Below are 141107 nucleotides of genomic sequence, written 5' to 3' on the forward strand. Positions count from 1 at the left end.
TCCTCTTTTGTTAGTTGGAGAAAGTTTTTCAAAAAAAACTCCGAAGAATTTAAATTGATTGGTTACCGATACAAAATAGACACAATTCTGAGTTTGTGAACCTACCACAGGTACGATAGAGTATTTCTTAATTTGCTTACTCCTTCTACATTATGGTATGTGTATGGTCCTCTTCCTGTAAAACAAACAATTCAAAAGGGATAAGGGCAATACATCGCCTGGATCAGGTCATACAATATCATTCATTTGGAGAGGATTTTTCCTTGAAGAGGTTTGAAACTCCCATTTATGCGTGAATATAATCAACAGTCCCTGTAACAGATGTCCACTTACAGATTATGAGCTGTTTTTGTGTTGTTGTTTGTTGTTGTTTAATTGCTCATTGAATTACAAGTTGAAAAGTTATAACGGTAGACAAGGTGGTAATACGTAGCGGAAATATCTAACAAGTTTTTTCTTAGCGAAGAAAAGAAGCATTATTCTAATGATTCTTGTCGTGCGAATGAATTGAGTGAATTTAACTTAGTTTCTATACATTGCCGCCCAGAATTTCCAATTAGAAAGACCATAGATTTCTCTTGAAACTTAATTTTATTATTTTTTATTGCTTATTACTACTTATTGTCCCAACACTTATTTGCGTAGAATGGATGGACAAAGTTATTTGAGAGGATGGTGGCGATTTTCTCGGATCGTACCACCTCCGACGCTGAAGTACCACCCCAGGCATCGACGGAGTTCCTCCGCATCTCCCCACATGCAGAATGCTCCCGGCCAACTACCGCGTAACTTCTTCCAGAAAAATTCTCCGGAGGCGTCACGCGTCTCCTCCGACGCCGAAGTCGCCGTCGTCGTTGCCATGGTCATCAGCAATTGATGGTGTCTGTCGCGGTGCTCAGCCTTCTCTCCCGCAGTAACCTATCCAATCAACGGTACTCGAGAATTGATGAGTCAGTGAGGGTGGATAGAGCACGCGTTGCCGAGAGACACGGAACGTGTTTGTGAGATGCGTGATTGCTCCACGGGCGCACACAGGTAATCTCGCATGTATTGGGTGCTCACATATTTATTTGATGAGATCAAGCTGATGCAATGAGGGCGCTACCGTATCCCATCACTGTGACATTGCTGCTCATGGGGGCGAATCCTGATGTGATGATATGCAAATGAGGTTGCACTTATTATTACGGTACGCGAAGTTCATATCAGAAATACGTCGTTTGCGGATAATAAAGCAGAATCTATGGAGTGCACCTGTCACGGTGATATGAACGCAGCATTAAGACATTGTCCAGGGGTAGCCGACGACTTTACGGAACTTAGGAAATGGAGATGAAGCGTTGCGGAGAATGTAGCTGAAATCTTCCTGAAACTACAATTTGAGCACGGCTTGTCACGGATTGACCCTGAAGCTTCGTTGCAATATTATTTCTTGAAGAAACGCTATCTATTACTCCGTTTATCAAACTCAAAACTCTATGAATAACACAACTGTGCATGGGAAAATTTAGCATCATTTGCAATATTTTCGCTGGAAAACGAGGAACCTGTTGCACTCAGGAGATTCCCGTGATAAATCCATATTTTTTGAACATGCACATTTGTTTAGCTGTATTATGCTTAGAAAAAAAAAACTTGGTGTCACTAAAATAAGTCAAAAAAGGAAAAAAGGAAACTTTATAGGAAAAGAAACTAAAAAAAAGAAAGAAAGAAAGAATAAGAGGATCGAAGAAGAAAGAATAAGAATAGAAATCCTTTGTACCTCTCTTTCCCTCACTATCTCTTTCTCTTGTTAGAGAGACCTTTTGCGGTAAAATTTTGAAGAGAATTGGGGCAGAGGATCGTCAAAGTAGAGCGATAGAGAATTAACGGAAAATTACAATACAGCGGTTTAAAACATACAGTCCTTCCTCTATGTATTCTTGGAAGGAAGCATATATACTAATATATAAACTAATATTTCAAATCTTTGTAAATTCATCAGATTACAGATTCCATCACCTAAAACTGAGTTTTCGTTGTTGTTTTGAAATCCATGACAATTTCGTTAACTTTCGTGAAGGTGGTTGCTTTGAAACGAATTACAGGGGATTCAATTTCCCCCAAACTTCATGTGTTCATGATAACCAGTAATTCCACGGCTAAATTAGTGGACATTCCAAGGATCAGTCTTTTTTGACATCACTAAGCAGTCTAGGAACTCGAAAGATATGTAGGAATTTCGCATAGCGTTGGCGTGAGTCTTCAAATCATGCGCTCAAATGGATCAAACACGATATGTGCCGTAAATTTTATACATTTCATAAAATATCTCCAATTCAATCACAACTGCTACCTATTTAGCTTACTAAAAGTGATTTTCGCTCAGCTCCTCAGCGCTTTCACAAATCGCCTGTTAATTCGCGACCTAAATCGAAATTCTGGAATTTAAAGTGTAATACTGTGAGGACGTTGCTAGCAGCGAATGGAGAAGTAACTCTGATTGGACTACGTGCAGCAGAATTCAGAAAACTTTCACATTTTAAAAGTTTCGCATTTTTAGGGAAGAACAGATTTTGCAGTTAACTCATCACTTATCGTATTCAATTTTATCTTCGTTTCAGATACAGTGCTATAATGTTGTCTGACTAAAGTATCTGATTCCAGTTCGAAATCTAATTCTAACTACCTAGTTCCGAACGCTAACCTCGTCTTAGTTATTTTTTCTATTTTTATCCTCAGCTTGAAGTGAGAATATGCCATGGCACCAGGATTTAAAGACATGTGCGGGGTTTTCTCGTCGCTCTGCTCTGCAATACAATTGCAGCATCTGTTCACAACTTTCTGTTCGAGTACTGTTCTGAAGTTTCCAAGTCCAAAATAAGCAAGCCGCTATTTAGCTTAAACTGGAATGATAGGAAAAAGAATAGAGAAGCTCCTATTCTAAAAACGATTGCAACTCGGACGAGGCTAAGAAACTTTCTTGTTTTTTGGGAGACCTATCTTAGTGATCCTTATTTAATCTCAAAAACCTTCCATCGAGTAACATAACATTCTCACAGTTTTGCTTTTTCCAGTGAATCAACTGGAAATTATCCATGTTTTGAAAAGAACAGATGCCTATCCACCATCTAAATCCTAGTTTTTTTGAGCTGCCTGGCCACCATCTATATTCTAGTTCTTTCCCCTCAATTCTGTTTTGACGATTCTCATTTCCTCCTTTTTTTTTAATAAATCGAGAGACTTTCTTCTCATCAGTTTTCCGAAGTTTAATGAAGTTGCAGAAATCTTATCTAATAATGTTCTTTTTTGTTGTTGTTAAATCTCTTTTCGTTAACGAAAAAAAAGCTCCTAGAAAACTGTTTATTGCCGAAGTACTGTGAACCAGTCGTGGATTATCAAAGATGCGCTCAAATTTCACTGATAAAACGTTTCAGGGGTGTGCTTATCAGCAACGGCATCGCTTCCGTACATTTTCGATTTTTTTCTATGTTTTCCTCGTTCTTTTTCTGCGCCGCAAAAAGCGAAAATTTCGCGATTTTGGTCGATAAATTTGAAACCGAGTGCAATCTCGGATGCGACGGACGTTTTCGTTTATGAACCAGTCATTCGCAGTGCATCCCGATGACGTAGGGGTCGCTGTCATCCGCAACCCATCCATGCGCCGCCGGGACGCTTGCACGATTCAATCGCCGTGCACTCATTGAGCGCCAGTATCGATTGAACAACCCGACCTAACAAACTCCTAGCACCTTAACTAGGATGCTATCGTCACCTCGCCACTACTGAACGCACTTATTCGTCAGATCGCACCTAATGGATACGAATGACTTCGTCCTGAGGAGAATTCCAGCACAGGCCAGGCCTGCGACTGTGCTTATTGGCGGCCTGTTCTCTATGCTCAGCTATGGAGTGGTCTACACTTTCGGTGAGTATTTTCGTACGTTCTCCGACCTTTGCTTCTATTATTGTCGAGGGGGCGTGGCCCAGAAACCTTCTTTTACAATAATGGATGCAGCGGTGAATTTGATTTTATCCATGAACGTCATTCGATGCTTATCGACCAAAAAAGAAAATTCTATTTGCAAATGTCGTAACTGAGAGCAAGTGGGAGTCCGGAAAGTTTTCCTCCTATCCTCAGAATCCAGTTGTTTCTTCCTTCTCCACTGCAGAATACGATTCAATCTCAATTAAGGCAGTTGAGCGGGGAATTATGATTATGAGAGTAGTTGCTGCGATGAGAAACACATCCCATCAGCTTACCGTATCTGAATGGATTATACTTTTGTTATTGCCGCTGCTCGTTTTCAATTCTTCGTTCACCACGACGACCGACGACGACAACGGCGCTGATGGGACGGCCGGCTGAGTAGCGCGTGTTTTCGAGGCAGACGTTGGATCGTCCGGGGAGAAACAAAGACTCATTACCGAAGAAACAGGGAGGAGCTATAAATTATCCTCACTGCTCACGGATACGGTAGCTAATAAGCAACTATTCTCGGGATTGATGTTTGAGTAACAAGACGGGTTTCTTCTGTTGCGAGGACGTGCTGTAAACAGAAGAAAGGATGTTAGGATCCAGAGGTAAAACCCTTGCCCGCTGGTTTACTATTATGCATGCCAATGTACCTACGAAAATATTTCCTATGCATTAAAATGCCGAAATAAAATGTTTGGGATTGTCCCGCTTTCTTACTCTTCTAACAAATCCAGAAGAACACGTTCTTAAAGTACACTTCATTGACGCTGCAGTGCAGCACTTTGAATTTTGCAATAAATTTCAGTCACAATGCATCATTTTCATTCATCAAGCGCATTTTAGCTCATTGAAAACTTATATAAATCCAAATTCTGCAAAACGTTAGACTCATTCGTGAGCTCTTAAAGACGCGGATGGCCATTTTTTGAAGGCCGTACATAAATACCATGTACTTGATTTTGAAAGAATATTACTGTGTTGGAGTTACTTTCAAGCCTGTGTACATAAAATAATAACTCTGTATAATTTTTAGATTGATTAGTTAGCTTTTTCATATTTTTAAATTAGAATTATTATTAAAAGAAAGAGTTTACGTCTTGAAACAGGGGGTGAAGTGAAGGATTCAGCTCAATTCTCTTAGTTTAGTCTGTGAGCTTAATCTAAATGTTTTATTAAACGCTGTGTAATACACTCCCCGATAAATCCAAAATCCATATCGTCCCTGCACAAACTGCTATAATAGTTGGCGCTTCTCCAGAAATTCAAACGAGGCCACTAACCTCACTATCAGCGCTCCTCTCAAAAACGTTATCACAATTTCAGTGAGAAAATTTCAATCTTTGGGTGATTCGCCGTTTTTGAGGTCATCGGACCTAATTGATCAATCAATTAATTCTTAAGATCACCGTGTACTACGTAGGAGATATTATCATTTTCTCTTCTCTTCAGTGTAGCTTTTCAAGAATGTTCGTCAGATTATAAGTGAATGTCTAAAATCGCTTTTCAGGCAATCTTCTACCGTACATGGTGTCGTATTTTCGATGGAAGGTGGATCCAACCATGGGATTCGGTCGGCTGATCTGGCTACAGACTCTGATGAGTGAGTTGTGGGAGTACTGACTGCCGCGGCGGTGGCGGTGCCTGGCCGAGCGCGCGCGTCATCCTGCCTTAGTCACTCGTCGACGTCTAATGGAGTCCTTTCATGATCCCCGTTGACACTGTACGCCATCAATGGCCGCAGCGCGGCAGACGCACCTCCTCACAAATAACGTAAACATCCACTGTTGAGGAATCCTAGGGGATTGTCGGTTATCCCAAGGTTTATCTTGTTGGAGATGATATTTTTGAATCTACTACCCTACTCGAAGGGAATGGAAATAACCTTTGGATCCTTCCCATAAACTGTTCGTACCCACAAAGTGGGAAAATTTTTTATTTTTCTTTGTTATCAGTTTCTCAAGATAGTTTTCTTTCCAAAAAAAGAACCTGTCAAGGGTAAAATAGAACCGAAGTCGTATAGGTGTTCTCAGCTAAAGAAGAAGTATGCGGGAATTTTGCTCAAAAAAAATCTGCCCTAGTTGATACCTAGCGCTCAGAAAGAAAAACAAGGGGAAATAATTGTTTTAGTTTTCTTGCTGATTATGACTGGTTCCATTTGGAAATCTCCATCCACTTTTTCCAGGTGGCATTCCGTTTGCGATGTTGATGGGAGGTGTTCTGGAACGAAAAATCGGCGGAAAACGAACTGCTATTCTAGGATCTGTGATATACACGTAAGTACAGATCCTATCGGAAATGCGGAACATGGCCGAGGCTCACACGTCTCGTCTCCTGATCAAGACGTTACGACGCGAGCCTTAGCCGCGTAATTAGCTGCAGCTGCGTCAATGTGGTAACCTAATCTATCGTCTGCCTGGGATTACCTGTGCTGCGCCTGATTGTTGTGCATTAAATAGCAGTTTGTTAACTCGCTTAACCGCACACACGGTATTCTGCCAGAAAAATCCATGCGAGCGGGGGAGTTTCTCGATTACTCTCTTTGCACATGGTTACTGTTTGTGTTGTGTATGTGTGTGTGTGTGGTGCCATCAATGAGTGCGTTATTCAGCGCTATGTTTGGGCATCAATCAGGCACTGGCTGTGCTCAGTGTTTGCTTCTGACTGTCGCTACCGCCCTAAATCCTAGCGCACCCCAAAAACTGTCAACTTGACTCACATTACTCGCCCACGATCTTTTTCTTAGGGATGGGTGTGTTCGACATCGGCTCGAACCATCTCAAGGGAGCGATAACGTGCTCGTGGTGAGCAAGCAGCGAAATGCGCGGATTACGGTGTTCGACGAGATTCACTGCATAGCTTTTACGGACCCTTTCATTACGGCTGGTGCTCGCGATTCAGCAATAAAGCGCGCATTTAGAGTCATTCGCAGGTGGCAAGACATATCACATACTCACACACTCAGAAAGCACTAGCGGGGCTCGGTTCATAAAGGTAAGTGGGACGGGCAGAATTGAGTCACTGGCGCTACTTTATTAAGGGAAACCAGTAATGAGAATCCTAAATGCATGGAGAACCGTAAGAAAACTGAGCTTATTCTGCAATTCACCATTCTTCGAGACTCCCTAGAAATCCATCAAACTGAAGTCGTCTACATTTTTCTATGGAAGTTTAGGAAAAGAGCAAGGATCTTTTCGAAAATTTGATTTTGCACGTCCTCATGACGTTTTTTCACAGAAAGCTTGACATCGACCAGAAATTTTCGGGGACTTTTTTTCGTGCAAGTTTAAGTTTTGATGTATCCTTATACATGTGGTGTAAGTTAGTTCTCGACATTTTTCTGAATTTAAAGAGTTTGATTAATACTCCTGGATTGTGCTGCTATTGAAAAACCAATGTCATCCTCAGTAGAAGACCTGCAACGTGCAACGTTTTCACCAACTCGCTTTTCAATTGCGAATTTACTTTGGTTGTACGAATGTCACCGTTGTAATTTGTATTATTATTATTGTTATAAGTAGGATTCAGATGTTTACCGATCTAGATCTTGCACAAACCCTACATCTTTTGAATTTGTGGAATAATTTACCAAAAAAAATGTGGATTTGTAACTTGCACCACGAATTTTAAAAACCGTGCTGATCTTGAACTTGGCGGCTAACGTTTATGTAACTAAGGAAGTTGTATCAATTCATTAAATGAAACGTATCACGGAACTAACGATTTTGAGGTCTTTTCTTAGATGAATTTCCCAATGAGAGAATTCCCAACGGGAGATCGCACTGATCCACGCCTATCGCGATGTTTCACTGAGTGAGATTCACTAAAAGAATCCGAATAATACGGGTACTGGCACGGGCGCTAAACGTCCGAAGATGACGCCACAAAACTGCGAGAACTGGTCAGAATGACAGGGGGAAGCTTTTATTTGTATGCATAATTCTTAACGACTTTATCGCTCAGAACCAGAGAAATCACGTAAACTGCGGAAGTGCCTCTTTTCTTCAAGGATGACTTATTATATTCTTACATTTCCGCTTGAACTTTTCTGAAAATGCTTAAATTCCCTAATTCAAATAGGAATATTTTTCGAATATGAGGCGGAAGTCTGTATCTGGATGGTACTTAAGAAATTTAGAGAAGCTGGACCAAACTGTATAATTGGTGGGAGCCAGAAGAAGTAAAATTAAAATTATTTAAAGACGGAAAAAGGCTGAATCCAGCGATTAGTAACCGAGCTTGAGATCTGGGTTTCCCTGTTATTTTGTTAGATTTTCTAGAATCACTTTAAAAAATACAATTAGGCTAAACATTTCAAGTAAATGAACCTGAGCAATATTTAGTACTGATTCCAAATTGAGTCAATTTCCTATAGTTAATTTCTCCTTCGTTTTGTAGGTTAAAATTTTCTTATTTTTTCTAACATAGAACTTATTTATTTACTTATGAAACTAGTTGAAAATTAGTTTATGTTGATGATTTCTTGGCTGACCTTCATCTTCAGTGATTATTCTTCCAGATCTGGCATAGCTATCACATTTTTCTCAATCCAACACTCTTTGGCCGCTGTTCTGCTCACAATGGGGATCTTTGCGAGTGTAGGTGCAAGCATTGCCTATAACGGGATTCTGACCACCGCTCAGCGGGTAAGTGACAGCAGTTCAGCGGTCTTCCTACCCTGTAACTCGGTCAGTCACTTTCAGTGGTTTCCAGACAACGTCGGACTGGCTGGTGGTATGATTGTGGCTGGTTACGGTTGTGGTGCTTTTGTACTTTCGCCATTACAAACAGCTTTCATCAATCCGTTAGATTATCGAGTGAATATTGATGGATTTTTCACGCAAGTGGATCTCTTGGAGAGGGTAAGAAAAAGAGAAGGAAAAATTATATCGCCAAAACCAAAAAAAAAAAGATCTTTAGATTTTATTTCCCAGTTATTTGGTTTTCAAACACTGGAAAAGGGAAACTTGTTAGAGCAATGCAGGGCAGAAGCAGTACGTTCATTCGTAAATATTGTATTTAGCTGTAGATCGAATCAGCTTGTCCGATCAATTTAATGGAACCAATCAATCTGCAACCGTAGTTGTTGTTGAGAATCGAACAAATGTTCCGACAACTTGTGATTTGATGAGGTTCCTCTGTAGTTCTTTACTGATTTCCTGTCAGTAAAAAGGCCATGCTCATAACAGCAACTGTAGCTCGCGTCGATTGAAGTCGCTGGTGAAGGCGATGCCGCGAGGCCGACGCAGCGCGTCCGCAACGGAGACAGACACGGAGACCCTGCTTCCCTGACGCATCCGCCGACCGATAGCGCACTTTCTCTGCCTAGGAAGTCGCTTTTCTAAGAACAACTCTTTCTGCCGCCGTCGCAGCAGAATTGCGTCAGCCCGGTTTAACACATTCAGCGCAGACTGCACGTATTAGAAAGGAACCTCAGAGACATGCGATCAATATGATTTTCTCACTGCACCTGTAGAGTATAAATAATTGAAAAATTGTAGAATTATACTGACTGGATACTTTTTTTGTAGGTACCACAAGTATTCATCGTAATGGCGATTTTGTTCGGTCTACTTCAGCTCTTCGGTCTACCTTTTGTTGGACAACCAGTAGAGGTAACAGGACGCGGTGATTCCGCTAAGAAAGCTCTTTTACGAGTACTTCCGTTTCAGGAGCTTGACGTTGAGACTGAACCGCTTATTATGGAAAATACAGAGAAGTCAGCTGCAACACAACTGAAATCGGCTACATTTGTGCTGTTGTTCGTTTCGTTGACTTGCAATGCACTTTGGGTTCAGCTAATTAGTGGTTTATACAAGGTATGTAGAAATATCCTTGTTTATTTCTCGTTAGGAGTATTCCAAGGAAAAAGTACATAGCAGCATTTCTAATCCTTGTATGTTTTTCCTGCTCTCCAACAAATCCTTGCAGGCTTACGGTCAACAGTTCATCCACAGTGATCTATTCCTATCGTTAGTAGGTTCACTTGCATCGGTTTGCAATGCTTGCAGCAGAGTGATATGGGGAGTTGTGGCCGATAACGTAAGAAATAAACCAAGCAGCTCAAGATTTCCATTGAAACTCATGCGCATGTCTCAAATACTCGTCGTTTCAGACCTCGTTCCAGTTTTCTATGTCGATCGTCTGTACGCTTGGTGCATCCCTTGTATGGTTGCTGCCAAGCGTTCGACTGTTAGGCAACGATGTTGTATTTCTTGCTGCGGTGGGTATTTTGGTGATTTGATTACGACCTCATGTTGGAGTTCAAGAAACCATTTGAATCTCACTCATTTCTTGTTTCTTCGTCGTAGGCCAGCGGGAAAGAGATGCCTAGAAATACTCGAACATCGTTACGGGACCCGTGGGTCCTATACTGCGGGAGCCTCTTTCCCGTTCCCTTTTCACTCATTCTTTCCCCAACTGACCACTGAGCAAATCTCGATCTCCATGAAAGTGCATATAGAATTTCCAGAGCAGAATATTACTGCATATGTCAAGGAAATAGTCGTTTCAAAGAAAAGTCAAAAGTATCCTCGTCGTTCGTCCACTCCGTAGTCACTGCCTAACGCGTTCAGCTCAGCTAGCACGATGCATACGCTGCGGCACTGAGCGCGGGTGCTTCCGTCACACTATGTACGCAGTGAAACTGCACCATCGATTGGCAGGCGGAGCAGCGATGCTGCGCATGCATCGCGTTGGTCCGGATGAATACGTCTAGCGCTTGTTTTTTTTACCATAGTGCTGGGAAGCATAATATATGTGGTTCACAAAAAATGGAATAGTAATCCAGTGCGATCGGAAATTTTGCTGCACCATTATTACCCTTCTCATTTCGTCTACTCAAAAATGGATCCCATTAAATTAAATGAGCAAAAAAAAAAAAAGAAAAACCAGAAACTTAGCAAAAAGGATAAGAAACAGTAGACGCCGATTTCTTCACTCAAAAAAAGGCCACAGAACAGTACCTGTAATATCGTGCTATCAAATATGTGGAGAGTACTCGACCACTCAAACTTTTCGGGTCTGAAATTATCTAGAGATCCATGATCATTTAAAGCCAGTGAATCACGAAATCGACGTTCCTGGGAATCGTATTTCTAGGGGAAGTAAAATATACATTCAGGGTATAGATTACGAGTATGGAGTGGCCCCACTCAATTCCCCTGATCGTCTTGAAGAACGGCGTAGGAACGGCGTTTTTTCCCTACGAGGTGCATTAGAACGCGTCCCTTTGTACACGTTCCGGTCCCCTCAACACCTATTCATTGGTTTTGCTTGAATAGGCTGGTTAGGAGGCCTCATTGATTTACGAACGTTTGCTTGTGGACGCGGCGCACACGCAATATTGAGACGTTTTGACGCACCTCGTAGGAACAAACGTTGTTAACGATAGCGTTTCTCATCCAACTTTGTCGGTTTCCTGATTCTCTGCCTTGAAGAACTTTTAATCTGTTTCTTTAACACCTCTAGGACTATTGAAGGGCAGTCTTCGTCCTCCTAAAAGAATCCTTAAACTCTGAGTTCTGCTCAGTTGCCAATCTTCAAAACTTGATCTACCTTTAAAAAAGATGAGATTATTACTAGTTATTGCAGAAAAGGAAACTTGAAAATAAGAAGCATTTTCAGAAATTAGCAGTAAAATATTGTGTGTGAGGGAAAAGCAGCGCACTCATGCACCTGCACTTCCAATTAGTGCTGCTTTTCCCCCTTACGTACTGCTTTACTGCTAATTTCAGAAAGACTGTAAGAGATTCGTCTGTGACTGCCCTATCGATGGTTCGAAGCCGCAATTGTGCAAACCAAACCTTTCACAGCTCCTGATTAGATAAATTGGTTCCTGACTCGACTGGGAGGGCAAAAATATGACTTGATCATCGGCTGGCCTCCGCAGGTCATTGTATAGGCCAACACGCGTTCCAACGACCTTAACCATCACGAATTGCAGTAAAACGCGTTGGCGCGGACCAAGCAGATTGCTTCACGCCAGAGACTTTATCCTTTCTTACCCTTTAATTTCAAGAAGGTGTTGTTCATTTCCAAATGTCTTTTATCTCTCAGAAAACTGTTGATCATCTTTTTTCTCCTTCATTTCTCCACTGATTTTAAGCTTTTACACGTAATTAATATTTTAGATATGCGGAATTTTCACATGTGTGGGTGGAACGTACTCACTTTTCCCGTATATTACCCATAAACGCTTTGGGAGTACCAATTTCGGCGTTCTATATGGTTTCCTGCAATGTGCTCTGGTAAGTCTGCATATGTGAGCGAAGTCCTTAATCTCGGGATTAGATGTATGTCAGAGGATCGAAACCATCTCTTCTTTTAAAGGCAGCATACTACGAACCTGACGTGGTGAGGGAATCGACGGAAAAGCCCAGAGATAGGGTTGTGGAGCCGAATACGTAAATATAAACAATTTATTTAAAAAATGGAAGAAAGACGCCGTTTTTCTAGCGACGATTTCAGTTGCAGCGCGCCATCCTTGCGCACGCACCGAACCCGCCTGCGAGCGGTCGAAAATAGATAAGGTATCCTCACCAGTCTATTCAGTAAAACCAATGAATAGGCTTCTGAGAGGACCGGAGCGTGTACAAAGAGTTGCGTTATAACTTAAATCGTAGGAACTAAAGCGGTTCCCACGCCATCCCGCAATCTACAACCCCATCCCTAATTTTTCCCGTGGATATCCTCGGATTCATGGTATGCCTTTAATTGTGTCATAAATTTTTTTTCAGTCGGTAGCTGGAGTGATAGCAGCAATTTTATCGCAGTTCGTCTTGCCAATTCTTGGATTTGATGTGCTCTTCCTAATTATGGGTTGCTTTATGGCGTTCTCTCTTCTGCTAACTTCAGTCGTTCACTGTACGGTACCGAAGGAGATTCAGATAAACTCGGAGAACGCTTATGAAGAAGAATAAAATCGTGTTCAAGAGATCTGCACTGTAATCTTTCTTTTTTTCTTTTCTTAAAGATGCTGGTATATGACTTCCACATTATTGATGTCATTTTTATTTGGTGATAAAAGTGGTAATAAAATTAATAAATTGTTTTATTAGTCGCCCTAGATTCCCAACAATTTTCGTGCATTGGCCGTAGTAGCTGAGATGACTTCCTCCACAGGCAGATTTTTCACCTAAAAATAAGCGTTGTGCAGTGGAAAGTGAAATGCAATGCCTGGCTCTTGTCGCTGTATCAGTTGCCAATATGGCTAAAGCTATTTTATTTATTTGCTTGAAGAGACAGTTGCATATGTATGGTTAAATATTAAGTAAATATAGATACCTCAGCAATAAAATCTGCAGATAACTTTAGGTTGGCCGGCTCATTCCGTTCTCCTCGAACTGGACCCAGGACTGGAGAATCGGTTTCAAGCAGCAGCTGCTCGATAGGAACTGCTTCAAGCAGAAAACGTTTCTGTAAAAGTCCGAGATGAGAGAAAGTTTGCGCGATGAACTGATAAAGGATGAAGAGTCTGGCATTAATCAGTCCACATGGGATCCGCCAACGCGATCGCTTCAGTCCAGAATCGTTTCGCGTTTGTGAATGCATGTGCAGCCTATGCAATGTGTCAAGTCGGCGTTTTTATCCTCTGGCAACGCAATAAGTAAGAGGCATACTTAAATGCCATACTTAATACTTTCAAGGCATCACCCCACGAATCTGTGTTGGTGCGGATTTCAGGTGGAGAGTTCCTATACGGGGGCGTAGATTATGGAGAGGAGGGTGATTCCGTCCATTTCTTCCTAATTGCCATAAAAAACGGTCCAGAAGATGCGGCGCATACACAACGCTGGGGGGCGCTCCAATCGAACTCGTTGTAGAAAATAGTGCGCCGGAACGCTCGAATTCGTATCTTCCGGGCCATTTTTTACAGCAATTAGGAAGAAATAGACGGAATCACCCTTCTCTCCATAATCTACGACTCCGTAGAGGCATAACCCACCTGAAACTCGTACCACCCCAAATTCCTGGAGTGATGCCTTTAAATGTTGGGTCAGATGTTTTCACCTTCAATATCAGCGTGTTTGAACCCCTCAGTATCCGTGGTCTCATCGTTTTCCGCCGACACACAAATATTGGGGTTAGATTCATGGTAATTAGGAGTAGGAAATATAGCATGATATAAAAAGCACTAAGCGTTTGGATACTAGACGGCAACTTTTTGATAAGACGCAATCTTAACTTTTAAGAGCCATCATTGTTTTAAATGAAAAAACATGGATCTTAAGAAAATAGACATTGAAACAACTACATTCGGAGAACAGAGAACAATTTCAAAAAGTTACTTTCTATTGAACTATTCTTCTGGAGTAACACAGAGAGAGCTTAAGAAATTATTCAGTGAGAAGGCATCATTGCTCTGGATGTCTTTGGAGGACATAACGTGGTGCACACACTGACTGGTTTGAGTTCGAAAGCAAGCTCAAGAGATGCAGCCAAAAATGGTATGCAGCGTGACCAGCATAGCGACTCCAGCGACTTCCGGATCGGTGCCAGACGGACATTGACAAGAACGGGGACTATGCACAACCTTCGCAAAATTTCATGGCTCTCGCTCTCTCCTTTTATTACAAAGATTTCAACCAAAATACGCTCCCAAATAACACTGCTCCACCTAACAGATAATTTGTGCTTCAGTGGATCGTATTCAAATTTAATCAACCTTCCAACATAACTATTTAGAGCAGAAGCTCCTGTCGGATCATTTTGTTCACGCCGAAGAGCACTTTGTAAGTTCCACTCTTCACTTTTAGACGCTAACTTCTTGTATAACGTTATCAAACAAATAAGTCTTCAACTAGTTTAGGACAAAAGTGATCCCTTGGCTACATATTTTCCAATTAGAACCTCAAGCTCACATGATCTCCAGTCGTAAAAGAGGGAGGGATGGAGAAGAAGAATCCAGCTTGCAATCCGCGCAGAGCTTCTTCAAGGGTGCCGTTAAAAGCATGCAACGCAACTCGATCTGCCGCGTTCTCAATGAGAAAGTCGACCGTATCCCCGGTGGCAGATCGAGAATGTACTGTCCTAAAATTACAGGGAAACTATAAAACGTGGTTACCACTGAGGCAAATGACATGAAAAGAACAACACATATCTCTTACATTGGTAGGCGAAATTGTTTGGCCCAACCAATATGTTTGAGAAGAACTTCCTTCTGCACAAGGATATCATCTGGAGTAATCTTGTAATGTTGTGTGAAGTCCAAGCCAATCTACATATACTTCACGATTTTTCCTAATCATCTTTTTAGAAAACAAATTTATAATCAGTAAGTATGGTATGGTCAAAACGACAAGGAGCACGGGGCAGTTGCGTAAGCGACTGCGCTCGAAGCGGTGTCGTGGCCCGTAGCGGTTAGGGTCGAAGGGGTACCCCTCGTTTATCTTGACTCCAACCGCTTTCTCCACCGCGCCGCTTTGAACGCAGCCGCTTGCGGAACTGCACAGTGCTTCATGTTGTTTTGATCTTACTGTAATTACCTCTCCAATGCACTTGACCACACCGCGATGTTCCTCCAGGAAGGCCTGCACGCCATCTATGTCACTAATTTTGACCGATTTATTTTTCTTCTATAAAAGAAACGATTAGGTACAATGAGATGGGTCAAAAGGACATGAAGCTGGGCACAGTTGCGTAAGCGGCCGCGCTCGAAGTGGCGCGGTAGAGTTATCGGCTGGGATCGAAGAGGGAACACCCCAAGCTGCAATGATAGGTACTGCTAGAAAGGGTTCCAGCCTAATCGTGAAAGCTACGCTCCAACGCAGCGATTTAAGCGCATCCGCTTACACAACTGCACCGAATTGCGTAACAGGAATTTGACCTGACTATAACTATTCCTAGACATCTCTCAAAATAAAACAGATGATATTAAAGGCATCACCCCGCGAATCTGAGGTGGTGCAGATTTCAGGTGGAGTATTCGTATAGGAGAGGATGGGAGACTACGGAGAGGGGGGTGATTCCGTCCATTTCTTGCTAATTGCCGTAAAAAACGGCCAGGAAGATGCGGCGCCGCACAAGACTGGCGCGCTCCAATCGAACCTCTTGTACAATATGGTGCGCCGAAACGAATGAAGCCGTATCTTCCGGGCCGTTTTTTACGGCAATTAAGAAGAAATGGACGGAATCACCCCCCTCTCCGTAGTCTCCCATCCCGTATACGAATACTCCACTTGAAATCTGCACCACCTCAGATTCGTCGGGTGATGCCTTTAAATAACACTTGGAAAAAAAGAAACAATGGTTAAAAAAAGTTCTCCACTTTGTAAAACTTCAAACTTGAAAAACTGGGTATCCATGAAATAAAGTCATCTCTACATGATTCTGCAATGATACTTTCAACTGCATACGAACTCAATCGTCAAGAGCATTAAAATTCTAGCAATTCGAACAAATGAACTGCGAAATATCCACCAAGATCGGATCTGAAAAGTGAATAAAGAGTCGGGTTTTATCGATCTCCTTACTACGTTGTTCTTGTATAAATGACCAACCGCTCGCTCTCTCCTGTTCAAGTCCATTATGATCATTTTCTATCCCCAAATACACTTTTTTTTTGCATCCATGTGTGCTGCTTCCATTTAGCGTGAACGGGATCTAGGACCACCCGTACCTTTTGGACTCAGGGATCAATTGTTCTGCCTTTTCTTAAAAACTCGACCAGCATTCGTTCCGCTTTGGCTATGCTTGGTTTTATGAGAACGATGTCATCAGCTAAACGGAGATGGTGTAAGTGTGTCGGCCATTAACTTCCACTCCACGTTATCCCATTTAAATCTTCAAGTTATCGAGACTGGCGCTGAATTTCCCAAGAGGATATTGGTCAGTTATGCTGAATCCTTCTCAAAGCCCTAGCCCTTTGCTCGCATATCCATGTTTCATGTAATATTTATTCAGACTTATTCATGATTGCATTTGTAAGGCGCAACTAGACAGAAACTAGATAGACTGGATGATAGTTGCCGATGTCATGTGCATTTCGATTTCATTTAAAAAAAAACCTCGCTCATGCTGTAAAGCATTGTCATGGCGTCGATGAGGACTACCGGCGCCTTCTTCAGCCGTTCTGATTCGGCCTTCAGATCTGACGCATCACGAGTTTTATGTGGCGTGTTGGGCTTTGGCCTAGCGACTACCGTTACTAACGATTCACTGCCAAACTCGCCTGAGGATATTTATGAGTCTCAGTCTAGAGGAATTCGTTCCTAATTTTCATATCATCAGAGCGCCCCAACCACCCAATATCGCCTAGTAAAAATTTAGGCTTTCGAGCGCCTGTTGGCCTATACAATGACTTGTAGGGGCCACACAATGATCAAGTGTCAGTGTTTTTACCCTCCCAGACAAGTCTGGTACCAATTTATCGATCCCGTAGGGATGAAAAGCTTTGTTTGCACTAGGGCGGTTTCGAATCATCGACCGTGCGGGTACAACGGAAATCTAACCGACTGCACCACACTCACCCCAGTGGAGAGGTGCGGTGTAGCGCAGTTGGTAAGAGGTTCCGTTGTGGATACAATCGATCAGAGGTTCGAATCCGCACTAGTGCAAACCAAGCCATTCGTCTCTCCGGCGTCGACTAATTGGTACCGGACTTGTCTGGGAGGATAGAAACAGTGACTTGGCACATCGGCTAGCCCCCATTGTAAGGCTGCATGCGCGTTCATGAACCTCAAACGAAGTCTGAGTTCAAGTCGAACGCGTGGGCGCATCCCCATAGGGATTCATAGACGCCGTGCACTCTATCCTTTATTCTTTGAAGATTTAAGTCGGACGAAGCCCTCCAATCACATTGATCACCTTGACTCCCGTTGATCTTCGAAATGGTCGAGCGGGCGCCAGTAATTCTTCCATTTGTCCCGGTCGCGTGCCAGAGTAGCCCAGTGGTTCCTCCTTTCGCGTGGGACACGAAGAGCATCATAATTTTCTTTGAAGGACTTCGTGAAGAAATCTGAACATCGGGTCGGCGGTCTTCCTGTAGTGCGCTGAATATCACGGGGAACCCAGTCGCTCACGGTTCTGGTCCAACGGTTGTCGTTAAAGCGCATCACGTGTCCGGCCCACCTTATTTTACTTTCCTTGGCAAACGCGGCGGCGTCTCTAATCTTCGATCGCTGACGTAGGAGAGAACTTCGAATCCCGTCCTTCACTTGCGTGAAACGGGATACTCCTAGCATCATTCTCTCAATTGAGCGTTCAATGACGCTGACCGCGTTTTCTTCCTGCTTGCGAAATGCCCAGGTTTCCGAAGCATAGGTCAAAGCAGGAAGTACGGTGGTGTTGAAGAGGTGAGCACGGAGCCGGGTGTTCCTGGTCTTCTTCACTACATCCTCGATGCTCTTGTACGCTCCTCAAGCCGCTCGTCTCCTCCTGCCCAGCTCGGGGGTCAGGTCGTTCATCATGTTCAATTCCCGACCTAGATAAACGTAGCTGGTGCATTCGGATATGTTCGTTCCGTTGAGCGTGAATGGGGAATCCGAGACCCATCCGTTCCGCATGAACATCGTCTTGCCTAGATTCAGCTGAAGACCGATGCATCCACATGTTTCGTCGAATTCGGTCAGCATTCGTTCCTCTTGGCTGATGCGAGGCGTTATCAGTACGATGACATCAGCAAAGCGCAAATGGTGTAGCTGCCGACCGCCGACCTTCACCTCCATGTCGTCCCATTCCAACTTTCGCATTGCGTTGTCGAGGGTGGCTGTGAATATTTTGGGTGAGATTGTATCACCCTGTCGGACTCACCTTTTCACTTCAATGATGATATTTTTGTAGAATGGCGAAATTCCGGTCGTGAAGTTACTGTACAACTCTCGAAGTACCTTTATGTACTGAGTAGGGACGCTTTGGTTGTCCAAGGCTTCCACGACCGCTTCCGTCTCAACTGAGTCGAAGGCCTTCTTTAAGTCGATGAAGGTGAGACAGAGCGGCATCTTGTACTCTCGTGATACCTCGATGAGTTTCGAAACAGTGTGAATGTGATCAATCGTGCTGAGTCCTTTTCGAAACCCTGCTGGCTCGCATGGCTGTCCTTCATCCAAGACCTTTTCAATCCTATTAAAGATTACTCTTATGAAGAGCTTGTAGATGACAGACAGTAAGCAGATTGGGTGATAGTTGCCGATGTCATGTGGATCTCCCTTTTTATACAACAACACGATCTTGCTGGTTTTCCATTGTTTAGGAACCTTGCATTCCGACAGGTAACGTGTGAAGATCCTCGCCAGCGTGTTGATGAGTACTGGCGGAAGGTTCTTCAGTTGTTCTGGTTTTATTCTGTCGAGACCGGGTGCCGTACGATTTCTTACCGACATGATAGCATGTCGTATTTCGGACGGGAGAATCTCTGGAATGACATGTCCGTCTTCCCTCAGATGGTGAGGAGGCAGGTGGACATGGCTGTCGAAGAGATCGGAGTAGAAGTCGTAGATGATTTTCTCCATCCCCCTTCTCGATGCAATGGTTGTTCCCTTCGGGTTAAGGAGAGCAGTCGTCCTTGTCTTGCGACTTGCGAAGTCTCGACGGGCATAGCGGATGCTTTTCCCCGCCTCTGCAGCTTCAGCCAGTACTTCTGCTCTTCTCTCTTCAATATCTATCACTAATAGATATTACAGTCGCGGTCACACCGCTCTTCCTCGAAAAAGTAGGGTAGGTACAGTTGAAGGGACCACCAGCCAGTGATTTACGAGCTGTGCGGATTTTTTTAAAATGAAGACCAAGACTTTCTGTGCAATGTCAATGCTTGTTAGCAGTGCCGAAATGTCCTTTGTGTTGCGGCCACAAATTCGCTGTTTAAATAATATCCTCTGACGTGATCTACACGAATGTGAAGTTAAAGCATTGGTAGTTCCAGGTCTATCTTCTTTTTTCTTCTAGTAGCAGTTAGCACATGTCGTGAATTCTCTAAGGCTAATGCTTAGGCTTTAGGGTCCTGACTCAGCCATTCACTTCCATTCCTAAACTGTAGGTTGACGAAATATCGCCTTCTCAAATGGGAAAGCCATTTATCGGTCGAGAAAGGTTTTTGTGCTCTAAGAACTTCTTTGCGCTAAGTACAGTTCGACTAGGGCAGCGTTGCCCCTCCCAATACATTTTACGCTGGTTCTGTCTTTGATAAGTTCTCACACAATTACCTGTATTGGATGAATTCCGATTGCAGGAATAACAAAATCAGTGTGTTGTGCGTACAGATCCAGCACGGCATCAAACTGACTTGCATACTCAGGACACACGACGGCACATTGCACACCGCTTTGCTTCGCTCGCTGTATGACGTCATCAACATCTGATTTGAATTTATTGTCCACCAAATGGCAGTGAGTGTCGATCATGCCGGAAGTCATCCTGAACTGAGCGTGTTAAGTCGATCAGCACCAGGAGGTCATGAACACATATGTGAAGAAAGTTTTATCGAACATGCCTCTGAGAATAGGACATTTTTTCCCTAATGTTCTAGGACAAATAACCACAAGTAGCTTATCAATGAAATCCGATTGTTGGGCATGAAAAGGACGACAGCAGATCCCAATATATTAAGGCTTTTCCAGGAGGCATATTGGACAAATGTGGCATGTCATTCTCGACGGTTCTGTTAACCACGTGATCAAGAGCGAAAACAAATCCGAACAGAACTTCGTGCCAGGAATCCCAAGGAGGGTGGCCATAGCCCAGCAGTCATGTACAGAAGCCACGGTCAATTAGTTACAATTTCTTCTTTCTAAAATTTCTTTTTGCATGCTGCAACTTACAATGCTAGATAACACCAGGACACATTCCCGGTACACCCCTGGCTTCCCAGTACTCCGTTTAAGAGAAAACTTTCATGGTGAGTACGTAGCTCCTTAACAACTGTCCATTAGTCACTAATTTGGAAAAAAGCACCACGATTTGCGTCATTCCATCATCATAAAACAATAATCGGTGTCGAATGTGTTCTATCGAGTTGGACCCGTCCGCCCCAATGCGCACTTTTCTCTGCTAGACATTCACTCTCTCCCACTGCGCTCACGGATTGAACACGTTCTAAATTAGGTACGACAAAAATAAAAAAAACACAAAAACATATCGCGTCAGGATTAACAGTTTTTCTGGTTTAAAAACTTAAAACTTCTGGTTCAATTTCCTTCTTAACAACTCAGAACTGCAATATTCCTTCTTGTATATGCATGAAATAACGTGGCGCTACCCAGATAAGATGGAAATAAAACATGGACTAAAATAATGCTTTACCAACATGTTCCACCGCAAACACACAATTTCATAATGTACTATACATTCCATGATGTTATGATGAAATTCAGTTCCTTAAAGGCAACATACCACAGAATTTATTATGTTGGGGTCTTTACACGAAATGTTAAGATCAGAGATGTAGATCACAAGTACGCTCTTGCATTCAATTCTCCTTAATTGTTCTGAAAAACGTGACGTGGGAAACGGTCTTTGCTCTTCTCCTACGAGGCCCCTAATAACGTGCCACGCCTGCCAGCAAGCGGGAGAGACAGCGTTAGCAGCCCATAGACTGTTCGCCCAACGACCGACGAATACGCTCGCCATGGCATACATGTTCTTAGATGTCTAGTACGTAACCTCAATCGCCAACGCCGTTTCCCAGGACAATTGGAGGAATTTGACAATTGAGCGTGATGGCGGTCGTACTCGTCATGAGCATACCCTAGCCCTATCTTTTCGTGGAAGAATCCCAAAATTGCCAAATTCGTGGTATGCTGTCTTTAAAGGCATCACCCCACGAATCTGAGGTGGTGCAGATTTCAGGTGGAGTATACGCATACGGGGTTGGAGACTACGGAGAGGGGGGTGATTCCGTCCGTTTCTTCCTATTTGCCGTAAAAAAACGGCCCGGAAGATGCGGCGCCTCACAAGGCTGCCGCGCTCCAGTCTAACTCCCTATAGAAAATACTGCACCAAAACGCCTGAAGCCGTATCTTCGTTTATCTTTTTCGTTTTTTTTTTTCGTTTTTTTTTTCGTTTTTTCTTCGTTCGTTTTCGGGCCGTTTTTTACGGCAATTAGGAATAAATGGACGGAATCACCCTCGTCTCTCCATCCCGTACACGAATACTCCACCTGAAATCTGCACCACCTCAGATTCGTGGGGTGATACCTTCAAGTTGAACAAATATGTATGCAAAGGTATCACATATGTCACATATGTACAGTCAATGAAGTAGTGTTTCTCTACGGCACATCATAGACTAGGATGGACTGGAAAGGCAGCAAATATGACAATAACATGATGCAAATGTGTAACGAACGATTTTATTGGTTCTTGCAAAAAGCAGGAAGTTAGTATACAACACAAAGCAAATGTTTGCAGATCACCCGTACAAACGCTGTCAATGATTTTGAGCAACGAAACTTACAAGTGGAAAAATTTGTGGAGATCTCAGCAAAACTTGAAGTAAATATTTCAACAAAATGAAATAACAGGGTACAGATGTAGATACGCCTGATTATCAGTGTGATGACTCGAAGATTAAATTCGAACACCAGGAGAAGTTTGGCACGTTGAATAAACATATCATACAGGCAAGTAAGAACATAAAGAGGGTTACAAAAAAGAGAAACGAGTGCTAGCGAACGTAAAGTTAATCTTCCAAATTAATAACTTCATCACTTTTGAACTTCTTATTGAAGAATTGAGAAAGGCGCTGATTTGCTGAGGAGTTTTCAATAATTTTTCTCTTCGCCAGTGGTTTCCTTCCCAATTCAGAAGCCGAAACTTTCCTTCAAAAACCATCAGTGGTAAAAATGTTTTCTAGAATAAACATTGCCATAGCAATGTAATGCTTGGCGAAATAAAAAAAAACTGTCGTGACGGAAAATCCAGTGGCCTACCTCAACTCCAAATTTTCCAACGCCTTCTCAGCAGCGCTGTGGACTCCTCCTAAGAGTTTTGTACGATTGTTCCCCGACCCTTGAATAAAAATTTTAAAAACAGAATCTCAATCAGTCCATCACCGTGGTTTGCTAACCTGCAGCGACTCTTTCTCGCAAAGTTTTTGGAACACGGGGACTTGCTCTGAAAATGCGCACACACTTATGGAGATACCGAATACATCGAGTTCAACGCATTACATTTTGTCGAGAGAAGCAGGATATTGGAGTGAAACGTCAGCAGCAGATGTATTGAAAACCTCATCATCATCCGACATGTCGAGCAAAAGGGGTTGAACGTTCTCACTTGGACCCGGCCTTTCATGAAAGGGAACCTAAAGAATTGTAAGGAAAATTTTGTTGGAGTTCATAGTAGCATTTCAGAAAAAGAGAAGAAGTTGGCAACAGACATGATTAACCCGTCGCTTCAAAGCAGAAGAAATGACATCAACGTTGAGCTCTATGGACTCATTAAAACCCAAGGAACTCCTTTTTGAAGGGCTGTAACTATGATTGTAAAAACAGTTAAAGCATTCGGTTAAGCATATCCTACCTTTGATCCAGCGCTAAACTTCTAAGCTTGGGATTAAATGGAGTAGAAGTGCTCATGTTGGCAGCACTGCGAACATCCCGAAGCTCTCGTTCAAGTGCCTTCAAAGAAAATAACTTACAATGTTCTAAAAAGACACGAGGAGAATATCTATACCTTTACTACATTCTTCAATTCATTTTCCTTTTTCTTCGATTTTCTAAGCTGTTCTCGTTCGGAACGCAAGTCTTTTGTTAGAGAAACCTGCATGTTTCGCGTTTCCTTCAGCTGCCTGAACACTTGCTGAGTTATGATATGTTGTAACTTGAAAATCTGATAGAAATTAATCTAATGTACAGGACCAACAATAGCAGCAGATTTTTTTTCTGCAAAGCATAAGATGTTATGATGGTAGGATCGCGGTATGCCCATTCAGGATACTTCCTTGGGCTTTCCTTCAGCAAAACCAACCTTCTCAAAATGTTTAGAAATTGTCCAACTTCCAAAGAGCCATTATCTCCGATGTATTTGTCTATGGCATTTTCATCTTTTCCCGCGGTGACGGCCTTGTAACTAAAAAAAAGCCTCTCAGAAGGAGTTTATTACTTCAAGCAAAAAAAAAAATGCCTTACAATTCGCAAGCCCGTAGTCTATTCTTCGTAGTTTCTAGAGTTTTCTCAAGCTCCTGTTGATTGACGAGCATCATCTCCAACTGCCTGTTCCTAGCTTCTAACGATGGAACTTTCTCGCGAAATCGACTTCTTTCTCTCTCTAGCTGGAACACTTCACAATAGACATAACTGCCGTTGTGTATACATTAGGCTGAGGAATAAGTCACAAACGTTTTTTTTGTGAAAAACACACCTATTAATAGGAAAAATATAGATAATAGTGAAACTTTAAAGAAAACAACATGAATAAATATACGATAGCCCCAAAACGTTGTTTATCTCTCGACAAACAACTACTCATTTACCAAGGAAGAAGTGTACTACTTTTGTTTAATTTTGTAGATTCTGTTCTTTTCACACCACTAAAACGGAGTGTCAAGTTGAGAAAACAGAGCACTAGCTTTTCTGATGCTTTCTTTCCTTTTTTTTTCTTTTTCTTCACTGCTTTTTTTTTTGCAATTAATGGAGATAATAAAGCCAATAAAGGTGCTTGCAAGATGTTGTTATGCATGTAGCGCACAACACAACTGCGATGGATGGGTCAATCCAGATATAAACGTCACTAATGCAAATTTCCAGCAATGAAAAAGCGAACAAAGTACCTTTGCTTGAAGAGTCGATACGCTGTCCTTGAGTTTTCGTACTTCTTCCTGAGCTTCAAGATGGTCACTCCTCTCTTTCTCTAACGCTATTGATAGTGTTTCGACCTAGGCATCAAAAACTTATTATACATATACATCAGGAGTGAGAGAAGAAAGAAAAAAGAAAAAACAGTAGACCCATCACAACATTACAATTTCGGAACCTGTTTGATAGTTGTTCTTCCTAATGTTCTCAAAACAAAAAAAAAGCGAATTTGACAAGAAATAGAGTGTCTGTTCTGCTAAATATCCCGACAAACACATTGTATCATTAGTATTGCCCATGTTCGACTGTCTTTGAATCTCGGCATGTTGAAACGTAGTTTTAACTGATTTCCTTGAGCTGTAGCCAAGATTGGTATCGGATCTTTATTAAACAGCGGCTAACGTTTCGGCGATATCGCCTTCGTCAGAGCCTGGAAAACTCAAAGCCATCAGTGACCTATCCCCTCAAGCGCCTCATCACCCTACAGAAAGCACCCAAACGGTAAGCAAACTCAAACAGCAACACATAGGCTAGTACACCTCATTAGCTAGACTTGTTAACTCAGCAGACCACCACGTACCACAACTACGAGTCACAAGGGTTTTTATATAGGGACCCACGGCCCGCCCCGTAGATCAAAACCCGCATAAGTCTTGATACGGGGATAACTCGTTTGTGATCGCAATGCACTCATCCTTCTTGTTCATTTTTGGACTTTTAGCGGTTATCCAAAAGGCCTCTAGCGTTCTGCGTGCTGTGATTTCGGACTCGTAGGATAATATACGAACTTCACCTCACTTCGGAGTTTGGATGACATATTCTACGGTGTGCTCCAAGTGGGGTGAAGGTTTTGATTTTGCGAGTCCGTCTAGATGCTCCTTGACCCTAATACACAATGGGCGTTCCGTTTCCCCTATATAATCGTCACCGCACAACCTGCACGTGATACGATACACCACCCCGATATCATGCAATCACCCTCTCGCCATACGGGCAAACCACGCAGCTGGGAGTTGTGCGAGTCGATCATACACACGGTTACGTACCAGCTTCGCCTTGAGGTTTGCTGGAGGTATTTCCACAACCCTCACGTCATTCCTTAGACCCGCTTTTCGTAGACAGCCCCGTACTGCTCTGCTCATATCATCAGATATATAAGGTAAACAGAAAGGGATCTTCTCTGGGCCATCGTTTGGGTGCTTTCTGTAGGGTGATGAGGCGCTTGAGGGGATAGGTCACTGATGGCTTTGAGTTTTCCAGGCTCTGACGAAGGCGATATCGCCGAAACGTTAGCCGCTGTTTAATAAAGATCGATACCAATCTTGGCTACAGCTCAAGGAAATCAGTTAAAACTGTATCATTAGTCTTCTTAAAAGATATGGAGAAAATCAAACTCTACTTAGAAAATATGAATGTTGATGAAAATTTTTCTAAATTTCTTGATCAAACTTGCGGCATATATCATACACAGTGCAGTAATTTCAAATTGAATTTGGTTAACTTTGTTAACTCTGCAAAAATTGTTCTTCTTCCTACGAAACAGTGTGATCAAAAATATTTATGCTGTATACAATTATCGCATGCTATTATTTGCTGGAGATAATTTAATTGCGAGCAGCCGCCTAAAATTCACCCTCTGGATCTAAGCTCGTCTGCTACATCGGTGCGCAGACTATTAAGAACGGTTGGAACCAATTACAGAAAATGATGGAGGACCACAAAGAAAAAGAAACGCACAGAAACTGCGCCACATTATGTGTAGTTGTCTCCGTAATTTCTCACCCAAAACTAAAATTTGCTGAATCAACTGTAACCCCGCAGCCGGCCACAACTAGACATCTTTTCATGGTAACAGCTCTGCTGCAGCTCGTGACAGCAGTGCTCTTAACAATAATTGAACAGTGACGGAGGGCAAAATGTAGGTGGGGAGAGGGGAACCCAGCGGCACCCTTATTTCTCGAAGTAAATAATTAAATCAGTCGGGGCCCTAAGACCGAAGCATTAGTCTTAGAGGATCTATGATATATAAGCTGATGCTACTAAGAGAAAAAAGCGTCGAAAAATAAAGACGCCACTGAGTGCCCTCTCCCCCACCGACTATATTTTCCCCGTGATGTAAACGGTTCAAACCTGAACATCACTATTGATTAACTGCGTGGAATTGAACTCGTCCGGGCTGTCGAAGAATAGGTGTTTTATGATCTGCCGCTCAGTAGTACGAACTCTACAGTTTGGACATGTTTTCGAACGCTTAAAAGTGATCTGATTGTCGAGATAGCACCGTTCATCTCCTACAAGATTAAGCATACCTCGACCCATTTGCTGACACAGTCGAAATGAAATGTGTGACCACATTGCAAGGCAGCGATATTGTTTGAGACGAACGTCGACGTGCAGATCACGCATCTGCCGCGAATCTGATGCATCCGCGATGTGCGCGTTCCTAAACACTCCTACAACATCGTCCCAAATCGAAGGGTGCGTAGTGCTTCTGCACACGTGATCATACATTCAGAACGGTCCCCGTGGTCTTACTGAAGATTATTTCAATTTATTTGAAGGAAGCGTATCAAAATTTTGACGTGGTGCGGAGACAAAAGAGAAAACGTTGAGTTTGGTTAATAGATTGTGGAAAACAGCGTAATTCCGCCCAATTTTCCAAAATCGTCGTTTAAAAAAACTGCATGGAAAATGTCATTTCTCACAACGGTTTCAGTTGTAATGCGCCACCCTTCTGCACTTGCCGGATCCTAGAGCGAGCGGTCGAAGATGAATGGCATCTTCTGAGCAGCCTATTCAACTGAGAAAAATGTATAGGCTGCTAAAATGTACATATAAGCGCATTCTAACGTACCTCGTAGGAACGGTTAGGCAGTTCCCACCCGAACGATTAGGGAAAGATGAGGGGAACCGCGCACAATCTCCTAGCCAAACTCTAAGCTTCGCTGTGGGTTTGACATTCAAATTTATTCGAACATCGGAATTCTTGATTAAAGGCATCACCCCACGAATCTTAGGTGGTGCAGATTTCAGGTGGAGTATTCGTATACGGGAGGGAGACTACGGAGAGGAAGGTGATTCCGTCCATTTCTTGCTAATTGCCGTAAAAAACGGCCCGGAAGATGCGGCGCCGCACAAGACTGGCGCGCTCCAATCGAACTTCTTGTACAAAATGGTGCGCCAGAACGCCTGAAGCCGTATCTTCCGGGCCGTTTTTTACGGCAACTTGGAAGAAATGGACGGAATCACCCCCCTCTCCGTAGTCTCCCATCCTGTATACGAATACTCCACCAGAAATCTGCACCACCTCAGATTCGTGGGGTGATGCCTTTAACTGAACTTTCAAAAAAAAATTAGTAGCCTATTCCGAATAGTTAATTCAGCAAAGATTTGCGAAGTATTCGAGAACTCGAAAATACTTTGAAATATTTGCTCGACTAGACTCCGCAATGTTTTCATCGCATTGCACCTTCACGATATTTATTCTATAGTCAGGCGTTGTAGAAATAATGCCCTGCAGCCTTGGATCTGATCAGTATGTTCGTATTTGGGAAGCTGAAGACACAAAAACGATGTTATCTTAGGATGAAATATTAAAGTACTTAGTTCGTGAGTGTATATGTGTGTTTGTTTGTGTGTTACAAAAATAGCCCATAAAGATGCCAAATTTCCATCGTTGGGAAGTAAAATAGTGCCACCCACCTGATAGGCGAGCATTCCACCGCAGAGCCAGTGTCAAGAACTACGAGGATCAGTATCAAGCAATGTGTATGCGTGTGGTGTGTGTGTCACGGAATTGCAAAAAGGAATGAGACGGGTCCTATGGCGTCTATTTGGTGTGTCGGCATCGCAAAGCGGTGAAATGTGGTGAAACGGATCCAACAGCGCGGAGTTGGTGTGCCGTGGTGCAGTATCGTAGTAGTATCGCGCAGCAACTTCATGCGCAAAAGGTAAATGAGACGTTGAAACCGTTTCGTTTCCGTGATAATTGCATGTGTTGCGGTTCGCTCCATGTACATATTCCGCATTCCCTCATGTTTGCCTCAGATAGGTAACATCCTTCCTTCAGAATTAAAGGCATCACCCCAGGAATCTGAGCTGGTACGGATTTCAGGTGGAGTATTCCTATACGGAATCGTAGATTATGGAGAGAAGAGTGATTCCGTCTATTTCTTCCTAATTGCTGTAAAAAAACGGCCCGAAAGATACGCCTTCAAGCGTTCCGGTGCGCTACTTTCTACGAGATCGATTGGAGCGCGCCAACTTTGTGCACGCGCCGCATCTTCCGGGCCGTTTTTTACGGCAATTAGAAAGAAATGGACAGAATCACCTCCCTCTCCATAATCTAGTATCTCGTATAAGAATATTTCACCTGAAATCCACCACCTCAGATTCGTGGGCTGATGCCTCTAAGAAACAGGCGTGCAAACAGCTATTCAAGTAGTGGCTAAGTAGTAGATCACGTTCACGTCATTTAACTTTAGCACATCATTCTACATTAATAGCTGGAGAGAGGGATTAGAATACCTAACATTTCACTTAGTGTTTTCGAATTCAAGCGGTAGCGATGAAATACAGGCGTAAATTGAAGTTTTTACATTCTCCAGTCAGTACAAGAACTGACTCATTTAAGAAGAAAACAATTGAATCTTACATCAATGCCGAAATTTCTTAGAAAAAGAACGGAAAAAAAAGTTGCGGAGGGAAGAAAATTCAACTCCGTAGAATTCTCCGTAGAATAGAAAAAATTTACAGAAACCACCACTACATTTAATTTTTTTTTTATCAGAGAAAGCGAGCGAAGCGAGAACCACAAGCAGTTTGAAGTCCGGCGTTAGCTGGACGTTCACACCCCCGAGCTACATTCTCCCTTAACCTTCCTTCGTACTTACAACAAAACAACAACAACTTAACTTAACTTAACTCAAATAATTACAACAAAACCTCACCCACCTGTGAGACTAGAAGCCCCTGCACAGTCCAAAACAAGCGATGAAAGTACCAGCAAAAAAAAAACAAAACACAATTTAAATATAACGTCAAAAAGTGGTATTCACCGCAATTACGTTCGCTACACCTCCGAGAACCTTGAGGACAGGGCAGTTCTGCTTCGTTGGTGGTCCTGAAGTATCTTCAGAAGCAATTCTGACTTCGATTGTATATATTTCTCTTCTTAGCGTTTTTGTAAATTTAGTTCTTCATCTTAATCGGAAATTCTTACTTGTTGAGTATTCGTCTTGGTTATTGATGAAAATACGCTAATTGCATGTACTTATTTCCAAGTTGTCCTATACGATGTATGTTGTTCTCCTGTGACTTGAATCCCCTTTGCAGACCCTTTTATTAGCCGTCAGTACATTATCTAGATGCTTTCGACGAGGAACGGTGCTTTTAACTTCTGGGCATAAATGTTTTAGTCGCTTCATCATACTATGTATATTCCGGTGAGTTCCTTCTTCACGATTATTGTTTAGTAATTTCTTCTATGAGAAGAGATGAACTGAAATGTCTTTTGTCTTGAGGTTGATCGTGAGACAAAATTCCGTCTCCCTGTTCCCAATGAGGACGGTGATCTACGCGAACATCGCATTGTCAAATGTATCGCGTCGAACAGGGAGAAAATCTTCATGGCTATTGTCACCTCAGATTGCGTCTACATCTGGCTCGCTTACGTATGTCCCCTGTTTTTTCTTTGTTAATTTCGTTTCCTCTGACTCTGTTACGCTTTTTGCAGCCTCATCTTCTCCTATGTACGTTAAGAATATCAGCTGGCGATGTCATTGAGAGAGGTACCTTGAATAAAGCGTACTGGAATTATGATTCATCTCACATAGTGATAACGGCAAGTTTTTCTCTGATTCTTACATATAATTGACAGATCGAACTAGGCCACGCGTCGGATAGGTGAAGCAATTTGCGATTTTTCCCTTCTTTTTCCATTGGATGGGAATATATGAATGAAACGAATGTGATGTGATCGCTGGCTGGTGTTTTTTTTTTCGTTCTTCTCTTGTGCTTTCCTTTAAAGTTACTGCTGAGCTAGTTGGAGAGGCGAAATCAGCGGAACCCGATTTTGAGGTGAAGTCTCTTTTGAGGTAATTTCAAGCGAACAGGAGTATAACACTAACATGTTGTAAAATTCAAATGTGAGTCAGTTTTTGTGAAAAATATGTTCAGCTTAGCCGCGAGGAGCTGTTTTGATGTATTTCGATTTCCTTTTGGGGGCATCACACGTATAATTTATATTTATATTTATATTTATATTTATTTATGGTGATTCGTTCGTTTCGTTCTTCGCGCGTGAATTAACGCGAGAAATGGTAGTGTTCCCAGACGGCTCCAAACATTGAAAAAAAATTGGACTGGGCTCTGCTTACAAACAATGCATGCCCCAAAGTTTCTGCTTGATTGTTTATCTCCTGCTTAGAAGCAGCTATCTCCAACCTATATAAAAACCTCTTGTTTCAGACTTCACGCAATAATCTGTTGATATATAAAGTGATTGTATCAAGCGAAAACTGCTACAACCTTATCGATCCTCCCGATGTCCATTTCCGAAGAAGCTCACAGGAGTTGTTTCTTCGTGGACCACGTCCTTCTCTTTCCTTATTCCCTTCAATTGTTGTTAACTTAGCTGCACCGGCTTCATGGTTAGTGTTTCGTTCGAAGCGCTCTTTTTGGGCTTCAAAACCTACCTTTATTTTCTCTAGTTGTGTCCCTCTCCGAGAAGAGCTGTTTGTTTGTTTGCGGAATGGATTCATTCATCATATTTCTTGGGATGGCCAGGTTCGCGCCGAATACTCCTTAAAGCTATCTGGTGTTCCCTTCGCTCACGATCAGCTGCAGTCGAAACGTAAGTTACAGCATTTCCAAAAATTCCCTCCTTTCTTTGCACATGCACCCACAAACTCGTGTTGTGTTTGCTTTTTTAGACTAGTTGTGAATAAAATTAAATCTCTAATAGTGCGGTTCAGCTGATTTTGTCACCGATCAGACGGTTCACGTTATTGATGCAGTTTACGCACCTCTTGTTGGCGGATACTGCATTGTACTGTCAGATGGTCGAGCTGCTCTACTTACTTCTTCTGATTCACGCTTCCATCCAAATGTAATTCCCGTCTATCAGTTACGAATAGGTTGTCCTTAGATAAAATTCTGGCAGTCCTTTTCAGAGCGTTCTTGGTGTATGGGCTCTTAACATGAAGGACGCCACTTGTACAGATGTGAATCATAAGTTCAGGCTACTTACATTCGGATGCGCCAAGTGAAGAATTTCTTGAAAATCGCAGCTAATCTTAATATGAAGAATTCATTTTCTGAATTTATTTCAGCGGCGATGTAGCCGCATATCATTTGGATGATGCTGATGGTTCACTAGTTCAAACTTTTCGAGTTGCGCTGAAAGTCCAGAATGGTCCAGGTTAGTGGTTTTTGCCAATCTTGAGATTATGTCGCTTTCTGTCAAAAACTTGTGTTTTCTATCCCATTTCGTCGCTTGTTCTATTTCTTCTTTGATATATGTAATTATTTCCTCCGTTTTGCCTGATAGTTCATGTACCAAGTAAAATCAAAGTGGAGCAAATACCTGAAATACGGTTTTGACTACATTTTTTATTCGATCAAATACATATTTGATGTATTCAGTAAGAACATCTGAGGTCACACTGATTTCCTCCAAACTCAAACAATGTTTAAAGGATTTTCGAGGTTTACCTGTCAACTATTTTACAACCGTCCCTATTAATAGGCTTCAAGCAAAGCTTTGGAAACCTCAATGCTCTCGATATTGCTGTCCTCGGTGTTGATCAATATAGTAAAGAAAGTGGAAGACACATATTAATGCTCGTTGCTAACAGTAATAGCTTCCGATTGGAATACGCAGAAGCGACAAAATTTTTAATAGCATAACAACAAGAAAGACTATTAAGTGTTTCATTGTCTCTATACGTTCGAAGAAGGAAAAATGTGGGTATGTTGGTATTGTATGATGCGATACCTCGAAAGCATAATTTCCACCTTGATATGGAGGAGCGCCAGTTGAAGAACTCGCAACCATTGATCGGTACGCTCATGTCTACTACAACCTACCGTTTTCACATACACGCTACATCTTTCCATGTACAGCGTCATTGTGAATCAAGTGTGATGAGTAATCTCGCTTGGTGTGCGAACGTGTAATTTCATGAGCAACATACACTGCAACGCATGCAATTAGATCAGCGGATGCATAATTGAAAATCGCAAAACTTTATGGTTTCCAAAACATGGCATGAATGGACAGCAGAATTGACACAAATGCTTATAGTAACTTTTGGGTAGATCCGGGTCAGAACGACCTCAATTCCGGTGCAGCGGGATAGGAAGGTGCATTCAAAGTAGCGCGGTGGATTGGAGGCTGTGTTTAAGGTGGGAATTTTAGTGATCTCCGCAGTAAGTTTCCTGCAAATGAATGTCCCACGATCGTAACGCGCAATAACTGCAGCACACCACTTCAAACGCTGCACCGAGCTTCAGGTCACTTTAATCCGACCATAAAACAAATATCGGGGAGTAAGCGGGAAAACGGAATCAGCGGAGTTTTTTTGTTGTACCATCTGTTAGCTAATTACTCTTTATTTGGTGTCTTTCGAGACATATCTCCGTGCCTATTGATTTACACTAACAGTGGACGTGTACCATTTCACCTCCCTGAGCATCACCTAACACCTTTGAGCTCTCGGACTTCTTTTTCTTTCCTATTATCTTTCTCATTATCTATAACGTTTACAGTATCTTGCGAATCACCTCTTTTTCGACTAGATAAGGAAACATTTGATTTCTCTCCCTGCTTCCTGCTTGCTACAAATGTTTGCAATTCAACACATTTTTACATCTTTCTTCAGAGCTGTTCTTGTAGTTTTTTCCTTCTTATCTTGATGAATGAAGTATTTGTTCTGGTGGTGTGACTCTCTCGGCGGTCTCCAAAGCTAATGGGATTAGAGCGTCGCTTCCAACTATCGCATCTACGTTTTCACCTGCAATGCTTTGCTTTAGATGTGGCAAATCGTGTAGGCAACGTCTCCGGAATGCAAGTGCTTACCAACGGCGGAGCATTCGTCGCAGTTTGGTCTTCCAAAGCTCCTGCGAGTAACGGATGCGCATCATCAAACTCACAGCTGCCACCTACTCTTGCTGTGTTCACACCATTCGGCACACAGACATGGTGTTCTTTGGAGTCTATTACTGATGGGTATGAGGCGTAATAAACCTCACTTTTTTGCTGACTATGACTATAAAGCATTTTTCAGCAATGGGACTTCTGTGTCATACACATCAGTTGACTGGGGTCCCGAAGGTTACCATCTGTGGCTCGGGCGGAGTGATGGACTGGCAATTCTCCCAATGGCTAGATCCGCTGCACTGTGTAATCCGGTCATGGTTTGTTCGCTCACTTTTTTGGATTTGTTGTAATCCTCTTCCCTAACAAGGATGTTTAGGATCACACGAACCACATCGTGCTTCTGTGCAGTTCTCGGATTCTCATAAGTTCAAAGCGGGAGCGAGAAGGCAATGCAAGTGCTCCGCACGCCGTTTGGTCTACATTGAATCCCCCTCATGAATATATTGCTTCGAACTGGCCCATACGCGTGAGTTTTTTTTTTCAATATTCCGTTGATGAAATCTAAGCACTTAAACAATTCTTTCTTCAAGTACGCCGCTGTGGATCAGGACAGTGCTAAAACCCTGGTCGTAGCCGGACTTCGTGGTCTTGCTCATTGTACTCTTCCTACCGGTAGATGGAAAATATTTGGGAACGAAAGTCATGTATGAGAACTTTATCACTTGATTTTCTCAGCCTCAAAATTCTCTTCCATAGTTTTGATCACTATATACCTAAATACCTGTTTATCATGTCTATTATATTATTCACTGCCCACACTTCTTATTCGTTTCTACTCTACTAAACTTTGATTGCGATACCTTGCATTAGGCATAAATAAATAAATAAATAAATATATATATATATATATACTGCTGATGTTGTTTATTCGTAGTGATCCATTCGATTATAAATCAGTCTTGCTTAGGAGGCTTCTCTCATGGTAACTGGTGGTGTTCTGATATGGGGAGGGACTGTTGGTACTGCTTGTTACGATGTAGACTCAACTCGCGAACAATTGCGGTTTTATCCCTTGAACAAAAAACTGGACAATCGCTACGCTTCGATACACGAATTAGAATGTCGTGTGATCATGATGTCGTTGAGGTATATTTTAATTTTTTATTCTTTATTCACATCCCAATGGCATGAAGTTTTCAACAAGTGCTATTCGCACTACATCTCAGAAGTGATGCATTGGTGACATTCGACATTGATGGCCGTATAATGATGTATCATCTAGAGAAGAAGGGTGACAGCGCCGACGAACCCATTAAGGTGGACGTAGCTTCTCTAAGACTATAAAAACCAGAGAGGAGCTCGATTATGTAATGCTCGTATTCCAGGTTTTGGTGGATCAGATCGCAGAAATCCGTGTAGGTGATTTGGTAACTCATCCCGCGTGCCTGGTTTCAATTCACCTGACTCAGCTAAGCTTAGATTCATGTAAGAGCTAGTTCGTTTATTAGTTTTTATCTATACTATGACTTTTGCAGCAGCTTCTTCCTTTTTCACTGGCGTGGACACAGTTCTCATAAATGTCTCTGGGCGATTATTGACGCTGAATCCACACAAATCAACGAAAGACGTGGAAATGGATGAACCATTTCAGGTGCCACTTTTTAATATACCCCGTTTTGAGTGTCATTTGCTAAATCGCGAAGAGGAATATTTAGTTGAATCAACCGATCATGGTGGCTTCTTTTGTCGAACAGATTTGGCATTATCGTGCGGTCACCGATGAGGAGCCAAAGGGACTACCTCATCTTATCAATGCGTTGTGGATCAATTGTGGATCTCGTGGCATGAGGGTAATTATTAAGATTCGCGTTCGATAGCAAATAGCGTTATGGGAGACCCACCAGTAAATGATATGCTAAGGTTTGGCTGCCGCTAATATCAGCACGTCGTGGCATGACTAGTCAGGATACATCTTTCATTTCCAAGAGAATAATGCTTCCATTTGAATTAGACATTTGTCCTTTAGGTAAGTAAGAATAGATGCTCATCCTGTTTAAAAGTTAAAATCCCACTAAGTCTTCTTTTAAAAATCTTTTCTAGTTATATGTTCCAACGACTGTCTCGCAGTTGGTGTCGAAAGCTTACCAACATCATTTTACAGTGGTTCTAAGCGTGCAGCTGTACTTTATAGTCTGCATAGAAATAGCGAGGTGAGAGATGTTCTTACTGGCTCTCTTTGGATATTTTTTAGTGTAAATGTCACGTGTTACACTGATTCTTCCCTTGCATATAAACTTCATTTCCACTGGACAAAAAAGAGTAAACTTGAGTTATGATCGGCTTTTAATCATTTTTATCAGTAATACTGTAAAAATGCTTTATCTGTTGTTGATAGGAGCTGATCTTGCTTCTCACGTTTCGATACTTAGCAAATTTACTTTGAATCGTTTCGCTTATTCAAATCGTATTGTATTAAAGGTTTTTGCCCATCACATTCTACGACAGCTGTTGAAGCGGAATCTTGGAGTATTCGCGTTAGAGGTAGCAGCAGCCTGCCGTGGTTTACCTCATTTTCCGCATTCTCTAGAATTGCTGTTGCATGGAGTACTTGAAGAGGAAGCTACAAGTAGTGAACCAATACCTGGTATGAGATTCTACAAGATTTGCTTTTCACATATTTCCATCATGTTATTTCAGATCCGTTGCTACCGAGATGTGTTGCATTTATTCAAGAGTTTCCTGAGTTTCTTCGCACTGTTGCCCACTGTGCGCGGAAAACGGAATTAGCACTGTGGTCGTCTTTGTTCGCAGTCACAGGATCACCGAATGATTTATTTGAGGTGACATATTGTTTTACCTTCCAAATATTGCAGCCATACCCCGTATCAGGTTTTTTTTTTGAATTTTTTGACTTCTCAACCGTCGTTCTTCTAACTTTTTTCTTCTCCTTTACTTTAAACATTGCTTCAGGTTTCACTTTTTTTTTTGCATATTTTAGGTTTGTCTTCGTGATAGTCAGCTTCATACTGCGGCAAGCTACTTGATAGTATTACAAAGTATTGAAAGTACTCAGACCAGCCAAGAGGTGAGAGCTATGGTGAAGCTCTTGACTGTTTTCTGAATTTTAATTTAAGCAAGCACTTCGACTTTTGCGAGAAGCTTTATCTGCTGGAGAGTGGAGCATAGCTAAGGACATGGTGCGTTTCACTCGAGCTATTGGTTTAGAGGACATGGACAGCCCTGCAAGGTAGTTTTCTTCCCTTTTTTAGATTTCAAATTTCCCACAAGGTTATCTATTCCATATAGAACCCCACCACCCTCGAGAACCTCCTCCCGCCGACACGCTGCTTCAATCAACAGCGTTGCAGAAGCCGATGACTTAGTATTTGCTCGATTTCAAGCTGGTGATTTGCATTTTTATCTGCTTTTTTACCGCTTTATTTGTTCAGCGAACGTTAGAATTGATTTGACCCTTTCTTACCCACCGTCTCATTCCCTTCGTTTTCATAAATGTTTTAATTAAAGCGGGACGAATCTCAAAAGTTCGTCATTCTCATGCTGACTCTCGTGAAACGAATCGGAAGGATTCTACAGGGAGTAGTGGAAAGAAAGCAGCGGCCAGGGTAGGTTCTACTCCATGTTTGTAAAGCATTAGTCTCACAAATACAAATACAAATGGTGCGATAGTTCACGTTAAGTCTCCTTCCTCCACCTCAGAGGTCTTCTTTTTCTCTGCAGCGAACTTTAGGGCCATCTACATGCCAGAAAACTAATTTTCCATTTTGTTTTCATAGAGGGGCGGGTGTAACGCAGTCGGAAAGAGGTTGCGCTGTGACTGCACAATCCATCGATGGTTCGAAACCTCCTGATGCCAACTAAGCCCTTCATCTCTCCGTGATCCATTAACCGGTATCAGGCTTGCCTGGGCAGATAAAAACACTGCCTTGACACATCAGCTACCCCAAAAAGTCATTGTAAGGTGAATTGCCTGCGCTATGCTAAATCTCGAACGATTCTGAATTAAAGCAAAACGCGTAGGTTACCTACACTTCAGTACAGATCCACTTCAAGTTAGAAGTCGATGATAGCCCTTGTAGCCTTCCAATGACTTTCGGGAGTGGTCGACGTTTCAAGACAGTGTTTTTATCCTCACAGAAACTATGGTAGCAATCTACCGTCACCGCAAGGACGAAAGGCTTGAACAGCTTTAGGGCGGATTCAAACTGCCGACTGTGCAATCACAGCCGAATCTCTTTACAAACTGCCCAATAACAGGTAATAATATATAATTACACTATCACCAAACATTATTTATTTGGACAGTCATGGCGTGGTGAGGAGAGATCATCACTACATCTGGGTGGTCATTAGTTCGGAACTGCCGAATCCAAGCAAATCTTTTCTCCATTTACGCCCGATAAAATACATTTTTGAAATTACTAGGACTTCTCGACAAACGACAGATTAGCATGTTGAAGTTTGCTTTTGGAGTTCTCTGCTAACCGATAGCTTATTTTTTGAGGTACGAGCTTATTTTAAATCGACAGGAAATCTCTGTCCAGCGGGCTATGAGACGTGTTCGAAGCAGGGTGAAACCCATTTCACAAAGCTTAAATTTCGCTGTCATCCAAAGTTATTGGGAAATACCGCGGAAGAAGGATGTGTGTGGAAATCTAGGCTCAACCCCGTTGTACTCATCTCTGTTGTCGGGTCAAAACTACATGAGCGCTTGAAGCAATGGAGCGGTTGAGCGTAGCGACTATGATCGAGAGGAGACCCATGCCAGCAGCACTCATGGCTGCAGTTCACGATGGTCCCACCTCGATTCCAACCGCTACCTTCACCGCATCGCTTACGCAACTGCACCGCGTTTCATGTTGTTTTGACCCAACTATACTTACAATATTTCGTAATTTAGTCGTAGTTTATATTTATGGCTTTCATGTCTATTCTCATGCTGTTCGCTGTAATATCCGCTACCTTCACCGCATCGCTTACGCAACAAATTTTCCGACAACATTTTGGTTTTTACCCTATTTTATTTGACAATCTAGGTTGCATCTAATGACAATGCACCGCCTTCTCCCACTCAAGCTAATCCAGTTGCCGAGAAGATGAACGCTATCCTTGATGGTCACGCAGCACACCTACTGGAAGAGTATTGCATTAGGGATTTAGGTATGCTTTTCAACAGGTTTTTGAAATTTACCTGTAATGCCAGGGATCGGTTATACTAGCATTTGACGTACAGTGTAATGAACTCATTCACGTTTTTATCTTCATGGCTATATAGACATCTGATCTAATCTAGTTCCAAAAATATGCTTTTTCTTTCCCAGAAGTTACATTTGTCATTGGTCCGCTGTGGATTTCTTCAGTAAGCTCGTATTAGATGAAAACCTATGTTTGTGTTCTATGACATTACTACAGGCTTCTTCGTGTCCGCACTCGATCTCGATATATACCAAGTCTTATCGCCAGCCGTGCGGAAATCTGTGCACGAGTTCCCACTCGCTCTCACTCGCGTGCATTCGCAGTTTTCTTGGCCGTATCCTGTAGCTAGTAAAAAGATGGTGGATCAGCTAGAGAAGAGACTTGGTAGTATGCGATGCAGCCGGAGTGCCATATCGCTGAACGGTGAGTTTTTGTCCCTATTCAAACCGTACTCATCCAGTTACGAGACCTGACACATCCAAGAATGTCTTCCAGTGGTATAGACCCTCCAACTCTTATTCACGAGAGAGAGTGCGTGATAGAAGATCAGTAAAGAACCAAAAAAATTCGTTCAATCGTATTTTCCTAATAATGTAATTAGTAATGGTGGATTAGATCAGTTACTCTAGTTATTGCAGATTTTCTTTATTATGAAAGCTAAATGGACAATGAAAATGGGAATTCTAAAATTCAGTTTGTTCACCATATAGTTTTTGTTAGGGAAGATTCTTGAGTGGTAACATTCAGGACTCTAATGGAAGAAATCCTCTCAAAGAACAACTTGCAACACAATTTTAGTTTGTCTGTTCTTCTATAGTCAATTCAGTGGTTATAATCCAATTGTTTCCTTTGATTGTGCCTCGCATTCTTCAAATATCCCTATTTCATTATGTGCAAATGAGCAAAGGTGTAGAAATTTTTTTAGGCCCTGTCCTGACTGAACTTACGAAATCATCTAAAGACAGTGACATTACCCCTACAGCCACAGTCGGGTCACAAGAGAAAAGTGACTTAAGAGCCGGTAGCAGTTCTCCATCTGGCGATTCCACAACAATAGAATTTGCACATCTCCTTCCTGTTCGAGAGAACGGTTGGTTTTCTTTATTTTGTTGTTTGGGTTGTTGTGTATTAAAACCTAGTGCTAGGATTGATACATTCCATTTAGTCCTCACTTGCTCAATGATTTACTGTATGGTAGCAAGGTTAGAGTATTACGTTTTCGCGGAAGTACTTTTTTAAGGTAATCACATTGAAGCGTGTTCCTCTACTCTGGGATCACCTGGTAGCAGCATGACGCAATTTTTTGACACTCCTGATGGCAGAGGTGCAAATACAAGTGATTGGCAAGGTGCAGTCCATTCGACATTCGTACGAACAGAGTTTTATTTATTTGTTTAATTTAGGAGTGACTCTTCTTGTTGGAGAGCATTCTAGTGGAGGTTCAGCGGATAGTCTTGCACAAATGTCGCAGTTGATTTCATGGCTCTCCAACGCTGGCTGCCTGGACTGGGTTTTCATAGTGAATTTCAACTTTTTTCGAGAGCAGCCTACAAGATGTTGAGTGGAATATAATGTGTAGGATACAAATGGAACCTGTTTAAGTTGTGTGTTGTTTCGCGGGATATCGTGCGGTTGCGTGCAGAAATTAATGTGGAGTCGGTTAAAAAAGTGGGAACTGAAGCATTCAAACACATGATGTGCGGATGTGGAGAACTACTGGAGTGGGCCACACAAAACTGGTACGAATATTTCTTCACAGAGCTTTTCATGCGAGATCTCGTTGTAAAAGAGTTGTAGAACTGTGATTGGTGGAGCGTTTATTGAATTATCGAAAACATTCCTGATGCTGAGAAGCGCGCCTGGAATTTCGTGTAGGACTATTGTTACATGTTGGAAAAAAGACCGAGTTAAAAAGTATTTATGGGTTCAACTAAAGTTTAAATTTTTGAATGTATTACTCTATCAGTAAGATCATTCCACTGTTGTCTGGTTAAATGGGATAACATCGCTTTCTTAGAAATATAAATGTTAGAATTGTTGTAGAAATGTTAGATTATCTGTATTTTTACTTATTCTATTAAAAGGAGAACGACGACTACATCACGATTTTAATCACCGCCGTAAAATGACTGCTTCTTTGGATGTTTTATGGAATAAGTGGCTTTTTCAGTCTTGGTTACGTCTCAATTCTTCGAGTGTTTGCTGCTCACCTCGAAATTGTGGCAGAAGCTGTCGGATTATCTCGTAAGCACTTTACCAAAAGAACATCTTCACAGGACGGAGGACTTCATACTAATAATAAAAGTTAGTTCTTCCTACAATCTAGAACAGCAGTGACGTTTAACAAGCAATATTTCAGGCCCTCCTTTCAAATTGGCCTCACCACCATCGGAGAATTCACTTAGAGCATCTCGCACCATGGCAGGCGGTCCTAAATTGAGGGAGACCTTTGGAATACCTGGTCGAAGAGGTCGAGAACGTAGTAGGTCTGTTGATAGAACCACCGATTACGTTGTCGGCTCCACAGAGCATGATAATAATTCCTGTATAATTATGTAAAAACTGCTCAGGACTAGCTTTGCCTTCATCAACAATTAGTACTGTGATAATAAATGCAAGGTGTTTTCGAGTTCATGTAAAAACATTTTATAATTAGACTTCCTAATCATATGATTGACTTTTTGCGGTTCTCTAGAGTAGGAAACACCGTGTATGTTAATTTTATTGTGATTGTATACTCGCTGTCTTAGCCAGTTCATAACTATTTCTTTTGTTTATCTGCTATTTCACTTCTTTATACGGGATTGCAGAATGATTTGTTTTTTCTCCTCGGTAGCTAATTTTCCCTTTTTTTAAATTCCATTTGAACGACAACTCTTTTTCCCTTTTTTTTTGCTGTTCAACATTTATCATTGTTGCTGAGCCATAGTTGTCGGTTACTCAGAGGTGGAAGTTTGTTTCAGTGTGCTTAGAGAAATTTACATGATTCACTCTCATTTTTTCATTGTTATTTTAAATCCATAATAGCAAATGGTGATAGAACGACAGAGTTTTATTAATACGAGCCTAAGAGTGCTATACGTCCTAGTAGGGTTCCTCGTCTAACGTGCTGTTGAGTTTGCGTGAAGTGTTCTTTATGAAACACATAATATGAGCCATGACGTAAGTGTCCTCCATTTCTAATCTGATCAAAATCGTCCTTTTGTTGCCGATAAGGTAATAATAGGTCGAAGCGTCCAACTGAACATACTTTTTTCTTTCAGTAAGTTTAATGTCAGTAAGTAAATGTTCATGACTGTGTACTGTTGGAGTAGACGCAAACAGTGAAATGTGTACATTGTATGGTGGGTGGCTAGAGACTTAGAGTTTGTAATACCCTATTTGAACAGGCCGAGACGGTGTTTATTGGAAATATTCATTATGCAGTAGAATGTGCAAAGCAATTGGAGACTGAATGAGTGGGCAGAGCGTGGTCTGCCGCACTCTAGGACGATGCGAGTAGTTATGCTACGAAAATAACCATAACAGCGAACGGTACTTTATGCTACGCCACTTATCCATTATCGGTGCCGATGATACATGGTGGCAAAATCCTAGCAAATGGTCTCCTGGGATAAAATCTTCACAATTAAGGTTCACTTCAAATCACTCTCAAATCCCGCAAATGGTTTCGAAATTTTGATAGAAGCCTAGTAGGCGCCATAGATCACAATTAGATAAATGGGTTTCAAGGCCCTCTGTCTGAGTATTATTATTCTGGTAGTTTTGTGATATTCATAAAACCAGAGAATCAAGATTATAAAGAACATAGGATGTGTACAATGTTTCCTTTTTCTGAAAATCTAGAAATTGTCAGTTTCACTTCTAACAAACTGGTGAGTTTACTCCAAAGATTTGGTACACAATGAAAATGGAGCTATCTGTACTTGTAGTAAGAAATGCTAAGAATGAATTCAATAGGTGAAGGTTCAAACGTTCTGACTGCAGTTCTATTATACCATTATACCATCCATACACCTACGCTTAAGGATACTGCACAGTGTGTAGATCTCATTCAGTTTGGGATGACAATCTGTACGAACGCAGTAGTTCACTAACTCCGCTAGTCAGGGAGCCTGTTCAGTTTTTTTTTCTCTCTGAAGTTGTTGCGTAGTGTAATAATAAGGGCGAGGAGTTTGATGAAATATGCGTAGTATCAAAAACCTGAAACCATTTTCAGGCCTGTGATAAAGATAAAAGTGCCCAAACGTCAGACTATAAATGAAGTTCCACCAAAACCTCGTTGGCAAAACAAGAAAACAGAAGACCAAGATGATTTTCCAAGAAGCAGCATACTCCTAATCTCTTTTGCCCTGCACGCTTGACTCATCATTCGATAACATCGTTTATTCAAAAATTGGAAACGCGTGACGAGTGCTGAAATTGTAGCTGGCAATTCACGTAATCTGATTTAGACCCTTATATTTGTGATGATGACGTCCACAGCGTTTCATGTTAGCATACGATTCTACACTGATTGTCACGAAAAGAAGAGGAAAAATCGAAAAATGTTTTCAAATTCTAGCTGTATAAAGGGAATATAGACGTGAAATCAGTTCAGTTTACTCTCCAAATAAATATTGACGATTTAGGAAGAAAACTGTGAATTCTTTCAGAATTGCTGAAATGTAAATGAAAAAAAGAACGAGAAAACGTTTATGAGGGAAAGACTGATTTAATTTTGTAGCAAAAATTTAAAGGAGCTGCCACTACGTTGATGTTTTGTTGCTGAATTGATTGAAGCCGAGCGAATCGAACACAAGAAGAAGTCTGATGTGCGGCTTTAGCCGGGCCTTTAGATTGGACGTTTAGACGTTCAGACCACTGGTGCTCTGGTAGTAAATTCTTTTTATCATTGTTGTCTTGGTATTCAGTGTAGGCTGAGTGATGTTCATTTTTTCGGTTGAATTTGGAGCGGTGGGTACGCCTGCTTGCTGTATCGAAGGAGTTTGCCGGTTGGATTTCCACTATTTTATCAAATATTGCATGGCTGAAACTCCACAGCTGGTGAAAGGAAGGGCCGATGTGAAACTTAAAAATGCTACGATGGTGGGGGTGGAAGTTAAGGAATCCAAGGTAAGTTCCAGATTCTAGATATCTAGATATAGTTAGTGGATGGTATCTTAAGGGTGTTTCTTTGAGGTAACCAATATACAAGCTTATTCTCTGTTAATAGGCCATTTGTTTGTCGGGGACATTATTGTTGCGGTTAATGGAGTAGTAAGTTACTGAAATCACTAATATGCTCCTCCTTTCCTGTAGTTTGGATTTTCTGATCATATTTTCTTCCAGAAAATAACTAACACTGATGAATTTATAAAAGCACTCAATTCTAAACTCCCTGGTGTTGTTGCAATTGAATATCTTCGCGACGAGATGTGTACATGCGATGTGAAAGTTAGTGGTTTATACGTTGGTCTTGTAAAACAGTGGTAAAACCGGCATGCTAGTTCTGCTACCATGCTACTTCTCTGTTGTAGTTTGAACGGACAAAAAGATAATGTCTAGTCGCCTCGTGTCTCCAAGGTAATGACAAAATCTGTGGATTGAGATTGCTGTGTTATCAATAATCATGATTTTGTAAGAGAAGGACTAGTTCCTACTATTGCTGATGGCTAATCTTACAGGTTGATATGTACACACGTAGCCACATCATTCAGAATGTGTCGCAGAGTGGCTGTTCTATTAGGTTGGCGCGTAGGAATCTTCTTTCTTTGAATGACGCTCAAGTGTAAATGCTTGAAAAGCTAACAAATCTCGACACAGAAGGTATCACATCCATTCACCGCGCTGAACACCATCTGACTATGACGGCCTGGTAATAATTGCTTCCCTTTCTCTGAGTAGAGTGTCACGCGGCTTCATTCGCCGTACAATCACAATATCTTGGCTGCCTATGCCGAGTAACCTCAGACTTGGGTAATTAAACCTTTATTATTAATTGTTATTATTAATTATTAATTATTAATATATTGAAATTGACAAACGAATAAAGAGATGATATCAAGATGATGAATTAACTAAAGAGATGTGGAGCAAAAAGCAATGGAGGCAAGAGGCAGGCGGCACCGAATGTAGAAGAGCATTCTTGGGGGTGGGGGGTTATTTATACGGTGCAAACCATCTTGGACAGCTGCATTGTGTTTGTTAGGTTCCCAAGAGTTGGTGCACCCACACTAGAAGAAAGGAATCGCGCGAGATTCACATCCACATCTAGCGGAGAAAAGAGTTCTCAAGGCAGTTTTGAAATCTTTGTCCAAATGAGAGTACACGAAATTTGTGGATCCAAAAGTGGAGAGCGAATAACGACGCTGGAATCGTTATATTGATCTCGTCTCAGTTTCAAACTTCCTTCCATCTAGGAAGTGCTGGAGGTAGCTGAGGAACCAGTAATCGCGGCAGCGAGGGATGCGATTCAAACAGGGTGGATTATGAGCTACACAGGGTGTGAATGTGGGCCTACAGTTGCAGTTAAGGAACAGTCTGTTCGTTAATAACCTTGGAAACGAAGTTTTCTGTGCTCATTCCTATCCCGGGACCAAACAGGAGAGAAGCATCTTCGTAGGGTGCAATTAGGGAGACCGACTAGGGCTTCTAATCCTGATCTATTAACTATCTCTTCTTCATTGGTAATGATAGGCGGAAGGTGCGTTTCTACCAACTTACGATTGATGTACATATACGCACTGCTGCTCTTCTCTTCCCTGATTTCTAAATCATCCAGCAGTGAGGAAATAACTAGAATGGTTTAGCCAAAGCCCCACCTACAGCTGACATTCCAATTTAAAACTACCTTTTTCCTCCTCCTAACAGTCAAATCGTAACATTAAATCTTACTTCGCAACCAAAACAGCATGATTATATACATATGTGTACACATTTACTTTATGGGCATTGACACTTCCACAACCAGAAACAAAATAAACAAGCATAGTCTGAAAACCAACACGAAGAAAAAAACGGATAAAGCATAAGCGAACGATTTGAAGGGAAGCAGCAAACCTGCATGAATAACCACACGACAGAAGATAAATTTTAGCAACGCAAGAATAGAGAACTGAGGCTTTTACAAGTATATTCTCCCCTATTTGACACGGTCACCCAGTGAAGAAGGGATGTGTAAAGGAAAAGAATAAGCATGATCTGCTCCGCAATGGAAATCAGTGTGGAATCATCAATATAAAGACTTGAAACTCCTCTGCAAACTAGTAATATTCTTGTTTTTTCTAAAGAGTATGTCAGCCTCTCGTTTTCCTCAGCAAACGTTGATGAAGTGGTGCACATTGCTCGCCCTAATAATACATGTCAGCAGGCTTATGGGCTAATGGTTTAATTTTTGGACATTATCTTGATTTATATCCGTTTTACCGAGTGTATTATGTAATGTATCAGAAAATCCTTTCACGTTTTCAGCATTCACCAACTGCCGAGGTTAATCTCGCATCTTATCTCTATACTCCCGCGGATTGATTTGCTGCTGTGCACTCTAATTTTGTTTTAGTGTATGCTCAAACTGGAGCGCTAACTCACGCTCGAAAAACTTCCGAGTGCAAACTTCTACGATTTCAGCCGCTCCCTGCAATTAAACCGGGCTGTGAACTATTTGAAGTCACCATAACGTGGAGGTCTGGTGGGACTCCAATTGGTTTGCTTATCCACAGAGTAAGATCTTAAAGCTTATTATATACAAGTTGCTATAGTTATTACCATGGAGTCCGTAGTCCTCAATGTGAGCTGTAGCGTTTAAGTGGTGGGAATTCCACATTGCTCACGTTTTGCAATCTTACAGGAGCAACAGTAACAATATATACTGTAATCCTAGAACTTTTCCGGAAGAGTCGTTGTTGCTATGGTTGAGAGTGGATGCACTGCATCGAAAGTCGTTAAACCAGGAGATGTACTCGTAAAGGTGAACGATAAGGAGGTGAATGACAGGGATGTTGCTAGAAAGGTGATCGGTTTTCAGTAAATGAATCAAAGGAGCTGAAGTAGTGCCCACAGATGTCTCCACTTGAACTCTTGGAATTAGATTTTACCTTTTCAGCTTATTATGGAAAGCATTAACTCATCGAAACGAGTTTCACTCACTCTGGAACGCCTCACTTTCTTAACCGCAGGAACACCTCCGCTGCCGTCACCTCGTCAGCAGGGCAGCTCAGTACCTTCTTCCAAAGTTCCGGACGCGAGTGGATTGAAGTCGGTAAGCTTGACAAGAAGCTGAGCAACACAGATTAACTTCTACCCGTACATTTCTTTCCTGATTCAGCCCATAAGAAGAGGTTCTCCGAACAATTTCAAACTATCAGCACCGCCAATAAATACAAAGGTAACAATTTGCATAATAACAAGTAGCTCTACTTTCTAATTAGACTTCGACTCTCAACTTAGGTGGATGTTGCCCTACCTGCTGACGTACTCGCTATATTAGAAGCAAATAAGAATTTTTTTATGGTCCAATGCACTTTACCACCATGTCTGAAGAAAAGTAAAGGGAGTGTCTCCACAGGTTAGTCGCTTCTTAACATCTTGGAAAAATTAAAAAAATTTCTACACCTGTGGTGAACCACTGATGCTAGTTGTGGAGAGCAGGAAAGCCAATTCTTAGAGCCTGTTAAAGAGTGGCCGGGGCACGTCAAGGCACCCCAGAGACATTCTTAGGACATCGATGTGCTTTCGAAAGCTATCGGAAGTGGGCGGAGACAATCCTTCCTGCCATTTTCCGAACTTATTCGTGAATAACCGGAATCACTTTTGTCACATTTGTAACACTCATGTCGGCAAACAAAGCTTCTGCAGCCAATTTGTTATCGTTGAATAACTTCGCTTCCAAGGAGGCTGCAGTTGGCATCGATGACGAAGGAGTTCGACGAGTAATTGCTGAACGTGGATTGCCGTGAAAAATCGCACGTACCCCAAATGTAAAATTCCCGAGAATGCGTCGAAGGAAGCAGACAATGGTAGTTCAATTCCTATTTGCATAAATCTCGTCTTGAAAATCAAATATACTAAGGTCAAAACGACATTAAGCAGGTACGCAATTGCGACGCGGCTTCTCTCGAGGCGCTTTGGTGGAGCGTAGCGGTTAGGAGCGTGGTGAAATCCTTGCTGGTATCACCCATCGTTGCAGTTTGCGATGGTCCCCCTTCGATTCCGACTGCTGTCTCCGTTTCGAGCGCCTACGCAAATGCATCACATCTACACTCGTGATTCATGTCGTTTTGATCCGAATACACCGAAGAGACACTTTCTTCGAGTCTTTGCACGCCAACCACGAGATCACCTTCCGAGCTGCCTCTTCGTTTATGACCTCGGAATGATGGATGGAATTTCGTGAAAACTGGAAGTGGATGAAAATAGGATCATTAGACGGAATCTGTTCAAAATTTGCTCAGTTCAGCACGAACAATGGTGTGCAATTCAGCGAACCCATCACCGTCGTGCAAATAAATAAGACCAACATTCTCATTTAGAATGGTTCATTATCAGTGAAGGTACGTCCGCAAGGACCTGTAACGCGGTTACGACCACTCGACCAGTCTCGGAAATATCCACAATGCAGTCAAGCATACCGCGAGCTTTGTCAACCAGTTGAGACTTCATGCAATTAATCAGGAGCATTTGGCTCACTTGAAGGCTACGATTCGCAGACATTACAAACTCTGTGGGGAACTTTAGGACGATTTCTTCTGCGACTTTTTTGTCAATGTAGTTGTCAAGTTTTCAATGTAAGGAATCCTTACACGAATGGAGATAAGGGTGGAGTTCACTTGCATAGTAATTCTGTATGTTTTTGTCTACCTAACGATGCAACTTATTACAATCCGACTAATATAACCCAAGCAAGCAGCAGAAGTTGCCCACCTGCACAATACATGTAGGAGAATGCTGCTATTACATTCACATCTGTTTGCAGCAAAGGTTGAACTATTACAGATCTGTTGTAGATCCTGTCGAGTCCTTAGCTGCATATTGTCGAGTATTGCTAGCTTGGACACAACTAAGTATTCTGCTACATTTTCCGTTGTGACCAACGTCTACGGACCAACTACGTTCTATCATTACCTTTTTCTCCTCAAGGGATGAGAAATACAACAGGAGTGCGGTTATCATAATGACCTTAGGCGAAATTTTGCAGTGAAGAAGTGTTTGCTCAGTGGGAATTTACCGCTAGACACTGAAGGAGTGGGAAAGAACAGATTTATAGATCATCGAGTGAGTAAAAGTTATACGGCTGCGCAGCGGGGACCTTGATGTGGGACCTTTGCTAGCTTTAACCGAATCCCACTGGTGAGTAAAGGTCCCACGGCGCCACTGCGCACAAAAACAAGCGTCGCTAATCATCCAGTGGATTTAAGAAGGAAACGGAGTTCGAGGAAGAAGTGTTCGACAAGTTTCAATGCTGTCGATTATTCCAACTTATGTGAAATCCAGAAATATGCACAGTTCACAGTGTGTTGGACCCGGGAGGTCGCTTTTCATGGCAGAAAAAGTTTTAGACTGATGTTATTTCGATCTGATGGAGCTGACCCAAAACAACCGGGAGAACTTTTCGGAGTGATAGTTCAACTTCTTGATTTTATCGTACAAAAAATCAGTAGTGGTGCCGATCTCTGCGCGTACAGTCGAGCTGAGAATGAAGAGGAGACAGTAAAAGAATCGCTGTTTCATAATAAGGGAGCAATGAGGAAGAATAGCAATGGACGGTTCACTTTGATATTTTACCAGGAGCAAATTCTCTGGATTTAATCGACAAGTTATTGATAAACTCATGTAAGTTGATAGTTTTTCTTTAGCTCATCTCGAAGTTGCGCCGGTACCGCACACCGAAACAAGCATCCCTTACGATCCTTCACCGAAACCTTTAAAGGTGACTCCGAAGAGGGTTGGGTCATAGTGATCTCTTATTAAGGTATAAAATCAATTAAATTCAAACTTTACGAAAACTCGACAGAATAAATATTTCCGCTTTCTTATGTTCTGTGTTGTTTCGTCCTCGATAATTGAAGTCATCATGGTAAGATGGCTCATAGCAGAGGTTAATCAGCTGAGGTATGTCTGAACGAGAGGTTTCATTGCCTAACGAGTTCAGTCCAGTAGCTTGCAGTGAGTACGGATCGCAGAAGAGCGATACTCCTCGGTATTAAGATTCTTGTAATCAGAAATTTCCTTTGTTTTTAATTTTTCTTTTTCTTTGCTTTTTTTTTCTGAACTAACAACAACTTTGTTACCATTTTTGTTTACTTTATATCAGGTTCTAGAGTGTACTTAGTACAGATCCCCTAGATTAAAGAGTCCTATGGTACACGTCGAAAAAATCCAAATTTTTTTAAAAAAATTCTTTTTTAAAAAAAAAAACCCCCTTCCGAAACAAAGTAAGTAAGATGACCTGAAGCATGGTATAGTCGCGTAAGTGGGTGTTTTTGACCTTATTTATCTCTGGAGTCCGATTGCAACAAGTGATGGTTTCACCTCGTTCGTAAAGCCAGATCCACGGCTCCAATTCGAGCGCAGCCGCTTAAACAATTGCGTAAGGCTTCACGTCTTTTCATCGCTGAAGATCGGTTTTGACTTACAACTCTCCACATAAGTTCATTAGTAGCTTTTCATTCACTTCGTATTGAAGTAGTAAAGTATGTAAATGCTCAGGAAAACTGACTGGAACAAACTCACTTCCAAGTGCCTCGCCTACGCGCTTTCATCAAAATATGAGATGTAATCAAGTCAGTCAAGACCGAACGTAGTCAATCAGGCTATCGCGACGTGTCAGCGGCGGAGGCGTTTGGTGCACCCTTTGCTTGATGACGTAATTCTGCGTTTTGATTTTTTTCTGCAAGTTTGTGTATTTTGTAGTGTGATAGCGTTGAGAGCTTATTTTCCTACGAGAGAGCTAAAGACGGACGAACTACTATATACGCGTTCGTTCCGTCTGCTTGCGGAAGAGGCGGACTCAGCAGCCCATTGGTTGCCCGTTACAACCATCTCACCATGTATTGGAGGCTGGATGCAACAAAATGTTTGAGAAAAGAGAAAAGATGTTGTTGAAAAAAGACTGTGTTAAGGATGTGGACAGGAGTTTTTGCCCGATCACGCTCAATTCCCCTTGTATTTTAAAAGAGCAACGTTCAAAGTAGCCCTGTTGATTGAATTTTCCTAGGAGGGACCCAAAGACGGACGAGCTACTATGCGAATCCGTACGCGTTCTTTCCGTCAGCTTGCGGAAGAGGCGGACTCAGCAGCCCATTAGTTGCCCGCTTGCTCGCAGACGCAGCGCGGATGCCTGCGATTGAATACATGACGTTATCAAGTGCTTCGTAGAGATATTCGGTCGACAAGATCCTTCCTCACGATGTTTTTCAGGACAACTAAGAGGGCTGATGGTGATCGCGCTCTCAGTTGGGATCTGTACTCCTAACCCTAAGTTTTGATAGAGAGATAATAACATCGTTAATCCCATGGTCTGCCTGGGTCGTCAGGATGTCTTGGAACATTTTCGTCGCCGATTGTAGAACAAACAGTGTTGTTACGTGTCCCTTCGGAGCTACATCGTAAAGAATCAGAACACTAGTCCTGCCCGCATCTTGCATGCTTCACTCACTCGCACTGTGATCCACCGCAGAACGATGAGGTTTTCCTTTTGAGGTTCAAGACGATACAAGTATGCAATGTAAAATGTTCATTGCTTGAAAACAACAATACAAGGATTTCGTCCTCATGCGAGAAATTTCATGCGCAGTCACGCGTTTCAACCATGTAAGTGCCCACGAGCAGTTCGTTTGTTTCCGCCGATTTCTCGTATCTTCAAATATGAAGACATCCGATTTTTTGAAGCAATCATTTTTAAAATGTATTTCTTGAGTTTGAAGAGAAAAAAATTCGAATGAAGAGCACTACACTGTCACTCCATTTATGAACTTAACTATTGCCATCCACATAGTTAGCCCTATAGTAAACGAAACATAAGCGGTTTCTCTTCGCAAAAAGTTTTAGCAAAAAAGTTGGTGATTTGCCCTTGAGGAAATAGTACGAGTATGTTGTAAGAAATTGTTGAAGATTCTAACTAGTTCTTACAGGTTGACCTGTCCTTCAACGACACTGAGGATGTTGTGCGAGTTGTTAACTTGAGGCAGCTTTGTTCAAATATTTGCTACACCTGAAGTGGTAAAGCCAGAAACTGATATCCTTACCTTAAACATGCTTGGAAAGGATTCTGCAGACGGAATTTGATATCCTCATCTCTTTTTAAATGTTTTCCATTCGTTGTAACAACACCCATTGGTGCAAGAAAATACTTTCTCCACACATCATCAGCCTAAGGTAAAAAGTTCAGTAAAGGGGTAATTCCAGTGTTCCTACTCCAGAGAAGAACCGACTTAAAACGTTCTTCCCACGAATTTCACTGTCCTAAGCCTAAATTTTTCAATTCGAAATTTTAAGTGAGCTTCCAGCATAACCTGAAGTTCGACCCAGTTGTTACGTGAATGGTTTAATGTGTACCAGAATCTTTTTTTTTGCAGTTGTAAGATTGAAATTTTGTGGAGATGGTTTCCACCTGGCGTCGTCACGGTGTTAAGCTTCACAAGGTGCCTTCTCGTAATTCTACAGTTCATTGTCCATCGATTGTAACCGCTTGGCTTTACTTCTGTATACGATTAGCACTGTTTGCTTCGTTCGCTCGGGTTTTTTTTCTCGGGATGCATATTTACGGGCGGACGGCGAGCGTTGGGAAATCCAGATTTAGACATGGCCTTTTTGACGTCGTTTATTCGCAGTACCAAAATTATTATTATCTGTTATTAAATTATTATTAAGTAATTACTAAGTTACTAATTCTATTATTATTATTAATACTAATGTATTAAATAATTATTTAAACTATTATTAATCAATATAAATTAATAAATTATTTAAAATTTGCCAAATCAGCCTAAAGCAATCTGAATTTGATCACCGCGTGCCTCGAGATATCGATTAATTTTTATAAATCCTAGATACACACTACATAGGCCAATCATTAACCGGCTGAATCCTCCCTCTTAGTAGGAGAACGCTTTGCTTCATCTGTTGTGCTAATCGCGCTTAACTTCAGACCCATTGTCCGCTAGCGTTTATCTAACACTTTTCTCCGTAGTGTTGATAAAAATATAAATACACATAGCAGTAAACGCTATTCATTTCAGTGCACTAATGCTGGCTCATGTCACGAGATCGTATACGGCTTCATCCGAGAACAGAGCAATTATTTGCCAGCACCGAGTGATTTATTCGCACCTAACATAAGCTGAGCGACGATGTCAAAGCTCTCGGTGAGAATGCGATATTATTTATAGATGCTACGGCCTCAGTCCTTCAACGCTAACATAAAAAATGACGTGAAGGTCACCATCACAACGATAAAGATAAGGGTCCCACGTCAGATCAGTCTGTTGGCTACTATTGATCAGCATATATGTGCCCAACTTTTGAAGAAAGGATCCGGCAAACATTAACGTACAGGACAGTAAACATAGGGAGGCGTGTGTTAGGATGAAACGCTACGTATGCAAGTCTCATGAAACTATTCGCAACGTCTGACTTGCTTTTTGACGAATTCTCTAAAACTTATTGCGCACTACTGGTTCACCAACAATTCCGCTGGTTCCCAATTCTTGCATCATTGCACCGGTAGCCATCGAAGAATCCTACTAAGCGGTTTCCAGTACTAGTGCATCAATTCGACGCAATGGGACCCGTCCCAAGACAAAAGCATCGAACTAGAGTCGAACCTATTTCACTGTCTAAAGCACTTTCATTATATATATATATATATATATATATATATATATATATATATATATATATACATACACACACACACTAAGCCTGTGCCATCAGTTGTATCACACGAGAGGGAAGTTTGAGAGTGACACTGATCTACCGTTGGAATATGTCTACGATTTCCCTCAAAATGGTTGTGATGTGTAAACACCCGAATTTCCGCCGTAAAAGTTCAATCAAGACTCATTAGAATTTGGTTAGTGTGTAAGTAGAATGTTCGAAAGAAAGATTAAGATGTGAGCTTACAAAATTCAGATTGCATCAACAGAGAATTTCTGACAAAAATAAAACACTCTTGCCAATATCGTTTCTGGTAATTAAAAAGTCTCGGGAACCTACTGCAATCAATATCCCTTCTTCAACTTCTCCACATCCTGTCAATAAATCTTTACGATAAAGAGAAGACCAAACGGAGGAACTGAAAAGAATTACCGTACCATACATAATGTACAGTGATTCAGTTCCAAAATTCCTTCACTGGTCAGTATATAAATATATATATACCTGTATAGACGCACACCTTTCTTTCTGAATGCATCGGAGTGCACTAACTGTCCTAGTTTTACAATCCACTTAAATTCTTCAATGTGAGAAACAACATCTTCTAAATCCTCATCAACAGTAAATCCGTGCCTGGCTACAATAAAGCAGTGAGCTGAAACGGGACTTAATGGGTTTTCCGTACATGAGATGTGAATATACGAAGCAACGGTCGCTCAGGTGCCCTCAGTTCATCTGGCACTGCGCTACGCTGTAAAGTATGTATATCTTTTCATTGTTGAGCAAGGTTCATTGCGCTACCAGTTTGGGCGTCCGGCTTCCAGGGGCTGAACGTTTTGATTTTTGCAACACCTGTTTAATTTCGTGAATGATGTGTAAAATGCAGGAAAAGCACGGAGAACCGCTGGAATCTAACTTCAAAAAAACACAGCTGTAATTAATTGAGCTTTATCTGGCGAGATTGGGATCATGTAAGGATCCTTGCTACCGCCACCCATCTCTGCAGTTCGCCAAGGTCCGACCTCGATTCCAGCCGTTGTCTTCACCGCACCGCCTGGAACGCAGCCGCTTACGCAGCTGTCCGTGCTTCATGTCGAGCACATATGTAGAGGCACGGTACAATGGTTGAATTCATCAAAATTAAATGACTTTTCCAAGGAAGTTTCTCCCCTTTTTTAACATGATTTGCTCTTCCTCTTACTTAGTGACACTGGTGGAAATTCTAACCTAGTTGAATGTCTACCTTTCTGCTGGCCTTATGGCAACATTCCATCGATGTTGGTTCCATCCTAGTGCTTTCCCCAGCAGCACGAATGATAATGTTAGTGCCGAGGACGAATTTCGTCTCACAAATGTATAAAAAGTGTGTTTGTGTATACGTAACAGAATAAGCTCTCCGTTTCAAAGCATGCCATTTCTGGTGGAACTTCCAAAGAATGCATGAGTAGAACTTTGGGGTAAAATGTAGTTGGCGGGGAGGAGGTGGAGGTGGAGACGGGCGCTCAACACTGCTGTAGTCGAGCTGTACACAACGCAGAAAACGTTTTTAGAGCACGAAGACGGTATTTAACTGACAAACGGGTTTCCCGTTTGAGAAAGCGACGGTTCATCAATTGAAAGGTCATTTCTGGTAGAGAATAGCTGAGTCAGTCGAGGTCCTACGAGGTAGGCATTAGTCTCGGAGTACCTCTGACATGTAGGCTGAAGCTTCTAAGAAAAAAAAAAGAAGGTAGAACACAACAGAACAGAACGCTAGAACAGGCAATGCTTTAACTTCAGCAAACACTTCAAAGAGGGTTACTGAAAATGAGCAGCTAAGTCATATCTGGAGAATCTTTCAGTAAAAGAAACCGCAGTAAAGATGTATCCTCGTTTTTGGCGCTCGCACAATTTTATGTTCGCGCGATCTGAAGAACAAGGAATCTTTGTCCAATAGTTCTAATGGTTCTAAATTATGTAGTAAAGCACGTACTACTTCCAACGAAACCAAAAACGGCCTGTTAGACGACTTCTGCGGAATTTGCAGTTGACAATTAAGGACGGCATTTGTTACAAAAATTTTTTTTCCGCTCCAAGTGCAGCTCGAGGGCAATTGAATTAGATCAATTTTGCGTCTCCTTTCCCTCAACCCCCAAATAAATTTTACCCGAACATCGTCAATATTGTTTATGTCGTTATATATTCTAGGCTCGATATAGACATGGCGTAGACAAGTGGGAGTACCTGTCAAGCAGAAAAAGTGCGTGGATTTGAACAGGCGCGCTGAGATCATCAGGTGTACGGAATTTCAGCAGTAGGTGCGGAACAATTTCCCAACAACAAAACCAGTGACAGAGTTGTCGCATCGAAACGTAAGTCTTACCTTCTCTCCGCTGAGCTCGAACATTTCCTTCACAGCTTGTCCATGCTTCCCATCGCAATTCAATGTCAAGTCCAGGATCATAAAGCGAATTCGGCATTTCAACCGGAGGCACTCGTACGCTTGAAAAATAAGCAGTGATAGAGAAAAATTGATGAGGCACATATTTTTAATGGGTTGACAACTGCTGTACGTGACAAAAACTACAGAGAAAATTTCTGTTCAAGGGCCAGATGAGGTGTCACGTGCTGGCTTCGGCGGGCCATATTACGAATTGGCGATGTTGGAAGATCGCTGCGAGAAAATAGTGTTCGGATTTTATAATACGAGGGTGGCCATCCTTAATTCTCCCTGATCGCTCCGAAAAACGGTGTGGAGAGCAGCCTCAGCTCCTACGAAATACGTAGGAACGCACTGCCCTGCGCACCAGCAGCGTCCACGAGCGAGCGGTCAGAAGTCGATGAGGTCTGCTCGGCAGCATATTAGGGTAAAGGCAATAAATAGGCTGCCGAGGGGAAAGGAGTGTGTACAAGATTGGGACGTTCTAACGTACGCCGCAGAAACTAAGGCGGTTCAGGACGATTAGGGAAAGTGAACGTGGCCGTCCTCTATATTGTCTCACAGAGACTCCAACATCGTTAATTTTGTGATACGCTGCTTTTAAGTACATCAACGGATCAACTGTCTAAAAACTATGTTCATGAGTGTGCAGCTATTCTTCTACTGATTCGTTGATTCAGATTTTTCATTGAATGCGGGTTAAAAACAGCGTGTCATGGAATTGAGTAGCACGGAAGTTCCGGTGAAACAGTAGAGCTCGAACTGTGGATTGCGGGACTCAAAATGGCTCCGATCAACCTTCCCTAATCCTCGTAAAAAGCATGGGAACGGCGTTTATACCTACGTCACGTTACGCTTATCCCTGCGAGGTACGTTAGAACACGTCTTCTGGTACGCGCTCCGCTCCCTTCAGCACTCCACTCATTGGTTTTACCTGAATAAACAGGTGAGAAGGCCTCATTGGAACAATTACGATCTTTCGGATTTTGTGGATACGCTGCATATTTTTTTGCGTTTTTTTTTTTTGCGCGCCGAATATCTGACTGCATCATCGGACATTGTCCCGAGAGACAAAAAACGAATGCCCTTCAATGTTCAATAAGTCCCTTTGAAGTATTTTTAGTTATGATTTCCCCCAATATTGTCCGAAGCAGCAAAAAAGTGTCCGACTGCATCGTCGGACATTGTTGCTAATATGTTAGTCTTCTACCGCTCGCCCGTTGACGCGGCGCGCGCACGGTGCGTGGTGCGTTCCAACCTGCCCTGTAGAAAACAACATCGTCTTCCACAGCGTTTTACACGACGATTAGAGGAAGTTGAGCGGAGGCTTCGCTGGGTTCCGTAATCTACAACCCGAACTCCAAACCTGCGGTTTCCGTACTACGTAAATTTCGTGATATGCTTCAACAACGTAATTTAATTAAGCTCAGTCAATAACAGTCTCTCAGAACGTTCACAGAAGATTACGTATAGAGATACGCAATAGAGAAATCTTGGAAATAAGAAATAATATATTTGATAATAATGAATATAATCTCGTTGTTTTCATTTTGAAAAGTCAACAATGTGGCCAAATCATATGTTTCCGCTATTTTTCCAGCAGGAGACAAAATCTGTTTAGATCTGTGTCGACAATATTGGGAGTGATAGCCTAGTTTGCAAGGAGCATTTCAGAATTTGGTCTTTCCCGTTAGCAAAAAGTATTTTTTGATCGTAGAGCATCATACAGCCTTATACAGAACAGGAGATATACATTTTTGTGGCGTGTAAGGAAGGAGATTCTGTCAAAAGTTGTCACTTTCTTATATACTGTAGGCTATCGATTGAAAAAAGAGAACCTGCATCCTTCAAGTGTGCATGGCTTCGTGTGGTTTCCGCGTTGATGCTCAACTTTGACAGGCATGGTCTTAACAGATTTTTTTTTAATTTTTTAAAATTCTACTGTAAGAGCTTTGTGCTCGCAGGGGCTTGAACGGAAAGGAAGCAATTTTTTTTTCGCAAAAGCCCAGCTAAAATTTGCGTGTAAAATTATGCCAAGATGTACATAACAAGTTTAGTAGTCCTCAGCAATCAGCTTCCTAGATGGTTACTGCATTCGAATTACTGGTGATCCACAGTACAGTCATACAGGAATCAAGAGTCTACTAGTGATCACCGCGAAGTTGAATCCGCTAATAATTAGATCTGCAGTGGAAATTTGGAACGTCTCTAATGTTTCCTAGCTGGGATTTCAGTCTCGTAATTGCTACTTTGAACTACTCACCAACAAATGCAAATACAACAGCGCTATCGTTGAAAAATTAAGTGAAAAACTGAGTGGAGCTGTGTTGGCATTGACTACTCATCAATTATGTGAGCTCAAATGAGAATAGTGGGCCGATGACCTCAGGTCCTTCGAATGCGTTTCTCTTTTGCAAGTAAAAATGTGACGTTTTTCGATTCGAACATTCTGTGCAGTTTCTGCTGTGAAACTTATGCGAAATGTATACGTAGGATCGTTTCGAAACATGTGGAAAGACAAAGTGTGCACGTGCAATGAACTTGCAAAGAACCAATTCATACACTAGAATCACACATTAAAAGCGCATTCTCGCAGATTTTTCAGGTGCCTCTTTTTCTGGCAATTCAATTCTTTTTTCTTCCTTGCACCTTTATAGCAACTATTCGATTACCTTCAACATCACCATTAGTTTCAATCGTATCCAAAGGTTCCTATTAAGGAACCTTAAAACAAATTATTAGTCATAGCTCCGCTGCTTCGTCTTCACCATCATGAACTAGATGAAAATGAGAAAATTTTGCTACTTAACAAACTAGATTATTTTACTTCGAGCACCGGAAGGGACCTCTTAAAGTTTTCACAAATCATTTCGCTTCGCTTACTTTCCACTCACAAGCACCTTCCTCCTGAAACTGATTTTCGAAGAGCCTCAATCACCTTGTAATCGTAGCACAGCGTTCCCTTGGTACAACTTGAAGGTTTCTTGTCATGAAAGGTCGGTTGGTAATGAAATCGCCAATTGATGGATGGTAGAATGTGTTTGGAATCAACATTGCTACAATCATTGCCTGAAATGCATTACCTACTGGACTCTTAAAGCGGAATTCAGGAATATTTGCTCCCATTAAACACGAGCGGTCATACCATAATTGTTTTTCTGTTCCTCAGAAAGATGTTCGCTATCAAATATCGAAACCGGTGGCACCATCGCGAGTAGCACATAGAATAGATTTGTGATTCCCGTTGATAGCTCATCAAAACAAAAATATACTCCTTGAGAAGCGGGACTAGCCTGGAATCCACCTACACTCATCCTGAAATGAACGACTTGTTTTCTTGTTTATCGAAGGCGTGCGAATACATAGCTGCTCCATTGGTACGAAAAACTTTTGTGTTGATGTAATCGCACAGTAAAGATTATAATTTGTTCTGCGGTAGCGTTGAAAGCCTTATAATTATAATCTCTCACCAAACAGTTTAATATTTGGTGAGATGATTATAGTTATAATCATCTCACCAAATATTAAAGGCAGCACTTCACGAAATTGACTATAATGGTATCTCTAGACAAAAAGGTAGGTTTAGGGGCCGAATAGAAGCGCGATCGCGCTCAATTCTCCCCAGTTGTCCTGAAAAGAGCGTGATAGACGGCCCTGTCGAATTTTCCTACAAGACACCTGACAACGTATCATCCCTGTGTAGGTGCTGCGCCTAGAAGCATGCGTACGAAAATCAGTGAGGTCCTCTCAGCGGCTTCAAGTAAAACCAATGAATAATTTGCTGAGCGGACCGGCACGTATACAAGGTCTACGCGTTACAAAGTGTCTCGTAGGAAAATTCTATCGACGAGCTCGTTTCCTATGCCTTTTCTTCTAGGACAATTAGGGGAATTAGGTGTGATCGCGCTCGTACTCATGACCCATAGCTTTAATCAATCTTCTCCTAAAAAGATTCCATTATCGTGGTCTTAATGGGTACGTATCGTTAGGTACCGGCAACCAATTAACTGCAGCCGGATAAATGCCTGCAGAAGAGGCTGTCGGTAGGCCAGAGCAGGCATATCTTATCTGTGATCACTAAGCCACGCCCATCCATCACCACATCACTGAGGTCATGAGCAATGTTGGTACTGCAATTACGTGATAGAGTTACCTTCTACGAAAGTTCAAAGAATAAAAAGGCAGCAACCTAGCAACGTAGGAAATGAAGATGCTAAAAATGAAGCAAAAACCTAGAAAACTTGTACAAGAACAAAACAACATCAGAAAACATAAATGAAAATGACTATGTTCCAGAATAAAAGTTAAACAGAGAAAAAAAGCGTAAGAACAAGAACCGGGGAAGACGTAGAAAATTTCTGGTTTAAAAAAGTAAAGCAAATGTTTGCTGTCTATTTAAGAGAACAAAAAGGCGCGATGATATCCGTGATCTCCGTTAACCTCACGAAAAGTGTCAATCAGCAGTCAGAGTGCCCCACGGCTTGCGTTGTTCAAAAAGGTGTTATTCAATGTTCTCAAGCAGTGCCAGTAAAGATGAGAAGAAGCTACAAGCAATTTAACACATTTTAACATCGCTTCGTTTAATTACAAGAAGTGATTTCAACATCGTCTTTCACATCCCAGGATGTCGTTTTCTTATGACAACTATCCCTCCAACTTGCAAGCCCTAAATCTTCTCAGAAAAATCTTACCAGCAATATCAGATAGCATTGAATCAGGTAGTTATTTCTGTAAGCAGTGTTACAAAATATGGATCAATTTTGTATCAACTTTTTCTTAGGCTGTACCTGCGCTTCAGAATCATCCAGATGAACTATACTCGTTATCCATGCAACAACCCGCACAGGTAACAAGTACTTCAATTTCAAGTGTTGAAGTGCACTATGAAGTACCATTAATTTTATAGGTCGTCTTTCCTGTTGCTGCGCCGGTTATGGCAATCCATTGCAGCAAAGTCCAAGTGCTGCTGTGGGAACACACACATTTCGAGGGGAAAAATGCGTAAGTAAACGGGGAGTTCACCCGTTCTTATTTACCATATTTCAGAATCCTCGAGGTCGTATGTATTCCAACAGCACAAAAAAACAGCCCGTGAAGGCATTTTATCTACCGCTGCTCTGGATGTAAACAACAAGGTGGAAAATTCACATTGATACAAGTATGCGCAGTTTCACGTTAGATTTCGGCAAACTACCTTACTGAGTGACACTATTTCAGGTTTCCGACGACGCTTTCGACAGAGATTCTTGCCTGCTAGACCACCAATGTATTCTGCAGGACCGATACGACGACAAAGCTGATCGCATAGCTTATGAGGTGAGTTGACAAGATGTTTTCTTTTCGATATTCTCGGCATGTGCAGTGTAACATTGATACCAAGCACTGCGCAAAGACAAAAGTTCTTAGAAGAGCACAAGTTACAAGCATTACACGGCAACGGCCGATTCTATCTTATCGATGGATTGAAGGAGTGAGTTCTAAAAACACATTTTATTATTTTACAAAACAAGTATGTGATGAATTTCAGCCTACGAAGAAAGGTCGATAGTGCTTGGAAAATTCAGAAAAATGGAGGAAGCTATAACTCTCTATCTAGTATGGCTGGCAAATGGAGAAAACTTTCTGAAATTGGAAAGTGAAGACTCGTTTATCTTTTATTCAGTTGAACTAACGGTGAGTAGGTGTTACTATTACATTTTTACATTGTTACGTTCAATGACTAGTTTTTTGCCGAAGGGATTAGTGCCACGCGTTCCTGCTCTTTCGCTCCCACCAGCTAGACAGAGTCACCCTGCTTCCGAGCCGTGCAAAAATTTCTTAGCTCATCTGCGTAAAAGGGGCGGGTGTAGTGTAGCGGTTACAGGTTCGCTTCCTGCACGATGGATCGGAGCTTCGAATCCGCCCTAGTGCTCATCAAGCCCTTCATCCCTCCGGGGTCGATAAATTGGTATCAGACTTGTCTGGGAGGATAAAAACGCTGACATGACACATCGGGTAGCCCCCGCGCCAGACACTGTACTAGGCTTGTGACACGTTCGTAAACTTCAAACGATTCTGATTTGAAGTCAACGTGGTGGCGCATCCCAAGCGGATTGGTTGACACCATACACTTTATCCTTTATCCCATTCAGGAGAAACAAACAATAATTCCATACTTTTTGATATAATAGACTGAGGAAAATCTCCGCGAATACCGAAGAGAGATTTCAATTTTTTTAAACTAGAGATACCACCTCTATCTACCTCTATGCCCCTAACATCTCTTCCGGATGTGCTTTCACCTCATCAAAGATCGATGATGCTTTCACTATCACACCAGCGTTCATCAGACATCGAACATTTTTATTAGACGGTTTTCTAATTGTATTCGCATTTTTGTGCAGCCGGTATTTCATAATATCTAACAATATTTATAATTTAAATTTCCAAATTGTACCATTTCTTCATCAGGGAAAAGATAATTCTGTGCACGCCTTGATTTTCGGAACATTTTTAATGCAGTAAAAATTAGAATTGTGAACAGGACAGATTGATACAGATTGCCTCTTCACCTGCAGTTCACCTTGCATTTGACGCTTGGATATTTTAAGGAAATAGAACTTGGTTGTAACATTAATTTGCTTCTTACCCTTATGATAGAAAGCTTTCCATCCCTTTGAAGATACACTGGAGATGGCATTTGAATTGTTGCTCCATTTGACCCAACTGCAAGTCGAGGCATGTCGAAATGCGTTGACTTGCTCGGAGCGTTAGAATTCCTGTAAGTTTTCCTGTTATCATGAGAATTGTCGCGAAATGCTTTGTGAATTTCTTTAAGCTGCAAATTTCATACATCACATCGTCCACTTCCTCGTCGTTCCGTATGATTCTGTACAGATCCTTTCTAGATATCACGTTTAGCTGAAGAGTTTTGCATTTTAAAAAAGGCCAGAATTAACCATTTGTACTAACATTGTTCCAAAATCTCAGAAACAGTGATAGAAACGTTTCGGTAGCATTACAGCGTTGTTATGCTTTGGGTTTTGCGAAGAAAATAAAGAAATGTGTCGTGGCGGTTGGGGGTGGTTTTACGTCATATATGAATGTACCTGTGGAGCCTTGAGGAACTCGGTGATATCGTCAACTTTTGCCCAGTACTTGACCTTCCCATTGTAAGCCATTGCCAATTCGCACATATGACACGGTAAATCAACTCGTTCACCGGTCCAGAAGTACACTGGTACCACCTGCGATTTGAATTGCATTATTGTTATTACTGGATCATCACTAGGAGAATTTTCGCACGTTTTAGTTTCGGGAAGAAAATTAGCTGAGTCTATTGACGCGCACTATGGACATTGCAAAACGAAATCTCTTAAAATGTACGTCTTGAAAGTATTCCACTCATACGAAGTGGCAGTGATGTGCACAATTGTATCACTGACAGGTCAACTAACGCTTAGGAAATCATTTGCTTTCAACATTTCGAATTTTTCCCTATTCTTGTTCATTTTGAAGAAATGTTAAATTGAGAGTAACTGAAAACACGAAAATATTCTTAGCAGAGCTGGACTTCTCCGGTAGTTGACAAATAGAAAGTAAAAAGAAACTCGTTACTTGAAGCACGTGTTCGGAGCATTCTTTGAGATATGTGCTTTTAGACCATTCTAATTCCCAGAATCGTTTGACTTTCACTCCAATTTCCAAGTTGCTCCATTCTTCTGGCGGTGGTGGAACCCAGTGAAGAGGTGTACCCTGAATAACATGCGGTTCTGCATGGGAAATGATAAAAAATTATTCAATTTGCCTTTCTCTATGGCCATGTTCCTTGTCTTCGTAGTTGCCGCCATGGGAATTAAGAGAGCTTTCCGCATTGTTATGTGATTTTAAATCCGTAGAGAACACTCACAGCTTTGCAGTTTCGAAAACATCGTAGCAGTAGAAGAGAAGAGTAGCAGAAAAGACCAACGAACCGCATGCTATCGATAGTCGTGATGAAAATAGAAGGCCTCAAATATGATAATTTACGAGTTCTATCTCGATTCGCTCGTTCGAATCCCTTGCGATAACCCATTGATAAAATTGCGGAAAAAGGCAAGAATCAAAAGTTCCTCACCAAGAAACTCTTCGCTACCTCATGAAGTTAAAGGCATCACCCCACGAATCTGAGATGTAAGATGAGATACTGATTTCAGGTAGAGTATTCGTATACGGGATAGTAGATTATGGAGAGGGAGTGATTCCGTCCATCTCTTTCTAATTGCCGTAAAAAACGGCCTGGAAGAAGAACGTGCACAAGACTGACGCGCTCCAATCAAACTCGTTGTAGAAAATAGCACGCTAGAGCCACGACTCGAAGCAGTATCGTCCGGGCCGTTTTTTACGGCAATTAGGAAGAAATATACGGAATCACCTCCTCTCCATAATCTACTATGCCGTATACGAATACTCCACCTGAAATCCGCACCACCTCAGCTTGGTGGTTTGATTCCTTTAAAGCAGATGGGTAGGATCCCAGTAGCATTCACCACACATTTAGTAATTTTTAATTTCAACGTAATTTCAGCATATTTGAGACGTTTTAGTTGAAGAAGGCGGGAGAACATTTTCAGACTCTGGAGCGAGGTTGGATTTCGAGAAGAGTAGATCTATTCCAACAGAGTCTTAATCTTGCCAAAAGACCTTCGTAGAGCGTATAAATTTGCCCTCTTGAGTCATATTATCATCCTCAAAGTAACGAATTTGTCCAATCTTATTGACCCTGCCACATGCAACATGTACCCATGTTACAAGTGGCTGGGCCAATAAGATTGGACAATTTAATTGTGCATGTTTAGAACTGCAAATTGACAATGGGCGATTGTTCCATCTCAGGAGCAGAGCAGACCAAGCAACGGCTTAGAAGTCATACGAGAGCATTGAAGATGATGTGAGGAATACAAAAAAAAAACCGATCATCAACAGCGCAGTGCTTAATGCTGCGAAGTGCAAGTTGGAGGAAAGAGCGGACATTGAACGTCCCACGAGAAGGTTGAGACGAGAAATGTTCCTTCTCTTAAAATTGAAAGAAGTGAATCGGAGTTCTAGTGCGCCTCAACTATAGGAAAAATGAGTGACACTGCAAACAAATATGATACTCATCTGGTCCCATAGATGGGCAGAAATCATATTCCACACCACAGTGACAGTGTAAGGCTACTCGGAGATCTGATTAAGGATAGGTGGTACGGCTGATGCATGTACGATGTTGCGCAATCGACCCAATTTTTTAGCAAGTTTTTTTTAATTAAATAAATTAAATTCAATTTCAATTTCAGTTTTAGTTTTTTTATCATAAATTTTAGTGCGCATGAGTTAGGCGCCGAATATATGGTGGTGTATGTAGCTACGCACATAGTGCAACTAATCACAATATAGTCGGGTGAAAACGGAGCAGTTGGGACCGACTTAGGGCCGTCGCAAACGTGGGGTTTTGAGTTCCGGTGGACGCGTGCGGACGGCCGCGTCTGGGTGTGATTGAGGGGTGTGGCTGAGGTAGTCGCCATTTCGGCTATTTCATCAGCTCAAGTTAGGTCGCGTGAGCCCCATCTCCGAAGAAGAAGAAGAGTTTGTGCCCGAAGCATCTACGGAATTCGTCCAAATATCTCGCGAAGAGCATGAAGAAAAGCTGGCACAGTCCCACAGGAGCTCGGCACCAGCAGTGACCGCTCTACAGCCTACGGTTCCATCATCATCCTCGAAACCGGTATTCACTAAGCCTGGCTTTGCCAAGCAATTCGAATTCAATTCGAGTGTCCTTAATAATATGAGTCCTCTGATGGAGTGAGCTCCAGAAGACTTCGACATAAAGAGCTACCTTGGCCGGCTATCACATTATTGACACAGGGAATGATCTATTGACTATAGCCGATACTGATCCACACGTATTCGATTTCTACCACCGCGAGAGCGGAAAGCATGTAAACTACTGATTCTATTCTGGGAGCTTTTCTAAGAGAAAAGGAAGAGAAGAAAGGTATGTGTTTCATGGGAACTCCATAAGAGTATAGAATGCAGTCAATATGGTCTCATGGGGCGGCAAAATCCACAGCAGCAAGAATTCCAGGAGCGTCCAAGGCCCAATTGTTACCACTGCGGCCGCTTCGGTCATTTCGCGAGAGACTGCAAAGGACCTCCAATTTTGGATCGTTACATCTTTCTTCCTTCATTCGCAAAGTGATTTTGAACGCTTATTACCACAGATGTATTGAAGCACCCAAGCTAATGTGAGTAAGAGAGAATTCCTCATCAGCATATGAGAATTATAAGTTTGTTGATGACGAAATTGAAAAAGTGTTAGCTTGAAAAAAAAAATTGTTGAAAAAATAGACTTTCAACTCAGACATTCCATAAAAATTAATCGACTTTTAGTTGCTAAAGGGAAGAAATCTCGTTTGATTCTAGATCTCTCAGCGCTAAATGGAAGCCTAGAAAAGAATAATATCAAATTCGAGGACTTAGCAAAAGTTCTCCCTTTGTTACCTAGGGGAGGCTTTATGGCAAATTACTATCTCAAATCAGGTTACCATCACGTAAAGATTCACCCCCAGTGGACGACGTTTCTGGGTTTTAAATGGAGGAGAAGATACTTCAACTTTCTGATACTACCTTTTGGTCTACTGACTGCGCCAATGGTATTTACAAAATTAATGAGACCTTTATTAGCCAAATGGCGATCTCAAGGGATAAGTATTGCCGTCTACTTTGACGATGGTCTAATTTGGGCAGAGTCTGCACACATGTCCAAAGAGTGCGTCCAGGTCGTCAGAGAAGACTACGACGATGCCGGCTCCCTAGTGACCGAAGGAAAGTGCAGTTAGATCCCGCTCCAGAATTTGAATTGTTTACGTCGCATAATAGATTTGAAGTCGTTTTCTTTGGATTTTTCACACGAAAGAAAATTGAAATGTCGCAAATTGGCCTCTGGGCTTTTGTCCAAATGTGGACCTTCCACGTTAGATCAAATGAAGTGGCAAAGAACATTGGCTTTTATGCATTTAGTTATTCCTTTAGAGGAAAGAAGAGCGTAGAAAGCAGTGGTCACCGCTATCGTAAAGAAAGAACAACTAGGGACAACTTCGATGTATAAGTGGGCGTTAAATCAAGCAGAAAGAGATGAGATCATAGGTTGGTTATGCTTTGATGAAGAATTCCAAGGTATTTCGTTGACATCTACGGGAAAACTACTCAGCGCTATTAGGGGATTTCCTGACGCTTCTAAATTGGGAGTAGGTTCAGTTTTATATTTAGACAACCATAACAAGATCTCCTCTTCAATTAATCTACCACGAGCATTACTCGGATCATCCAGTACAGCTAGAGAACTCTTCGGTATATTATCAGGGCTACAAGCTTTTTCGGATTATCTCTTCAACGAGGAAGTTGTCTGGCACTGCGACAACCAGGCAACCACCGCTATACTAAAGAAAGGCAGCACGAAACCTGACCTTCAAACTCTTGCCCAACACATTCAGAAACTTTGCGATAATTTACATGTGAAGATAGAATTTGTATGAATTTCACGAGAATTCAATACAGAGGCGGACGAAACCTCTAGAGAGATTGGTTTAGACAACTGGTATATAAGAGATGATATTTTTGAAGAAATGGAAAGAGTATGGGGTAAGCGTACAGTGGACATGTTCGCTAGTACAACCAGTAGAAAATGCGAAAGATTCGTTTCAAGAGACGAAAACCACGCAGCGGTGGCTCATAATGCCTTCTCGCCACAGGTGCAAATATGGTGGACTGCTTCTCTCAGCTGGTGAGTTCGTCCTCCTCTTATCGCTCAAACTGTCATGTGCTAAAACAAATAAGAGTAAATGTATATTGGGGTTTCCAATGTGGATGTGTTCTTTCTTTTGTTAAGAAACGGTAATAGTTGACTTCCTCAGATTAAATAGTTTATTATATTTCCTGCAGGTTCTCCAGTTTTAAAACGGGCTCCCCTACATTTACATTCGGAAAAAATTTGTTTGATTTTGACTTCGCATTTGCATTCACATCTTTCTGACCCTTTTCCTTTTCCGCTTGAACAGTGGAATTCAAAACGAAGGTTTTGCCGTAATATCGTAGAGGCAAAAGTGGGGTATTGAATTCAGGTGGACGCGTGCGGACGGCCGCGTCCACATGTGATTGAAGGGGTGGGGCTGAGGTAGTCGCCATTCCGGCTATTTTGTCAGCTCTAGTCCCTTCCACCTATTCCAAGTAATGTAGTAATTTATGGTCGAATAGTAGTTAATTTATGGATCTATATCAGTACAAGAACTAAGAACAGGCTGTAAATAATTACCAGTTACAATCACTAGATTAGATTTGGTTTTCAGGAGTCTTAATACCTTGTCCAAATTATTCTGCAGAGGAATATAGGGCAGAAAATAGTAATGAATAGGGTCATATACAGAGGAGTATCCTCAGAATAGGACTGACTACGCGAATAATATCCATCGGCGTAATCCTAGGTCAGTGTAGGAATACGGTACCAATATCCGCAAGCGTTGCTATAAGATAGACTAGATATCCAAGGGTCGCTTCCTGCGGATATAGTCTCCTATCCACAGGCTTGCGCGTCATATCACCCTGAAATATTCATGTATTCTGCAGGTCCAGAGTACATCGATTAGTATGGCGAAGAGCTTCAGTAGGAGGCGGGGTTAGTCAATGTGATCAGTAGATAGCAATAAACTAGCAATGGAATAGTAGGAATATTGAGAGGAGTAGAACGGTCTAACTGGACGGCTAACCAACCCGCTTATATACCGCTGGGTGTGCGCGTCCAGAACATTGCGATCAATGATATGATCTACCACGCAACATAGTGGCATGCTATACCATACAGAGTGGCATACCACAAAAGACGATACGCTTTTCAGAAATGACATTCAGGAATGAAATGCCTTTTAATGGATGAGCGGCGGAGAAACTGCAGCGGTTGCAGTCGATACAGGAATTCATGAAGTTGCAAAGATAACAAACGATTGCTTGGATACGGCAGTTGGATCAGAAACTCTCCAGATTTACAGGAGACTTAGGAGGGACTTTTTGACCTTTGCGGATAAATTTCAGGTCCCTGTCCATGCCATTCATAAGATATGGAACGTGTTCCTGGCCCACTTCATCAACAAAGGAAAGACCAGAACATTGTAGCATTTAGCAGCCTTGACACACTTCTTCGGTCCTTTGCCTAAGGCTGACGATGAAATCCAACGCGCTCTTCCCTGCACAGGCAAGTAACAAAAGGAGGTCGAAAGAACAAAAGGAGCAACAAAAGGTCTGTCACAGAACGAAGTTAAAACGAGAAGACGTGGGAAAAGTGATCGGATGAGCCCTTACTAAGCCATCCGCGACAGCAATCAAGGGAGTGAGCATGATTTTTTTTGGCATTTTCGGCGTTTCTGAGACTCAGCGAAGTGATTCAGCTACGTTTCGCTGATCTTAGCCGCAAAAGCTGAGACGTGTGGATAACAATTAAGAAATCCAAGACAGATCAAGAGGAAATAGGGTGCACCATAGCGTTCAGAATGAAAGAGAGCGGATAAAAACTGTGGAATACGTTGTGCAACAACGATCCCCTTATTTGCCAGAAGAGTTTATTTTCAGCAATATTTCCAGCAAATTATACTCACGGGACTACCCCTCACGACTCATCAAGAAAACCACTGTGGACTACCTATCACAGCAGTTAGTGTAAGCTGTCGAATAAAGCCTTCACCCCTCCGGGTTTTGCCGTAATATCGTGGAGGCAAAATCCGCGTTTTCCCTTCGATTTCCGTAGCACGTAGTTTCCCGTGATACTCTGTTTTTAAAGTGATGTAACGTTTTCTTAACGTTTCCGTGATTCTCAAATAGGTTCTTAGTCTACTCTCTTGTTGAATTGTAACCTGTATTGTGATCTGATGTCTGGTCGGATTGCATTTTGCATATGTCGCTGTCTTTCCAGATTCTGAAAAAGGTGACATGGGAACGTTAACCGAAATAAAGTGCCATTAGCAATCTTGGTTAAATAAATAAATCAATTGAATCAGAAAGAAAGTTCTTTACTTGTTTAATATGATGAATCCAGAAAACCTAAACCTAAATTGTTGCTTGAAGTATAAATAGGCACTTTCAGCAGACAATAGCAGAACCAACTGCTCCGGTGGTCAACTCAGGTCTCCGTCAGCAACACCATCACTTTCACGAGTTCCGCTCAACGATTCTCGGGTTTTTATTAATTTTACTACTTTCACTAATAAATAAACAGCACTGTATGCATAAAAAGAGATGAACAAAGTAGAATTTAGAGGTCACACGAATAAAATGGTGGCAAGGCGGTTGCTAGTGACATTTTATAACCATTATGTATAACTAACTATAACTTTTCCATTCACAGCACTAAATCCATACGTACTATCTTTATTTTCTTTCAGCTTTCAAGGTAATTGATTTAGGTCTTCCTTTAATTATGTAGTAAGCACTCTGCTGTCATGAAATATTGCACATTCATATCCACCTTTATGCATATAAATTACTTACACATAGAGCGTGAAAGATAGAAAAGTTATTAATATTCACTTCGTTGAAAATCAAAGTATACGTTAGAACGAATAGGAGGTGTGAACAACAAATAAAAGGCTGATATTAGCGGTCCTAGCTATTTCTACTACTATCCAACATGAACAATTGAAATAGACATCGTCATCGCCGATTTGTAAAAAATTTTTGCTACTTTGGTTATTTTGTCCGACTGCGGGATGGATGCATAAAAATATGCGTTTTAAACAAGTAGGAGCAGGAAAAATATGAACACGAACTGAAGGGTTTGATGTTAGCTGTAGGTTAGGAACCATATAACGAAGTCCTCACAAACATCCAGTGAAATTGGTTGATACAGAATCAAATATTTACATCAGGCTTTTCTTCATGTGGCTTGAAGCAAAGATTAAAAGACACTTTTGAATCTATTTGCTGACTCTATTTCCAAAAAAGGTGCCGTAAACACATAACTCTCATGATGCTGATTTTGCAAGATATTTACATATACTTAGTGCTGGAAATCATCCTTAGGTGAAACCGCTACACCGGTACACAATCGGTTCGGAAGTTTCCAACTCTTGCAATAGCATTCGCGGCCTTTAGCACCGTTGCATGTATAGTCATCGGGAAAATCGCGATTTGTACATAGTGTGGTTTAAATGTATAAACTCTAATTTCAGTCTCTTTCGATTTCGATGTAACCTTTCATAACCGCCAAAGTAACCGAATTCCTCATTCGCCTAAGGCGAACTTGGTGTAGGTGTAGTGTAGTTGGTAAGAGGTTCCGCTGTCTACATCCATCAGGGGTTCGAGTCTACCCTAGTGCTTACCTTCCATCCCTCCAGGGTCGATAAATATGTAGGTACCAAAACTGACTTGACACAACGGCAAGCCCCGCAAGTCACTGTAGTTACACGTTCGTATACTTCAAACGATTCTGAATTGAAGTGAACATGGTGGCACGTCCCAAGCGGATTGATTAACGCCAGACACTTTATCCTTCATCGATCGTTATCCTTAAAATGAAGATTCGGATGGAGCTCGGTTCTTGGCTCACGGTTATCCAAATGTACTAGTTCGCTTCTATAGAGAGATTCGAAGTTACGAGATGAGTGGAAATTGATTTCAGAATTCCTAGATCGGGTATGACATTTTGCGGTGTTAAGAAGTTGGAACAGTCACATCATTTGCATTATCCTGTTCTAAAGACATTTTTGGGATTTGGGAGACCGTAAACTCACTCCAACGATTTCATTTTTAAAGTAAGGAAAAATCAATGTTTAAGATGAAAGGCAGCGATTAAACTTGCAAACAAAAACTCGCAAATAAACCTGCAACGCTTGTTATTGAGGAAACGCTACGTATTCATCTTGACGAAGTGCTCTTGCAACAAATATTGAAACTTCCGATCCGATGTACATATTAGATTGGCTACTTATTTTTTTACATACAGATACGCTTTACAATTTCATTGTTTCTTAATCACACACTGTTGATCACCGGTTGACGCGTTCACCGCTGAGTGTCTATCACAGTGTTTGACCTTTTGGGAAGAGTTACAACTCAACTCAGAGTTACAACTTGCGCTAAAAGCTAGGGTTGCGAGACTCAAACAACAACTCAACAATTGGATCCGAGTTTCGTGAAAGAAATGAACTATTTTTGCTTCACGGAATGGATAGGCCGTGAATACCCCGCCACAAGACATGGGATGACGTCTGGTGGACAAGATAGAGGGTCGTTTCCTAACCCGGGGCCCCAAGCTGGCGGCAAGTGGCCGAAGCGACCACGGACGGGCAACTCGCGGAGCTGCGGAGCTCACGGGCAAGTCGCGGAGCTGTCGATTGTTTCGTCGACCGAATGTCCTTTCTGTGACAAGTCGTCAAAAGAGAAGTTCTAATCGTCGAAGCGGCGGAACCAGTTGCAGTTGAACGTGGAAGGCTCCTCGCTAAACGCCTAGTGGATGTCGGCGGCAGCCTGACGTGCGGAAGGCGTTACTTCTATTCGTAAAACGAGATCACACGAAGATGGCATCGATCCACTTGCATTCCAACTGTAGCACCCTTATATTCTTTTGGGTAGAATCTTCTAGAATCACCTAGCTTTTACTTGAACTTCCAGGGAGTCCAAGGAAAGGACGTGTATTAGCTTTCAAACGTCAGCTTTTTTCGAAGTGTGAAAAAATAACTAGCCAATCCCATGACAACGGCTGAGTGTAAATTTATGGTCTAATCCTCAATTGTATAAATTTTCTTCCCACTATTTGGCCGCGTTTGCAGATAAATGAATGTACAGAATCCAAAAGTTATCATAGCTATCATAACTATGAGAATGGATATTGAGCAGACAAGAAACGACGTTGACCATTCTCTGTTAACCACGTCTGTCCTGAAAACAAAAGCTACTGTAACGGATGACACGAAAATCTTATGAACATACCAAGAAATAAGTTGATACTCGTGAACTGATGTTGTCGGCTTCGGAGTGGGTTGAATTCGAGCATCAGTGATGAGCCGGTGGTCCACCGTGCTTTCTAAAAGGATACTAAGTCGATCAAATGGATCACAGAGATAAAAGAAGGAATTGTCCAGGTTTTCCATTCCAAACGGTCTTTGTTTGGATACACTTCAGGACATCTAAATGGGCTAACAACGTTATATGCACGTATGCATTTTTTCATAAGACACTTCGAGAAATAATGGATTTCTCGTTGTTCACTTGAGGTTAGCACTAACGTTTGCCTTTTCTATCCCTTTTTAAGATCAAGAGGTCAAGATTTATGCCTATAAGTGTTTGATACAGAGGATTTGAGACAAACATCTAATGTGCCTATGAAGTAAGCACCTTTGCTTGTTTTTCTTAGATTTATTGATCGATTCTGTTCAACGTTTTCCCAAGAGTTGTGTTCTAAAATTCATAACTTCTTAAATCATAACTTTAGTACAAACAAAGATGAATAATGGGTTGTTTTACCTGTTCTGATCTTCATAGGTCGCTGTTTCTTGCGCGGAGCTAGAGTGAAATTCAATGCTGGAAATAAATGTTGATTCTACTATGAAAATAAGTTTGTAGCAATTTTCAAACATTGTGTGCTGTATGAATGTCTCGATCACCTTACAAGTTTGTTATTATTATTATTTGTTGTTATATAACCGATATAATCTGGTGAAACTGAGAACATCTGCATACAGCAAAAGGTGTGGCTGAAGAAAACATTATCCTGTAACTCTGCTCGCAAAAGAATCCGGTGTATAGCAGCAGTTGAAGAGTCGGATGTGAAAGGCAGGAACAGAAAAATTCTACTTTTACGTGGGACTCCCACGAGTTTTATTCGCAATTAGAAATTGAGTGTCATGTTTCGATTTCGCTTAAAGGCATCACTCCACGAATCTGATGTGGTACGGATTTCAAGTGGAGTATTCGTATACAGGATGGGAGACTATGAAGAGGGGGGTGATTCCGTCCATTTCTTCCTAATTGTCGTAAAAGAACGGCCCGGATGATACGGCTTCAGGTGTTTTGGCGCACTATTTTCTACTGGGAGTTCGACTGGAGCGCGCCCGCATCTTCCGGGCCATTTTTTACGGCAATTGGGAAGAAATGGACGGAATCACCTCCCTCTCCGTAGTCTCCCATCCCGTATACGAATGCTCCACCTGAAATCTGCACCACCTCAGATTCGTGGGGTGATGCCTTTAACAGCAACCGAACCAGCTATGCTCATGCCTAGTTTTTTTCGTTACTCCTGTTCTGCATCTCCTGTGCTATGACAGTTTTGACCACATTGCAGACATTTGTTTTTTTCACTTTCATAGGATGAGCTGAACATGCATTTATCAGTATCTTTTTTCGAGCATTCTTTGCGATTCCACTTCACACTTGCAATGCCATTGCAGTTTTATTTGAGCATTGAAATAAGGCAGGTTTTGTTGTTCTCGAGTGAGTTTGACTACGGCCCACGATCAGCGTGGACGTTTGAAAAGACCAATAATAAGTCTTCTACGAAATAATGTAATACTAATGTGTAGGAAAACAACAAATCGTATCTCTTGCTGTTTGACTAGAATTGTTAGTCGCTACCACCAAAAATTTCCTCTCATATCCAGCCCTTCACAATTCTTTGAATTCTCTTCATTAATACCGATTTCGAGCAATGTTCTTTTATGCAGTGATTGGAAATGACATCCTCGTGCACAAATATTTAGAAGGACCAAGCGTTGTTAGCGTTACTAGGAATGCCAGATAGATACGGTGCTGAAACGTTCTAAGCAAGCAACGCATAGTAACCATGATCAACAAATGCCTTCAGTGCAAATAATCAGGAAAATATCACTCTCAAATCAGATGACTTTCTTTAGGCTAAATGCTCGCTCCAGTTCTCGCTATTTGCTTTGTGAACAGGATAGAACAACCAATAATAGAACTCTTCCAAACCCCTACTCCAATTATATCGATGACTGCTTTGTTGCAATTCCAAGTGGATGAATGCTTTAGAATTTTGAAGGAACAACTGTAGTGCATCAAAATTGCTCGAGAATAACCAAGCTATGGTTGGCTACCTTTTTTGAATGGTCAAAACTTTAATTAAATTTGAATTTAAAACTGCCATGGCATTGCAAATTTGAAAAGGTATTGCAAAGAAAGCTCGAAAAATATATAGATAGATTCATGTTCAGCTCGTCCTATTGGCAAAAAATAAAACATGCAACTGTTCCCAACATGGTGAGCACAGCCATAGTAATGTGCACAGGAAATAGAGAAGAGGAGGAATTACAAGAACTAGCCATGAACACAGCTAGTTCGGTTATGGGTAAACGAGATAGTAACATAACCCTCAATCTCAAACTGCGAATGAAACTCTCGGGATGCCCACACAAGTAGAATTTTTCTGTCCATACCTTTCATATCCGACTCATTAACTGCTGCGATACACTGGATTCTTTTGCGAGCACAGTTACAAAATGATGTTGTAGTAGCGAACATACCGAAGGACAGCATTAAGCTATAACTGTATGTAGAGTACTCTGCAACAAGCAGTGTGAGCCGAAATTTGTTTGGTCATACGGTATTAGTGGAGATTGAAGAGCGGAGAAATCTACTAGATAGTTTGTAATCCCGTTTATATTGGAGATGCCGGAAGGATACTGAGGATGCGTATAAAAAGCACTGGCACCGGCAAAGTGGAGGTTCGATGACAACATTATGGCGGCAGAGGGATGAAAAACATGATGGAAATGGGTTTGAAATAAAATGCACATTTTTACTCCACGAAAAAGAACTGTCTACCAGGAAGTCAATGGAAGCATTCTGAATTCTGCATCAAGGAATCATCAATGAATAACAAAAAAAGGGTAATCTCTTAGTAATGACTTTGCCATTCCTATCCCTCTGCGTTATCAGCTATAAGAATGTCCCACATGCGGTCCCTCAACATCATCCAGACACCAGCACTTGAGTATACTGCACAGTGCGTAGATCTCACTTGGCATGGGTGACAATCTATGATAAGGCGACAGTCACCAGTCGCGCTCGTCGGTAAGCTTGTCGGCTTGTTTTCCTATTTGGAGTTCTTGAGCAGTATACTCGGAACAGTATCATGGATAAAAGAGTTTGATGTTGAATGCGTAGCATCAGAAACCTGTAACCATTTACAGGTCTTAATAAAGACGAAATTATCGAAAAGTCAGACCAAAACTAAAGTTTCACCAAAACATCGTTGGCCTAATTAGACAACATAAATACAGTCCACGATACCGAATTGAAATGAAATTAAATGACAATTCTGGAGAGACCTGAGGAAGACAATGACAGGAGAAGCAGAAGATGATTTGATGTCTTGGTGTTTCTACCTTTTTAAAAAGGTTGTCTGCCAGAAAAAAGAAAGAAAGAAAAAGGCGGTAGGAATCAATGAAGTACTTGTGGTAGTGCTTGTGAGTGTTTATTGCTCATGAATGAGTTCATGTCATTCGTGTGGTCCTCATTTATGAGGTTTTCGTACAATTGGTTCTGTAACAGAAACCAATTCGACGAAGAAGGATTTATTCGTGCTGTGTTGCACCAAAAAATGCGATGACTCTCTACTTGTCTCTATTTATGAAACTGGTCAGTTCGTTTCTCCTAGAATATTTCTGGGGTTGTTGGGATGATGTAGGATATTTGCACGGAAGCAAGAGAAGTTCAAGGACTGCTATAAATACACAGATTCACACCAGATTTGAAATAATGGGAAATGCTTAAGCCTCATGTGAAGTTTATTTGAGAACTTTGTTGGCAGAAAAAAAAATCAAGCAGAAACATTTGGCCGAGGCTTTGACTCAACCTTTGTTTGTTTACCACCTTCTTTCATTTCCATGTACTTTCTGGAGGACTAAGCTATTGGCACTGAGTGACCATCGCAGCAGTGAGTTATGTTTGAATGTTACGTAAGCATGTAATGTGATGGCTTACCGTTACCATCCTTGAGCAAAATCGCTCGAACCATACAACACGCTCCTTTCTGGGGAAAGAGAATCTGAATTGTTCTCACTGGTAAAGTTATGCTAACAAAATTCATCAGCATTAGAATAAAATATGAGAGGGATCTCTCACCTTAACTACGTTAGACGAATTCCTTTTCGGTCTTATTATTACTTGTTCGTGTAGTCGAACTTCTAATTTCTTTGCTCTAGAGATCAACTGAAATAAAATCTCCTCTATATTCCGGAGGTGTCTGAATACTTTCAAATCCCTACATGAATTCGTAAGGACTTTTTATCTACTTCTCTACAGCCGCCAAAAACTGGTGGAGGTGACGGTATCTCAACATACGGTGGCGAGTCGACATCGACTTTCTGCAGATCCTAAAAAGGTGAATTTATATTTACTAAGAAGGTGAAGCGCAAAACGTGAATGAGTGTTTCAGAGAAGAACTTTTGCTTTATTCTCTCTCGTCTCTAAAAATAGTTCTGTCCAACTTTCTCATTACACAGCGAGAACGTGAGAGGCTTCCACGGACAAAACTAATCCGTGGAAGCCTCTCACGAGGCCCAAAGAAAATATCTACACTGGATTATCGAGCTACCTCAAGTTGACACCGTCTGGGAAGTCAGCGTAACGTTATTTCCTCCCATTACTTAAAGATTCCACGCTCTCTCAAGGCAATTGACCTATTCGGTTTGAGATACGCCGCTGTGCTTGAAGACAGCATCTTTTTGCAATATCCGGGTAACTGCTACCATATAATTGTGTAGCTCGTACGTCTACTCAAATACTTGATCTTATCCAGCAGAAGCAAAGCCACCCCAAGCACCTGACAATCAGACTCGCATCTGCTAACGTTACACGTCTTTACTTTGAATGACACAAGGCTCAAAAGGAGCAGTTGTTTGAATATCCATTGAAAGAAAAAAATGTGAGAGAGGAGTTTTTAAATGCTTCTCCGAACAAATTGACTGAAGATCTGTGGAAACCTTACACTTACCTCTCCGTCAAAAATAAATTTGAGTCTGTTCAACTCGTCGTCTTTGCTCGCAAACAACATGGAGAACCTGGAAAACACAAGAAGTCAAGAAAAAAGAAAAGGTGCACAGACATAGCATATGTTCATTGAAGGAAGAATGTTTTTTCTCTCGTCCTTTCCATGTTTTTCGAGGATGTTCTGAAGAACTCTAATGGAGTGAAGAGCAGATCTTACCTTTCACAGGACATAAACAGGTTGAGGTCGAGCGTGGCCAGTTCGCCCGGCTCCATGGGAATTTCATGCCATTTGTTGATTTGTAGCAACTTCTAGAAAAAAAACCCTTATTTGAATAAATAACTATTTATTAGGGTCAGCCAAAAGTAATGAAGCTTTCAACATCGGTACTTCGCTTTTTTTTGTTTTCACGAAAGCAGTGCGTGTTGTCGCATCGTAAGGAGCTTCCGCATAATTCAGAGTCTACAAAGTATGATCGTGCACATGGCCGGCTTTGCGCAACTCTTAACTGCCTGGTTTGCCCCTAGGGCGCAAAGGGTGATTGCATTGTATCGGGAGTAGTTTATCGTATCACGCGCAGGTCGTGCGCTTACGATTGTAGCAGAATCCGGACGCACACTCTGTTCGGGTAAAAGAACGTCTAAACTCGTGAAATCAAAGCTTTCCACTCTTCTCGGAGCCACCTCTAAATACATCATCAAAACTCCACCAACTGGAGGTTGAAGTCAGGACATAGCCCTACAGGTACGAGGTCATAGCACACAGGATACTAGAGGAGTTTTGGATAATCTACAAAAGTCCAAAATTGAACAGAAAGGATTAGTGCATTGCGATCACAGACGAAATAGCCCATGTCAAGATTTTTGCGGGTTTTGATCTGCGCGGCGGGCATCTGAGATCGGCGGGCGTCCTAGGATCCCTTATGGAAGCCGTTGTGAGTAATAGTTGTAGTAATAGTTGTGTAGTGCGAGGTGGACTGCTACGACCACTTTCGTCACACGAGGTAAACGCCAACCGATGTGTTAGTTATTGAGTATGCAAACTGGAAACTTTTGCTTTCTTGCTTCTTGCTTGAAATGCTTTTTTTGGATGAGGGTCTGAGAGGGCAAATCACTTATGCGTTGGACTTTTCCATATTCGGAAGAAGGCGATAACGCCGGAACGTGGGCAGTCAGTGGAGGTTAATACCAATCTTAACTACAGCTCAAGCCAATCAATGAAAGCTGCTTATTCAATATGCCAAGATCCATGGACAATCGATCACGGGCAGCCCTTATTCGAGTTCATCTGACGAAAGTTCCGCGTGGAAAGCACTCACTCCAGCTGCATCCTGGATGAATGTGAGGAACAGCAGTTTGGTGGCATCCACATGCATCCTTCGACTGGTTATTCACCTCTCCGCATATGCATCACCTAAGCAAAATCACTGTCTGCCAATTAGGAAGAATGATTCTTATTCTGGATTCTATGTCGTTGAATATGACAAACAGAAGACAAACAATTAAATGGGGCAAATTTTCCAATAAAATGTTGTGGGCTCGAAAATAAAACAGATGCGCAGGATAAACATGATGTAAACAGATGAAAGATGTTTTCACAGCGCAATCGTAACAGAATCTCTGCAGAATTTTCCAGTAAACAGTAAATACTTTGAATTGCTCTCGAACTCAAAAACGAAGAAAAAATTAACTCTTCGGCAGTAAAAACGTCAACTTCAATAACAAAACATTTTTTTTCTCAGAAACTATGAGTTAAGTGAATATGAACTGGGAATCTGAAACCAGATTTTTATGGGAAAGAAATAGAAACTTCTACATGTACAGGATTAGAAAATCTGGAAAAAAAATCTGTCTGAAATCAGGAATTTTACCTGACTTTTACATTCATAATTTACATAAGGTCTTTCCAAACCTTTGCATTTACGAAAAATAAAGAAATCAAAAAAGGGATCACTGAATTAGTAAGAGCGTAATGCACTTACAATACGCCAACATAAAATTGAGCCTGTGTCTTTCCTTTGAACTAACATAATTTACCGCACAGTACATCGCTCAACGGATTCGGTTCTTCGGCTACGAGCTTACAGATACTACACTCTTTGTCTATCAAAAATGCAAACTAGCAACCTTTACGTCGTCTGTGGAATGGGAGCCATGAGCTTCTTGGAAACATATATGAATTTATCGAATCATTCTATTCGTAATCAAATTCAACTGCTGCACAATTTCTTTTTGTTCTCTCATTTCCTCAAATTCGCTTATTCCGTTAAGTTCAGAATATTTTCGAGCCATTTTTTGCAAACTTTAGTTGCTATATTGTCAAACTTTGTATTCACTAGAAATTAAGATTTGCCTGGGTTTGTAGTTTCCCGTGATGTGTGAGTGCTGTTGATCCGAGCTTGGATCGAAAAAAACGAATATGTCTAGAACGAAAACGTTCGGATTCAATCTTTGTACATAGATAGTTGTTTGGGACTTGGAAGGATTTGTGAAAGGCGCGTTGCCTGAAGTCATCGTTCGTCACCAACACAGCTATGAACCAGTCATAAGGACTATTCAGAGCACTTATCGCTTCATCTTACGTGCATCGTTTGGAAATACCTTCTTCAAGAATGTTATGTTGTAAGTGAATTACGTAAATCACGGACAGTTTCCACGAGGGATTGCTTCAAAATGACAACAAATACAGATATATTAAGAAAAAGAGAATTTTGTGGTTTAAATTCAAATAAAATCGATAAGAAAAACTATTTTATCTTGTTCGCTTTGAAATGTTTTAGTTACCCATTTGATTTTGGAATTCTGGAATGGAATGATGGAATGAAGTCTTCGATAGGTCACAGAAGTCATTAGCATTGGCAATAGAATTCAAAAAATCCCTCATTAATGGACGATAGAAAATCAAAGAAAATGGGATTTATCTGCGGAAGTCATATCGCCGAATCGAGTAAAACATAACGGTGCACAAACGACGCGTTTTACCGTCTCAGAATATTTGTGCGGGAACGTCGCGCCCAATTTCAAAGATTATGAAATGAAAATATTCTGCTCTTTCCAAATTTTCTATTTTTGATGGTGTATAAAACCGAAAACGCTGAAAATATGTAGTCGACATCAACTCATACACATTAGTTCATTCATCCGTGCACATACAACCACAGATGGTGCGTCGAAAAAAAAAGAGAGAAAAAAGAGAACATATTTTGACTGTGTCAAAATAAAAATAGAACGGGAAGAATCTGTTTTCAACTTAGTTGAATTGTGTTTGCAGAGTATTACATTTTTCATACTCATATTACATTTTTTCGTTCAAAAGGTCCGTTAATCCAGGTCTGAGCTCTCTCGTTTACCTAATTTTTGCAGATTTTCGTTACGAGTTCAACGTTGGCGTGCAGCGGCTGCACTTGAGGATCTTCTTCATGATTGATAATCCCGGAAAAGGCTTCAAAACAAACACACCAAGAGATAATTCAAAGGTTTCTCTTTCAGAAGTCAACGTAGCAAACACGTTGATTTTTCTATATGTTTATTTATTTGTTTACAAAATGTGCCACAAAGCTCCGTAACTGTGGAAATTGACAAAAAAGTTAATTCGTCGATATAACACAATCATCGCAATGTAAGTATGGTAAGATGAGGTGGATACGAAGCAAAACAAACACCAATCGCTAGAAAGTGCACCCGCTGAACTTTATTTATATTCGTCGACATTTATAAATGTGATTTGGCATGCAAAGTGCAGAAAACAAAGCGACCATTATTTAAAATTGGAAGGGCTTTTAATTGTGAACAAATTATCATTGAAACAGCAATTCCATAAATTGATGCCGGAATAAAAACCTGACGCTTGAGGTTTTGCAGATGAATGCGTTTGGCATGCTGTCAAGTTGAATTCGATGAACAATGGGGAAAGCAAAACGAGGAGAGCCCAGAGGGCAGGTACAAAGCAATCGAGGACACCCCGTCGCCGCTGCGCCACCACCAATTTCATCGCAGCCTATCCACTATTCTGGCCGTTTGCCTCTCGTACTCAGCCGTAAAATTTGTTAGCGTTGTCAGCCGAAGGTAACACAAACATCATTGGCGGTCCCATTCACAATCGCGTCCAGCCGCTGCGGTTCTCGTGTGCTACACACTACATAATGGGCTAAACGACGACGACTATGTTAATATTTGATGTGGGTTTTATACTTGACCAATCCTGAATTGATTGTGTTATGAGGTGAAAGAGGCAAAACAAACTGCTCCCGTCCAGACGATGACGATGGTCGTCATCAACAAAAAAAGAAGTGAAGGGGTTGTTGAGAAGTTGCTGCATGAACGACGAAAGAATAAAATACCATGCAAAAATCAACTGAAAAAACCTTTCGGGTGCTCCAACGACTTCAAATCAGAAACGTTGGAGGTTCTATGAAAAGGTAGGGGATTATGTAAAACTCCACTGTTTTTGACCTTTCAAAACAGGGCTGAAAACCAAATTACCGACCCCAGAAGGTTGAATAATTTGTTTGGGTTAGGGAGAATTCGAGCCATTGACTGCGCCGTAGCGCCTTTTACAATTTCGGGTCACATGCATAACTAAAGCTAGTGACTTTTTCTTCTCTCATCTTCTCGGTGTGGGATGGGACGACTGTTCAGCATTCAAATAAAACGCAGGTCATCAAATAATAAAGAACCTAAAAATCAGGTAAGTCTTTTTCCAACTACATTTGTACAGCAGAACAAACAGTATAAATAAAGTTCGAATGTTCTTTTGTCTTGAAACCTCGGCATATTCTGTCTGTGTTTTGCTATAGTGTGCCTACGAGGTTTTAGATGGAACCTTATTTGCCTGAGTTTCGGCTTTTTCGCCGTCTTCAGAGGCCTAAATAGAGGATGACTGGAACAATGCTACGTTTATCCCGTCAAGTGCCACACCACCCTGGGTCAGTGTTTCGATAATCGTTCAGGGTAGTGAAAACAGAAACCTATCTACATTGAAAATGGTCTTACGTTTTGCTACACCGGATGTGGCGCGGCTGGTTGCACGCAATTGTCACTCAGTGTACCAGCGAATGAGTATTATTGCGTGTAGATCACCAGCGACGACATAGATTATTTGATCTACACACAGAATATCAGGCGGTTATAAGTCACAGAGCGGTACAAGTGGCTAGAACTCATTCGTTATGGACAAGCATTCATTCCTATTATTCATTGAAGGGTTTCTTTTAAGAATAAAAAACGCCTCCAACGTCTTCCTTGCCGACATTTCTGTTTCGTGAGCCAGTATAACGCATTTCACATCGTAATCGTTCCCGTTGTGGGCCTCATGTCTGTGCCTTCCTAGTGGTGTTATCAAACTTTTTCGTTGTTTTCCGGCTATGTGTTCATTAATCCTCACTCCAAGATTCCTACCGGTCTCCCCAACGTAAGTTGCATTGCATATCAAGCACTCAATCTCATATATTAAACCCATTTTTGCGCAGTCGCCTGTTTTTCCGTAAGGAGAAATAACACATCTTTCACAGATGCAATATCTATCATATAGTCTGTTTCTAACAAGCTGGCTTTTGATGTTTGCATTTGGGATATTTACCAAGATCACGTCATTTTGTAATTGTGCTTGGATAATGCTGCGCTGAACAGCGGCACTGACACTGTCAGAGATAAAAGGAAGACAAAGAGAAATTTTGTTTTCGCGCGGAACATTGCTATTTACAGTGCGGGTTCTTCGATAATGCGGACGTACTGTATGGCCATTGGCACATGCGATTTTCAAGGCTAGTCTTCGTGATTCGTGTCGTTCTTGGTTGCCAGTGCATACTTCACTAACGGTTTTGAACATATTACGAATCACTGCGCGTTTTACTGCAGTCGGATGTGCAGATTTGGCGTGCAATATGATGTTCTTGCAACTTTCTTTGCGATACCACTTTACTCTAATAATGCCGTTTGAAGTACTTATTTGTGTGTTGAGGTACGGAAGCCATCCTTCTTTTGGGGTTTCTCGTGTGAGTCTTATATATTGCGATTGTTGGTTGAGTATTCGGAAACACCCGTCCATTTCGGACTGTGTTGATGTTATGATGCAACAGTCGTCAATATATCTGCAATACATTATTGGTCTACGCGAAAGCACTGGTTCTTCGATTCTGCTCATGAAGCAGATCGCCAGTACTGGTGCTAATCGTTGACCCATTGCTAGCCCTCTCAGTTGCGCGAAATAATTTCCTGACCACCTGAAGATATTATAATTCAGGCATTCCTTGATAAGTGTTATTATGCGAGATTTACTTAGTCCATATGTTTCCAGGTTGTTACCATATAAATCTATCATCTCAGAGAGAGCTTGCAGCGCCTCACTGTTTTTTACATTCGTGTAGAGTGAGGTCACATCAAAGGACTCTACTACGCAGTTGCCCTCAACTCTCCAATCCACTCTCTAGTCCATGTAGACTTTTCCACCGAGCAATTGACACAACAGCTCCAAATGCTGTTAATAATCAAGGGGCAAGAGTAACGGTACTCGACAACATTCACTTGTCCGATAATGCTGTTGACTTTCTGAGCCTTGGACCATCATTTTCAATTTCACATCGAATCGATGGGTCAACATTCCGTAAAGTCACAGTAGGCCTCCACAAGCTTCGGGACCAGCTTCGATTCAGAGCTAGGAATGAAAGTAACCATCAGCACGCTGCACCTATAAGCAGAAGAGCGTTACTCCGAACACCATTTCCGCGCAACTTTTATAAAGAACTCGAACCAGCTCGCGAAACAGACACAAAATTTAGAATTCTATCATCTGGGGTGTTGTCCGCTTATAACCATCATAGATGACTCACCCTTAACAATCTCACGCGCGAGCAATGGCAGGGTTTCAAGGAAATCCGCGAAATGACTACAAGAGGGGACATACGCCTTTCAGTAAGCGATAAGGGTGGGGAACTCGTAGTCATGTCACAGGCTCTTGATCGGGAAATAACAAATCTTCACTTGCAAGATGAAACGATCTATCGCCGCGTAACAGAGAAAGAATTCCTTGTGCAGTGCAAACGCTTGAATCATGTATGGATGACTATGGGAAAATCTGCTGGCCTTGACGAACGATTTGTTAGCCGCCTAAAGCTTGACAAACCGACCTGCCCTGTGTTCTACAGCCTCATCAAAACGCATAAGCTGAAACCTGATGAGGTCAACTCAACATCAGCGGCCACATTCAAAATCCGACCAATAATAAGTTGTGTGGGAGGACCTGTGGTTCCTTAATAAAATCGTGAGTCAAATTTTGCCTAAAATACCATCTCATTTGTCGAACACGCACCATTTCCTTGAGCGATTACGCAATGCGAGAGTTGAGGGCAACTGCGTAGTAGAGTCCTTTGATGTGACCTCACTCTACACGAATGTAAAAAACAGTGAGGCGCTGCAAGCTCTCTCTGAGATGATAGATTTATATGGTAACAACCTGGAAACATATGGACTAAGTAAATCTCGCATAATAACACTTATCAAGGAATGCCTGAATTATAATATCTTCAGGTGGTCAGGAAATTATTTCGCGCAACTGAGAGGGCTAGCAATGGGTCAACGATTAGCACCAGTACTGGCGATCTGCTTCATGAGCAGAATCGAAGAACCAGTGCTTTCGCGTAGACCAATAATGTATTGCAGATATATTGACGACTGTTGCATCATAACATCAACACAGTCCGAAATGGACGGGTGTTTCCGAATACTCAACCAACAATCGCAATATATAAGACTCACACGAGAAACCCCAAAAGAAGGATGGCTTCCGTACCTCAACACACAAATAAGTACTTCAAACGGCATTATTAGAGTAAAGTGGTATCGCAAAGAAAGTTGCAAGAACATCATATTGCACGCCAAATCTGCACATCCGACTGCAGTAAAACGCGCAGTGATTCGTAATATGTTCAAAACCGTTAGTGAAGTATGCACTGGCAACCAAGAACGACACGAATCACGAAGACTAGCCTTGAAAATCGCATGTGCCAATGGCCATACAGTACGTCCGCATTATCGAAGAACCCGCACTGTAAATAGCAATGTTCCGCGCGAAAACAAAATTTCTCTTTGTCTTCCTTTTATCTCTGACAGTGTCAGTGCCGCTGTTCAGCGCAGCATTATCCAAGCACAATTACAAAATGACGTGATCTTGGTGAATATCCCAAATGCAAACATCAAAAGCCAGCTTGTTAGAAACAGACTATATGATAGATATTGCATCTGTGAAAGATGTGTTATTTCTCCTTACGGAAAAACAGGCGACTGCGCAAAAATGGGTTTAATATATGAGATTGAGTGCTTGATATGCAATGCAACTTACGTTGGGGAGACCGGTAGGAATCTTGGAGTGAGGATTAATGAACACATAGCCGGAAAACAACGAAAAAGTTTGATAACACCACTAGGAAGGCACAGACATGAGGCCCACAACGGGAACGATTACGATGTGAAATGCGTTATACTGGCTCACGAAACAGAAATGTCGGCAAGGAAGACGTTGGAGGCGTTTTTTATTCTTAAAAGAAACCCTTCAATGAATAATAGGAATGAATGCTTGTCCATAACGAATGAGTTCTAGCCACTTGTACCGCTCTGTGACTTATAACCGCCTGATATTCTGTGTGTAGATCAAATAATCTATGTCGTCGCTGGTGATCTACACGCAATAATACTCATTCGCTGGTACACTGAGTGACAATTGCGTGCAACCAGCCGCGCCACATCCGGTGTAGCAAAACGTAAGACCATTTTCAATGTAGATAGGTTTCTGTTTTCACTACCCTGAACGATTATCGAAACACTGACCCAGGGTGGTGTGGCACTTGACGGGATAAACGTAGCATTGTTCCAGTCATCCTCTATTTAGGCCTCTGAAGACGGCGAAAAAGCCGGAACGTCATCAGTCAGGCAAATAAAGGTTCCATCTAAAAACCTCGTAGGCACACTATAGCAAAACACAGAAAGTGTAGATAAAGTTTTACCCAAAAAGTAAGTTTTCAGTGGGAGTCACTGGTGAATTCTTTAAGAAGCTTGCATCGCTTCTTGATCAATCAAAACAACATTTAGGAGACGTCAAAAAGACGGTGATGTGTGATGGATCGTGTGATGGACCATCTGTGGTAGTAAGATTTCTACTTGATTTTAAAAAATGGTATTATATTGGTAATGGTAAGCGGTAATGTTAGGTTTCAAAGCTACTAATCATTAAAATTAACTGAACATACACAAACAAAGGGTGACACTGCGTTAATTTCCACAAGATTAAAGGCTTGTGAGAGCCAACGAAAAAGTACATCAAATAATTGCAGTGCGAACGAATGTATGTACTTCTAAAAAACCTTCTCAGGTCTTCAGCAAAAAATTCGCTTCAATTAGACACTCCTTTTGAAGTAATCTTTGAAAAACTGCTATATTACATAAACCCCAGTAATGATTAGAAAATCTTCTCAGCTCTACGCTTTCTTCTATTCTACAATATTTCTATTCTCGCAAGTGGATACTCTTTACCCTGGATCTTTACGACCAGTCTAGAACAATGTTCATAGCTCGTGTAGGGGAAGAATTAAAAAAAGAATTTTCATCTTCGATAATTAACCTTCCAAAAATCAGAGTGAAATATGGCAGAAAAACTGAATTTAAATAGTTTGGATGTGAATTTGTGTGGTTGTGCGACATTTCCTTTTTTGGCAGAAATCAGTGGCGCTGCGCTTACAAAAAAGGTCTTCTTTCGCCTTCTAGCAAAAAACGGGATATCAAAAAAGTGTAGTACAGTGTGTTTGTGATCACATAAATAATGTTTTTGATTTGTACTAACAAAGTGTACTTTTACGAACAAGTGAATTTCGAGATGGAGACACCAAAAATGTATCCAAAAAACAGGAAAAGGTTATAGAAGAAAAAATGCAGTACGTTTCAGACCTAAAAAGTTTAGTTTTAGAAAATGCAGCGCGTAAGGAATATTGCATTATCATGTATATAATAACGGGCTTATTCTCTCACGTGTGTCTGTGTGTGTGCGTCAGCCACGAAATTCAAAAAGGGGGGTGCGACGGGTCCTCCGGCGCCAGATACGTATATGAGGACGTGCGACGGGTCCACCGGCGCCAGATACCTATGGAAGGGGGTGCGACGGGTCCACTGGCGCCAGATACCTATGGAGGGGGGTGCGACGGGTCCTCCGGCGCCAGATACCTATGGAAGGGGGTGCGACGTATCCATCGGCGTTGGTAGACCCTGCCATTGGTGCGCAATAACTCAGAGTGCATGACGTAGAAGATAAATGTTTGCAGCAGTTTCATAGCCGTGACCACTGGGCGCTTTGCTCTTCACCTTCATGACTTGTCCGTGTGCATATTTTCTTCTTTGTTCGCCTCAGGTTTGTAGCATGCCGTTCTCAGAAAGTGGAAACACGCATCCAAAGGTCTGCTTAAATAGTAACAAGATGTTTACGTGATCTGACGTGGAACGTTATCTTTATCAGTAGGATGATGCCTTTCACGTCATTTTATGTTAAAACATCGTTCTATGATAACTATTGGGAGAAATCAGGAAGAATACCCATAGTTCGTGTAATGCTTTCAAATTGTATCTATATTATTTTGCTAACTACATTAATGTGGCATCGAAGGAGTGTTTGTAGCTGATGGTCCAATATTCTCCAAATGTAGAATTGACGCGTTTAAAAGGAAAGCTCAGTAATCTTTCGCCTTAATTTATAATATAAAGAAGAGAAGAAAAGCGTTGTTAAAAAAACACAAATCTAATTTTACAGAAAACACCACTACTATTAACTTTCATTGATCAGTGAAGGGGAGCGAAGCTAAAACCACCGAAAGTCTGAAGTCCGGCTTTAGCCGGACATTCAGACTGGTTAATGACATAACCAAAGACAAAGACGAAGGCACTCAACATATCTCAGTGAATGAATTTCGCTTCAATAATTCTCGTGTGCAGGACCTCACACATATGCGTCACTTGTCATGTTATATCGGAAGGAGCATGCACTAATTAAATTCGATTCATTAGGCAAGAAAAATGGCGAAAAACGAAATTGAGGGCGTTGTGATCTGGTAACAGGTGGACGCAGTTGGGGGTGTAGTTCACTATTACAAGCGTTTCCCTAATTTTACCGAAACGGAAGGTGGAAAACGGCGTTGTCTCACTGGAGCTCCCTACGAGTCTCCTTATAACGTGTCACGTCTGCCAGCTAGCGGTAAGAGCGCGTCAGGTAAGCCCACTGATGGTTCCTCTCGCTGGCAGAAGCGGCGCGAGCGCCTGCTCACCCTTACGCGACATGTCATCAGGTGCTTCGTAGAGGGATTCGACAAAGCTGTTTCCCAAGGTGTTTTTTTTTTTGGGTAATTAGAAAGTAAATAAGAGTCTAAGTAGTTGAGCGTGATCGCGTTTATACTTCATTAACCCTGCCTATTCTTGGAGAATGAAGGAACACCTTACTCTTACGCTGCCGTCAAAGAGTTCATAACTGAATTGTCCCATCATACTACGTTTGTCCTTCTTGAATCTTAAGTTTTTCTTCTTTCAGATGCAACTTATTTTAACAATGACTACTGTTTACGGACATATTCCCTACTAACAGAAATCTTCAGCAGCAAACTGAAATAAAAATGCAATGAAAGTAGAAAGAAAAAAGAATATAAATTTTCGGTTTTCTATGAATCCTATTGATTTCGGAGGAAAATAGTCGAAGCGTTTTTACCCGAGGATAAATGGCAATGCTATCGTAGAGAAAAGTTAGAAGAATATCAAGAAAGAATAGAATAAGAATAGAATAGATAGCTGATAAAATCAGCTTGTGATGAAGGAGACAAAAGAAGAGATCTTCGATATTTCGAAGACCAAAACTTTCCTACTAAAGCAAATTTAAGAGGCGTTTGGTAGAGGAAAAAATGATGAACTACAACATATACATTACATAAACAAAACCAAAATCAAAACAACCACGACGAAAAAAGAAATCTTTTTCTTCTTAATGGCGCATTTTCGTAATAACGGCCACTCGCTGTTGATTTTGACGACAAGATGAACGAAAGTATCGTGTTTCAGGAGAATTTTTGCATTAATGTCGTTGAGTTTACTTCAGTTAATCCTATGAAGTTACCACTAACTCGATTCATTAGATCCGTAAGAAACTCGCGGGGGAGCAAGTGTCCATCGATTCACTAGTGGTTCTGGAAGTGAGTATATAACAAAAAAAAAGACCAAGAAATGGTTAAGGAATTTTGGAAAAGGAACAGCTGTCCATTTCTGATCGATCCGCCATCCATTCGAAGTCCGGTGGCTAAGAATGAGGGAGAAAGAGGGGTCACTGCTAATTAGTTTCGACTTTGAGCCCTTAATTTTACTCACGAATTTTCCCTTTCAAATATAAGAGACCTTTTTCACCTTTTCTTTACTCACGTTCTGTGATTGGAAACACTGCAAAAGGTCAGCAATTTCTTTCTCCACGAAAAAACACCTGAATGAATGGAAAGAACACTGATTCCATATTAAGAAACATGAAAAGATATGCTAAAAGATTATGTAGATCCGACATCGATCACGGAGAGAGGCTGACGAGGACATTTCAGGAAGTTGAGAACCATTTTCATTAACGATTTCAGAACATAAATGTTCGTTTTCACGAGACAACGAAGGGAGAAGAATCTTAGATTCTACAAAAAAATAGTGTATTTTACATCTGCACAATAAAACATTTAGGCACTGTTTACGGAAACGAAACATTTGAGAGATGTTTGGTCCTGGATCTCTTTTCTGGTAATCGTGTCCGTGTGAAGCAATTCTGTTGCTAAGAATGATCTCTCCTTACCTGCAACCGTTTTCGAGCATTGGAAAAGACACATGCATTGCATTTAAATTGAGTTCCGCATTTTAGACCAGAAAACTTAAACTTTCTTCCACTTCAATTACTTGGTGCCAAAAGTTCCCTTTTTTCAAGAAAATTTGCTTGAGATCAGAGATTTTTATTAATTTATTCGTTTCCATTTATTTGTTTTCACCTCGCGTAATATGCTGAGATTGGTGTTATAATGAAACATTAATTAATAACGTTTTTCCGTTAGTGAAATTCACTAAAAACACCTAAGAAAAACCATTTCTTTACAACTGGTCCACGTGAGAAGAAAAAACAACAGAACACTTCATTTGAAACGAAACAATAAAAAGGGAACAGAACCTAAACGATGGCCTAATGAACTTCGAGGAACAGCGCGTCATGGAGGTCGAAATTGAGGAGAAGGCGCGTCCTCTGATTATCCTCAGATGTGCAGCCGGAAGTGCGGCTTGCACTGCCGATAGCAGCCATTAATTTTTGTCTTTTGGCCTTGGAAACTTCCAGAACAAACTTTCACATCTGTCAATGTTTATCGGTAAGAATACACATAAGAATAGCAGTTCCCCGTCAAACTTGATCCTGTAGACCTCTGAAAAGAAGAGTGTTGCCAAATTATAGCGAATTAGAAGAAGTGGAGGGGCAGTTGTGTCAAAACGACCTGAAACTCGGTGCAACTGCGTAGGCGAGTGCGCTCTGACTGGAAATGGCAGCTTAAAGGCATCACTACACGAATCTGGAGAGGTACGGATTTCTGGTGGGGATACGGGATCGTAGATTATTGAGAGAAGGGTGATTCTGTCCATTTCTTCCTAATTGCCGTAGAAAACGGCCCGGAAGATACGGCTTCGGGTGTTCCGGCGCACTACTTTCCACAAGGAGATCGATTGGAGCGCGCCAGCCTTGTGCACGCGCGCATCTTCCGGGCCGTTTTCCACGGCAATTAGGAAGAAATGGACGGAATCACACCCCTCTCCATAATCTACTATCCCGTATACAAATACTCCACCTGAAATCCGCACCACCTCAGATTCATGGTATTTAAGTGGTATCTTAACTCATCCTACAGTCCGATTGCAAAGATGGGTAAGGGTCCCATCTGTTTCGCAACCGTCAGCTCCATTTCTAATACAGCCACTTACCTCACCGCAACCGAGTCCAAGTCATTTTGAACTGACTATAATTACATGGAAATGAGATCGTACTCACGTGATAATGTGCGGCATAATAATACCACAGGTGGAAACAGCAATGAATATTGAGAACAGATAGAGGCACATGCGATCCACAGCCATAGCAGCAAACCGCCATTCGGATACGATCTTGAACATGCAAGGAGTGAATCGGGTTCTGTACTGTTCGCTTTTAACTACAATCATAATAGGGCCGAACCGACAAAAACCGCGGAGCAGTTGCGTAAGCGGTTGCGCTGAAAGCGGCGCGATGGAGATCGCGGTTGGAATCGACGTGGGACCATCGCGAATTGTGAATGCGAATTGCAGCAACGAATGGAAGTAGCGAAAGTCTCCTCTCGATCCCACTATTACGCTCCACCGCACTGCTTCAAGCGCAACCGCTTACGGAACCGCACCGTGCTTCATTTCGTTTTGACTCCACTGTACATTAGGCTGAGGAATAAGTCCTAAAGGTTCTTTTTTCAAACTCAGAAATGCACATAGAACTGAGAAGTATTGGCAAAGTTTCAAATATTATTTTTCAGCGAATTCTCCTACCACCAATGTAGTATTTTGGGGTTTTTTAAATAGCTTTATTGACTTTTCTTGTTGTACTGTATTTTCGGACCATTAAAATACAGCATCAGGTGGACAATGCGGTACATTTTCAATACTAGTTGTTTGTTTTCTGAACTCAGCCGAAACGATTAGACCACTGAGGCCAAGATTGATTTTTTTAATGGAAAAGAAGGACCAGAACTTTAAAGTATCGCTCACAATTTTCTTCTCATTTTAAAGACAGAAATTTTGATTTCTAAGTTACACTCCGGGCGAGCGAAGTGGTGAATTATCAAGATTCGTTTTTTGCGCCTATTTTCAAACAAAAGGAAATGCTCTAATTTATTCAATACTCTCCACTTTTGTTTATTCTATTGCTTGGAACGTATTCAACACATCATTCAAATCAGAATCTCGCACATTAATTTTGTTCAGTATCGTATTTTTATGTATTTTTTGTTCCCCTTCAAAACTTTTCATGCCCCATTCGGTGTTTCCTGTACAAAGCAGATTCTCTTGAACAGCTTTGCGAGATTATCGCATCGAGTAAACGAAAAAAAAAACAGCAGTCGAAAATGATTCGTACTGTACACTCGCCCCTCTAATTTAAGGAAATGATTTAAGGCACTGAAAGAACAAGGTTCAAGAATTTAAAAGAATAAAAAACATTTTAAAAAACGACAAAATTTGGGATTTTTGAAGAGCGAGAAACTCTCTGGCAAAAGATACGTAGAATTTTACCACTACTTCTTACTTCTGTGTGCATCCTGAAGTATGAATAAAACAGCCACAGATTATTCCTCAACCTACATAGTACTATAATGAAATATGTAGGCATAAAAATTTGCAGTAGTAGATTTTTTAAAAAATTTTCTATGCATGCTTACCATCTCATGCTCGTACATTTCTTTGATGGCCGACGTGATTTTCTCCAGATCTGTGCTGATCGCCTTGAGATCTTCGCAGAATTGGTCAAAATACCTGAGATGAGGTGGGCGCTTTTCTAAAAAAGCGCTCATTACCTCACCCATTATCATTCAGTGGGGGAGCGTGAGTTCCACTCACCCTCCTCAATTCTCGAAATTCGCTTGATTGCCTCATTCACTTCTGAAGGTCGTGGAAGAGTTAGTACTGGCAAGGTGCTGAGGCGATGAATGGGAAGAATTGGCTTATCGATCACCTTAACACTCAGAACTGGAATTAGACTCGTTTGCTTTGCTTCACTTCTCTTGCATTCTTTCTACTTCTATTACTTTCTTTCCTCTCTTTCTTTCAATCCATTTCTATTTTTTTGCATTTTTAATCCCCTCACTTTTGCTTTCGGTGCTCTTGGGTGGTCTGGTGTTCGCATCATGAGAATGTACGGTAACCATTCCACAAATACGCGTCGCATCTGAAGAAAACACTGATAATTAGCAATAATAATCAAGTGATAATTAATTATCACATGTTTGTTCTTGAATTTGTAGAAGGAGTGCTGACTTTAATCATATCGCACACCCCAACCCTTCGCCTCCCCTCTCCCTCCCCCCATTATGAAAAGAAAGTTCACTCTTCCGATCTTCCTAATTCTTATCCATCTTAATTCTACAGATTTGGATCTAAAGATTAATTATTTGCATTCCAATCCCCTCAGGCACATGTAACACCAGCAACTGCAACACTTTTTCGTAACAAATGCTATGCTGATCCTAGGTCACATATTTTGTAGAGCAGAAAATACAGTTCTCGCATTGTAATCTATCTGTTGTAAACACCATTGCTAGCTAATTTTAGTTTGTAAGATAGTAACAAAGTAAAATGTTTATAATTGGGGATTTCTCAAAGCATGGTATTTTTGGAAGCAGTCACCCATATGCGTTTCAGGAAGAGAAGTATCACAATAGTGGCTAGTCGCATCGTTTTCCCCTTTCTCGTCTGTTTGAACATGCGACACTGCCTCTTTTCTCTCACTCCTAAGATAAAATCTTCTCTTTGAAATGTGATGTAAAAAAGAAGCAAAAAAGTACAAATCCAATACAGAAAACCGCAGGAACGAACGAGTTTTGTTTTTTCTTTTATCTGGGAGTTCTGAAACAAGCTAAGCAAGCATCTCGCCGCTACACCGACAGTCGATTTAAAGTACATGTTTTTAATGTCGCACGTACGGCGACAACGGAGTGCAAGTGGTTGGAAGGACAGATCTCCAAGAGAAAACGACTCTCTGCTTCCTTCCTCGATGAATACTTATTCATTCCTCTAAGTAGCAATGAAAAATTAAGATAAAGAACACTAAGAAATAAAAAATCATCAACCAATTTCAGGAAGGAATCAAAATCAAAATGCAAATAGTGGAAATGTCAAGAAAAGTTTGCAGTAACTTTGCTTAAAGGTATCACCCTACGAATCTGGGGTGGTACGGATTTTAGGTGGAGTATTCGTGTACGTGATCGAAGACTATGGAGAGGAGGGTGATTCCGTCCATTTCTTTCCATTCCGTTTTTCAGGACGATGAGGAAGAGTCGAACACAGTCGCGCTCATACTTTTCATCCACACTCCACTGTGGAAAGTTACACTGTCCAAAAAATTCAGTTACATGTTACTCCAGTTTTATTAATACCAACGCAGACAAGGATGGCTGAATAGCAGGATTAGTTTCGAAAACTCACTAATGGACTCATCTCATGCGTTTCAGCTTTCCTTGAGTATAAACAGAGAGTGAGCACGGTGAAGACGCACGAGCAAGCGACCACCATCAGACAACATGAGAAAAATGCAGCTGAAAACAGTCTTAACACTTTCCCAAGTGTAGGATCCATCTGTTAAACTTTATTACAAATCATTTTAATCATTTTCTACTTGAATTCTTCGGCCGACATCTGAATGCGAAATTTTAGACAAAAAGAAATCATCTGTTTGTGCTTGATTAAGAAGCTATAACTGCCTAGCTTTCTGTGTTTTGGGAAACTCTCTTTCTGTGCTTTCCTTCGGAGACCAAAAATTAATATTTTCTGTTCATTGGGGAATCGATGGACCTATTTCTGCATCGTAGATCCACAAATACAATGAAACGTCGTCTTTTTGAAGAATTCCTTGATTCATCGCCGTGTGAGGGTGATCCGCCACCTCTTCACTCGTTAGTATACTCGACTACAATTGATCTAAATAATCCAAGCTTTGCGACTTTACAACGGTTCCAGACCGTAGCTAACAATCACTAACGTTACCATTTTGTTGTGAACTTTGTTTTAGACTTATGAATTTTATACATATTTTATGATTTTGTGGTTTCTCGGGTGCTGACTGGAACTTCAGGGAGTGAAACTCCGCTATTAGCGGAAACAAACCCTCTGAGATCTAGAAGAGCACCTGGTTTCCTTTTTTTGTAATTCTTTAGCTTTTGAGGGAACGATGCAAAGTACAAAGTAAATTTGTTTGAGTTGATGTCAAATTTGTAATATGCCAAAAAATTGAATTTTTTCTCCCACATCGCTGAAATATTTACAAAAAAAATTGCGCTCCTCCATTCTAATTACTTAGCAAAATTAAAAACTTTGAAATCAAAAAAAAATAAATAAAAGATCCATATTATCTAGAGTAATGTAACTGAAGCTAAGCATTCGTTCACTCACCTAGAATGGGGACGGATTTCGACTGCGGAGGGCTCATATTCGAAACCATTTGCAGAAAGAAGATCACAGACAGAAGTACCGTTGTCTCTGGAAGGAAAACACAGTTAAATTGATAGATAAGTAATGAAAATTTCCTTGCACCTAAACTGGTAATCACCGCTTAATTATTCGCTTGCAAAATTTGATCCATAACATCACAGCTGAATATTGATTTGATATTAAAGAATGAATTGGCTACAGTCGTAATGATGATGTCGTTGAGCCGTTGATGTCCTACTCTCAAACATACTTTCTGATCGCGACGCGTCTATCACTCACTGCATGAGGAATTTCTTTGCTTGACGCTCATTTCGTCTTCGTTCTGCTCCAATGGAAAGCGCAGCGCGGCTGTTAGAGCACACATAGGTACTAGCGCATGCAAAATGGAAATTCAAACGCTCGTACCTGCCAAGAAATGTTTTTCGCATTTTTATTGTGATTCGAGGACGATTTCTGAAAATTTGGGGTTGCCATGTCCTAGACAAGTTCTGCGATCGAGTGTAGCCATTGTTTTACTTGCTCTTATTCTCTGTTCACTCAAATCTCGCCATTAAAGCATGGTGGATGAAGGTCTTAGGAGGTACACGTAAGAAATCATCTGCTTTCCTGCATGAAATAGCGGTCAACGTTACCATGCTGCCATTCTATAGAGATTTTCCAACATATTGGGTTAATCCATAACCCTGGGGCTTCTCAGACGGAAATTTTGCGTGAAAAATAAAATGTTTCAGCAGTGTTTATTGTGTCGTTCGATAGAGAGTTATGACGTCTACAGTGAGTTTAGTTTTTTTTTTCTGGTGATATACTTTCTGCTCTTTGAAGACCATTAAAACGGAGTTTTAACTCGACAAAAAGAGAATTTTCGACACTTGCTTTTTGCATTTCATCGAAGTCCCAAGATATAGAAGGTCCTCGGGAGATTTGTGATATTAATGACCAACAAGCGGTGTCTTTTAAATTTAAAGGCATCACCCCACGAATCTGAGGTGGTGCAGATTTCAGGTGGAGCATGTACGGGATGGGAGACTATGGAGGGGGGGGGGGGGGCGATTCCGTCCATTCCTTCCTAATTGCCGTGAAAAACGGCCCGGAAGATGCAGCGCCACAGAAGGCGCGCTCCACTCGAACTCCCTGTAGAAAATAGTGCGCCAGAACGCCTGAAGCCGTATCTTCCGGGCCGTTTTTTACGGCAATCAGGAAGAAATGGACGGAATCACCCCCTCCCCATAGTCTACGATCCCGTATACGAATACTCCACCTGAAGTCCGTGCCACCTCAGATTCGTGGAGTGATGCCTTTAAACGATTCAAAGACGGAATTTAGACCGTCGTGGCATTGAACAGCTTATTGAGCGTTGGGAATTTATGAAGAACAGGCGAGAACACATCATTGATTGATGTTTTGTTTATTCACGGTTTATCTTCGTTTGAATCCAAACTTTAGAAAAAACGCCAAAACCTATGGACCAAGCCAGTGGAAATTCGTCTCATCTGGCATTACATCATTATCGTCTACCTTTTTCTTTAAGAAATTTTCTTCAACGTTTTCTTCTAAGAAAAGGAGTAGTTCCAAACATTACCAAGTGTAATTTTCTCGCAAGCATCTGGTGGTAAAGTGAATCCCAACACAGTCATCATGGATATCACTAAGGAAGGTATGATTAGGTTGATTCCATACGCTAACGTTCTTCTTTTGATGTGTATGTAGTAATATAGTTCATGGTAGGAAGCATCACCAAATGCCGTAACAACACGTGTTCCTGGCGTATCTGAAAACAACTAGTAAGCGTTATCCATGAAAAGACGGTTCAGTCAAGAGTTGACGAACTCATAAGGTCCCATTCTCCATTTTGCAAATAAACTTGTAGATCTATCGATTCATTCACTGAGTAACTTTCGGGATTATCACCATATGGGCGAACTGCGGCATTCACGGGATGACCTTTGACTCCTGTAACAATCTCGTAGTTCGGAGTGTTATTTATTGCTCTGGATGCTCCTACCAATAATCTGAGTGAGCATAAAGTCAAGATTTATGTGTTTTCCACTATACGTCCAGCTGCCCATTTTCAGGAAGCACGTCTGCGTATCGAATGGGTAGTAGGTCACGTCAACCTAAAGTAGTGCCACAAACATTCAAAATACCATCAAAATCTTCCAGTCTTCTTTCAGACTAGGGATATTTCATATAATCTCTAACAAACGTGTCCTCTCTATCACCTTGATCACCTTGACTCCCGTTGATCTTCCAACTGGTCGAGCGGGCGTCAGTAATTCTTCCATTTGTCCCAATCGCGTGCCAGAGTAGCCCAGTGATTCCTCCTTTCGCGTGGGACACGAAGAGCATCATAATTTTCTTTGAAGGACTTCGTGAGTATATCTGACCATCGGGTTAGAGGTCTTCCTGTAGCGCGCTTAATATCACGGGGAACCCAGTCGCTCACGATTCTGGTCCAACGGTTGTCGTTAAAGCGCATCACGTGTCCGGCCCACCTTATTTTACTTTCCTTGGCAAACGTGGCGGCGTCTCTAATCTTCGATCGCTGACGTGGAGAACTGAATCCGTCCACCGGAAACGGGATACTCCTAGCATCACTCTCTCAATTGAGCGTTCAATGACGCTCACCGCGTTTTCTTCCTGCTTGCGAAATGCCCAGGTTTCCGAAGCATAGGTCAAAGCAGGAAGTACGGTGGTGTTAAAGAGGTGAGCACAAAGCCGGGTGTTCCTGCTCTTCTTCACTACATCCTCGATGCTCTTATACGCTCCCCAAGCCGCTCGTCTCCTCCTGCCCGGCTCGGGGATCAGGTCGTTCATCATGTTCAATTCCCGACCTAGATAAAAGTAGCTGGTGCATTCGGATATGTTCGTTCCGTTGAGCGTGAATGGAGAATCCAAGACCCATCCGTTCCGCATGAACATCGTCTTTTGTAGATTCAGCTGAAGACCGATGCATCCACATGTTTCGTCGAATTCGGTCAGCATTCGTTCCGCTTGGCTGATGCTAAGTGTTATCAGTACGATGTCATCAGCAAAGCGCAAATGGTGTAGCTGCCGACCGTCGACCTTCACCTTCATGTCGTCCCATTCCAACTTTCGCATTGCGTTGTCGACGGTGGCTGTGAATATTTTGGGTGGGATTGTATCACCCTGTCGGACTCACTTCTTCACGTCAATGATGATATTCTTGTAGAATGGCAAAATTCCGGTCGTGAAGTTACTGTACAACTCTCGAAGTACCTTTATGTACTGAGTAGGGACGCTTTGGTTGTCCAAGGCTTCCACGACCGCTTCCGTCTCAACTGAGTCGAAGGCCTTCTTTAAGTCGATGAAGGTGAGACAGAGCGGCATCTTGTACTCTCGTGATACCTCGATGAGTTTCGAAACAGTGTGAATGTGATCAATCGTGCTGAATCCTTTTCGAAACCCTGCTTGCTCGCATGGCTGTCCTTCATCCAAGACCTTTTCAATCCTATTAAAGATTACTCTTATGGAGAGCTTGTAGATGACAGACAGTAAGCAGATTGGGCGATAGTTGCCGATGTCATGTGGATCTCCCTTTTTATACAACAACACGATCTTGCTGGTCTTCCATTGTTTAGGAACCTTGCATTCCGACAGGTAACGTGTAAAGAGCCTCGCCAGGGTGTTGATGAGTACTGGCGGAAGGTTCTTCAGTTGTTCTGGTTTTATTCTGTCGAGACCGGGTGCCGTACGATTTCTTACCGACATGATAGCATGTCGTATTTCGGACGGGAGAGCCTCTGGAATGACATGTCCGATCCCTGTTCCCTCAGATGGTGAGGAGGCAAGTGGACATGGCTGTCGAAGAGATCAGAGTAGAAGTCGCAGATGATTTTCTCCATTTCCCTTCTCGATGCAATGGTTGTTCCTTTCGGGTTTCGGAGAGCTGTCATCCTTGTCTTGCGACTGGCGCCTTGTCTTGCGACTGGCGAAGTCTCGACGGGCATAGCGGATGCTTTTCCCAGCCTCTGCAGCTTCAGCCAGCGCTTCTGCTCTTCTCTCTTTAAGGTTTTCCTTTATCGACGTGAGTTCTTGGTTCTCTGCGGCTCGAGCTGCTCCACGCTAGCGTATCAGCTCAAGAGTTTTAAGAGACAGACGTTCCTTGGTTGTTTTAAAACTCTAAGCCTTCTTCGCGCAGTCATGAAGGTGTTTAACGAGCCGGTCACATTCTTCGTCGATGCTGTCCATTGCGGAATCTTCCCAAAAGCCGGCTAGTGTTTCAAGAGATCCCAGCTGATGAAAGTTCTGGGGTTTCTCCCTCTGAACTTGACGGCTTTCTCTGCGCTCCTTGTGAAGGAAAATCTTCCTCGGAGGAGGCGATGGTCCGATCCCGTATAGAAGTTTGGCACAACAGCGACGTCCGTCAGGCAGAACCTTTTATTGACGATGATGTGGTCTATTTCATTACGGTACCCTCCACCGGGCGACTCCCACGTCCAGCGTAGAGAGGAGGGCTTCTGGAAATGCGAGTTTCCATGGATGGTTTTAGTCGTCATGATGAACTTGGAGAGCCTCTCCCCCTGGTCATAGTAGGCCGTGGGTCCCGATGTGAAGTTCCTTTGGCGTTCTTCTTGGGCCAACTTTGGCGTTGAAATCGCCAATTATGACCTTGTAGAAGGCATGATCTTCTCGGTAGAACTTCTCCAGGTCCATGTAGAAAGCTTCGACTTCTTCTTCTTCGTAGCTTGATGTTGGAGCGTAAGCGACGAAGATAGTCAAAGTCGGTGTTGGTCCACATCTTCTCATCCACAGACCGATTCGAGTCGTAAGTTGTTCGAAAGAGTCAATGTTCTTTGCCATAGTCGTGTTGACGAGGACGCCAACTCTACCAACACCTCTACTGTCGCATGTTCCTGAGAACACTTCTTCCCCAGTTTCATATATGGCGTTGAAAGGGTGACGTCGTCTCGTCTCGGTCAGTCCGATGACGTCGTACTTGATCTTCTTGGCTTGCATCATCAGATCTTCGATGGCCCCTTCCGATGCAAGCGTACGCGCTTTATAAGTACAAATCGCCATCCTAGTCCTTTTCCGTTTTGGTAGCCTACATGACTCCTGCAACCCCGTCCTACCTGGCGCTACCGTACCAGGCTTTCCTCCGGAATCAGGAGACTCTTTTCTATTACTGTGTTTTGCGTAAAAATTTAAAAACCCATGGGCAGGTTGCAAGCCTCTAGTCCCATGAGTTTCTGGGAGAACTTTCGTTCTCCCGGAGTGGACATGTGGAGCTTATTTGTTGGAGGCGACTACAAACCGCCTCCCTTGCACCTCCCAGTCACTTGATTGCAGGCTTTTGGCCGGACCGACGTGCGGGATACAAGGATGTCATGAGTCAGTCCTGGCTCAACAGAAAAAGGGAGTCCATCCCCTGAATCCACCTGCGTTTCTGGGCAAGCACAAGGTCTGCGACTAGCTCCCTATCCGCCACCCGGGGACGCGCCGCGTAGCCTCGTCCATGGGTCCTCTCTATAGCAATACATAAACTCGAAATATTGCGTAAACAAAGAGGTCTGCAGAGCCACAGCCCTGAGATGGGTGCAAATTTCGAAGCGCTTCATATGATCACATCTTAGGATTTCTGTAGCCGGAGCTATCCGCGAATATCGGTGCTGTTGCACATATGCGTTCAAGACGTCACGCTTTTAACGCTCAGATAATTCGTTCTGCCTCGGTAAGCACCTTTCTTGCCCCGCGTTCGTGGATACTAACTTTCTAATCGTAGATAGGAGCAAGGGTAACTATCCACGTGAAGCAGGAATAGGTGGTCATTTTCATTCGTTTATGAGTCTTTTATTTTTTATAGCTTGATATGGTTGGGCAAACAAACTGTCAACTGCCAATTGAAGCTCGGCACAGTTGCATAAGCGGTTGCTCTCGAAGAGATGCAGCCGAGCGTAACGGTTACGATCGGATGGAGACCTATGCTAGTACCCATCCTCGCTGCAGTTTGCCGTATTCTCACCTCGATCCCAACCGCTAGCTCCACGATGCCGCTTCGAGCGCTTACGCCGTTGCTCCGAGTATCATATCGCTTTGACCCGGACATATGGTAGACTTCCTTCAAAACTCTTGACAAATAATTCTAGTAAATCACATGGAACAATTCCCGAGTTTGAGGTAATCTTCTTCTAAAGTATTTTGATTTTCTGAGTAGTATTTTTCTGAAGATCATGGGTTTTTTTTTGCTTTAAATAAGAAGAAATTCAACACTGGAACTGGAAAAACTCCAAGAACAAAGCTGGTTGAGAGAAAAGGCGATGTGGTTCAATATGCCGACGATGAGCAGTATTATTAAACACAACCAACCTTACATATGAATCTAAAAATCCCTGGTGGATTTTGCTGGACTTCGCCGTCATAGTTTACAATAAAGCGAGAAGAATAAGTCGAGTCAAATGATTCGGAAACGCTGAAATTAGGCAACATTATATAAAAAATTATATATATATATCACATCGGTCAAGTCACACCATTTGCGGCTCTTACAAAGAATGTGTTGACTAACTAAATACCCACAATTTTCAAAAGGAAAAACGACTACACTCAAATTTGGCTTACGGTCACCTCCAACTTTCACTGCCGCCAGAATGGCCACCAGTTTCGCAACTGAGGACAACCAATTTGAAAAAAAAATGACGTCATTCAAAGACTTTCGTCTCGGGTCCTCTGGTGTACGCAAACGTGTAAAATATGGCACTCGTTGATATCTGGCTGGCGTGTCCTCTCAGCCTCGCGCACTAGTGTACTGCATAACTGCGACTGCACTGAAGTAAATGAAGACCTCGGTTCGTGGATGCGGCGCGTGCCCAAGTGTGACGCCCTCCATCTGATTTCGTAGGAAAGAACGCCGTCTGCCACGCTGTTTTTCCGCTCGCTTCCGTAATCTACAACCTGAATTATGCGTTCTTGCTGGGATTCCCACATTACGCCAATTTAAATGAAACATTGGTTTTAACAACAATGTGAGTGAAGTTGTGTAGCAGATTCTGTGTTTTCTTGCTTGTGTTTTCTTGCTCTTGAAGATAGGCGAGATTTGTGTAAAATAAACAAATCGAAACTTTCAAACCTTAACGTTCAAGAACATAAAGTGAAAAAATTCAACAACTAATACACATATATTTTGCAAGATTTTTTCTTGCTGATTCCAGAGAATCCGTATAAATATTGCTAAGGCAGCAAATTCGAACAGTTGTTACTGAATAAATACAAGTTTGCTCGCAACGCACACACACACACAGATTCAGCTCAAAATTTAATCAAATCAGGAAGTGATGAAAATGCTTTCGAATGTTCCGCACCACACCGTTAGGTCAAAAATTTCGAGGTCAAAAAAAACGACTGAAAGATGCATATTTTGACAAGCACACCACTTTGGATTCCGCCAAGGCAATTCTTAAAAACAAGGGTAGGAAGTTTCAAGTTCTTGCATAACAGAAAAGAACTTTTGGGAATTAGTCATTTAAGCAATTCATAAAAAAGAAAGAGCGTTTGAAACATTGATGAAAGTTAGATGCTCTCTTGTATGCAGATGCAAACAACAAGCTTTTGATCTGCTGGAAAGTACACATCTTGGGAACCGTGATGAAAGAGTTCAGCTTCATTATCAGCTATCAGGGTATATAACAACGCGATTAGTCCGTGTTTGTGTTTCCTATCACGAAGATACTCTACAAAGATGAAAAATGTTCCATTGACAGGGACCTAACCGACACCACCCGCCTTGCATGCAACACTCTACCACTGAGCCTTTTCAAGAGTTGCAGTATGTGAAACATTTGATAAGACATGTTGCTTTTAGTTGTATGTTAGGAAGAGGGTGTAAAGCTTTATGAGCACGGTAGCCCCTAATTTTACAAACAAAGATTATTTTGTACCCTTTTAGCAAACTACAATTCTTCCCTTATCATTATCCTTTATGACGGTTTTTTTCTGCGAGTTTCACCAAAGTAACGTACTTGAAAATGACAATTACATCTTTGCATTTTGTTGTGATGATGTTGAAGACCCTATGTTTACCTTTGTACGACAAAAAGGAACAATTGTGGAAGTTTGTCATAAGTTTGATCTTAGCATGAAATTATTATTATTGAAATTATATATTATTAATCCTCGCCTTCTCTCTTTTTGAATGTTTTCATCTTTTTCGGCATTCGCACATAGAGTTTTTTTCGGTGCTCTGGTAATTTTTTAAATGTGGATTATGTTTACTACTTCGTTCCGCGTTTTTTGTTAAGAATTTCTGAGCTTTCGGTTTTTCTTTGTGTTGTTGTGAAAAAAGTGCGTAGAATAGAAGAACGACAAACTTTCGTTTCTAATATTTTTTTCGTAGTGTTTCAACTGAGATGGGAGTTCACTATTCTGTAGCTTTTATACTACCTTCAGGCAGCGTGAGAAATGTAGTCCGGTCGAAACGACATAAATCACGAGTGTAGTCGCGGTGCATTCGCATACGCGCTCGAAACGGTGCGGTGGAGACAGCAATTGGAACCGAGGTGGGACCGTCGCAAACTGCAGCGTGAGGTGGTGCCAGCAAGGGTTTCACCGCGCTCCTAGCCGCTGCGCTCCACCGAAGCGTCTCGAAAGAAGCCGCGTACGCAATTGCGTACGAGCACCATGTCGCTTTGACTCTATTACAGTGCTTTCGCAAGCCAGTGCATGAGACTGAGATCTCAGCGAGAGTATCTCAGTAGCAGTTTGTTCACACCCGGATTTCTACTAGAACATACAAAGTAAAGATAAATCTCAGTCAAAAGTCACTGGCGTATCAACCCGCTTGGGATTCGCCACCACGTTCACTTCAGTTCGGAATCGTCTGAGGTTCACGAAAGTGTAACTGGCCTATACGATGACTTACGGTGGCTAGCCGCTGTGCCAAGTGAGCGTTTTTATCCTCCCAGACAGGTCTGGTACCAATTCATCGACCCCGGAGGATGAAAGGCTTGGTTCGCACTAGGGCGGTTTCGAACCCTCGACCATTTGGCTTCAACGGTCCTCTAACCGACTGCGCCACACTCGCCCACATTGACCAAATAATAAAACAATGACAACAATAACAAATAACAAAAAATAATAGTAAATGAGAGTATTGTCATAGTACACAAAATGAAATGAACAACCAACTATAAATGTTTGGAAATCTTTGGTGACATCCCCCTTCGTACCATGAAAGCTGAGATCGCTTGCACCCTCAGCCCGACTTAGTGTCTAATCCTTCAGACCATTAGTATCTAAGAGCCAGAAGTGCGCACTCGCACAACTGCGATGATTTCATTCATCTCATTCTCCATCTCAGAACAGAGGTGGTTGAAGGGTGCACCTGCTCTACTTGGAAGAATGTGTTCAATCATTTGGGACTGATGCCAGTTCACCAGTCAAAAGGAGATGAGACATTCAACAGTCCAGACTGCAGAAAGCGCAACGCTCTGAGGTGTCGAACAGTCAGCCCACAAAAAAATTAAAGTTTAATACAAAAACCTACGAAAAAACCTACGCATATTTGAGTACAAAGTGACGTTTTTTCGCTTTCATTCTTTATTTTTCATTATCATTTTCATTGTTATTTTTTGTTCTTTTTTGCATGAATATCTCAAGAAACTACAAATGTCGGTGTTTATTCAAACGACTTCAGCGAATGCAATGATTACCTCTAAAGGCTTACAAGGATTTCTGATCTAAATTGCTATCTAAAAAATCTGTGTATTTCTTGCTGTTTGGTTCTGTGTTATGGTGTTTTCCTACTTACTTTATTTTGTTGCGGAGGATTTTGCATGTACTAACAATAAAAAAGTTGGAAAAAAGGAGGAATTTTGCGTCACTTTGAAGAAAAAACACCTTACTTGATGGTGTTCGTTAATCTAAAATCGTTAAGTGCAGAGCTGTTGAAGGGAGAGTTGTCCTTCTTATAAGCTAAGGACATTAATAAGGACAAGCTGAGTGCTCGAAAGCCTCCTAAAGATTACCTGTTGAAAAGCAGCACATCTGGCCTCCATAACTTGAAAGGGGCGTCGGCTTCCCCAGGAAATCTCACGTCTTTAATACCACCGAACATTCGTGGATCCCAGCGAAGTTTGTAGTCATTCCAGTGCTGAATTTTTTTGTTCAGCGAAAATTGTGATGAGTAATCAATGAGTCCCCTTTAGAAAGATGTCCAACTTACGAAGTCGATGTAGGCAAGAATGGACATCACTTGATTTTTCTCATCCTAAAAGCTCTCTTATTTTTCTCAGTTAGGAAAGAAATAATAGACCGAAAAAAACAAGTTTTCCAACCACATCGAGGATTTGATTCAGAAGAAATCGCACTTTGACGTCGAGTGGCATCGAGCTATTCTCCACAGGGCGTTCGAAATGGTCGTAATTCTGAACGGATAGGCAAGTTACAAGGTGTCTCATTCATTTTCAGGAGAGGTTTTCCCCAATGGATTCACTTCCAGCCATCAGTTCCTTCCTCCATGGAGTGGATCTCCTTATTTTCCCTGGCTTTACGCTGTTTTATTGGTCACTTGACGTGCTTGCGCATAACGTGTTCAGTAGCGGAATGGAAAAGAAAAGCCCTCCATCCACGCGAAGATGCGCAAAAACCAAAAGCAGCGAAAAATGTAGAAAATCCCTGCAGCAGTGATGATGAGCACATGCATCCTACCACATCGGCCTAATCATTTTTTCGTTCATTCTCGAGTGTTGAGTTTATGAGTAAAAAGTAATAATACGGTTGGTTTTTCTTAAAGGAACGGTATTATTACTACTTAATCATAATTACGTCATGTCTTATTATATTTTATTCTTTTATTCATTTTATTTGATTTATTTTTATTTCCTTTTTGGTTTTAGCTTCTATTAGTCCTTTTGGTTTGAGATCAATATTGATTGCTCACAACTGATGAATGATATTTAATAATTCTATATTTCTTAATTTTTGATTTTATTAGTTTATTAGTGATAGCATGTAATTTCTCGTTTTTTTTAGAAGAAGACATATTTTAACATCGAGAATGTTCTTCGAAATTTGCAGGAATCAACTCAGCTTCCAATATTTGTGTTATATAAAGAATGATGGTTCCCGTATCGGACCTGGAGGTCTGTCCACCGATAAATGGTTAATTAATAGAAGTAGAACGTGTAATGTAATATGAAAACCAGCAAGTAAAGTATAATAGAGGTGAGACTGCGAACAGAAACATTGTAAAGTTATAAAAAGAAATAGAAATGTGCAAGAATGTTGCCTGTTTGCTCCGATATAAACAAACCCCATGGATCTCAGCAATTAACCGCTCTATGTTTCTGCATACAGGTAAAAAGAAACGCGACATAGGCTCATACCTGTTATAAAATTTTAAAGAAAATTCCCTTAAGAGGACCTGAGCTAACAAAAAAAAAACAATTTCCTTCGCTTCCAATTTCTTGGAGCCAAATGATGCACCGAATTTGAACTTTTAGGACACACTTTCGGAAAGCCATCGCAAAAAAGTTCTCACCCGGCTAATAGGGAGCCCTATTTGGTAGAAGAGAGTCTTTGTTTTCAAGTGATTTTAGCTTTTGCGGCCACGGATTATCCCCTTGAAACTATTAGGCCCCATTGGAAACGTTGAGATTACTGTAATAATATCAATGGTGTTGGCGTATTCACGAAATAATTGCTTTATCCGTCTCTCTTTTCTACGCCGTTGTGTTTCTCGGCACACTTTATAGAAAGGTATCGGTCTAGAACAGGGAAAACGACAAGATATGGAGTGAGTAATCAGCTGCTGGTAACATCCAACTCTTTAATGATCTTTTTTCTCTCCAATGTGAAATGTTCAACCCTGGGGTGTTTAAAGGCATCACCCCACGAATCTGAGGTGGTACGGATTTCAAGTGGAGTATTCGTATACGGGATGGTGAATTATGGAGAGGGTGATTCCGTCCATTTCTTCCTAATAGTCGTAAAAAAACGTCCTCCGGAACGTACGGTTTCGGGCGTTCCGGAGCGCTATTTTCTACAACGAGTTCGATTTGAGCGCGCTGCATCTTCCGAACTGTTTTTTACGGCAATTAGGAAGAAATGGACGGATTTCCCCTCCCTCCTCCCCCCACTCCATAATCTACTATCCCGAACACTCCACCTGAAATCCGTACCACCTCAGATTCGTGGGGTGATGCCTTTAATGTAGGAGAATGTTACCAATACTTTTTTGGTGCTATTTTAATTTTGCCTCTATGTCCAACTTTCCTTCTAGAATCCAGAACTTCGCTCGCGGACTCTTAAGGCGCAACATTATTAATTACTGTACTATTTGCGTTAATGATTATTTACTACTTGTATTTGTATATAAAAATAACAGTAAATGAATAAGGTAGTTCCGAAGAAAACTACAATCTAATCGAATTTCAGATTTAAAGGCAGCGTATCACAAAATTTTTGTTTTGTTTCCATCTTTGCACGAGCAGATAGACGTAGGAGTGTAGTCCTCGAGTACAAGAGGACACACTCTCTCTGCAAATCCAGAGAAACAACCTCTGCATAGTAACCTACGTGTTTCGTCCCACCCCACAACTCTGTCGTAGCCCAATATTTTCAATCCGACTATGACTCAGCTAAGCATCGAGATTTTCTTCGCAGAAGCTGCTTCAGCCGCACCGCGTTCTATCACATGTAATGTGTTGCATCGTTGGTTAGTGAAGAGCACACCGAGCTACTATGCACACATTTTTCTATTCTGGCGAGGAAAATCTATTCTGATCTTTTTTTACTCGTGAGCAACTGTCAATCCTAGCACTTTCTTCACGTTCGGATATCTTAACATCGAAAATTTTGTCATACGTTACCCTTAACTGGCTTTTCCCACATTAAACAAGTGTATAAGTGATATATGTTTTTTCGTAGATACAGAAAGTTATCTAAGCTCATTAATTACCACATCAAAAGAAAAGTCCAAACAGTAATAAAAAAAATAATGCGTCACGCTCCTCCTTATTCTCGAGATGAAGTCATCTTCCTTGAAATAGCCAGAATTAGGTAAGAAATTATTTCAAGCGGATATCACTACACTTACGAATAATTTAAAATTTCGCAAATAGGATGGTTTATTCTTATATAAATCTTACTGTTAAGTGATACACCTGATCAGAAATGAATTTCAGCCACAATTGGAAAGTAATCACCTCCTTGAGATACTGTAGAAGACGATATTCATCGAAACTTGGCAGTACAAACTTCAAAGTAGCAACAAAGACGATAAGGCTGGTCGCACGGAAGAACATTAGCGAAAAGCTGTGAGTTGTCTGCGAAATAATGCCTTGTGAGGATCAATAGTGAAGTCGTCGTTGGATTATGGCAGAATCCTTGTGGGAGTAGTTTGACGGATGGCCAGTGCGGTCGGACGGCCACATGTCGTGACGATTCCAGTCCAACAAAAACATGCAAAAGTTTATTTAGTTTACGGTGTTCACAAACACCACGGAATCATTTTCCATCACAGACAGAATAAATAGGAATCGATTGAAGATCGCAACAGTTTCCGGGGGACCACTCGGCTCAACCAGCAAATGGGACAAGAGTCGCTCCGGAGGCGGTCCTGGCAAACTCTGAAAAATTCTCCATCGATTTACTTGTCCACTTACGGCATAAGGTTCATGGGCCACGTTCTTTTAGAAAAAAAAACTATTATGGGAACCTCCCTCTCCAGGTTTGGTTAGTGAAATTTTCAAGGTAGTTGAGAGAGTTCCGTTCACAACATATCGATGGTTCCAAAAATTGGAGGGAAATTCTCCTTTGTTTTTTGGCGACCGAGAGTTTTTTTCTGGTTCCATCTGAGAAGCAACTTTTTTCGTTTTATATTGAAGTCACATTAACAACCTACATACATTTTTACTACATATCATTTACCTATGCATTTCCGCTAAAAGATAATAAATAATTAATAATAATGCTAATACTAATAAATGAAGCATAAATGAATAAATCAAGTGGAAATTACCACAGTGAAAAAATACGAACGTATTTAAATCATTCACAAAACATGTACCTAAATCTTTGGCTTCAGAAACTGACAAATCATAGCCTCAACCTTTTCAGAAGTACTTCTCAGGCATTCCTTAAAAAATTCCTAAGATTCCTCACACCCTAAGTGGACATGCAGCTGGTATGGGGAAGCAGCATAAGAATGAAAGTATTAGTTACTTCTTAAATCTCTTAGGTCACAGTTGGAGAATCCACAAAAGAACTTGGTTATGAGTATATCTAATTAAGCCAAAAGCAAATGATCCATGCTGAGTTCACAAAAATATGACCAATCGCAGGTTGCTTTCCTGATTTTTTTTTCTTCCTCCTTACGTATCGGTTTTTTTTTTGTTCACTCTTTCACTCTACAATGGAGGATAGCTCATTTTTAGGATCATCATGCTATATAATAACGCGCTTAGTCCGTGTGTGTGTGTCTGTGTCTGTGTTTGTCTGTGTGTCACGAAAATACTACATAACGATGCAAAACTCTGCAACGGTGAGGTGCCGAACCATCGCCATGCGCCTGATAGGCTAGCACTCTACCTTCTCACCATTGTCCAAAGCTTTAAACCTATGTATGTTGGCTTTGATAAGGGCAAGTTAGCTTCTCTCATATGTTACTGAGGGTAAGTAAACTTTTATGTGAATATGTACTTCCAAATTTGCTAGCTATCATGCTGTAAAATAACGGGCTCATTCAGTCACGTGTGTGCGTCTTTGTATGTCTGTCTCAGTCAAGAAATTTCAGAAAAAGAAGGAGACGGATCCTACGGCGTCGAATTCGTGCCCCAGAGCCAGTTAGCTGTAAAATGGGGTGCGACAGGTCCCATGGGGTCGGAATGGTGCGCCGGTGCCAGAAAGTTACAGAATGAGGAGAGACGGTTCCCACTACGTCGGATTGGTGCGCGGAAGCCCCAACGCAGTAGAATGGATTTCTATGGTTCCTTCGCATATCTATTTCCCAGCATGTTCCTCTGACGCTGCTAACATCTTTTCTTCAAAAAGAGGAAACACACGTGCGAGCGGCTGCTTAAATACAGTACATAGTAGATAACAGCTTACGCGATCTGAAGTAGAACGTTATTTTTATCATTATGATAGTGATATTCACGTCATCTCATGTTAGCACATCGTTCTTTGCTAATAGTTGAGAACGAAGGAAATTCATAATTCGAATAATGTTCCCAAATTGTGGAGGTTTGAGAGGAACATAAATGTAAAATCAACTTTGATTGTTCTCCTAATGTAGAACTGACGCATTTAGGAGAAACCATAAAATCTTCCATCTATGCTTAAATTTTCTTTTTTTTAAAAGATTGAAGAAAGCGTTGATAGAAAGAAGCAATTCTAATTTTACAAAAAAAATGTCGCTACTGTTATTTCTTATTGATCGGTGAAGACGAAGTGAACACCAAAAAAAGCCTGAAATTTTAAACGTACTATATAGTACCAGCCTGAAGTCCGGCCTTAGCCGGACGTTCAGGCGTTTTTTTATACCTGTGAGAATTGACGTACAGTAACCAAATACACAAGCAAGCGAACGAATTAATAAATAAATATGGTAGAGCAGAAGAGCATACTGCAAACGCTTCAAGGGCTTTAGTTGTAGGCAAAGTCGCTCTGAGATGTCAGACCGGTGGCTTTTTCAATTCATGTTTTGAAAAGAGTATTATTCAATGGGATTGGTTTTTTGGAGAGCTGTGAACGATACGTCACATCCATGTAACGAAGAAGGAGAGCAGAGATATCGACACAAATTATTGCTCCTTACGTTTTTCATTTTCACCTGGATTCTCCTCAGTTCCTCAGAAGAAAAATTGACGGAACCTTTTGCGTAGATTGAACGCTCTCAATCAAGCGACGAGAGTTGATTCTATATTGATTTTTTGCAAATCTTCTGCTAATTTTATCCAATTAGTTAAGGGCAGCGTATCTTGAGATTGACTTAGTACGGAAACCCCGGGGAACCCCTCAGAGTTCGTGTTGTAGATTACAGTACGAACTCCACGGGAATTGTAATCTACATTCGAACTACAGGGTGGCTCCGCTGAACTTCCCCTAATCGTCGTAAAAGAAACGGCGTGGGAACGGCGTTTGTTCCTACGAGGTGCGTTAGAACAGGTCCACTTCATCAAGCTCCGGTCCTCTCAACAGCCTATTCATTGGTGTGCATGAGGAGCGTGCGTTACCTCGCATTAAAGAACGCCGTCTTCCATGCCATTTTTCACGATGGGTAGGGGAAAATGAGCGGAACTACGCTTGGTTCCGTAATCTATGTGCAACTCGAACTTTATGGGTTCCCTGGGATTTCCGTACTACGTCAACTTTACGATACGCTGCTTTAAGCCTATCGTATGGCTTAACGATACCCAGTTGCGCAATCTCAAGCATTTTATGTCGAGGTTCCAGATGATGACATGTGCAGCACAGGAAGCAGAAAACAATGTTCCCAAGCCAACAAACTTTTCGAACATCTTTTTTTTTTCCTTAAAATTTATTTTGCATGACATCCGTTGGACATTACTCTATCTGTGCCCCGCATTGCTTTCATTGAATCGTTGGATTTTTTTTACCTCACTCCTTTCTTCTGCCATTATTTTAATTATCGCTTTTTTTGATGACACAGGGATCTTACCATATCGCAACTATTATGTTTTTCTGCAAATGACTGTCTCTTCATAATTAATATACCTCTTTTTAAATTAGATTAATAACTTAATTTTTACTGCTTCTTTTTGCTAAACTATTATAATTAAAAAAAAACCTCTCCAGTTGAATGGTTACCGCAAGCATTAAAGAAAGATTAACAAGGCTGATAATAGTAATGGGGCAGGTGGAAAATACTTACTTAATGAATAACACTATGCGCTGAAAACAAGCACGTCCGCCCTTTAGAAATGTAAACTCTCTTTTTTCCAAAATGTCTTATTCTCAAGATAAATCCAGCCAGTATGGCGTAATGTAGCGCTTGACATAAGTGACGCGTAGAGCTGTTTACCCACTTACCAGCTTGTGGTGTCACATCGTTCGTGAGACGAAACCCTTCATTTCGGAATCCAAGCACGACATGCCTATCAGAAGTGGAGCGACGTCGTAGCAGCCCACCCACACATCCTCGTCTGGAAAAACTGCCCACTCAATTCGGAGCATCAGAATGATTTTGATGGAGCGACTCACTTAGAGGTTTCTTCGATCGCGTTGTTGGTGACATTCTGCCGATCGGGTGCTTCTTCCCTTTCGCCGGAGAACGGCGCCCACAATGCAGCGCCATAGGCGACGCCTGCCAGCGCTGCTGTCTAAATCACCGCCCACTTATTAGTGAATGATGTTTACGAGAATAAATCTGATAATAATAAATAGATATATATCTATATAATGTATAATAATAAAAAAAAAAATTAATTTTTTAAAAAAAAAAGAAAAAAAAAAAAAAGGGTAAAATTTTTTTTATTTTATATTTTTATATTATTATATTTTATTATATTTGTAGTATATATAAATATATATTTGTATTTATTTTCACCTCTAATATTATGTTATCACTACACTTCTGTCCAAGACGGATTCAGGAGAAAAACTGTAGAAATTTTTGAAAGCAGTACATACAGCAATAGCATACAGCAATACATGGATCAATATAAGGAGAAGGGAGTCGTAGTAATGTAGAACACAGATCCCCGAACACAGCTCTTTTTTGGGGCCGAAAAAGTGACATTTTGATAAGAAGAAGAGATTAGAAGTCAGAATTCGAGAAAAATAGTCTTGGAAAAGTCAGTCGGACTTCCCCAATAAGAATTTCTAAGAAAATTCCGGATTTAACAGGTTCTACGATGAGTAATTATGATGAACATTCCAGAAACTGAACTGGCTCAAAATTCGTTCATTTATTTGTTTAGTCAATTGCAAAATGAACTTTACTGAGGGATTGGATATCGAGCGAAAAAAAGATGATGTTAAAACAAACATTATTACAACCCTAATTTGCCGTGCCAATGTTTTCTCACCAGGAAGGGGAAAAATATATGCATGTGTTAGAAACCACACTAATAAAAATTCTCTCATTATCTCTCCTCTCCCCACAATCCAACAGAGTGTCCTGCGTTTCTTTGTGGAAATTGTTTGCAGTCAAGGTTTCTTAGCCATTCCTGCATGTTGCGAATTCGGTTCGCTAATCTTATTGTACGAAGACGACAAAGAGAATTAGTAGGGATGGAATTTCAAGAACGTTTTACTCCAAAATTAGATTTCGTGGGACTTTCAGTATTCTCATCATATATTTGAGATGTTCTCTACCTCTAAAATCTAATCCTCGATCAAAACACCCTTTTGGTTAACCACTCCTCTCATCCCTCAGTGGTCGATAAATTTCTTCCAGACTTGCATGTTACAATAAAAATACTGACTTGGCCTAAATCGGCTAACCCCACGGGTACATAATTGCATAGGCCACAATTCATAAACCGAGACCACACCGAATAAACGCGAATTTATAAACCGCAAACGCTTCTGAATCGAACACGTTGGTCAAAGCTCTTGCTTGAGTGAGACAATGATCCCAACCATACTTATTGACACCGGACACTTTATTTATTTATTTACCCATAAACCATCAATGCTGCTACAGAAAAAAAGAAAGGAAATTCACTTTGCCCGGGTCAGAACACTGGGAAAAAAATCGGCACCCAATACATTGTCAGAACTTGGAGCCGTCCTTTTGGTCGATAACACGACAAACACTTTCACCTTTTATGAAGGAGGAAAAAGAGGAGAAAACTTCCTCTCTGATAAAAATTTGTGCCTTATCATCCATCATTCATCACGTTTACGGAAGTTGCTCGAACGAATCGCTCAAACAACAGCATGGCGTGACATGCATGGTTGGCGCCGAATTTGTTTTGTTCCGTGACTGCTACGCGTCTGCTGCAACGCACGTTTTCCCTCCGCTCGACTCACACTTCCTCTTCACTCTACCTCTAGTACTTATCAAATGCACAGATTGATCGACCCTATGTGTGAACGAGCGGAACCCTCATTCCCACGGAAAAATTGAGCTCAGAAGTGAAAAGTCTGCCTGGCAGAAGCGTGATTGTAAGAAAAAAATTTCCACAAACTGTACCCCTTGGGCGAACGGGCGCAGTGCAGTCGTCGTAATCGAGGACGGCGAAAGTTGTTCGGTGATGGAGCGTCGGTGAATTGCAGAGCCACTGCCTCGACGAACCAGCACTCTGCGATCGCCTGAACGAGGCAAGCACTGTGAGAGTCGCCCTCATAACTTCTTTTTGTTTAGTGATTGAGCGCATCAGTGATGCAGTGACCGATGATTGCGGTCTTCTAAGCACGACTGACTCAGTCGGTGATTTCAAACAATAATTAGCTGCTCGTTAGATCAGGAACGTCTTCTCCTTCATTATTGCTTCTAAATAGCTTTTTTCTAGCGGATTTTTATGTGCTTTATGTTCGCCCAACCATTTTCAAACAAAAAAAATCAGTTTAGAAATTAACAGAAAGAAGACTTCTATTTTCAGTTTTAATTTGAAAGAAATCAGTCAGTGGTTGTGCAGCGCTAATGTCGTAACGCTACTAGGTGCTTAGTAGGCTCGATTTTGCTAGATCTCACCTTTTTATGAGCCAAAAGTGCGTTTCTATAGAGTAAAAATTATCTTTCAACTGAATTATCGATTGAATTCGACTTGAAGAATCAGCCTGAAACCTCTGAGCTGAAGCTGAATGTACACCATGGGGCGAAATTGGCCGAGATGGAAATCGTATTCGTACTGAATCGCGTACTGTATGTATTGTATTTCTTAACTTACCTAAAAAATCACTGCTCACAACGTATTCGGACAAATCGTTTTCGAAGGTGACCTTCTTCAGTGTACCAGTTCGTGGGATGTCATTCAATTTCGACGGCATGGAAATGTTTGATAGCTGAATAACATCCTCATAAATACTGAACGTTTTTTACGTATCTTCTCGAAAATGGAGCTGCAACTTCAATAAATTACTGAAGTATCAAAGTATGCCTTCAGATCCATGAGAACAAAATTTCCAGAAAATATTCCGTTATTTTGGACAGTAATCTTTGCTAACTCAACTGTGACCAAAACAAATAACCTTGTGAATCGTAGCGACTGGCAAGGACAAGGCAGGCGACTGCGCTGTGTGAGCCGCTTCGCCTGTTCGACAGGAGGAATTCGACGATGCTAGAACGTACTTGGTTACTGTACTGACGCGGATGTGTAATTCTCACTTAACTATTAGGTGAAAATAGACAAAACCATCAAATTACCGAGACTGTCCTGCCTCTGTGGGCTGCGATTGCTCTGATTGCTTGACCTGCGACTGTCACTCGTTGTGGAACTTTCCTGTGGCGATACCCGTCTCTTCACAACAATCGGTCGTTTTCCTCTCCATCTGTAGTCCCCTCTAGGCGCAGTAGCAGGTCTAATCGTCTCGTCCATCGTTTTCGCGGCGGAATGTTCTGCAGATCCATTCATGATCTTACGAGCGTTTTCCCTTTCCTGGTGGTCCTTCCTGGAAGAGGATGCGACTTGCATCTCGCAAAACTCTCGTTCCAGAGCGGTGCGGTCGTAGAGGCGTGAAGGACGTTCTCGAGTTTCGAGAACACGGTTTGTTTCATTTTTTTGCTTGTTCTTCTTTGTAGGATGAGAGTGACCGTGGCCACCGTCAGCCTTTTTCGTTGCTTTGTTCTGAGATGTTTTGTGCTCCTTCTGATGTCGAGCGCTTCCACCTCTAGACGAATGTTTGGAATCGTGTTCCTGGGAATGTATGAAGTCGTTGTGCGATCGCGATGTAGACGCACTGCGATTTGGATCTGCATTCAGACGAGAGTGATCCACCCTGTCTTGTTTGCTCCCATCGTTCCGAGCGTTTGTCGGTTGATCGTCGCGATAGAGTTCATTTCGAACAACTTGTGGTCTGAAGAAATTTAAATTCCTTACGAAAAACAGCAAAACTTTCATACAAATCTGAGTTCTTCGTTCTCATCTTTTCTTAAACTAGAGGATTTACCTTGGCAGTAATCGATAGTCCAGAACCGGACTTTCCACCGATGCGATGCTATGTCGACGTCGCTTGTGCCTATGTGATGTCGACGTATTCGTGCGGTCATCGCGCTTTGCCGACACATTCAAAAGGGCGAAGTAAAACGCCATCTAAACGTACACATACATATACATATGCCATGTTCATCCCATCGTAACATAAGAAACCTTCGGAGAATCGAAAAATACAGCGGAAGAGGTCGTAGAACTGATAAAGATGTTAGACATCGTTGAAAAAAGTCTGAATCTGTCGAAGCGTAAAGCAAGCGCAAAGGTATTCTTATCGTATCGCTTATCGCCAAGCCAGCGATCGAAGTGTGGAAGCGTTTCGTGAAGTTTATGAGATCCAACTTGTTGTCAATCAGAGTCGCTTTCTATTCTTTTCATCGAAAACGCCTTCCCACAACGACAAAAGCCCAGCGAACATGTTCGCCAAACTGCTGATGTTAATTGTTAAAAAATTGTACCGCAACCGATGTGCTTCATCGCTAGAAGTGGGAACGAAGGGCGGTGGAAGGAACTCTTAATGTCCTCTTACAAAAGCCGTAGGACAAGAGGCTCCCAGCTTGCTCATGGATTCCCAAATCATTTTAATGAATAATTACTCCATTGTAATTTATAAATTAAACGCACGACCCAGTAATGAAAGAGCCTTTTGTCCCCGCAGGACGATCTGTATATGCAACGTTGTACTTATAAGTACAACCTGCATTGCGGCCATTGAAGATCTGATGATGCAAGCCAGGGAAACCAAACACATGACATCATCGGACTGATCGAGACGAGAGGAGAATCCATAGTGAATTTGAACACATGAATGTCAAAGGAAGATTTTGTATAATGGATGTCGCTTCTCTATCAAACTTCTGAATCGGACCATCTCCTCTGGAGAAAAATATCTTCTTTCCAGAAAAGGAGAAAAATTCTCAAAACGATGTTCCAAGACGATCATTGACTGAGAGCTCTTTGCTTCGTTAGCCAGCTTTTAGGAAGGTACCGCAACGGAAAACATCGACGAGGAAAGCGATCATCCCCTTGAGGATCTTCGCGATTCTGCAAGAAAAAAACCCGAGGGTTTCAAAACAACCAAAAGATACCTCTATCCAAAAACTTCGAAACTAACACGTCAGAATGAAGCCGCATCAGCTGCAGGCAGCCAGAAACTCACGTCCGAGATTTTGAGGAAACGATGAAAGAAAAAGAAATGATAATGGAGAGAGAGCGATCAAAGAAAGGAGAGCAACAGTATTGGCCGAAGCTGCAAGCGCGAGAGGGAGCATCCACTAATGCCGGAACTTCAGCAATCGTAAAACAAAATAGAATAGCTACAGAATCGAAAGATGAACTAGAAAGAGAAAGAAATGAGATGGCGAAGGTCACCACTGCTACTTCGATCTCTTCGACAGCCATGTCCTCTTCCCTCCTTATCATCTTGAGAAAGATGAACACGTCATTCCTCAATCTTGAGCCCATGAATCTCGCTTTGCGTGGTTTCGACAATCAAATCTGAACATTTTAAGAACCTACCGCCAGTTCTTATTGACACTCCAGCAGGGGATCCCACGACATCCGTAAATAGCGCCCAATATGCTTATTGTCCGTCATCTACAAACTCTTTACAGAATCGCTTCTTCACAAGATGGGGAAGACGGATGAGTGGCAGTCATACGAGCTAACAGATCCAGCGGTGATTCGAGAGGGTCAGGACGACTGGCAACATACACACCGTTTCAAAACTGATGCAAATACCGCGAGAGTGCAGAGAAGGGCTTTGATTCAGTTCAGCCATGAAAGCTTTGGACAGCCAAGTTACCTCTTTTCCGTACATAAAGGTAATTCATGAGTTATGTAGCAACTTCATGACCAAAATCTCAAAATTTTCTACAATAGCACAACCGCCGTTAGGAGAGTTTCGGACAGAGTGAAACAATCTCACCCGAGATATTCAATTCTGCTTGCCTTACGGAAGCAGCACCTACGGGAAAATCCCACTCAAAGCACAATTCAACTCCTTTGACATCATGTCAAGCGAATAAGATAAGCATAATGCAATATTCAATCCCGTTGAAAGGATTCTTCAACAAATTTGTGTCGTGAAATTTTATTGATCTAATTTCTATCTCGCTCCTTTTTTTGGAAAAGTTGAAGATATTTACTGAGTGAAGATCTTAATTGGACCGGACCACCATCGTAGCCAACTAATCAACATCAACCAAAATCACCAAAAAATTACTAAAACGCATCAAATTGATGTTCGCAAGAACAATCTCCAACCTTTCAAGCAGCAGAAAATGTATGGATCACAGCGTTTTCAAAACGTTCAACGCCCCACTCGAAGGTGTCCTTCTAGAAAGTTGTGATTTATATATCATATTACAACAACAACGGAATTATGCTACTTGTTCGGATGTGTGCTGTGTCAGTGGGGATTGCGAAGTTCCCTCTCTCCAGTACTCCCAAGGGCTAGGATAGTCCGATTAGTGCGTCAGCAGTGAAGAGTAGAAATCCAAGTAAAACAATGTCGTTTTTGCGCGTGCCAACTCCAATTTTTTCATCATCAGAACCATTTTTATTCCACATTCCCAAGGGTATCAGAAACGCTGGAATGCGACAAAGACTATCTGACTAGTGCGACGGCACAAAATAAAAAGTTTGTTTTGATGAATGCAGGGAGAAAATGGAGTCAAAACGGAAGCAAACCAAACCGAGCATCATATGTACAGTTCATTTCCGCCAAATAGTGCAAGCAAAATGTTTCCAGCACAAATTCGTGGAGGCCCCTGGCGAACGGATGTCAGATAATGTGATAGGGGCATTAGGGGTGACTAGCGGCACAATTTCTTTAGTTAGGAGTAAATCGTGAGTCTTTTTTATCTTGAGAAGCGCTCATAAAAATAGAAGGTATTCCCAGAATGTTATATACAGTCCTGGGAGAATTCTCACTCCACAAGAAAGCTCCGTTCTATATTTCTAAGTTTTACTGATCGTGGTTTTCAGATCACTGAAATAGAGCTTTCTCGACACCTTCAGTTCTTTGCAAATACTTGAGTACAAATGGCTTGTCATATTTGCATCGTGTATGTACACCGAATGATGCATGAGAAGTGTTAAAAAGAACAAAAAGACTTGGAAAATGCAAGAAAAAATTGTTTAAAAGAATCAGAAAAAAGAAGTAAGAGGATAACAAATAAGAGAGAGAAAAACTTTTAAACGATGGGAAGAAGTTGTAGGAACCTATGAGCAGAACAACAACCGAAAGTACGTTGTCCATTAATTTGCAGCATCTTATCTGTTTTCAAAAAAAAGGAGAAAAAAACGGATCAGTTCACTCAGACAGTTACGTTCTGCCCAGTTCGAGATCCATGATCGAGGTCAGAATTCAGAACTGTGAAGGGTAAAGACAAGACAGCGATTGCTATTTCCAAGCCTTGCTCCTTTCCGCACGCAGCAGCAGTCTCAGTTCCAGAGGCTTTATAGTCGCGATAATATGCAAAAAATCAAATTGTGTCGAAAATGCCCCATTTTGTCCACTTGACACTTTACTTTAATAAACAGGAGAAAAATTAGTTTCAATCAAATTAAAAAGTCTTCATAATAAAGTCTTATAGGGTAGGAAATTCTCTTTCGAATGACATACTTTTTTGAAAGACACTTTTTCTTTGCATATTCATTTTTTACCAAAAATAAGAACGAACACCACTCATTCTCCAACTTAACACTGTGCATCCTCAAATCATAATATTTCTCGGATGCTCCTTTTTATTTCTCATCACATTTTTTTTCATGGAATGGAATATTTTTTCCATGGAATGGTATATACTCATATACATATGGCGTCGCTATTCTCAGGAAAGTTAGTGCAAGCGTTGTAGCACATATGGGTTACCGTACAGTCTACTTACAGCACACCTGGATGTTCTGTTCCCTAAAAACACTTCCCCTCTCTGTATTGCAGTGACTTCGTATCAACCTTAGCTAGTTTAAAGGCATCCCTCCACGAATCTGAGGTGGCACGGATTTCAGGTGGAGTATTCGTATACGGGATCGTAGATTATGGAGAGAAGGGTGATTCCGTCCATTTCTTCCTAATTGCCGTAAAAACGGCCTGGAAGATACGGCTTCAGGCGTTCTGGCGCACTATTTTCTACAGGGAGTTCGACTGGAGCGCGCCCACATCTTCCGGGCCATTTTTTTACGGCAATTAGGAGGAAATGGACGGAATCACCCTCCTCTCCATAATCTACTATCCCGTATACGAATACTCCACCGGAAATCTGCACCATCTCAGATTCGTGGGGTGATGCCTTTAAATTAGAAGAACCTGATAAAGTAGTACAAATGGGATTTCCATGTTTCAATGGATGAAAAAGATATACTCCTTCCATAAAAGTTTATTACTGTTCTGTTGCAGAGACACCCAAAAGACTTCTTCGTTGATCAGTTCTCTAATAATTCGCGCGTAAATTCGAGCGAAGTGACCCCTCCAGGAAACCCATTATCACCTAGTATACAGTAATATATATTCAAGTCAAGAAATTTGATCTCTGGTACCACCGGCGCCAAAGTGGGTCCGGACCAGTAGACCTGTTCACTTTAATTGGATTCTGCGCTAGAAGTACACCTTAAATTCTAGACTCGGTTGTATCTTTGTACGCTTATGTTGTGGGCATCGGAAAGCAACGTCGTTTCTCCCGATGCCGATTTCAAATTCTAGAACCATTCTTACCATTTTTATTCTGTAAACACATGGGTGAAAATTTGCTCATCATATTGAGAAAGGTCATTAATAATAAAAATAATCCTCAAAGAATTCTTAAGGGATTGTTTTGCTTTATTTAGACAAAAAAAAAACGAAATCGTTATCCGTAACCTCTAATATGTACGTTGGAATCGAAAGCAGAAGATTGTATGGACCACATATACGGAAACAAAAAAAAAACTATCTTTTTAGAACGCATCCAGGAAAGATGGTGCAGAAAGAGAAAGATATTTTTAAAATTTATTTAGTTTATTTATTTATTTATTTATTTATTTATTTATTTATTTATTTATTTATTCTATTCATTTCTTTATTCTACTTGAAGTGATAGAAAAAACGGAATGGAGAATGGAAGTAATCAGAGACAAATAAGTGGAGAATACAGTGCAGGGCTTTTGCGAAATGACCAAATTCCCTGAAAGCTGAAGCATCAATCAACGATTGCTGGCCGAGATCCCGTGCCTTCGCTTTCTGGAGTTCTTTCTGGGATAAACATGGGACTACGTCGACTAAGCCTACAATGATGAATGCTATCGTGCTTAAGAAATGAACGACGAAAGAAATGAACGAGCAGAGAGCAGAAATTTTTCTCATCTTTTCCACTTTCTTATAGTTGTTTTATGACAAACAAAAATCAGGAACAGATCAGTTCGCTGAGATCGAATCATGTCAGGTACGGCGAAAAGCCATTCTCACTAATAACATTTAACAAAATCCATACGTGTTTCATGTTAGCATTCTTTCAGATGAAGAGCGCCTTGCGATCGGAAGAGCCACGAAGCTCATGTTCATTTTTTGACTATGTCGTTATTTTAGGAAGTGTTTGCGCTAGATTTGGAAGAATATGCTGGACACCGCCGCTGTGCTCCGTTCCATGCGTTCATTACCGTCATGGATTTTTACTTATTCATTTGTTCACATGCATCAATGGCGCATCAAAAAAGGGAGGAAAGAAAAAAAATTGTCTGATTCAGAACAAAAAAAAGAACAAGAACTCTCACCTAATTTATTGTCAAATATATCTCTTAAATGTTTTTCTTACGAATGATCGGGTGCTTAAGCATACAGATATCAAACACAACAGAAATAGATTATTTAGAGCGTAAAATACTCTTAAAAACCTTTTCTCGCTGGATGAAGGAGGAATAAACTTATAAACTTCATAGGATCTCTTATGCTGAACTGACCTTCCTTGATTTTTCTTTCCTCTCGAAATCAAAAACTACACAAACTGCTCAGACCAACACAGCTAACATCCCTACTTATTTACTACTACTAGAAGCTTTCTTCATTGCTAAAACAGAACCGCTCAAGAACTCACTTTCACTTGTGAGCGAAATGAGAATGTGGTGATTAAAAAGCAGGAAATTCTCGATTAAACTGCGTCGCAACATTTTTCGAAAAAATACAATTCTTTCAAGTTGTCTAGCATCTACTTCACTTTATTTTTTCTATCTTACACATCTTTTGAAATTTTGTTTTAGTTCAGTGCATAGTACTAGCATTAAATAAAGCACTAAAAAGCGCCTTATTGAGAGGATTCAACTCTTCAGAGTATCACAACGTCGGCTGCCTAACACTGTGAAAAGAGGGGCAAGTGCTATCCTTCGGCTGGCTTTGAAGCATCGGATACCATCCGTTGTCCATTTGATTGCACATTTATTACGTTCACTCGAGACGCACCAGTACATTGAAATCGGGAACAAAAAAAAATTGAAACATGAAGATGAATGAAGCAGAAAAAATTCAGTATTCGGCGTGATGTCGTCCCAGCAGTTTAGATTGTTAAATGGTGCTTAGAAATTAGATAAACTCCGAAACAACCGTCTGTTTTTTTATCACTGAGAGCAAATGGTGAAAAGTAGTGCTTAGTCTCACCTGCACATTCCATGCCACAATCAATGCATCATAAACAGCGCCTACAATTAAATTTCCTTAAGAAGTCAATGAAGAAATTTGAAAGTTTTTTCTTGTGGGTGTTCCTTTTGTTGTCCTAGACTGGTATAGACTCCTTAAGTGGATCAAACAATCCAAAATTTTGTTCAGTAATAATGAAATTGAAAGGAAAAAGCAAAAAAGTGCATTTCTAGTCTTTTTTTCTGACTAAGATTTGCCGTTCAAAATGAAAAAAACGTTTTCTTTATCGACTCCTTATAAATATCTTATACCTATAGGATCTCCTTTTCTTGAGTGACTAAGTAGTTCTATATTAATTAATGCTAGATCTATTAATTTATAATAATTTCCAGTTGGACACTTCCTAGAAAAATATCTTTCTGAATGAGCTAAGCACTATCGATTATGATCTCAAGTTGGAAATACCTAATAAATGACTGGATGAAATGAAAATTAAACACTTCAGTATTTTTCCAGCAAAGAAAAAGTGTTGTAATGTCTCTTCAAAGTTAGATCCTCTGGATCAGGCCTAGCAAAACGTGAGATCGCTACTACGTAGAACTAGGGGCATTATTGGTACTTTTCAGCATTTTATCTGCTTGGAACGTTCTGGAAACTCCACTGACAATGGCCTTAGGCTCGTCAAGAACTGTCCGGCGCTTAACCTTCGTAACAGCTAGGGAATTCTTGAGACGAGACAACTAGCCTTCAAGTCCGAATTCGCTTCTATTCCTCAAAGTCGGGGAATGGGATTTAGCGAGAAAGGATGTGGGTAGTTTAGGCAGTGACGGGAAATAATGACATAGATCTGCTGTTGTCCCCGTCACAATCGCTCACATCATTCAAGCAAGCGCCAAGTGGAAAGTGAAGTGCACGAACGAAACAACGAGGAATTCTCGTGATTTGCACATGCGCATCTCCCAGGGTCCGCGCAACGGCAGCTTTGATAATTCCTTTGCACTGAGAATCCCGAACAGAAAAACTCTTTGAATTTCACATTTCGCATATTTTATTGCAAAACTAGGATCACGCACATTTTACCAGACATACACAGTAATCCTAGTATTCTACACTGAACCAATGGCATGATTGAGATCGGAAGCAGCGTGATGTGCAGCTTATTTTATTGGGAAAAAAAACTATCGTTCAGTTCGTTTAGGGAAAACTTCACGAAAGTCATTCTGTTTAAATAGGTTGAGGAATAAATTAACTGAAAGTACTGAATTTGTACCGCTAAGTGAATATCGATTCATCTTTGAGATATTATATCTTCTGTACATTCTTCTCCTCAAACAAATGACTTCAGGTCACTTATTCTCTACGTCAGCGAAAAATGAAGACTACAACTGCTTTGGAGTTCTCATCCAATAACAGCTACTTTTAATTTGGATAGAAGAGCTAAAGAATAAAATCTTCCTATGGTACTGACTTCGCGACTTCACGACTTCAAATGGAAACGCCGCTTATCTACGAGGATTAATCCAGAGATGAGACAACCTACCAACGTTCGGTACGGATGCAAGCAGCATAACACAAGTCTAACAAAGCAGATACTCATTCCCTAATAAATGGAAATGAAAATTTCTTCATCATATTCGGAGATGGAAGGGATCAGCAACTTAACAAATAATCAAAAGAGTTAATAAATTCATGAGTATTATTGTTTGAAACCGCTAAGGTCTGATGACGAAATGGGATCGATGAAAATTTTCCGAGCCGAGTAGGAGTTATGAAAATAGAGGCAGAAGCGACGAGGCGGGTCCCTGAAGAGGTCCCAGAGGACCTCGGCGATGCTACATCCACCACCCCATCGCTGGCAATCTTAACGCCGACACTTCTCGACATAGCAAAATACTGCGCGACCTCTGATACGCTCATGTCAATCCCTCCCCGTTGCGTGCTCCCGGTGACCACTTTGAAGACGTGCTCACGCAGTACAAAACGTGAAGATAGCTCGTATTCGGGTATGTATCAAGAAAAGAGGAGAACTACCATTCTTACGCATTTCAGTGTAATTTTTCAAGTACTAACCATTCTATGATGACCACTACCAAGAAAAGCCAACGAAAAACTAAATTCCGACATTCATTCTTAAAAATTAAAACGCATGGATCAATTTTAAAGAAGAACAAATTTGAGAAAAGGCATTCTACTCCAGGCAGCAATGCAGCGAAAAGGCACTCTGCAGCATGACAATGGAAAACTACACTTTGTAATGAAAAAAGTTCAGAAAAAAAATCGAAGGGATGTGAAAAAAAGATATTATCACATTCATCATATCGCACAATCCAACCCTTCCCTCCCTCCTTGCTCAGATCGTTGCAACATTTTTCAAAACACAAAATTCAGAGGAAATTTCATTCTTCCGATAAAAAAAAACCATCTTAATTCTACAGATTTGGATCTACAGATTAATCCTTTGCACTCCAGTCTAGTCAGGCAGACGAACACCAACAACTGCAGCCCTTTTCCGTTACAAATGCTATCCTAATCTCAAGTCACATACATATTTTATAGAGCAGACACATATTTTATAGAGCACTTTGTTACTCTCTTATGAACTAAAATTAGCTAGTAGTCGGCGTCGTCGCCTTTGTCACAGCCTGGAAAGTCAGATCATTTGTGATATATCCTCTCAAATCCCTCACCCAAAACAACATCCTAAACATCACCCCAGAATCAGGTGGCAGATTCAGGGGAGTATTCGTAGGAGGAGACAAAGGGAGGATTCCGTCCATTTCTTGCTAATTGCCGTAAAAAACGGCCCGGAAGATGCGGCGCCGCACAAGGCTGACGCGCTCCAGTCGAACCTCTTGTACAAAATGGTGCGCCAAAATGAATGAAGCTGTATCTTCCGGGCCGTTTTTTACGGCAATTAGGAAGAAATGGACGGAATCCCCCCCTCTCCGTAGTCTCCCATCCTGTATACGAATACTCCACCTAAAATCTGCACCACCTCAGATTCGTGGGGTGATGCCTTTAAGATGCTACATCCAAAATCGAAACCAAAAGAGTCCAAAACGTTGTGCTTACCTAGGTAGCCGCGTTACCGTGATATTAGAGGACCTCCGCTCTGCTAATACTAATTAGGATGCGACCCGCATATGACCCCGTAGATCAAAATCCGCAAAGGTCTTGATACAGAGCCAGCTCGTTGGCTGCATAGCTGCCTCGCACAACTATAGAGACGTTTTAGATAAACGCTAAAAGTCCAAAAATGAATAGAAAGGAAGAGTGCATAGGTGTGACCAACGAGCTGGCTCTGTGTCAAGACATTTGCGGGTTTTGATCTACGGGTTCATATGCGGGTCGCATCCTAATTAGTATTAGCGGAGCGATTTTATCACGCGGAGGTCCTCTAATTTCACGGCAACGCGGCTACCTAGGTAAGCACAACGTTTTGGACTCTTGTGGTTTCGATTTTTGATGTAGCATCTTAAAGGAATGACGACTTGTTTTGGGTGAGGGATTTGAGAGGATATATCACAAATGATCTGACTTTCCAGGCTCTGACGAAGGCGACGACGCCAAAACGATAGACGTAATAAAGTTTGTTAACAATCTTGGCTGTTGTTTAAATTGGACTATCGACAAGTTGCAATTTCTATGCCAAGATTCAAGGAAAGTCGAACTTTCGCACTTCTTGCAATACTATTTACCTGTTGTAAACACCATTACTAGCTAATTTCAGTTTATAAGAGAGTAACAAAGTAAAATGTTTATATTTGGGAATTTCACAAAGTATAGTATTTTAGGAAGCAGTCATCCATATGCATTTAGGCTTTCCAGGACAAGTTTCACAAAACTGGCTAATCTCGCGCCGTTTTACCTTTTCTTGTATGTTTGAACATACTGCCTCTTTTCTTTCCTTTCCTTGATATGTGAAGTAAAAAAAAAGGTAAAAAAAAAGTAAAAGTGCAGTGCGGAAAACATCAGAAACGAAAATTTATTTCTTATGAGGAAGTACTGAAATAATCTGAACAAGCGTGTCGCCACTGGATTTAAAGTGGATATTTTCAATCATTACCAGCAGAGAGTAGAAAATCGACAAAAAATATTTAGTTCAGTTTGTACGACGAAAAAAAGTGGGATTATTCCCCGCACCTCTAGAAGTATCGTCGAAACAGTCCAAAATTACCCATCAGACTTTAATACTTCAATATAATAATTTATAATTCAATATAAAACTCCAACACTTGAATGTAAAGTGACGATCGTAAGCTAAAGGTAGTAGCAGAATGCTCCAGAAAGCGGCATCAAGTAAGAAGTAAAGAAGGAAATAATTTGCTGACTCTTTGATTTGCTCAAGGCGAGCTACACCCACGTCCTGCGGCTTGCTGTGCCCTGCGCGCTATCGAGTGATACAATTTTCTCAGCACACTAAGCTACAAAACAACGTTAGATGCCCATGGATGCAGCGGACAACTATTTTCGCTGCACGGAATAAGCTGTTCTTCGGTCTAAACAAATATTTGCAAAATTCTGAGATATCCTGTTCAAAACACACAAAAAAGAGCCAGATTCATAACCACAGAAAGAAGCGAAGAAAGAGAAGCTCCTAGCATTGTAATCCTTGATGTTCACACCTAAGAGCGGAATAAACTCATAATAAACTTCTGAAAGGCTCCCGGAATTATTTCCTAGAGAAAAAAGAAGCTCACGCACAACAATCCTCGCAAGAGGAGGCAGCCAAAAATCTGCAGCTTTTCTGGACCTGAAGATTTTTTGGAGAAACTCCACAACGAAATAGACTGGTAGCTACTTTTAGAGAGGAATTCATTACTCAAAGCGATAACTGTGCGCTGGGTTAGCGCATTATAGGTTTCGACACACTGAGTTAGCCAAAAGCCGATCCTGACTAACCGATTTTTCAATCATCCAACATCTCGAGTGCTCTGCAAAACCAGAATCCAATTTTTCTTAGATTATTATGCACTATTAAATTATTATAATGTCCCAGGAAAATAACTACTGACTCAGATGAGAATCATCTTCACGCGATCTTCATCTGAGTCAGTAGTTATTAGCTATTGTTAGTTATAGTTACACGCTCCTTCATCGTTGAATGACACCTCTACTTCCTTCCCGAACAGATTTTTGACATCACTGTCACCAAGCTAGCTCTAAGAAATAATATTTCACCTTCTTAGCAAAGAAAACGCTTACAGAAGCCTCAAAAACCCTTCTTCCTTCAGAGGCAACCAACAGTTCCATGCACAAAACGATCTGAAACTCGAGATCCCGGTACTTCACTGTGTTACTTGCAGTACGACAGTATACTTCTTAGACATTCATTCGTCCAACTCTGCGTTTGGGCTCGTAATCAGCTGCGTTACAACTACACCTCATACGTCAGCTGCAAGCACATGAAAACCTTGTATATGTTCGCTAACGCGATAGATCACACGCTTACAATTTAACCTGACTGTTGTTACAACGTATAATTGGTCAAAAAGACCTGACTACGGTGCAAGAATTTGGGAAAAGACTCTCTCCTGCTCCATCGGGAAGCGGCTCGCGAGGTGGCCAGCCGTCACTTCGAGGGCAATTTCACCAGTGAGCTCCTTTTGACCAGACTGTAACTTGATCAAATTGACCGACGAGGTTAAAAAGAGTGAATCGCTTCTACAAAACATATAGTTGAGCAATTTAATGAACACTTTCTGAAACGCTTACAACTCAAGAATGATAGCATATGAGAGCAACAAAACGAAAGAGTAGCGTCAACACACTTGTTTCTTTCAAGAAGCTAAAAGAAAAGCAAAGTTCAGTACATGAGAAAATGAACCTTGTTATTAAGAACAATGCCAAGAATTAAGAACGGTGCCAATGTACGACGTCCACCATTTAAAAAGACAATTAGCGCAAGCATTTACATCGAACGTAAAATTCAATTAAGAAATTAAAAAGATAACTAAATAAATTATTTAACAACATTATCATATAACTATTATAGCGCCTAGAAATAGAGGAAAGAGAATCCTGGCTGCTGCTACAATTTTGGTTCTACTACCCAATAAAATTCTGCTAATGCCTTGTAAAAAAATCATTCGAAAGAATACGCACTTATCGAGACAGGAAAGCAGAAGCTATCAGAAGCTCAGTTATATTCAATTCATAACGCTTTGCTAAAGACAACAAACAGACGGCTCAACTACGAACTAATGACTGAACTCGGCTTTTTCAATGTAACAGCAACAATTATGTGCTACACTGAATCAGAAGTAGAGAAAGAATCTGTCCATTCGCCGAAAAATCTTGAAGTGTAGTAATCCATTACTGTTTTCTTTTTCTGAAGCAATTCCTCAGAAAGCAATCCTTCCCCTTCCATTCTTTGCCAAGTGAACATATTCACGGGATGGTCAGGGCCCTTCCACCACCTAAAATCTCAGAGAACAAGTCACGTTGAGACAATGATTTCTTGCGTGTAGATGATTAATCTCACTTAAATCTTTGTATGATATAACTGAAGGAGTGCATGTTAAGAGTTCAAAGGTCGACCGCACGCTTACCTTACTCCAACATTGTAACCAACAACATAAACAGTAACAGCGAATACAAGGCCGGGCCCAATTCGTCGTAGTGGCAATGTAGCTATGTTCCAGAATCTAGATTGGTTTCAGAACGTCGAGGCTAACATATTCGGAGGCAGGACAAAATTTAAAATGATGAGCAAACGCTGAAGAGTTCAGCAAATTGGTGACTGATTAGTATGATAAATTCTATTTTCGTTCCATATTATGGTGATGACCGTTGCAAGTGAAGCTATTTTAAGCAGACTACGTGCTTGTTTTACTTTATTTTAGACTACTCCCGTTATTTTGTTATATGTGAAACGTGATCATTCTAGTCCGAAATACGCCCCACCCAAAAAATTCCGATCTCTGCTTCGCTCCAATGTTCTCGACAAATCTATAGTAGAGATGTGCACGATGAGAACACTGGATAATTCCGTTCCTCGGGCTGAAAGGCAGCAACTGGATGTGCTGCAGTGACATGCTCGCAATCAGCTGGGAACGGTTGGGAACTTCGCTATTTTGGACATGATCACTTAAGATCTTTCCTCAAGTGGAAACACTGTTGTATGATCCTTCGAAAAATTGAAGCAGTGATTTTCACGTATTCTCTTTCGCCTCTCTTTCTTTAAAGGCATCACCCCACGAGTCTGAGTTTCATGGGTTTCAGGCGGCTATTGCCTATACGGAGTCGCAGATTGTGGGAAGAGGGTGATTCCTTTCAGTTCGGTGCGCAGAGGTTGCGCATAGCAACAGAAGCCGTGTGAAAGACAGTTCTGGGGTCGTCCGTTTACACTGATACAGGGAGAGATGAACAGAATCTTCCCTACAATCTACGACCCGTATAGGCATTATCCGCCTGAAACCCGTACCACCTCAGATTGGTACTAAGGATAATCACAAATTCGTTCGAGCTGTGTTCCCTTCGTTAGTCAGTACGGGCAACTGCACCGTAACGCATCCGTGCCCGCATGGTGCGTGAATGTTGTTGAACATAGTGATAAGTACCATCGATCCACCAAAGTGGGATCATCGATATCACGACTGTACTTATTCATTGTAAGGTGTGTGAAAAGTACCAGCTAGCATAGCAAATACTGACGAGAGGGTAGCCACAACAATGAATGATGATGATATGACTTAGATAAGTTTTTTGCTTCGCATGATATAAATCTTATTACGTCACCCGCACAAAACAACTTTCAGATATTGATTCTGATCAGCCACCTAAAAGTGTGCAAATTCTCACTTTTCAGTCAAAGTTTCTGGTTTATGGACTAGTCGTTTAAAACCTATTTAACTAAAAAAAAGTCAGCCGTTGCTGACACAAGTATAGTCGGGTCCAAACGACATGAAGCACGGTATAGTTCCACCAACGGTCGCGCTAGACCAACGCTGTTTTTGATCGCTCTCAGCCGGCCTGCTTTGCAATTTTCCAAATTTTGCAAGGTGACATCTTCCAGATCGACATTCGCCACAACATTCTGTTTGTTGCATTTTTTTCTTTTCTTCTTGACTTCTTCGTCCTTTATGTTTCTTTGTTCGTATTTTGTTGTTTGATGTGTCCGCTTTTGCTATAGAGATCTATATTGCATATGTATTGTTCTTAAGTGATTGTGTTGCTTTTGTTCATGTATTTATTTTCAAGTCAAAGTTTTTTTTTGTAAGGAAGGGAGTGTAGGCGAAAAAACAGAAAAGGAACATTAACATGGAAATAACTTTGAACCAAACTTCAAAAGCAAAACATGAACGAAAGCAATACAACAACTTGAAGGCATTACCCCACGAATCTAAGGTGGTACGAATTTCAGGTGGAGTATTCGTATACGGGATAGTAGATTATAGAGAGGGGGTGATCCCGTACATTTGTTCCTAATTGCCGTAAACAACGGCCTGGAAGATACGGCTTCGGGCGTTCCGGCGCGCTATTTTCTACAAGAAGTTCGATCTTCCGGGCCGTTTTTTCGCGGCAACTGGGAAGAAATAGACGGAGTTACCACGCTCTCCATAATCTACTATCCCGTATACGAATACTCCACCTGAAATCCATATCACCTCAGATTCGTGGGGTGACGCCTTTAGGAATAAAACAGATACAATATATATCTCTATAACAAAAGCAAATACAGGAAACGTAACAAAACACAACAAAAAAGAAACATAAGAGAATAAAGTATCGAAAGCAGAAGCAAAATAAAATAAAAATAAACAAAACAAATAAATAAAAATAAACATCATTTGGCAAATTGTAAAGAAGACCGCTCGCAAGCCATCTGCGGAGGTCAAAGAAAGTGTTCCTCGAGCGCAACCGCTCGTGCAACTGCACCGTATTATATGTCGCACTGATCCGACTATATATGGATGATCCTGATAAATGTCCATAGGAGTTCGAGCAATGCATTCATACACGACAAAAAAGTTTACTTCGAAAGTTTATTTCTTAAGGACTTAAACAAATAACGTGATGTTTAGGAAACCCAAGAGAGTAATTATCCTTTGGAATTTGAAAGGCATGAAGAAAACTAGAAAAGTTAATAATACACAGCTTCGTGGGAACCTACTGCTTCAAAACAGTAGCGGTGAATTACCTCCTCCACGGAATCACTGGTTAAGTTCTCTCTACAATGACCAATTTTAGGATCCTACTTTTCGCATCGCAATATAATACTATTAGAGGTAAAATCAGGGAAACGGTACTAACATTGGTCACTTCGCCGAAATAAAGCCAAATTGCCAAATTTTGATGCTCGAAATTTCGTTTCGCAAACATCAACACAACAAGTCCCTCACCTATGCAAAAATTTAGAGACTCCTGTAGGTTTTGGGATGAACCTAGAGTTCGCCTTTTGTTCCATAGGCTACCAACGCTGAGACACATACAAGTTAATATACAGCAAACAATATACAAGTAAATAACTGCTAAAATAGGAGTATGCATAAAACACCAAGTAGAATCACTACAAAAGAAACATACCAAATATGTTTATGACGTCTAGCTTAAGTTAATCAATAAGACCGACACAACAATATAATTAACAGACAAGCGATAAGATGTGAGAAGTTGCTCATAAGTAAAAATCGCGGAACTAAATACATACATGGACTTCTATAATTAGTATCTTTTGTTTAACCTATTCTGATACGCACCAACTCCCTGCCGTGGTTTACCGATAGGTGACTCCCAAATTCCAGATGAACCACGCCGCGGATACCTTTTTTTATCTCCGAAAATCAACACGAGATCTGGCTGAAAACAGAAAAAGGATTACCCAAGCAATGGGAATGGCACCTTATTTAAAATGAAAAGCAAAAACAAAAACATTAACAAAGAATGAATGCTACATGAAGGCCTGTTGAGTAAACAATACTAAGACAAGAAAAAGAGAAAGTAAGGAAAAATACCAAGAAGAACTAGACTAAGAAGCGTGTTATTTGAACGATTTTTTAGAACTTCATCTCTTCTGTACAAGAAACTGAGTGTACGGTACTCTTAAATAAGTGTTAAATTCATATAGTTTCAAGTAACACTGATTCTACGGCTCTATATCACTTTTTTTCTACTGATTTTGAACAATAACCAGAAAAGAAATAAACATGGCGGGATGGAAAAGTGAAACAAGAAAAAAAAAAGGGAAAACGGAAATACTAACAGTTTCAATTTCTCCGAAGTAAAGCTCAGGATCAAATCCTCCGCTGGCGAGTTTCTTTGATTGCATTTCAATCGTCAGTCGGAATTCCGCTCCCTCTGCCCATGTGGGAACCTTTTTACGTGGAGCGTCCTAAACGCATCCGAAATAATATAAACTAACTTAACCGGCATACATGATGATCAGGAGGAATACCTCCTCATCGGTTTCATCCCCGCTCGAGAGGTCATCAATGTTGTAATTGTTATTAGTTGCAGCTTTGTATTTCTTATCAGGTGTCATTTCATAAGAGGAATGGTGAGACGAAGACTTATTATGGATGTGGGATGCCTGAAAGAGAGCGCAAAATAAAAATGACCACGTGATGGCGACGACCACGCAAAGATGATCAGGTGTAATAAAAAACCATTACAATGAACTGATTAATTATGAACAAAAGTAGTTAGTGTTAAAGAATGTAGAGCCAAAAACCTTGATTTTTGAATGTATGCATGGTGGTTTTGTTAACAACGGAACGAAAAACTTATTATTATTTACAAAAGACACTAGCCAGTTCAAGCCCAAAGCACAATAAAATCTTCAGCATCCAAACAATTAAGCTCATAAATGGAAACAGACTACGAAAACCCACGTTCATACTGACGTTGTCCAAGTGACGATTATGAAGCTCAGCGCTAGAGCTCACGTTAAGGCGGAACATAGCCTCCTCCTTTTCAATACGTTGTTTTTCCTTTTTTTCTGCTTCAGCCTCCTCTCGTAACCTCTTCTCTTCCTCAATTATTCGTTTTTGCTGCTCCTCTAACAGCTTCTTCTGCTCCTCTTTCTGCCGGCGTTCCTCCTCTTTTTTACGCTCCGCTTCTAACTGTTCCAACCTTTGTTGTTCCCGGATAAACGCCTCCTCATGTTCTTTCCTTTTCCGTCTTTCTTCCTCTTCAGTCAATCTCTGCTCCTCTTCTTTATTCTCTTTCTGCTGCTCTTCTTTTCTCTCTTGACCATGTGGCATATGTCGAAGTTCTTCTTCGAGATTAACCTCTTCCTCAACATCGTCAACCTCCATTTTTATGAATTCCACATAGCGATCTTCATTCAGTTTCGTGAATCTATCTTGTTCCAAGCGCAGCCTAAAAAAAACTTGACTCTTTTAAAACGAAAAACTGGACAAAATTAGAAACAAAATAATAAGCAACCTTTCTCTATGTTTCGCAAACCAGTCCTGGTTATCTTCCTGCTCTTCCTTATTTTCTAGTTCAGTTTCCCCTCGAGTTGACCCCACCTAAAATTTATTTAACTTTAGAAAGACTCTGTTCTTCAGAGGGAGTAAATGATGATGGGGTAATGGAGGATTATTGTAAGATTAGACGAACTCGGAGTCCATCATTTGAACCATCAGCTGTAGGTGCTTTGCGTGGAAATGGTTTACGACGATTTTCACGCGATGGCTGAAAATCATACTTTGAAATCGGTTTTGAAGAAACAAACATTGAATTGAAATTATGTAAACACCTTTTACCACTGGCAAGAGAACAAATGATATATCTCTCAAACAATTTTAGAAAGCAGTTTTGTTTGCAGTCATAGCTAGCAATGATTTCATTGCGTTGTCCTCAATTTGATATTGAAACCATTACACAATGAACTACAGATTAATTCAATACGATATAAAATGGATTTACAAAAACCACATTTGACAAGCACAAATTGGATGATTAAATCAAAGTGAAAAGACCAGTGCAAAGCGGTGGCTCACCGTGTTCATTGTAGGTTCTCGTGACGTTTCGCCATCTGCCTCCACAATCCTTGCTATTTTTGATGGAACACGTCCTGGGGTGGTTGGAAATAGAACCTTGAAAAAAGTTGTACTATGAGAAACTATTTCAGAGTACAAAAATGAAACCTTTGATGCAGATCGTGGCTGAGCGTTTGGAACCACTCTCGGAACTCTCGCTGGGCTAACGACACGAGAAGGTGTCCGCCTAGAAAAATGAGCTGAGTCTTACAAAACAATTAATGAGTCACTAAAAAAACAGTATTTCAATGCTTGACTCAAGCAGTAGAATTAGTTATTACTGGAACCAGATAAAAACCCCAAGTTACCTATACAATAACACCTACGCTGGACTCTTCTGTAGTCGAATCTCTTCTCGCCTTCGTTCATCTCGCTCTTCCTTCTTCTTCAACTCCTCCGCCTTCAATTTTTCCTCAGCTTCTTTCTGTTCCCGTCTTCTTTGGGCCTAAAACGGAGATTGAATGTAGCTATGAACATTATACCACCATCTGAAAGGATCTTCCATGAATTGTGTACCCATGATGTTAACAATATTTTTATTTTTTATTATTTGATGTATATAGAGATAAACTTCTACAAAACTCAGGATGCCTCTAAAATTTAGACATCATGTATGCTTCTGAAATAGTTAGATTGTTATTTAGAAAATATTTTGAGAAATGAATTAAGAGGCAAGTAGCAAATGACGTCCGTACAATTCGTTGATGTGCAATTGCGTACTACGACTTGCGCTGGCCAGAGCATATAATCGTTCCCTTTTGTTGACATTGGTCCACTTCTTAATTCTTTTCCTACCATTACTAGTCTTTTTATGCTCAATTCAGGTTTCCCTAGTTTTGCAATAAATTCAAAGTAATGGAATCGTACCGTCCTATGAGACGAATTATCATTAAGATTTCCAGCAAAAACGCCGCTATAGTACAAGGAAACTAAAGGTAACAGCACAAACAGTAGGCGCTTACTCTTAGCGCCTTCTCCTCGCGTTCCTTTCGAATTCGTTCAGCACGCTCTCTGCATTGCTCTTCTCTTAGGTAAGCTGCCTGCTGTTCCTTCTCCTTGCGTGATGCCTCTGCTTTCATCTTTGCTGCCTGAAGAAGCAATGAATGGCATATACACAAGGTAGATGATCTTAAGAAACTCCCTACCACAAGCAATTGTTAGAACAGACTTAAATAACCCCTCTAAGTATAAATTCAACAAGACATTATCTAATGCTAGTATTCCCTCTCCGATAAGCAAATTAGTAAGCAGTCTTCAATGATATGAGCCTCAAGTTTTGAGATATTTCACAGTAGTCATAACTGAACTTTTGTAGAACTGAACTTGGTCGGCTGTTCTCGCTAATCAATGTCTCGCACGAAAAAACCATCTTCCTAACTTTTTAGCGCAATGCTCGTATGTAGCGGAGAAAACGGCTTTTGCGTAACTTGCAAAACGACTGTCCAAGGGCTGACACACTCAAAGCGATCCGAGCGAAACTTTCGCGTACAGTGATTACCAGATCCACGGTCAATAAACTCATGAACATTTCCAAATCACCGCCAATAAAGTACAGACTAGTTGCAGCACTTCCGGAAGCTGTAAAAAAAACCGCGAGCGGAGCTCGTTGGTTCTGCCGTGTTAGCTACAACTAGGAACGCAAAAATCCATGATAATTATTCTTATAGTTTTTAATATGATTATAAAATGATGGTAGAAATTGTTACCATATTTATGCTTTCAGCGTGAGATGACGTTTTAACGTTGCCTTTTGAACGAGGAGTTCGTACAACAGCACGCTTTGGTGATAAAGCCCGAGCAATTTCCTGCAACTCAAATTAACATAAAAATATCTAATTAAACATATGCGCATGTTTGGAATCTTACTACTCTACACCTGCTCGCACCTTTTCCTGAGCATACCACATTCAGTTCCACCACAGAGGATTTTAGTGGGTATTCTGATTAATACACATTGCAGCTTCTTTAGTTCTTGATTTCCAAAAATGAAAAATAACACAAACTCATGATGAATAAGAGAAGGAATCGTCTGAATCCATTCGTCATATTTTGGTCAATTGGTAAAAGGTAATAAAAAGCACGTCGTCTCTACACCGAGTAACACACAATAAATTAAATTTTTGAACATCTCATGAAAGCGAAAGATAACATAGACTGCAAAGCCATAAGTCTTGTTCATACTGTGGTGCAGTGTTGGTCTATTGGCTGGAAAAATGAACAAATCCTCAACACCATTGAATTTACTTGAAACCCCCCACAAGTGTGCTACAAAACAAAAACAAGAAAGAAGAAGGCTCACCAGAATTTCGCCAATTTCGCCTAAACTTTAAGCAGCAAAGTTGGTTTTTTTGCATGCTCATGTGGTTGGTTCACAGGTCATTCTCCTGCTACAGATAGTGAAAAATAATTACGCGAAATGATTTTTCCCGAACCCAGAACGCCATAACAACGGTTACCATAGTTTGGGTGACCAACTTAATCCAGAACAGACGAATCCCTCAGGGGCTCCGCGGGAACGGGTGGGAGATCTCAAGCGGGCGGGGGAGGTTACACCACTTTTGTTAACCCTGAATGGTTAACCAGTAACTGGAGAGAATGAAGACCAATTATAACAACGAACTTTTTTGAGTAGTTTAAAAAGGTGGAATTCTAGCTAGTTAATATCATGAAAGAAATGATATCAAGATTTTACAGTAGATTCAGGAATTTATTTCACTCTACAAGAAAGGGAAATCAGTCTTTACCACAGAGATACTACCAACTGAGGCAAAACTACTTATGATTCTGTGACGTGAACATAATCACTTGTTGAGAAGCAACTATGTCTCAAACTAATTCTGAACAGGAAACCGACTGGTTACGTTGGAAGTAAGGTGTGGATGGGAAAAATCAGAGATAGCCAAACGCAAAACTTAAAGCAACTCAAATCACAAATGATCACCTGATCATCCATTACACGTTGAACTGCAGATTTGAATTCCCGCCTACATGGTGTCGTAACAATGTGTTGGTGGATTACCCTTGGTAGTCTTGTGTGCGATGCTCCGGCTGCTGCTCGAACTTCTCTAAAATAAGGATGGACTGAGAAGAAAGTAACGGGAATAGAGTATGAGCCGACAGGTAGCTAACATACGCTTCTGGGAATGCAGCAGTTGGAACGTCCTTTTGATGTGATCTTGACAATGAAGGGAACGCTTCATCATCGCAAGGTTTAGCTACAGACGTCTAAAAAAACTTCATTTTCGAAAATCAACACTTGGCTATAACTCCATGTCAATTTCGAAGAAGTTCGACATTGGTCTAAAGGGAATTGCATATAGAACCAATAAATGGAGACGTACGGTCATACATATATACACGCAATAGTCGGAGCCGGTGCTCCGACTACTTGACTTTTGAACGCTTGGCGAAAGGACCCCTTCACTTTTGGACAGATGGCGAAGGGATCCTCGTCATTTGAACTGCACCCTATGAGCTAGACCCTTTCATCTGAGGAGGCTTCAGCTCCTCCCTATCGCACCTATGCATACATGTTTATATTTGTCATCATTTGTTTTGCACTATTCTATTAACTTTCGTGCACCTCCTTCTCGAAAACCACGGTTTTTTGATGAGAAGGGTGCTGTAGTAACAGGTCTCAGATCACTTTCATAAACTGAAAATTCTAGAAAACTTTTGTGAGCTAATCTGTTTGGTCTCTGTACTTCCTATTGTACCACTATTTCCGAATAACACTAGTCTTGTCCTCTAACTTTCTGTGGTCAGTTTCTTATCGCAGTTCCTTTCAGAAGAATCTCTGCAACTTATTCGACTTGTGCTTTTATTCTTAGGGGTACACAAATTTTTTAATTCGGAAAACAGGTTGACGAAGTCGTTAGTTGAACAAAATTAGTAGCTGAACAGACAAGTTTGAGATCATGAACGCGTTCCCTTCATTTTGCGTTTTCTTCCGGATTTCAATAGTCACCACAATAGTCGCTCATACACAATTCTAAAGCAGAAATGACAGTTTTTTCGGTAGTACATGCGCGATCCGTTTAATCTGTTTAGAACGATCATAGAATTGGCTCTGATTCCGTCGGCAATTACAGCATGTCTATGTGATGCTAGTCCTAACAAATATATTGTGGAATATATACATATAGTAGGCTCATAACGACATGAAGCACGGTGCAGCGGCTGCGCTCGAGACGATGCGATGGAGCGTAGTAGTTAGGATCACGGGAGGAATCTTGCTAGCACCATCCATCGCTGCAGCTCGCGATGGTCCCACATCGATTTCAATCGCCATCCCCACCGTGCCTCTTCTAATGCAACCACTTACGCAAGGGCACCGTGCTTCATGTCGTTTTGACTCGACTATATATAAAAGTGAATTAGTTTAGGAGCTTCATAATTAGCACCGACGCCACTTATTCACTGCCTCGAGTAGGGAGAGCGAGTGGAGGAAATACATTGGAACACACAGACCCCTTTGGCAAACTTGAGTTGGCGCAGTTCATTTTCGTTCCGGAATAGTTCCATCTCGTAAATGTGTTAGAATGGATGAAAGCAACAGACATGTATGCCCACTACAATGTTCGTTTTTGCACGCTTTAAAGCTCATATTTTATGGAGTAAAAGGTGCAAACGTGAAAAAGTTCCAAATGACCACAAACGAGAAGAAATCTTGAGTGGAAGAAAGAAACTTACAGAACTTGTTCCTACTTTCATTCTTGCGGCAGACCTTAGAACCTAAACACGGTGTTTGATACTCCTCACATTTAAACAAAAATCAAAATGTGCTGATCCCACTCTCTTGGAAGACTCGTCCACCAAAGTATTAGCGACGCTTCTACCAGCGCGTTCTCGAGTAGAAGAGAGTATTTCTTGCTTAGTAACGACATTCTGCAAGTAACTATGCTGAGAAACAAAAGAAAATGAAGCTGCATCTATTGGTA

At 41.3% G+C, this 141107-nt stretch overlaps 19 protein-coding genes across 32 annotated transcripts in view; 6 read left to right on the forward strand and 13 right to left on the reverse strand.

The window, feature by feature from the left end:
* Window positions 1-3795: 3795 nt before the first annotated feature.
* RB195_017840 (uncharacterized protein) lies at window positions 3796-12876 on the forward strand (the record flags this gene model as incomplete). The annotated part of the gene is made up of 11 exons (XM_064185013.1): window positions 3796-3907; window positions 5466-5558; window positions 6141-6231; window positions 8475-8601; window positions 8659-8817; window positions 9487-9570; window positions 9628-9774; window positions 9887-9997; window positions 10071-10178; window positions 12088-12204; window positions 12694-12876. 11 exons carry the CDS (start codon window positions 3796-3798, stop codon window positions 12874-12876), a joined length of 1332 nt encoding a protein of 443 aa, XP_064040894.1.
* A 143-nt stretch (window positions 12877-13019) lies between these two features.
* Window positions 13020-20304, reverse strand: RB195_017841 (uncharacterized protein; the record flags this gene model as incomplete). Of its 3 annotated transcripts, XM_064185015.1 has the most annotated exons (11): window positions 13020-13091; window positions 13241-13372; window positions 14818-14986; window positions 15064-15173; window positions 15442-15531; window positions 16963-17126; window positions 17505-17632; window positions 17762-18311; window positions 18378-18693; window positions 18784-19553; window positions 20175-20304. In XM_064185015.1, the coding sequence occupies 11 exons, from the start codon at window positions 20302-20304 to the stop codon at window positions 13020-13022; spliced, it is 2631 nt and encodes an 876-aa protein (XP_064040895.1). The 3 variants fall into 3 exon arrangements, with proteins under 3 accessions (XP_064040895.1, XP_064040896.1, XP_013290788.2); XM_064185014.1 differs by lacking the exons at window positions 17505-17632; window positions 17762-18311; window positions 18784-19553; window positions 20175-20304 and having other exon boundaries at window positions 18378-18645; XM_013435334.2 differs by lacking the exons at window positions 13020-13091; window positions 13241-13372; window positions 14818-14986; ... (5 more) ...; window positions 18378-18693; window positions 18784-19553 and having other exon boundaries at window positions 20083-20304.
* On the reverse strand, window positions 18703-19404 carry RB195_017842 (uncharacterized protein; the record flags this gene model as incomplete). The annotated part of the gene is made up of 1 exon (XM_064185016.1): window positions 18703-19404. One exon carries the CDS (start codon window positions 19402-19404, stop codon window positions 18703-18705), a length of 702 nt encoding a protein of 233 aa, XP_064040897.1.
* Window positions 20305-22567: 2263 nt separating the features above from the next.
* Window positions 22568-30089, reverse strand: RB195_017843 (uncharacterized protein; the record flags this gene model as incomplete). Of its 2 annotated transcripts, XM_064185018.1 has the most annotated exons (14): window positions 22568-22706; window positions 22818-22896; window positions 22955-23001; window positions 23058-23191; window positions 23267-23357; window positions 23410-23507; window positions 23563-23677; window positions 23857-23958; window positions 24018-24160; window positions 24659-24763; window positions 26814-26933; window positions 26993-27126; window positions 29637-29654; window positions 30080-30089. In XM_064185018.1, 14 exons carry the CDS (start codon window positions 30087-30089, stop codon window positions 22568-22570), a joined length of 1335 nt encoding a protein of 444 aa, XP_064040898.1. The 2 variants fall into 2 exon arrangements, with proteins under 2 accessions (XP_064040898.1, XP_064040899.1); XM_064185017.1 differs by lacking the exons at window positions 22568-22706; window positions 29637-29654; window positions 30080-30089 and adding an exon at window positions 22719-22737 and having other exon boundaries at window positions 26993-27109.
* A 26-nt stretch (window positions 30090-30115) lies between these two features.
* On the forward strand, window positions 30116-51280 carry RB195_017844 (uncharacterized protein; the record flags this gene model as incomplete). 4 transcript variants are annotated; one of them, XM_064185022.1, is made up of 43 exons in its annotated part: window positions 30116-30127; window positions 30206-30355; window positions 30418-30525; window positions 31152-31333; window positions 31394-31536; window positions 31658-31791; window positions 31856-31947; window positions 32015-32103; window positions 33717-33912; window positions 33971-34100; window positions 34160-34309; window positions 34374-34487; window positions 34751-34929; window positions 35010-35100; window positions 35169-35268; window positions 35319-35434; window positions 35499-35633; window positions 35704-35809; window positions 35884-35993; window positions 36262-36427; window positions 36481-36623; window positions 36782-36868; window positions 36918-37030; window positions 37090-37187; window positions 37309-37406; window positions 38838-38961; window positions 39214-39420; window positions 39923-40087; window positions 40238-40345; window positions 40401-40516; window positions 40600-40736; window positions 41168-41301; window positions 41357-41479; window positions 43952-44112; window positions 44179-44256; window positions 44329-44433; window positions 46606-46698; window positions 46859-46987; window positions 47081-47236; window positions 47303-47362; window positions 47425-47542; window positions 49830-49918; window positions 51191-51280. In XM_064185022.1, the coding sequence occupies 43 exons, from the start codon at window positions 30116-30118 to the stop codon at window positions 51278-51280; spliced, it is 5235 nt and encodes a 1744-aa protein (XP_064040900.1). The 4 variants fall into 4 exon arrangements, with proteins under 4 accessions (XP_064040900.1, XP_064040901.1, XP_064040902.1 ...); XM_064185021.1 differs by having other exon boundaries at window positions 46859-46960; XM_064185019.1 differs by lacking the exons at window positions 43952-44112; window positions 44179-44256; window positions 44329-44433; ... (5 more) ...; window positions 49830-49918; window positions 51191-51280 and having other exon boundaries at window positions 41357-41556.
* Window positions 51281-51759: 479 nt separating this feature from the next.
* Window positions 51760-64322, reverse strand: RB195_017845 (uncharacterized protein; the record flags this gene model as incomplete). Of its 4 annotated transcripts, XM_064185023.1 has the most annotated exons (13): window positions 51760-51832; window positions 52221-52345; window positions 54190-54268; window positions 54355-54505; window positions 56213-56331; window positions 58108-58175; window positions 59208-59338; window positions 59415-59562; window positions 62898-63027; window positions 63102-63169; window positions 63358-63495; window positions 63866-64003; window positions 64158-64322. In XM_064185023.1, 13 exons carry the CDS (start codon window positions 64320-64322, stop codon window positions 51760-51762), a joined length of 1533 nt encoding a protein of 510 aa, XP_064040904.1. The 4 variants fall into 4 exon arrangements, with proteins under 4 accessions (XP_064040904.1, XP_064040906.1, XP_064040905.1 ...); XM_064185025.1 differs by lacking the exons at window positions 62898-63027; window positions 63102-63169; window positions 63358-63495; window positions 63866-64003; window positions 64158-64322 and adding an exon at window positions 52425-52487 and having other exon boundaries at window positions 59415-59583; XM_064185024.1 differs by lacking the exons at window positions 62898-63027; window positions 63102-63169; window positions 63358-63495; window positions 63866-64003; window positions 64158-64322 and having other exon boundaries at window positions 59415-59583.
* Window positions 60686-61908, forward strand: RB195_017846 (uncharacterized protein; the record flags this gene model as incomplete). Its single annotated transcript, XM_064185027.1, has 6 exons — window positions 60686-60767; window positions 60950-60987; window positions 61050-61115; window positions 61176-61270; window positions 61632-61739; window positions 61797-61908. 6 exons carry the CDS (start codon window positions 60686-60688, stop codon window positions 61906-61908), a joined length of 501 nt encoding a protein of 166 aa, XP_064040907.1.
* An 8707-nt stretch (window positions 64323-73029) lies between the features above and the next one.
* On the reverse strand, window positions 73030-79629 carry RB195_017847 (uncharacterized protein; the record flags this gene model as incomplete). Its single annotated transcript, XM_064185028.1, has 9 exons — window positions 73030-73189; window positions 73241-73334; window positions 73775-73831; window positions 77249-77312; window positions 77390-77476; window positions 77533-77640; window positions 78261-78327; window positions 78474-78565; window positions 79573-79629. The coding sequence occupies 9 exons, from the start codon at window positions 79627-79629 to the stop codon at window positions 73030-73032; spliced, it is 786 nt and encodes a 261-aa protein (XP_064040909.1).
* Window positions 79630-83405: 3776 nt separating this feature from the next.
* Window positions 83406-84434, reverse strand: RB195_017848 (uncharacterized protein; the record flags this gene model as incomplete). The annotated part of the gene is made up of 1 exon (XM_064185029.1): window positions 83406-84434. One exon carries the CDS (start codon window positions 84432-84434, stop codon window positions 83406-83408), a length of 1029 nt encoding a protein of 342 aa, XP_064040910.1.
* A 698-nt stretch (window positions 84435-85132) lies between these two features.
* RB195_017849 (uncharacterized protein) lies at window positions 85133-85504 on the forward strand (the record flags this gene model as incomplete). Its single annotated transcript, XM_064185030.1, has 1 exon — window positions 85133-85504. One exon carries the CDS (start codon window positions 85133-85135, stop codon window positions 85502-85504), a length of 372 nt encoding a protein of 123 aa, XP_064040911.1.
* Window positions 85505-85817: 313 nt separating this feature from the next.
* RB195_017850 (uncharacterized protein) lies at window positions 85818-86846 on the forward strand (the record flags this gene model as incomplete). Its single annotated transcript, XM_064185031.1, has 1 exon — window positions 85818-86846. The coding sequence occupies one exon, from the start codon at window positions 85818-85820 to the stop codon at window positions 86844-86846; it is 1029 nt and encodes a 342-aa protein (XP_064040912.1).
* A 5474-nt stretch (window positions 86847-92320) lies between these two features.
* Window positions 92321-99598, reverse strand: RB195_017851 (uncharacterized protein; the record flags this gene model as incomplete). 3 transcript variants are annotated; one of them, XM_064185032.1, is made up of 10 exons in its annotated part: window positions 92321-92437; window positions 93736-93851; window positions 93914-94028; window positions 94161-94241; window positions 95498-95607; window positions 96461-96547; window positions 98079-98267; window positions 98327-98449; window positions 98502-98613; window positions 99125-99598. In XM_064185032.1, 10 exons carry the CDS (start codon window positions 99596-99598, stop codon window positions 92321-92323), a joined length of 1524 nt encoding a protein of 507 aa, XP_064040913.1. The 3 variants fall into 3 exon arrangements, with proteins under 3 accessions (XP_064040913.1, XP_064040914.1, XP_064040915.1); XM_064185033.1 differs by lacking the exon at window positions 99125-99598 and adding an exon at window positions 98719-98781; XM_064185034.1 differs by lacking the exons at window positions 92321-92437; window positions 93736-93851; window positions 93914-94028; ... (4 more) ...; window positions 98327-98449; window positions 98502-98613 and having other exon boundaries at window positions 98993-99598.
* Window positions 99599-99655: 57 nt separating this feature from the next.
* RB195_017852 (uncharacterized protein) lies at window positions 99656-100228 on the reverse strand (the record flags this gene model as incomplete). Its single annotated transcript, XM_064185035.1, has 1 exon — window positions 99656-100228. One exon carries the CDS (start codon window positions 100226-100228, stop codon window positions 99656-99658), a length of 573 nt encoding a protein of 190 aa, XP_064040916.1.
* An 816-nt stretch (window positions 100229-101044) lies between these two features.
* RB195_017853 (uncharacterized protein) lies at window positions 101045-101539 on the reverse strand (the record flags this gene model as incomplete). The annotated part of the gene is made up of 1 exon (XM_064185036.1): window positions 101045-101539. The coding sequence occupies one exon, from the start codon at window positions 101537-101539 to the stop codon at window positions 101045-101047; it is 495 nt and encodes a 164-aa protein (XP_064040917.1).
* Window positions 101540-102811: 1272 nt separating this feature from the next.
* RB195_017854 (uncharacterized protein) lies at window positions 102812-109758 on the reverse strand (the record flags this gene model as incomplete). Its single annotated transcript, XM_064185037.1, has 5 exons — window positions 102812-102929; window positions 106480-106604; window positions 106677-106721; window positions 106789-106878; window positions 109660-109758. The coding sequence occupies 5 exons, from the start codon at window positions 109756-109758 to the stop codon at window positions 102812-102814; spliced, it is 477 nt and encodes a 158-aa protein (XP_064040918.1).
* A 274-nt stretch (window positions 109759-110032) lies between these two features.
* RB195_017855 (uncharacterized protein) lies at window positions 110033-117792 on the reverse strand (the record flags this gene model as incomplete). 2 transcript variants are annotated; one of them, XM_064185038.1, is made up of 9 exons in its annotated part: window positions 110033-110082; window positions 113507-113619; window positions 113678-113796; window positions 115617-115735; window positions 116314-116428; window positions 116615-116721; window positions 116790-117439; window positions 117533-117675; window positions 117733-117792. In XM_064185038.1, the coding sequence occupies 9 exons, from the start codon at window positions 117790-117792 to the stop codon at window positions 110033-110035; spliced, it is 1476 nt and encodes a 491-aa protein (XP_064040919.1). The 2 variants fall into 2 exon arrangements, with proteins under 2 accessions (XP_064040919.1, XP_064040920.1); XM_064185039.1 differs by lacking the exon at window positions 117733-117792 and having other exon boundaries at window positions 116615-116703.
* A 961-nt stretch (window positions 117793-118753) lies between these two features.
* RB195_017856 (uncharacterized protein) lies at window positions 118754-119074 on the forward strand (the record flags this gene model as incomplete). The annotated part of the gene is made up of 1 exon (XM_064185040.1): window positions 118754-119074. The coding sequence occupies one exon, from the start codon at window positions 118754-118756 to the stop codon at window positions 119072-119074; it is 321 nt and encodes a 106-aa protein (XP_064040921.1).
* An 11353-nt stretch (window positions 119075-130427) lies between these two features.
* On the reverse strand, window positions 130428-133589 carry RB195_017857 (uncharacterized protein; the record flags this gene model as incomplete). Its single annotated transcript, XM_064185041.1, has 3 exons — window positions 130428-130599; window positions 130732-130827; window positions 133525-133589. 3 exons carry the CDS (start codon window positions 133587-133589, stop codon window positions 130428-130430), a joined length of 333 nt encoding a protein of 110 aa, XP_064040922.1.
* A 151-nt stretch (window positions 133590-133740) lies between these two features.
* The window catches only part of RB195_017858 (uncharacterized protein), a gene marked incomplete at both ends in the record, with an annotated part of 10010 nt that continues 2643 nt past the window's right edge, over window positions 133741-141107 (reverse strand). Inside the window, 16 exons of one of the 2 annotated variants that reach the window (XM_064185043.1) lie at window positions 133741-133820; window positions 133882-133981; window positions 134385-134513; window positions 134577-134711; window positions 135013-135502; window positions 135569-135654; window positions 135746-135820; window positions 136129-136224; window positions 136276-136354; window positions 136494-136612; window positions 137130-137255; window positions 137874-137972; window positions 139109-139232; window positions 139301-139392; window positions 140860-140901; window positions 140962-141054. In XM_064185043.1, the coding sequence (XP_064040923.1) occupies window positions 133741-133820; window positions 133882-133981; window positions 134385-134513; window positions 134577-134711; window positions 135013-135502; window positions 135569-135654; window positions 135746-135820; window positions 136129-136224; window positions 136276-136354; window positions 136494-136612; window positions 137130-137255; window positions 137874-137972; window positions 139109-139232; window positions 139301-139392; window positions 140860-140901; window positions 140962-141054 (1965 nt within the window). Of the gene's footprint in view, window positions 133821-133846; window positions 133982-134384; window positions 134514-134576; window positions 134712-135012; window positions 135503-135568; window positions 135655-135745; window positions 135821-136128; window positions 136225-136275; window positions 136355-136493; window positions 136613-137129; window positions 137256-137873; window positions 137973-139108; window positions 139233-139300; window positions 139393-140859; window positions 140902-140961; window positions 141055-141107 lie in introns of those variants that run through there. The other variant, XM_064185042.1, reaches the window with a different exon arrangement.

Source organism: Necator americanus, chromosome II (genome assembly GCF_031761385.1).
Source record: "Necator americanus strain Aroian chromosome II, whole genome shotgun sequence".
Lineage (NCBI taxonomy): Eukaryota > Metazoa > Nematoda > Chromadorea > Rhabditida > Ancylostomatidae > Necator > Necator americanus.